The 144179-nt window shown below is 39.8% G+C and overlaps 2 protein-coding genes across 10 annotated transcripts; one reads left to right on the top strand and one right to left on the bottom strand.

Annotated features, from left to right (window-relative positions):
* The first annotated feature begins 38058 nt into the window (after positions 1 to 38058).
* Positions 38059 to 84682, top strand: PTPN1 (protein tyrosine phosphatase non-receptor type 1). The gene is made up of 9 exons (XM_075720927.1): positions 38059 to 38137; positions 67069 to 67159; positions 68899 to 68999; positions 70990 to 71088; positions 73915 to 74052; positions 75782 to 75991; positions 77234 to 77395; positions 78065 to 78300; positions 81070 to 84682. The coding sequence occupies exons 1-9, from the start codon at positions 38075 to 38077 to the stop codon at positions 81275 to 81277; spliced, it is 1308 nt and encodes a 435-aa protein (XP_075577042.1). The 5' UTR covers positions 38059 to 38074; the 3' UTR covers positions 81278 to 84682.
* A 1082-nt stretch (positions 84683 to 85764) lies between these two features.
* RIPOR3 (RIPOR family member 3) lies at positions 85765 to 140224 on the bottom strand. 9 transcript variants are annotated; one of them, XM_075720920.1, is made up of 23 exons: positions 140188 to 140224; positions 130801 to 130869; positions 117934 to 118062; positions 113821 to 113967; positions 110383 to 110461; positions 109579 to 109602; positions 109399 to 109452; positions 108557 to 108706; positions 107893 to 107956; positions 107445 to 107488; positions 106638 to 106763; positions 104285 to 104430; positions 97159 to 97288; positions 95587 to 96171; positions 94268 to 94407; positions 93313 to 93445; positions 92437 to 92545; positions 91037 to 91198; positions 90706 to 90864; positions 89374 to 89576; positions 89022 to 89105; positions 87963 to 88053; positions 85765 to 86821 (listed from the first exon to the last, which is right to left on the bottom strand). In XM_075720920.1, the coding sequence occupies exons 3-23, from the start codon at positions 118032 to 118034 to the stop codon at positions 86721 to 86723; spliced, it is 2832 nt and encodes a 943-aa protein (XP_075577035.1). In that variant the 5' UTR covers positions 118035 to 118062; positions 130801 to 130869; positions 140188 to 140224; the 3' UTR covers positions 85765 to 86720. The 9 variants fall into 9 exon arrangements, with proteins under 9 accessions (XP_075577035.1, XP_075577036.1, XP_075577032.1 ...); XM_075720921.1 differs by lacking the exon at positions 140188 to 140224 and adding an exon at positions 137997 to 138808; XM_075720917.1 differs by lacking the exon at positions 140188 to 140224 and adding an exon at positions 130976 to 134260.
* Positions 140225 to 144179: the final 3955 nt, after the last annotated feature.

Below are 144179 nucleotides of genomic sequence, written 5' to 3'. Positions count from 1 at the left end.
CGCTAAATGCACTGAGTGCTAATAAAAACCATCTTGGATTAGAAATAGGACTCTTTATTCAGCATTCCAAATGGAAACATTCAGATGACTGAACAGTTCATTTAGCGCTTTGATTTTATTCAGAAACATTGTTTCCATTGCATGCATTTATGAACTGGCAAAAAACTCCATCCCAGGATTGTACAATAATGTTTTCATTGCTGTTTCATCCATGCCAGCAAAAATTATCTCATAAACGCAAATATCCACAATATATAGTACAAATGGAAGCTTCGTCATTTGGTATGTGCTCAGTTGCATCATGGCCTACTTTCCACCACATTAGGATGCCTAATGTATTTGCTGTGGCGAGCAGGGAGAGCTAAGTCAATTCTCTTGAATTTAGTCTAAAACTAAACTTGAATTTTGCATAAATGCAGTTTTTCAACACTATTTTTTTTCTTCTTTTTTATATTTATTGTAGCATCACTTCTGCTTGCAGACGTTGAACACCTCTGTAGACAATCTTAACATTTGACGGTAATTTTCCAAGCGATTGATGAGGCCCATTTCTCCTCTCATTTGTATTGGTGTCAATTAGGGTGGCTTCAAAGTAGCATTTGAAGCTATACATGTAGAAATCCAGTATAAGTGAATGCAAAATAAGTCCTCACATTTTTTAATTGCTTGTAAACTAAGGAATTTTTAATATATATAGTTTAGAGTGGAAATCTTTGTCCCAAGTGACAGAAACACAGATATACTTCCACCATGACAGAAAGCAATATAGAAACGGTGCTTTTTCCCCAAGGAATTTTATCAGTCAGAATGACTTTGCTATTCATGCAAATTAAAACTGTACTCTGGTGAGTTTGGAATCAAAACCATCCCAGTTCATGGCCTAATGGCACAGGGAAAGACAGCAAAGTGTACAATAAGAGAGACACTGCTCTGTACTCTAGGCATCCGATAGTCAGAAGTTAGTCTGCTTATATAGTAAAGTAAAAGAGGTTTTGAAGAGGACAAGTATAGGCCTCTTTTCCAAATGTCTGTAAAGTTGACTAGGCTTCTAACTGTGTGTGTCCAGAATAGTTGCCTTCTGCAGTACAGAATACACATCCAATAAGGAGTTCAAATGTGAAGCAAAGTATGACTGAAGAAAATTGAGAAAGCAGTTGCCTAAAGATCATGTTTTGCTTTGTATTGAATTTAGATGATTAATGCAGGCAGGGCACAAATAGCCTGGGGGAAATCAGGACTAGTTGAGTCTATGCACATAAAGGGAGTAAAGGGGCATTCCTCCACCATCTTTCCAGAGAAGACAGGAACAAGGGAAATTCATGGCTTGACAATCCCTGCATGCAGCCTACAGAACCAGTTGTACAGAATGAGTCACGTCACGAGGGCAGAGAACTGCATTCCCAGCAGGATGTGAGAAAAGGTGACAGAATTCGGCATTTTTCCAAAAGGCATCACACTGCTTACCTCCCTTCTAGAGCCAAACTTTTCCTCTTCTCTGAAATATGTTGCTCTTAGTCTGACAACAGTAAGCGACACTGTAACTGATCCTTCTTAATCTGATTTACATTTTCCTAATAATTCTTGGTGTTCAACTACATCACTCCCTAGATGCAGTGATGCAATGACACAATGCAGATGCAATGCTATGGCCATGAATACAGGCCCAGAATAATAATTATAATTTTCACTGTGTTAATCTGACCTACTCGTTCCTCTTCGTTAGATTTTCTAGACCAGTTTAGTACAGAATACTACAACTGATAATGTCTCCCAGGTCACAGCTATAACAAATACTTCCATCAATTCTATATTGTTAGGAAAAGAACATATTTTTGTCCTCTAAAGTTTTTTTCATAAGGTAATGCATCTCCCTTTTCCTCTTCCAAATTGTCTGAAAAAATGCCCTCATTTCCTACTTCAGCCATTTTGAAGGAAAACATCTCCCAAATCACAACAGATTAATGTTCTTAGCTAAGCACGTATCAAAGATTCTCTGTGAGTTTTGTGTATGGGTGGCAGATCCAGCACCTTCATACATATATAGAAAAACTTCATCACAACTTTTCCATCATTATATGAACACTTCGAGATCATACGATTGTCAAGTATTGTGAGGTAGAAAAGCCAGAGATGGCTTTCTGCTCCTCAGATTAGGGGGAAGGTGGTAGCCATGTGTACATGTCAAAGAACCCTTGCAGTGGAAGCATGTATTTTAGTGCACTGAAATACCATAGAATCATAGAATCATAGAATGCTTTGGGTTCGAAGGGACCTGTTACTTGTGTATTTCAACATGCCACACAGCAAGCAGTCACAGCAAATTCAATTACACAGAAAAGGCCAAAGAAACATTACCATCAGAGACCAAACCTGAAAAGGAGGCATTGCTGAAAACTGCTCCACCAGCTTTTTAGCAGATGTGCTGTCAAGGCAGTAGTAACCTACATTGTGACTCAGTCGCTACGCTGCCATCAAAGCGCGTTACACTACTTAGGAGATTGTTGTTTGCAACCTCAGAAATATTGTGGCCAGAAAGACTGGGAAATGGAGGCTCAGCCTCACAACAAGATTCATGAGGAACACACATGAGAGTTGGCTTTAGGTTTTGTAAGCCACTAATTCTCAGTACTTCTTCCAAGCTCCAGTACAGGCCTGTGTGGTTCATCAATGAGCACAAACTGTTATCAAATGAATCACATTTGCACAGGCACTGGTAGCTAACTATCATGGGCATTCAGGCTGCGGAAGGACATTGTGACTGTATTTCTGAGGAGTGAGGCTTTGAAATTGGTATTCCTTTTAAAATAAATCTCAACTTGGTCCAAAAGAAGTGGTAAGTTTGGCTACCAGGAAAAAGATAATTTATTATCCCTGAGATATCTTTAAAGAAATTTGGAGCATCTAGTAAAAAAAAGTGCAGGCCAGATAAGACTTAGCCCTTAACGTGAAATCAGCTGAAAGAAAATGCTAGAGGAAAACACAAAGAGAACTGCTGAACGCGGCCAGTGCAGTCCCAAAATGAGAGCAGGAATATTAATAAACTCCCCTCACCTTCACTAGCTGGGTCACAGAAGTGCAGCTGTCCCTGATACCTTGAAAATGAGCATACAACCGGTACCGAACACTTGGTATAGGCAACACTGGATGCAGGCCCCAGGAAACTTACCCTTTTTTCACAAATTGACACAACAAACTGAAATAAACAAACTTATCACTTACCTGAGTTATCTGAGAATGCAACACATACAGTTATTCATTACTTCTTTGTGTAATTATTTTTAATTAAATATATAGAGTATAACAGTAACACAAACATCAGAAAGACAGAGTTAACATCTCAATACCTCTACAACCTTACAAAAATAATCTGTTAAGAAAAATGCTGTTATCCAAACTGTTACATAAATTAACACTAAAAAGCAAAATAGTGGGGATTGTTCACTTCAACACAGTGTTGTTCTCAGAGGAAAGTAGTGAATCATGTCTTTACAAAGCAACTTCATTTGCTTTTAGAGTTAGAAAAAAATGTTCAAGATATTAGAACACACTAGTTCCTCCTCTGTTTTCTTTGATGGAGAAATGTATCTTTAGCATGTTCTGTGGTCAAAGTACATTACTATGATCAATATTCCTGAAACTACATTGTGGCTTTGCAACTGTCCATCGGTACAAGATCAAGTAGACAGCTAAAGTACTCTAATATATTGAGTAAAGCAAGTTTAGCTAAAATGCCTTAGGGAATGAGCCACACGCTGCTCCTTCTCTAGGTGGTTGAAAGAAGCAAACTACATTCCCCATAACCTCTGTCACTAGATGTTGGCAGGCTGCCCACCCAATCCAGCTGGCCCCACTCTTTTGGGATTGTGCAGCGAAACCCATGTGCCTGCCGTTTGCCACAACAGCAAAATGTAAAAATACTTCTTCTTCCAGGCATGTTCCTGCCCTTCTCATAGGTATGAGGCAAGCCCTAGAGTTGCAGCAAGATTTCAAAATGCCGTAAGTGGTCTAGTTCAGACTCCTTTTCTTATTGAAATCTTGGCACTCCAAAGCAACTAAAAGTATTTCACAGCTTAGGCAGGAATATTCTGAATAGTTAAAGATATGATGGCTCACTTTATCATGCATATCTGTAACTACTACTATACACCAATCACTGTCAAATAGCTCAGCATTTTCAGCAGTACACTGACTTCCTAAAGCTTTGAGTTACACAGTGCAGTGAAATAACTTGTCCTGTTTCAAGCAAGAGTTTGAACAAGTTTATCAATAAAGGTCTCTTCCAACCAGTATCTCTATTAGTCTTTTAAATAGACACAAGATTGACATCTTGAAGTTGAGACAAAACCAAATGTTCATGTGTCAATAAAAACAGAGAGTCATGTGTCAATATAGCAAAACAAAATTGGGTGGGAAATAGGCATGCAGCCTTATTTCGGTAAAACCTGAACACAGTCTAAAAACATGTGGTCTAAAATATTGCCAGCTCCCATCTGTTCTGAGATGGATCTGCATTTTTAACTATTTCAAGGCTAGCTAGGGTGCAAGTCCTATAAATATTACACAGATTACCATAATTATATATGTTGGTATTTGAAAACTGTCAGTGGATAAGCTTACACTTTGCACCGAACTTCTAAGTACCCAGCTGCTCTTCACTGCATTGAAAACCTTTATTATGCTTTTTAAAATCACCCTGTACTTGGGGCTCAACCAAATCTTCCCAACATAGGACCATGTTCATTGTCATCCTACTTCTCTAAACATTCCCTCCCTCTCAACCCCCACCCTTTTTTTATCTTCCCACAAGGTACACACCTGTATAACTCTTAAGATAGAAAAGCAAAGTAAACAACCTCATAGCATCGTGACTGAACTCTCAGGGTACAGTATGTACAGCACTTGCCAGATCTGACAGTTGACAGTACTTATTTTGGACACATTTGCTGATAAGGACGAATGAGTTTGTACATTTCCTCAAAAACTCCACGTTCCATTAATAAGCACCTGAGAGGAATGACTGGTCTAGCAATAATCCTGACACCCCATTCCACTCCTCAACTTCTTGAAGTACATATTCTAGAGAAGGTCTAGTTATCCCAAGATCATATGAATGCTTTACTTGGATATCTTGGCGCATTTTCTGGCTTAGCACAGAGTTAAGCTTTTCATCTTAAAGCAGCATCTGTCATCAGAAGGGGTTGAGAGGTTGTAACACATTTCAGGCATATGGTTTAAGCCTATAAAGGTCTCATGTATATATAAAATTATTTCACATTTTTAACCACTTCAGGGGCAGATATTTTGTGTTTCCATGGCATAACTGATATTAAAAGGTAGTAGTTTGAATTGCAATCCCTTCTTTTACATCCTCTATTTCTTTTTAGGCCTTCACAGTGCTACATCAAAGGAACTTTGACCTCAGAGGAAACAGAAACTTCCAAAAGTGAGATGTAAGCAGAGTTTGAAAATGGTATTCAACAATACCAGTATCAAAAATCTACATGGAAAAAAAACATTTTTTCATTTTCCATTTTTTTCCATTACAATTACTATCTATGGACAATGTTACTACATTGATATGAAATTTGTATCACTGGAGATAAGTTTGTATTAAAAAAATAAAATAATGAAACAACTCCTAAGAAATGGAGAGAAGGCGGTGGGTAATAATGAAGTACACCATTGGGTTGCAGAGTCAAAAAGACATGAGGTCTAGAAAATGTCATTTTTCTCTTTGATCTTCCTGTGTATCCAATACAGACTCTGTAGAAATAACAAACACAAACGGTGAAAAGATATGCCAAAGACTGTTAAGGGAAACATAAAGCAGCCATAGTTTATCCAATCCAGTGGTAGTCAGGAATAATCTTGAAATTTTTCACATCACAAATTGCTGACAAATACAACATCCACTCAAGATAAAAATCTAAATATTAATATAAATTCTGAAATTTCTGTCTTTGGAGATTTTTAAATTCATGATGATACTGTTATTATTTGAATCCTGTGTATAATAGCTAAGTAATGAATAGTATATAGTAATATAAACCTAAGCTTTCATCAAAGGGCCAGATTACCATGTAAATTTGTGTGTTCCATTTACATCCTCTGATATTCAAAGTATGATCCTAAGATGGGAGGGATCTGCTGTACTAAGATAAAGACTTTAAGAATTTAAAGGACCTGTCTGCATCCAGGAGTCTGTAAGTTTCTGCCATCTTTTCCATTAAATGTAATGGATCAAATTCTGTTCCATTTTGACAACAGGATTTTTATATGAGTAAGGACTCTATAAAGACTGAGCAAGAAAGCCACGCTCTGATACATTAAATGTACACTGTTACCCAAGTAACATTCCCACTGTAGGTACAACCTGCATGAGAACTGTGCAAAGTCCTCAGAATTTTAAGAAAATCTGTCACTAGAAGAGGTTATTTCTTGTACAAATGGATTGGGCAAGACTCAGGCTTTCTGCACACTCTGGCAACCAACTGGGCTCTTCAGAATGTGCTTGGCATCTCTTACTGCTGTCCTCAAAATGACACACTACATGCCATGTACCATGCCCAATTACTGGAGATGGCAGACCTTCATAATACAGCTGAAATATAACTGAATAGGTAGCAATGCCGCTATGTATTCAAGGGGAAACAGTTCACCTGAGCTTCCAAGTCTCATCCTTTTGCAGGCAATACCTACGCAAAACTTACTCAACAAGGTAAGCAAATCATCCACATTAAGACCACTTTTGTTCCTTTATTAACAGACAGAAAAATATTACTACTGCCAATGCCTCTGTTTCCCGGGAGAGGGTAGCAATAAAGACTTTGTAACATATTATTACACACCTTTTTGTGGGATCACCAGTCAGATATTACACATACAGAGAGAAGTGGTAAAACAAGTAGAAAAAACCTGGAAAGAAGCCAAGCAAGACACTATCCTCCAAACATTGTGTTACACTACATGGACAAGGGCAAACCCAAAAAATCATTAACAGTGTTTTCAAAAAAAAGCCTAATATACATCACCTTTTGCTCTGCTCATGAAAAGGTTAGTTCCACAGTTAAAATACCAAGATATGACATAAAATAATACATCATCAGAGAAAACAGGGCAAGGAGAGAAGAGAAAAAAAATCATTTTCTCTGACTCGACAATGCACTTTCCTGGGGCCATGGGAAGTCTTGTGCGAGTTCCCTTCTTAGCTGAAGCTCAGGGCTTCCTCCACGGAAGCCCTCAAAGTGTCTACCTACTTACAGAAGTCACTTTTTAGTGAAGCACATTTGCAACTCTCAAATCATTATACAAATGACTATACCAGCAATACATTTCCAGTATCAGGTACTTGGAAGCTTTTGCTAAACAAAAAATCATTATTAAAAGTCAGCAAGAGTATAACGCAGCATAATCTGCAATCTAATGCCTGCTCTGGTACAGAAGCATGTATTGTTTCAATACCAGCAACAGCCTCATGTATCTGCTGATGTTATAAACGTTATTATAATAGTGGCTTATTTTACAGATGAGAAAATTAAGGTTGTAGTCAAAAGTGTGCCTGATTTTGGGTATGTTAATATTCTATTCATTACGGGAACACAATGAAACACAGAAAATTCAACTTAAACATAAGAAAAAGCTTTTTTACTGTGAGGGTGGTCTAGCACGGGAACAGGTTGCTCTGTGAGGAGCTTGTGGAGTCTCTATCATTAAAACTATTCAAACTAGACACAATCCTGAGTAAACTGCTCTATCTTGGTCCTGCTTTGAGCTGGGGAGTCAGACTAGAGGACCTCCAGAGGTCTCTTCCAGCCACAAATATTCTATGATTCTATGATTCCTTCACAAAAAATCCCAAACTTCTAACTAAGCAAATTACGCTGATTTTACAGCAATTATTTTAAGTAATATTTACTAAAAATGTGCAGAAGATTGGGAAATCACAAACATTAAACAAATACATATGTTTTTTCACTATAGGTATATGCATGATGTCCTGAAAGTAAGAGATTTCTGTTTGTGTAGCTTGTGGGTTTTCAGGTACATATCCCTTCAACCAAACCTGGCTTTTCCAGAGACACGTTTTTGTTTTGGACACATTTTTGTAATAAGGTAACTTTTTGCATTGTCCTTGTCCACTTAAGTTCTGTTGATCCTCAGGGTCCCTCCAAATGTACTCAATCTTTACCCAAGAAGGACATTTTTCTGATATGATTTTTTAAACGAATACATGTTTTATTCCATCCAAAAAGTTACATACAAACACATACCTGTTTACAACACAAAACTTACAGGGGCTAACCTATGAACTGACCTGACTTTCTGAACATTTCTTGTAACTTATATATATACACAGAGCTGCAAAGTCAGAAGAGTGGTTTTACTATCCTTATTTAAAAGATTCAGTGCAGTCCTTGATGAAGCCAATTCATCTAATAAACAAGCATTTCTTTTTCAATGTTCAGTTTTCCCAGGACAAATCTCAATATGCAGAGTTTACCTTCGACTTCTGCAGCAGCAGGAGGAGGTGTAAGACATATAGGCCTCAAAGATAGGAACTGTTCCTTATCTTATTTATCATCTCATTATCCATGAAATTTACATTTTTCAGTAGAGATTGTTAAAGCAGGACACAGACAATTAAATGCTTCAGCTTTTCATAGGACCTGCCCAGTTAAATTTTGTACAGTTTGTTTGAGCATGTAAGTACGTGAGGTTCATCTGGTGATAAGAAATGAATGTTACGCTGAATGATCAAGGAAGGAAAGCATTCTAGTTTGGACGAGAGAAGGTGAAACAAGGACGCAGTGACAGAATCCAGGGCAGAGAAACTAAATTGCTTCTGATGTTGCTCTCCGTGGACTCTAACTGGGTCCTAGCAGAACATGGAATCACTGGTATCTAGCTCATTTGACTGTATTGTTGTAGAATTCCAGTGTCCCAGGGAGACTCTATGAAACAATATCTAATCCTGACATGAAGGTGTCTAAAGATAAGATTGTGACAAAAGGCACATATAGAATAATATATCAAACAGAACAGGAGTTCTGTCTCCTTTATGTTAATGCCCCCTTACATAATTTCATTTCTGTAGAACCTTGCCGTGGAATAGTATAAATGAATTGCTTCTCTTCATGCTGCGTTGACACATGAAAGCAAATCTTCCTGGACAATGTTGTTGTAGGTAATTCACCCCTCTTCAAAATTAGTGATAAGTGAAGTTTTATATCTCTCCCTCCAGGAGTTTTCTCTAATGCTGATTAGCTTACCCGTTGCTCTACTTAAGATTCAGCTTGCTTATAAGTTACAACACAGAATATTCACCAAGCAGCCATCAATGAAGACTAACCTAAGACACTCAATCTTTTGAAAATGCCAGCCTTAGTTTCCATGGGGATTTTGCTACTTTTATAAGAGATACATTCGAAAACCAGAAATAATGACACATACTCACACTTGTAAGGACTTTGGCAAACTGAAAATAAGCAGCACAAGGATAAATAATATCATTATTATCTTTTACAAATATAAATTATGAGACAATGTAGAGTTAACAAAGAAATCTCAGTCAGCTATCTCTCTTAACACATGTTGCAAACACTTGCATTTCTTCTTTTCCCAGCTCTGCATTCTCTGAAGGACATTATAATTTATTGTCTCAAGCCATATTTGGTATTTAGTGCCTGCAGAAGCTTGTGAAAAAAAGATCGGTTTGTTACATGAAAATGAAAACATGTTGTGGTTTCACCTCAATTTCTTTCCATCTCCCCCACTTCTAAAGAGAAGAGGCAATTTTAAGAAGCAGGAAAAGTAAACAAATAAGATATACAAAAATATACAAACACAAATACAAACAAAACCAACTCCTAAGTTAGGGAAAAAAAGGAACTTCTGCCTGGGGTAAAGTATGTAAAAAGTTGTGATTTGTTCAAGGGCAGAATTTTGGCATTTTTCTTTAGCTTCAAGTAAATAAGACAAAGAAAAGTCTTTTCATTTGATTGTTTTGCAGTGCCTGGGGCTATGTACATTGGACACTGTTTGCAACTGTTTTCATTTAGGGATGAGTGAAGTGGTTCAATTAAAACATGAGCAGTTCTGAACCTTTGCTGTGAATAAAACAGAATATTTCTGGGGAGGTTCAAGGAAGTCCAGTTAATTGTCATTATTTACCTCTTTGTACTTATGTCTTGTGACACTGTCTAGATTCAAAAGTGCCACCATATAAGCCAGTCCTATTATATTGTGCTTAATTCTGCTGATCAAAACAGTTTGAACTGGCTGGGCTAGCAGCATGGAAATTTTGGGGAACTAACCCAAATGAAATGTGAAGTTTTGAGGTCCACCCATTACAAAGTTCCCACACCCACTACTGTCCCTTTACTTCTGTGGGAAAAAAGGAACCGTTGCAATTTCCAAGGAAAAGAGCACTGAAGCTTTAAAGCCTAAGGCTAAGTCTTCACTACAGACCTCTAGAGGCATATATCCTGTAGGTGAGAGGTGTGAAGAGATGCATGAGATGTGCTAGGAGAAACCCATAATGTTGAAACAAATCAGTAAAACAGCACTTCACTGGTAGGAGTTGTTTTTCTCTGGAAGGATAGTTACATTACATTACATTTCACTGCACTGCTTTAGTACAAAGTACCAGCACTGTCACAATTATGCTAGAAGCACCTTCGGCTCTACGGCTAATTAGTATTTCTTCCCCGGTAAAGGCCTCTTGTTGGAGGCATCACTAAGTGTCATCTTACTGCTTTGAAGCCAGGTATCTCAGCGAGCTACAAGCAGTGGAACATTCTCCTCTGTTCTGTAATCAGTCTGTGATAGCTGTTTCCCACATCATGATACAAGTTCATTGCATCCCTGTCCACTCACAGTCAGCTGCAAAAAAAAAAAAAAAAAAAAAAGCCTCAAAGCTACAATGTCAAAACTCTTAGAAAATTAAAGACATGCTAACAGACAGAATTGACTGCAAGCCCTCCTATGGATCCCAACTTCACCAGCTCAACAGGTTCTTCTGGTTCCACTGAATTTGTCCTGAGAGACTGGCTGCTGACTGGCTGACACCCGAAGTGCTGTTAAGGGCACAATGTATCCACAGATATCCCAGCCAGATTTGTCACAGATCATATAAACTGGATTTTTTTCACTGATAATATCCTCAGAGAGGATATACTGAACAAATTTGCTTTGTTTGCTGCTGATTTCTTCAGAAAAGAATGGAAGCCACTGCTACTGCTCACCTTTCACCTATTTCATATGCTGATATACACATTGTCCTGGACTGTTTGCTACTCCAGTCTTTTCTCTGTACCCAATTCTACACTAAACTTTGCTTATTTGAAAGGTTAAAAGACTGTTTCTCTTCAAACTGTGTTGAAGAGAATTGTCTCAGAGATTATATCATACTGCATGTGAAGAGATCATTCACCTCTGAAAGAGCTCTCAGCCTCAGATATTTTTGGTACACCATTTATAGTACATACAGTTACATCCAATAAAGCTGGAGGTTAATTGGTGATGGCAAAGTTATATGCAAGACTCACAATCAAATAATCATACTGGGTCAAGAAAGAAAAACAATTCATGCCAGTCCTACTTAAAAATTTTCAAAACAAGATGCAGAAGAAAACGGTATCACCATCTCCTTGAGGGACTGGGTGTCATTATTTTTCTCTTCATTATTATGTTTTTATTTTCCAAATTAGAAAAAAAGAGGATCACAAAATATCTTCTTCCTCCATTGTCCAAACTAGAGTAATCAGACGGATACTGTAGAGTATCACCATGGTTTTGAGAGGCATTTAAAGCCAGACTTTTTCAGCTCAATGCTGCAAATGCTTATGTATATACTTAATTCTAATACTGTGAATAGTGCCACTGATTTCAAAAGCATAGTCAAAGTAATAAAGGTAAGCACGTATGTAACACTTGCAGCATTAGGCCTAAATTATTGAGTTTAGTCACTTAGCAGAACAATGATTTTTATGTATCTTCGGATTCACGTGGCATGAAAAATGTATTTGTCACTTTACACAATACTCAGGGAGTCGTGTTTTCACAAAGACACGAGTCCTTTCAAAGAAACAAGTAAACACATCCAAGAATCCAGGTATTTTTCTGTAACAGGCTATTGTGCATCTTTTGGATGCCAAAATAGTTATAACTGTTTTAACTGTTTCTTACCAAGCAGAAGACTTAAAAGTGTGCCTTTATAGTCATGCAAGAGTAGCAGCAATTAGCAAAATTAACTTTAAAATGTGATTGGTTTTTCATCTGGATTATAGTCTCTTTTAACTATGAAACAGTAAAACATTTATTATCATAGTACTCCATGAGTGTGCAGACTTGTTAATTTAAAGATTGGGATGCTTAGTCCTGTTCTTTACTGTATCTGATAAAAGAGCCCTGAGTACTATTAGTCCTTAATTCAACAGCTACTGGCTTTATACAGAACGCCTGTCGCAGACGCCAGCTGGTATACCATACCACTGTCCCCTCTTTGGCAGCTCTTGGACCACTGGTCCTTCACATAATTCACCAGTGTATCTTCCATATGTGTATTGGTTCATTCCTTATAAATTCAAGAGCATGCACTGTTCTCCTGCCAAATCTGTGCATCAGCTAACATTTGTGGTTGCAAACATTCAATTTACTCTTTCCATATGCCTGGCTGTTGAAGAATTCTGTGTAATTGAACTGAAGGTGAGCATGTGCAGTATTGTCATAGAAAGGTTATTCCTACCATGTTAATTTGGCCGTTAGAAAGGACATGGAAACTGACTGCAATAACTAGAACTTCATACAATAGCTACTAGGCCCTGAAAGAAGCTGGTTGAAGCTATCTGTTGCATTTCAATATAGGTACAACATGACTGAAAGCCTCGATTCTATGATTCTATGATAAATAAAACTGTTTCATGTATTCTAGGACTCTGAGTAAGCCTTCCCTAACAAAGTTTCCATAGTCAAACTGACCTCATAGATGTTTTCTTCATATCCAATTCCATAACCTTATTATAAATTTCAAAATGTCTATTTTGTTGCTATTTTTTTATCTTGGTATTCACCATAAGAAATACATTACCCCACTTCAGTAGCGCTTCTTTATGCCATATGCGGATACTTTAAGTATCCAAATAGTTTGAAGTTAAAGTAAGTTTTTTTTCTCTTAGACCAGATTTTGTTTTTTCATAATTTTAACCATGATATTGGTTTGCTTCCTTTTTTCTGAACTAAGAAGAGGGAAAATTTAGTGCGTCTGTCTCTACAATGCTGCATAAACTCTCCTAAGTGGAGAATGCCCTGTTAGTGCCACCAACACCGTCGGCTATCTACAGTACCTATGAAGAGGGAACTGCCCCCGGCTCAGCCGGCACGAGAGGCAGCTTGGGGGGCCTTCAGGTAGCTAAGAGGAGACAACGGAGAATCTAGAGGAAGGCTCTTTACTGAGGTGCGTGGTGGGAGGAGGCAGGGGTCAAAACTGAGACTGGGCCTTCTCACTCGATATACTCAAAACCTTTTTCACTGAGCGGGTAATTAAGCACTGGAACAGGCTGTTCAGAGAGGTTAGCAAACTGACATAAATTCGGTGCCGATTCTGCTTCGAGCAGGAACTGGACTAGAGACTCCCCCAGGTCCCTTCCAACCTGAATGATTCTATGACTCAATGACTGTCCGTGCGATAGGGGGTGGGGCTAAGACCTCAGAGACGAAATAAAAATCCTTCAGCTGTCTCTCTATTATAGCTCATACTGCTTAAGAACTACATTAAACCAGGATTTGCACACGCTGCCATCAAGTAACAAGGGAACTACTGTGACATGGATTTAGCTAGACTTCATTCTCTGGAACTAACTCATCTACCACTGAGTAAATTATAAATGAGAAAAGAAATGCTATGAAGTTACCTTATTCTCCTCCTCCTGCAAGGACTCAAACATCAGGAAACCATGAAAATGAACTGGCAGTAAATTGAACATTAGCTTTCAGTTGAGAGAGACATTTTATGAGAGGATTTTCATAAAAATCAGAGCAAAAACTCAGGGCCAAAATTTTATCAGCATTAGGGTATTACTGAATTTACAGCAGTGAATTCTGATTTGAATTATAATTTTGATCCCTCAGTTTTGCAAATGTACAGACAAAAGAAGTGTGTTGTCATGCAGAGTTAAGGATATATTATTTTGAGAGAAATGCATGCTACATGAGCTCACAGAAATTTTTATAATCTGGAATTTGTCCTCCCTTTCAGTTTCTGAACACTGCATAGTAACTATTCCAGGCACAGGGTTCTTTCTCTTACTATATTTAGAATTTAGCAGCCACTATGCATTGAATCACATCTTTCTTCCTTCACGGTTCTAGTGGTTATAACCAGTTCTGAACTTGAAGTTTATTACAATATTTTTCCTGAGTTGCTGTACATATTGTGAACCCACTCCGAAGTTCCTTCTAGTTCTATTAAGAAACAGTGATAAATTTACATCAGTCAGTTGACTGAATATTACATGAAGATTCCTGGCTCCAGAAGAGGCAACTACAATGTGAATTGAAAAATCCATTCATTCATTCACTCCTTCCCAGCAGCATTCCTTGGCCTGGAGCCAGATACCATTTGACGTCATGGCTCTAACCAGGAACATAATGTGCTGGCACTGGGACAAAAGTTTTACTATGGAAAAAACCAGCAACAAGTAGCAACTTATCACAGGAGCTGGGGAGAGTTAGTTAAGAGAGCAAGATTGAGGGCAAATCAGCAGAAAATTAAATGAACTATGTCAGGCCTAGTGTTTTGCTTTTGTTTTTCTGCACAGCACCATTCTTAAGTTAATACTCAAAAGTACTTATCTTCCTAACACAAATAGCACACATAGAGAAAAGGTGTCCTTAAATACTTATTACTTGCCATTCTACTTTCTGTAGCACTGGTTGAAGTATTAGAAAAGGTCCATTCTTTCACGCTTTTTTCTTTAAATGATTTGAAACAAAATAATCCAAAGATTTTTTGGCCTGCAATAGCTAGTTTTGTATAAAAAAAATCTCAGTTCTGTTTATTTGAGTTAAATATTAAACAGGTCTTTAAGTAGAGACTGAAAAAGTTTGCAGTGTTAATACGCAAAATCCAGAAAGCATTTTAAGGACAGAAAAACAATCTTTCCAAGTCTCCTCTTAGCCACAATTAAGGTGCTGGGTAAAAAATGAAGGCCAGCAAGTTTCCAAAATACTGCTAAGCACAGGAAAAAAATAAAAAAGATAATAAAATATAGAAAGACTAGGACATATTTGGATAGCAACAACTGAAACTGGTGTTGCTGATAGGAATTTAGAATGCCAGCCTGACAACCCCCAAACCACACCTGGTGGGGAACAGTAAGTTTCCCAGTGTGGCACTCCTGGATCTTGAGGGGCTGCTGAGAGAGTTCAGACCCAAGTTCACGCTGGAGACTGAAAGAAGGTGCTCCACTTCGAAGTTCCTTTTTAGGAGCTGTGATCCCTGTGGGTGGTGCACTGGAGTGAGATGCCTGTCACTTACTCTCTGTTTCTGAATTGTCACTGAAAAGCAGACTGATTTTTGGGCAGTACCTTTACCTCTCTATAATTCAGATTTTAACTAAAAATGAGATTAATGTTACTGATTTCCCTTACAAAACACTTTAAGAGCTACTGCTAAAAATTCTATGCAAGAACTAAAGTTACTCTTAGTGCTTGTTTTAGTGCTATATTGTTTTCATACCATGAAGCTAAAGAAAAGCTAGACTGCAGCTTAACAAGCCTTACACATCTCACCCATCACACTGAGTAACGGTCACGTTGAAATTTCTGTCACTACTAGATTTAAACCTGTGACCTACAGATAAGACTCTGATTCAGATCCTGTCATGTGACATTGTCTTTTTTGAAAAGTCCAACAAAGACACCAGCAATCTGTGGTAAAACTGAGGATCCGTGCAGCTGAGAATGTCCCTCATGGAAAGCACCTCTCACGGGATTCTCCTTATTGATGCTAGGTAGAGAACTTTCAGGGGCATTACTCACTGAAGCGCAGGGAGCAAATCAGGGAGCTGATGTACTATAAAAATATTTAGTGGATATTAAAACCCTGTGAAACTAAATTGTACCAATAATCAAACCAGCCAACGAAACCTAGCAGAATTTCTTCTAGAGAGAATTATCAGACCATATTCCCCAGAGCTGTATGTTTTACACTCATTGCTGTGTTTTGTTTCTCTCACAACATTTAATTCCATACAAGGACACTTCCCCATCACTCCACACCATTAATTTTATTTAACAAAATTTAGTTTTGTTCATTTCTAACCACATAGTTTATACGTGCAGATCTATTTTCTAAGTGTTTCTAAAATTATTAAACAACTGATTTAAAATGTGTCTTTAGAGGGTTTTTTGTGTAGAACATGCGTGCAGTTCAAAAGCAGGTGTCTGATTCATCGAATTCACTGCTGTACAGGAGAATGTTTAGAAATAGGACCTAAATGTGTTAAGTATGTCTGCTGTAGACTGCTACTCATTTACAATTTGTTTTGATAAATGTGCACAGTGAATATTTTAAAAATCCACTGAAATATTCTTACAAGCTCCACCGTTCTTCAGAATACTGTCATTTCAAATTATATTGCTTTCAGTCCAAAACTTTGATACTTGGAGTCAGCATCCAAGTACTCAATTACTGTACATGGCATCCAGTGCCTAGTTTTTGGAATCCAAGCCTACAATTTATGTCCAGTGCACTAAATCAGATTTTGGCTCAACCCAGTGCCCTGTACCTGGAGAACTTTGAGGACATCAAGAATACAATACAGGCTTGGACAATTTGTTAGAAACTTGAGTGCTGATTCTGAAAATAATTCTGAAATTCTAAAAAGTGCCTTAGAAAAAAAATTGGTGCTGATTTTAAATGAGTGTTCCAGAATCTTCCACAGAATTACCCAGAATGGGTAATTAGCTGCGCAGTCCCAAAGACTGCTGAGCTGATAATGTGGAACTAGGGTCTTCATGAGAATTTTAATAGCACCGAACTCTTAACTCCTTGACTCTTCTGAGAGTTCCAGTCACTGATATCCAAAGTTGTACCATTCCAGCCACTGACTTCTAGAAGTTTATGGAGAAATTTCCTGAAATATCTATAAATCTTATGGTAGTCTACATGGAATTAATTTTGGAAAACAGAATTTTTATTTGGCAGCTATTTAAAATTTAATCCCCAAGAAAATCTTCTTCTGAAGATGTCCATCACCTTCCTGTTTGTTGGAGTTCTTGGGCTCTTCACAGAAAATCCTGAGTTTCAATTACATTGGAATTTGAGGCTACTCAGCAAACACCACCAGACAGCGCTCTGTATTTCAGTGCCTCTTCAAGGACTATATTCCTGTTCAATTCAAAAGAGGAAGGACATCTTGGGAATGAGCTACGTACATCCTTCAGCAGTTTGAAGCTAAACTAGAATCACACACAGTACATTGCATGTACATTCCAGAAGGCAATTTCACCATTTTCTTTTGGCCTAGGTCATGAGCATCAGACTCACAGCATTAGTAAGTGGAGTGTTCAAATCCCTGTTCAGCTGAATATACCCAGTCATTTAGAGACATACGAAGAGGAAAAAGTTCACAAACATTGTGTTTGTTGAAATCTGGAACCACTTAGGCTGAAATTAGACAAACATGGACAATAGCATAGCCACTCTGCATGGAAAAAACGCCCTGCCCAAAGTAGAGATATCTATTCCATGGAGAGTTTCAACGGGGGTGCCAGTGTCTAATAAATCTCTCATACATCTTAGTTTTCTCATTATCTCCATAACCTGCTAATTAGCAGTAGCAATATAGGCATATTTAACCATGCCTATAAAATTATCGGTGATAAAATTCAGTATTGTTAAAATGCCATCCTGTCTGGTCATGGGACAGTCTCTATGATGTAAGCTATAAGCTACACCTAGCCACATCTATAAATGTATTAATTAAAGTGAATTTTTGTCAAGTCATATTATCACTGAGAAATTTATTCTGGCTTCAGAAATGTTAGTGAGTTAAAAACCCACAAACCCACCTGGGCACTCTTTTTGTACCTAAGTTTCAGCATGTGTTAGACTACCCTAGAGGCACTCTGGTGTTCTAGATTTGCACCTTCTCTGACCAGGCAAAGAGATGCCCACACTGTGGATCACCCAGCAGGTTAACTCTTCCAGTTGCTCAACTGTCAAGCATCAGAATGCTTAGCACCTTTGGTGTTCTCCCCCTAGTTACCAAAGAGCTGATCACATTGCCTGATGAGGAAGAAAGTATTTCCTATCAATTTTACATTATTTCATAAAGACAAAATTAAAGGTAGTTGTGAAACACAAGTTTCCTAATCTCTTAACATTTAAATCATAATGGTAACATTATTTTCCCCTTTGTAAGTTCTTCTTATTGATTGCTGTTAGTTTGAGCATTAAAGACTATATTTTCAAAATAGCCACAGATGAATCTCTTAATTTGTAATAGATATTCTAGTAGCTTCACATCTCATTAGGCCACTTCTATTTGACCAAAGTTTCATTATTGAGCATTTACCATTGTTTGGGCAATAGTACTGTACTTCTCCCATACCTGGCTTTACACTGATATAAACTGCTTTACAAGAGTGAAAAAATAAAATTAATAATTCACAAAACTTATTCAATTCAACATTTTCCAAATCCTCTAGACCTTTAAACTCTAATGCAAAATTCTGACTTCACCTCAGCTGGATTTTGCCTGAGAACAGTCTGGATGTTCTCTAATCCCTAAAAAAATGCTCTACTGCAAAAACAATTGGTTGGATGCTGCTTGTGAAATCATTAATTTCACAAGTTCTATGATATTTTGAATAATTTATTTAATGGATTTTCTCTTCTTCATTATTTACTTGGGATCAATGGCTTATGTGCGGAATGTGCAAACCTAAACACAAACAAGCCCCAATCATCTTATTGTCCAAAAACACATTTTCTGGTTTTGGGTGTACACAGCCCCATCTATTGTAACCAATTGATATAGTGCCAGAATTTCAAGCCATTAGGTGGGTCACGCATCCCATGGCATTGTTCATCTGGGTAACAGATGTAAGACAAACATGATATGTACATATGCTAAAGAAGGAAGAGCAAAACCAAGATGCATGGTAAGAAGCCATTGTATTTAAACTACTATTGAAACTACTTATGGTTTGACAGGAAAAAATATCTGAGAAAAATCCTGAAGTATCAACAATTAGCTGCGTTCTGGACTGGAACAAACTGAAGACCTTCCAAATTTTTTCCAACAGGAGAACATGAGCACATAACCCTCTTACAGGCAGCCAAATTTCAAACAGCTGTTTCTTCAAGGCACTTCTCTGAGACATAGGAGACAAAAGTTAAAGCGCCTGTTGTGGGTGACAGCGCTAGCCACTGGACTTCTTGGTTTTCCAAAATGGAAGACTCTCTCACATTCTCTTACTTTGACTAGATATACCATTCTGGATCTCAGAAGTTTTTTGTAAAAAGTACAACATGTCCACAAGAGTCTTCTCTTCCAATAAAACAGCCTTTTTAGACAGAGAACAGTATTTTCAGACAAAGTGTGTTTTGCTAAAAAATTCTCAATCAGTACTCAGTCATTCCTCTTACAACCTTAGCTATATATTTCTCTTTCAGATAAGGAAAATAAAAACTTGAACCACAGATTTTTGTGATTCACTGAAGTATTGCATGGCGGAATGTATTTAATAGATCTGCATGCTTCTTTGCTCAAAAATAGTCCAATTTTCTGTGAAGGCACTGCCTTTTCCAGCACTTAAAACTATGCTCTGGCAGCAGAGATTTTTCACCTCATAAAACAAGATGTTCTAATATTTGAAAATGCTTTGTTGTAGCACAAACGAAGTCCCTTGTTCCATCTTAAAAGTTCCTTGTAAAAAAAAAAAAACTAAACCAAACAAAACCCCCATGCTAATACAGCCCTGAAACCAACTGTAAAATAGTTACTTGAAAATTTTATTTAAAAATGAATATTTGATCTGATTTTGCTGACTCTGAAAGCCATGCACAGTCATACAAAGACCCTTCAAAAGGAATTTTGTTTGTTTGCTTCCCTTCTGGAGTTCTTGGCAGTTTTATTAGAACAAATGAATTACTGCTTTAAGGAAATAATTGTCAAAGTCTCCTAACCTCTCATAAGAACTCAGTTTCATTTTCATCAAAATCAGCAGCAAATTGCCACAAATGGGAGCACATTGTGGGGGCAAATAATCAGTAATTTTGAATTTATTATCAAGAAGAGAGGTGGCAATTCATACGACTGATGTGCACAATGAACTGGAGAGCTAAATGGGAAGTTAGCTGTCCTTACTTAATCCACTGTCAACATAAAGTGGCATTATCCTTGGAACACAACAGAATGCATCTAGCTCTAAATCGCCATCTTTTTCTATTTACTGTACAGGTAATTAAAAGCTGAGTATGTATTTGGAATGTAAGATGTGCCTACAATTAGGGAACATGAATGCTATTCAATTCCACCACATAAAAGCACAGACTGATCCAAAAAAAAAACCAAACCACCAAACCAAAAACTACTTGCCTTTATTATTAACTAAGTACTAAAAAACCTCTGTAATCAAAAAAGCAGGAATATTTGTAAACAATAATGTGAACAAAGTCCTTCATAGAGAGTTTATACTGAATATCTGTATCTTAGAAACAATTTCTCATTATACTGAGAAATTATCACAGCTTCTGTTTCACAAAGTTGTTCTTGATATCTGTCAATTTTCATTTATGCTGGAAGAAATAAACTTGCAAGATTTTACACATGTGTGCACCCACACACACACATATATAACAGAACTGACAGCCAAATCTTCACCAAATTTAAACCTGTATCAATGAAGTTCTATAAATTGATCAAAACCTAGTTTACAGATAATAAAATTTCTGTACTACATCTGATTTTCAACTTGTCAATAAACTAATTCTTTGCATAACAACTGGACATAGGTGCTACGTCAATCAAACGCTCAAAATCTATAGGTGACAAAGGAGGTTTTCATTTTTTATTTTGGTCAACAAGTGGCCAGCTGACACCCAACAGTGTCATTTGGTTCTTCCTGTGGGCAGCTTGTTTGCTTAATGCAATCCACATGAGCCTAAATTTCTGTAGCAAAGTACACATTCAGTGGACCTATTAAGCATTGTTTCCTTCTTCACCCTTTAATTCTCTTCCTTTGGGAAAACAGAATTTTTCTTTTCTTGCTGTTAGTCTTTAATAGCCCAATTCTTATTACAAACTTAAATCAGGAGTAACACTATTGGAGTTTATTCAGTTACATAAGCGTAGAAACCCAGTGAGAAAAAGGAACGATGATCCCCCTTTTTTTCTACCCTGTCAGATGTGAACCAATATTCTTGTAAATCACAACATTACAGCTGTTAGTATGGGATGTGTAACGAGAAAAACAAGCAAATACTGCACAGTAGCTTAAGATATCGAAGTCTTTAAATAAGATCTAACATGAACAACCACCACCGCCATGTGATTTATTGATTATAACTCAGCACAGGACAGGCCTCAGTGGCAACTGCTTTCTATATTAAGCATTAGAAGGCAGCCCATGTGATACCTATTACAGAGGTGAGAGTTTGCATCTCTGTTCCCATTACCAAGAGGATCAACATCACTTTTCCCAGTAATATCCCTATGCATAGATCTCTGGAGAAAGAATTGGAACTGATCCAGCAAACATCTTGCAAAACATACTATACTATATACAAACCCCACCAAATGTAAACCAGACTCCTGTAGCTCTGCAACAATACTAGACATTTCCAGATGGCAGGTAGCAAAAATGATGCCTGTATACACATACCAGAAACTTCAAGAGTTTGAAACTATCACAGTTTTAGTTAATCCTGGATTGTCTATTGTGCATTTCAAATTTCAAAGGGATAATAACCTGTGCTCCTGTGGAGTTCCTCTCTCAGTTGCTAGAGTCCTGCAAATAATGCAAATAAAATAAACCTTGCAGCTGCATGCAAACGACTACTGCCTCCCTTCATTTAAGTAACCATAAGTAATTCAGAAGTGCATGTGGGTTGCCACTGTGCACTGTCTTTTATAAGCTCCTTAAAGGGTCCTGCCATTTCATTTCCTATTAAAGGTCTACTCCAATCTACAAGAATGCAATCAAGATAACTAAAAAGGACTAGACCCTAGACCTCCAAAATTTAATACTAGGCCCTACCTTTAACCTTCACAATGATGTAATCTAACACATTTTACTACAGAATCGGCACAGGCTAAAAATGACTTCATGGTCAGTGACTACAGCTCAGCACACAGACAACAATGTTGTGATGTTGCTGCATCTTAACTGTGATATTGTACTTTGTGCCTTTACAGCACCTGAACTAAAAAGAGATGCTACAGAGAGCTGTGACAAGGATTCATTATCAAACACCTGAGAATTTGAGGTTTGTTGGATAAGAAATATTTACAAGAACTGTTTACAACGATTCAGATTTAGATTTGTGCCAGATTTTTTCGTATGTACTGGGTTTTACTGAGCTAGTATTCATCATCAGGAAAAGATCAGACTCAGAGGAATCTGATTATAGTTTTAACTGCTTGATCCTTTGGGTGGAGAAGAACAGATTAATCTTTCCATCTTGTTTCTTATTTATTGAATACTATATTTAGCTGTGATGTTTAACAGTACAGTACGGTATCTTAATGTGTAATAGAAGAACATGGCAGATGAGGAAAAAATTAGGGTATGTATTCCGTATTACATTTTAAATAGACAAATTAATTTTCAGAATTTTGACTAGTTTTGCAAACCTGTTAGGCACATTCTTAAGCCTGAGTATATATCATACAGTCAAATATTTTGCTGAATCTGGTCTTGCATATGAAATTGAAATTAGTAGCAAATGAAAAGCTTTCAGAAGGAAACAAAACCAGAAAACTCAAGTCTTTGCAATGTACTTCATATTTGACCTCTTCATATTTAAGTTTTCGATTAACATGCCAAAGAGGAGGAGCTAAATCTAAATCCCAAGTATTCATATTTCTTCTGATTTTGCTATTGAATTTCAGATTTTAAAATTAAAGCTATCTTCAGTACATCAACCTTTTCCTGGCTCCTGATTAAACTACAAGGGTGTTAAACACAATACTACACAGGGTACATGGAATCTGATCAATATTACTGGACTATGCACCTAGGTAACTTTCCAAGAAAGAATACTTTCCAAGACATCAAGACCAGCCAATATTTTAAGGTCTTTTTAATTGTTTTACCATTTGGTTCCCAGACAGATTCAGACTTCCAGTACACCACGCAAGATCTGCAAAGACATTCTACACAGTTATCCTGTGATTTTCGAAAGCATTTATAACACTTAGGAGCCTGAATCTTTAATTTTTCCAAACAAATTTCTGGTATGTTCACATCACACAAAGGGTACATACGCTTCTAAGACTATGCACTTGTGACAGAGCACTAGCACCCCAACCAGAAAGGGTATTGCTGAATCATGGCAGAGATGCGATGCAATCAGAAATGGCGCAGGAAGGCAGGGCTTACTGGAGTTTTGCTACACCTAAGTTATATTATTTAGAGCTGCCAAATAATGTATCTGCAGACGTGTGTTGCACCATGTTCCTGTGTCAGTCTGGCATCTCTAGCATTCATACCACCAGTTGGTACAGAAATGTCTTTTAAACTTCTTAGTTCATAGCTTTTGAAAATGTTATGCCAAGCTAGAGATGTGCACAGCTTACTGCATACAGTGGTGGTAATTACACATGCAATTTGAGAACTTTTCCCACATTTGTGCCTGTTAAAAATGTTTAAAGGTATCATAGTAAGATAGTCATTTGACAAAGAAGGAAAGTGAAAGAACAAGCAATGCAGGATATACTTCTAGATTAAATATGCCTGTCTATATTGATGAAAGTTTTACTTCTGCTACAATGCAAAGTCAAAAGAAGATGGTTTCTTGAATGATCTTAATACAAGATCATTCAGACCTATCTGAAATAAATTATCTTGTTGGGAGTGGATAAAGGTGGTTTGTGTTTTTTTTAAGAACCTTAGATACGTATCAATTTTGGTTGTCATACAGACCTACTCTCTGAGAGGTTACTGTGACCCATTCATATTGATCTACATGCAGATAGGAGTGAAATGTTGACATTTTGTAAGTGCTTTTATGTCTTCACAGACAGTATTTTTCATAGGAACCAGAATAAATTGGTTTGGTTAAATTTTCTCCTATTTTATCAGTTACAAAAGAGAGATTCATCCCTGCTGGAAGGGCTTTCTTTATAAATAAGGAGAGCTTGTGATTTAATCCTTTAGCAAGAGCACTCAGAAGTGATTCATATGTGGTATGCTTGCTGCCTGATGCCACAGACAAAGAACATAACTGATTTTTAAAGAAGCTAAACACACAAATCTAAGTTCAAAATGCATATCCTTCATTATCTTGACTACACATGCAGCTGGCACAACTGTGCTTACATTCCACATCTACTGCAGGTACTTACTAATGTCCATACGTGCACATGACAGATAATACAGTAACATTCAGCTTCCTAATGTGTTTGCAAACCAGTCTCATGGACATTTTACACATGCATTTGGATGCCCAAAGTACCCACTCCAAAATGTTTAAAATTAAAAAACAGTATATGATACTGATTTTGAAATATCACTTATCATTACTGGTATATAAAAACATGTAATTGTTCAAGATACACAGGCTAATCCTTCCACTCATTTCAGAATTGGAAAAAACCTCATTTGAAGATGTCATCTTCAAGAATAGAGCTATAAACAGAATTAGAAATAAAGATGTAGGTTTGTCACTATGAGAAAATATCTAATAATAAAGCTACTGAATCACTGGAATAGAATGTCTGAGAATATTAGAGAATCTTCATCCATTTACATCTATTTATGTTCATCTGAATGCTTTCACTCCCTGCTCCAATGCATTTTGTGCCCTTAGTATCCTTCTCCCCAACTCATTTGTCAGTGGTGCTCACATTAATGGGGAGAAAGGGATACCCCCACATATATTATCATGGAAGATCAATGCTGTAAGGTGCTGAGCTGAGAATGGAAGCTGTGTCTGGGAGAAGGTAATGAGAGTCAAAAGAGTGGAAATTCATCGATTAGCCCTACCTTTATCTCAAACTCCTTGATACATCCTGCACTCTGTCCCCAGCAACTCTGGCAATGTATCATCCTGCCTTCCACTTCCAATATATTCTGTAGAGCTCAGCTTGAGAACCTCATAGGGAAACACTTAACAGAAACATCCCTGTAGCTGATCCCTAATTTTACCTCTCAAGCTCTGTTCCAACCAAGCTCTAATAATATTCTTTTTTCATGAAATATAAAGCCAAACTGTGGCTAGTCAGTTTGTATAGAATATATTGAAAAATTCACAAGCTGCAAGTTTTGCCCCAACCCTGGTTTTCATAGGATACATGAAGAAGCAGAATGTGGGCAAGACACTGTCATAATTCTGCAATAAAAATGACATATGGATTATGTACACTCCTAAAGAAGAACAGAAGCAGATCTGTCTGCTGCTAGACAGACCACAGGCAGAATATATAGCAATTTTGTAACAGTGCTTCAATTTCTCTCTTTTATATACCTGAAATAAAATTCAAATACCAGATTAGAATTCCTTCTTGAATCCCTGCTCAATCCATTGAAAACTTGTTCAAGAAAATGCATTTCTCTGTGCTATCCTATGTAATTCACACAACAGGGAAGATGTAGTAAAGCAGGGACTTGCACCTTGCCCTTTTTTCTTAATGACACAGCAGATTACACATAACAAAAGGGACAGGGCTGCATCATAACAGATGATGCCAAACAATTTATACTCTGCACCGATATTACAGAGTTGGGAGGAATTACATCTCAAGGCACAATCATTCTTGGAGCTTCCTTTGGAACAGAGCAACTCTGAAAAATGGTGGTGACTGGTCGCTAAACAGCAAGCTATTCCAAGAGCATTAGCCCTTGTACCTTTTATAAGCCATTACATTCAATAAATAAGGTGTTAATGGACTGAAAGAGAATTTTACAGATTAAATACTACCATTTCCATTTAAATACAGGGTTACGTTAGCTTGATGTTTGGGCTGAGAATATCTGATTCAGGTGAGGAGGGTGGAAGCACAGAGCGGATAACTAATCTCTGAAGCATCAGACAGACCTGGATGAAAGCAACAACAAGGTACCTCTTCTCAAATGGCAAGACAGAGGGGAAGTTCACAAAATGTTCCTGAAATACTAAGGATTTGGTTGTGTCTGGACCAGCATAACAGTGCACAGTGTGAGGGTTCACAGGATTTCAGGCACTTTGGAGTACTTCACCGTCAGCAAAGCTTTTCTTTTTTCCTTTTTTTTTCTTTTTTTAATATTTTAAAATATTAACAGACAAAGACCTGAAAATTCAGTTTCTGTTTTATACATGCCAGAAGGCATTTTTCAGGCTTTGTAGAATCAGATAACTAGCATACAGTAACGACAAAGTTGTTCTCTAATTTATACTATTGTTTCATCTACCTGCTGAGGTCAGATGGAATATTGGCCCCTGGATACATGCCAGCATCTCTCCACCACCACAATTACGTATTGTGCAATTTCATTGTCATTTGAGTAAACAGTGTATACTTCCAAGAGGATTTCAGAAGAGTCAATGTAGGTTAAAACATTCCCTCCCCAATCCCGCCACCCTGTCCATTCTCCACCCCAACGCCTCCTCCTGCACACGCACAACTTCTCCCTTCTGTTTATTTTTGGTTTTAAACACTCTAAGCAAAAATTGACTTTGGCTGCTCTTCCTGAACTCTGAAGTGTTTGAGCAGATAAGATTCAGATAATACATTAGAAGAAAGTCTCATAGGTCCTTTTTCTCCTGGCAGGTAGTTGCCAAGGCCAACCATGCACTGAGGTTTCTTTCCCCTGCAGCAGTATTTTTCTGGCTTGTCTGCTTATCAAAGTAGGCCAGATTTGAAATTTTTACTATATCTGTCCTGGAAAAAATATTTCAGCTGAAAGATACTTGTTTATGTACAGTGCTGGGGAAATACAATGTGTAAATCTACCTACTGTCATCCCAAACATGGTGTTAGTTTCTCAAACAGTTTTATGGAGCCCTTCTTGGACTAAGTGAAAAGGAGTTGATCTGAGCTCCTCTTCCTTTATGGGAAATAAATTAAGAGCGATAAAACTCACACACTACAAAAGAAATAAGATACACCTCCAGAAATAACTGGTCTTTAGAGGACAATATGAAAATAGTCACACTTGTTTCAATTAAATACTGGTTAAAATGGACATACTCTTTTCCTATCACCATTTTTTCCACTTAGAGGTTTACCTGAAACTAGAAGGCTCTCATTCCACTCCTAGGAAAAAACAATTTCAGGGCACTCTTTCCACATAAGGCATTTTCTGCTACTACAGTGATCTTACTATGGTTTGGATTGTTTTTTTTTTTTTTGTCATAAATGTTAAGCTCAACATTGAGCTGTGCTCAGAACTCTTTCTGTGTGCTTGTCAGGGCCCATACTAAGTCTGTGTGCCACCAGAAGATAGCATATGGAAGTAGCTCCAAACAGAATCATTCCAAATATGACCTTATCTTAATTTAAAACACAATTTACTGTGAATCACTGAAATTGTAGATTTAGTTGTGGTATCTCAAGATGAAGTCTTTAGTGGCAATACTGGCTTATGGTATTGACATTTGTCTTCTGTAATCTTCCTGCCCCAGCATCAATGTATTCTTGTTGTTCTAGAAAAATTGTTTGTGTAGCCATGTGGTTCACTATACTGGAGACCTGATCTTGCTTAAAACTAACCCAGAAGAAAACATAGCATTTTTTTTTTTTAAGTAGGTATGTTCCCAGCTCCATTTCCAAGTGCAGCTGCATAAATAGTTGGGCTGGCACACTTGAAGGGGTGGTATACCACAGAAACCAGCAGCAGGTGGCAAAGGAGGTGAGGCTAGGTCAATATTGCTGCCAAACACTTTGCCTTTGGATACACAGCCTCAAGTCAGCAGTTCATGTATATAATTCACTTAGCTTCAAACTAAGTGTACTGGCAGCAAGGAACTCAGAACAGACTGCAAAACCCTACAGGAAACTCAGGTAAATTTGCAACTGGCTTGCTTGCACTGAATGCCATGCTATGGTCACAGTGCTACCAATGACATAACTGTCTCAATATTAAACTAACGGTGCATCAATAACTCACATTTAAGCTAATGCTTCCTTTCATATGTAAAAAGAGCAGCCATAACTTTGAATGAACTGCAGACATTCCCTTGAACACTTGTGTTTTCAGCCTGAGGTGAGAAGTATTTATGCTTGCAAGACTACAGGTCTGCAGACTTAAGCACTCACCCATTCTGTAGCCCTAGGATACACAGGCGAAGGTGACTCCAAACTCAGATATGCCATATCTGCTGTAAGGAAAAAGGATTATTTAAAGAAAGGGTTGCTGAAAACATTCTCTCATTAATATAAAACATTGCATAAAGCATAAAACAGTGAGTGAAAGCCTTGGGGTAAAATACCCTATAATCACAAAACATACCCATAACATCTTTTATGACAGTAGAGAGCACACAGTACCTGAGTCCTATATGACAGAATCAACTGCATTTTGAAATCTTTATTTAGAAAACTAAGCAACCTGGCAAGATTTCAGCACAGACTTCCTAAAATCTAATGCTGTGAAACCAAAGCCAGCTCTGCGAGTGTAATTTTATTTTATTAACATCACGTTAGCCATAAAAAAGTCTTTCCGGTAACTATTTCTCTATTAGTTGCTGCTTGACCTAAAATTCTTGAGAAGTAAAATTACTCAGGGCTGTGATTACTACGAGCAGTAAGGACTATAGTGCCATCCAACGGTAAGATGGTCTTTAGCAGCTATGACTTACAAATTTCTGCCTCTAGCTGCTTCTGCCACAGCATGACATTAACCTTAAACACATTCTGCAAAACCCATGAAGGCCGAAAAATATCAGAAGCAGCAACAGGCGCACATGCATGCACATATGTTGTACACTTCCGCCACAGGCACGTTTTGTCACACCGTCACCGATGGCTGAAACTTCAATGTACAGATAACAGGTAGATACCCCTTCTTTCCTCTTCACACAGAATTCTGACAGATTATTTCTTAAGGCTAGTTTAGTGTAAACTGCAAAAAAAAATGTTCTTCTTCCTCTCTTAACAGAGGCAAGAAGCAGAGCTTTTGGTATGCTGGTCCTGCTAACAGCATTCTGGTTATCCAATCCCAGAGGAGAGCTTCTGTTTCCTAATAGCTAAAGAGTAAGCCTGACAGCTAACATAGCAACTATGTCATGGAGAGTCACGTATCTTGCCACTCCATACAACAGCTTTTGCGTATTTGCAACTTTCTTCATCAAGTTGCTTTGAACTATGGAGAATGAAGAGAGGACGTGAAATGTATGTTTGAGTTTGGACAAGGACCTTCCTTTTTTTATGAAGTGGAGTAAGTAATGAGATCCAACCCTTTATTTTGGATTCTCATTTTCTTTTCAAGTGCCAGGTTCTAATGGACAATTTACTAACTAAAAACTCTGAATCAGAGTATTTTGGGATGAAAAATCAACGTGCCTCAGGTTAGACAGGTTGGAATTATTTTGGGGAGGGACTGCCTTCCTCTCTAAAGTGCAAGAACAGTTGTGTCCTGAGATCACAGAACATTTTCAGTTACCTAATCCTCCATTATTATAAGGTTCTAATTCACTAGTAATGCTTTTAATCTCTTCTGGTTTTTTCCTGCAATGCTTTGCAGATTTTGCAACTTTTAGTATTTTGTAAGGTAGATCGTAAATTTCATATAGGCTGTTAGGAAATGTTTTGCTGCTCTGCATCTGTGTGGAGAGTGCAATGTGAGCACTAAATATCTATTAAATGGTTGCACACATTTGTAGGGCACAGGTCTCTGATCCGAGTGTCCCTTTTCAGCCCATATTCTTGACTGGACCTTTGATTCCACTGGGACAGGCATCCAAAAGCATGGAGCCTGTTGAGTCCAATTCAGCATTACAGTAAACACGTATTGCCCCCTTAGGCTTCAACTGAAATTATAAATCCAGAGATTAATCTACCCTCTTTACATTGCAAGGCAGGACTGGAAATGTCATGAAAACAGACCTTCTTATAAAAATTCCAATCCAGACATTCCTATTACCTATTATTCTATTCTATCCTATCCCAGTCATCACTAAATTGTTATAAGATTTTTTTTTTTTAATTTGTACTGCTTCCTACCAAGAAGGAAATAGTTCAGAAGTCACTGAAAAAAAATCTTTCAAAATAAGCCAAGCCATGCAAGGGTCAATTTTCCCTGCAGAAGCATTTCAGACTGAAATAGTCTGCCAGTGGAAAAGTGCATCTTCACAATGAAGAATGGAACAGTGTAAAAAGTCAAATGACTCAACTCTTAATAACCTTCCATCAACACTTACAGCAAAGTTTTCAAAAACACACTAATGGTTTTAAGACCCTATACTGAAGGAAAATAAAATAGAACTTTAATTATTACTTAATTAAATGGGCCAAGGATGGTCTTTTGATCCTGCTTTCATGCAGAGCCTAGTTTAGAAAGGGACAGTCTATGCATGAGACCATGTATGCATGAGACCCTATAGCATTGCCGCAACAATAATTTTGTGCTAAATTGTGTATTTTTCATAAAATGAAAATTATGGTCATAGTTTCCATACAGAAGACAGCAATTGCTCTAGTACTTGTTTTGGAACTGAGAAATGAGTAGTTATGACAGGCAGCAGTGCTGCAGCTTTCTGCAAGTACATCTGCCCACCGTTTAGATGCCACATCTACTCAGATTCTAAATTTCAGCCTCGTCCTTGGAGAATCAGAGGCACTGCAATGAGTAAGGCAGGATATTGATGTAATTATCATCACAGAAAACAGTTCATTTCTAAGAGGAAGACATTTGTTTCTTTACATGAGCAGCTCTGCTCCTACCCAATTGTCTATAGTAATGCTTCTAAAAGGAGACACCAACGGAGTAAGCAATTTAAATATTTCCTTAACTTCATACAGTATTAACTACGGAAAAGAGCGACACCAAGCGGTTACTTTTAATGACGCATATATTTCTTGCTGCTCCAGGTAATTTTCGCTCACAATAGCCTCTTTACTGGAGATTATTTTGGGGCCCAGTTAAATTACTAAGGTTTGAGAAGAGGTCAGAGTCATGCAATGAGTTAGGTTGAAGTGAGCTGCTACCGACCTCCATGTCAACGTGCAACTCACGTTACAATATGTTGAAGTTATCCCTCTGAAACTCAAGATGAGGCTGGCCCACGGTTGCAATGCACAAACGCCCCTGATGCCAAATTTAGCACAAACACGTGGCACGGGAGGCACGCATACCGCGCCCTTCCTCAGCTCTGGAAACTGACGTGCGAGACGTCGCGGGTGACGCACTTCAGCCGGTAGATGGCGCCATCCAAAACGCTAACACGAGCCTGACGTCACTTCCCTGACCGCACCGTGAGAACGTGACTCCCGCTCCTCAGAAAATCGGCGTTGCTTTTAAATCCAGTTTTGATCTTTAATGTGCCATCAGAAATATATTTTTCTATTTGCATCTCCTTCTCATCACTAGTATCTATCCTCATTTTCCACTCTGCAGCTCCTTTTGTTCCTGATCCAGCGGAATTCCTGTCAGCCTGGTCCCAGCCATCACGTACAACCGTCCCGTTCCTGTAAAGCTCCCCATGAGGCCGCAGCTGCACACCAACCAACGTGACACCAGCCCCTGATGGCTGCTGCTGCTCGCTAGCTGATTAGGCAATGATGGGTCTAGCAAACCAGGCCACTGCCATGTTGGCCCCCGTGCCCAGCCATCCCTGAAGATGCCCATCCTGTAGATCGGGTATCCGAAGCGTGTGAACCCACGCGCCATTCTTCTCCATAGCTGCGCTCTTCTCCTTCCACCGAGGACTTTGTCTTGCATCGCACTGCATCTGTCACCTAAGATGCGTCATCGCAGCGGAACTTCAGTGACTCTGTAGCATTTAGGGTTTAGGGCCATCTCTCACAATCTCAATCCTGAAGTGCTTTGGAGCAAGGATTTTTGATATCTGTCTACCAGATGAAATTTTCCGTCACCCACTGACAAACTGCAGTTTGGTTTCTCACACTCTTGTTGTACTCCCACTCTCCTCAGTTTATCTCCTCTTCAGCACAAAGTCCAGCCTCTAGAGTATCATCTGTTCTCATTAGGAGACGAGGTGAAGTGGACCACTTAATTCACATAGATTAGAACTCAAAAGAGGGATTACTCGGCAACAAAGTGGTGCCACCTCTCCTAATGTGTTTCGGAAAGAAGCAATCCTCATTAAAAAGATGTTAAGCATTCTCCCCAGCATTCAATATTGAGCTGTAACAAAGAAGTCCTTCTTCCCTATAGTTTAACACACTTGCGTGTGAATATTTCAATGTCTCTGTCTCCAACTATGAACACAGAAAGAACAAGCCAAGATAGAGAACCATTTTTCTGGAGCACTGCAGATCCAAGGTGGCTATATACAACTAGATCTCTCACTAGACCTATAGACATACTGAAGGAGCTGTTAGAAAATAACTTGAAGCATCTTTGCAGAAACAGATACTCATCCTGCTTTCTGATCTTTCAGAAAGAGCAAAATTCTTATTAGTTCCCATATGACTCCCACATCACAGAGAGCTTCGCTGTCCATTGAGCCAGATAATTTTAGGATCTTCCATTCTTTTCTTGTTGGGGACTTATTGCAGGATAGGGACACCAATAGGAATTCCAGAAGAAAAACTACCACTCTCCCCACCATCCTACCCTGTACAGTTTTCTAGGAATTTAGCACCAAACAACTATGCAAACACTTTTGAGCTTTTTTTTTTTTTTTAATTGAGATTCATTGATTAATTCAACTTCTCTACTGGCCCTCTCTGTAGGGACATATTGGGCAAGAGGTTATTTCAGTATCCTCTTCCCAGCAAATGCTTGTTCTTTTATCTTGGTATAAAGAGACAGGCATCAGGAAAGCCGGATACTACAAAATGATTCCTTTGATTTGAGAAGGATGGAGAAGATACAGTGTTACAAGCCAGACTGAAGCTTGACACTCTGATTCTACCACTGTTTACATCACAGTAGCCAAGTCATTTCATTGCATCTTCTCTGGTCAGTTGTGAATGGTTTCTGACACCAGCATCCTATTACAGTGTCCCTGTGCAGTGCCTAGTACAATATGAATCCTTCGCTAGGTTACAAGGTCTCTTAGGTCACCAACCTAAAACTTTTGAGTCTAAAATTCTCTACCTGAACTCTCAGCATGCACAAAATTCCCTCTGTTTTGACAAAATTGCCTAAATGAGCCTTTCTCTTTAGCCTAAGCCCCCAGCTCACAAACAGGTTCTCCACACTTACACTCCTTGAGAAACCTGGTCCTGAAGACATACTCAAAGCACCAGCAGACCACATTCTGAAAGCAAAGAAAGGAGCTGTGGATGGGAATCACCTTTCAACTAACACCTCAGTGGTTAGATCTCTTACTTCACCGTGATGTGGCAGACCCGTGTTCAACTCTTGCCTCTGCCTGAGGGAAACACATCTTTCACATCTCAGCAGTGCCCTAACCATGAGGTCATGGAGTCTGGTGTGGAGATCTTTCAGCCTCCCTTACGCATGTGAAACTGTTTTGCACGGACATTGACCACCAGCAGGACTAAAATCTGCCTGTCCTTACTGATGAGTTCCCTAAGACTTGGGCTATAGTAATTTTGTCCTTAAGCCATCTTCATTACAACATTTTCTCTCTTTCTATTAAAAAAGTGATCTGGCTTGTGCATCTCACCCCCAAAGGTGGCTCAGATCTCTGAATTCGGAGAGACATACTTTCCTGAACCCTTGACTTAAGACACCTAAGCCTCTCAGAAGTATATGAACTAAAATATTTAATAGTTTCCTATTTCTGCTACTTCCTATTGTAGTCCCTCATCCAGAATCTCCACTAAGCATGCTATCTTTTCTATGTTCCACTCTTAACCGCTTACCTCGTCAAGGAGCTTTAAAGTTAGGTGACCCTGAATATTAATTTGTGTATGTAACCTTAGTATTAAAAAATTACAAGCTAATGCACATTTTTACCAAAGAAATCATACCAAGTTAGAATATACCAGGCTTGATCCTGATCTTGCACACAGTAATACAAATCAAGAATAATTTTATCACATTAATACTGATGCCAACATCAGAACAATACCAGAAGCAAAAGTCTATTTACACCATATGACAATGTCCAATTGCACTGGATTTTGCTCATGAACTTACAGGTACTTCAAAGTAACCAAGGTATAACATTTGAATCATTAGAGCCTTGTGTGATGTTGTAATAGTAGTGAGAAGAAAATCAAGACAGAACTGAACTTTCCACAGTAAGAATCCTGAATGCTTAACTACAACAAAAAAGAAAATCAGAACAAAGAATGGCTAAGATGTAACACCAAAAGGATGTACTAGAGGATCCAAGTCTGAGCTCTCGTTTCACACGAGACTGTATTTCTGCTAAATAGAGATACAAATATGTACAGTGCAATAGCATAAGTGTGTTGAATGTGAATGACAAGCTTCCCAGTTGTACACTGGAGATGCAGCGGGCTAGAACTGGCTTAATGTAACTATAAAGTTGCATTCAAAAATCAAACAGTGAAGGAACATGCATCATCTTTGATCTGACATTGGCTGTTTTAAAAGGCTGTTTTAAACTAGGTCATCTCAAAATGCTGAATGTCGTTAGCAGAAAGGCAAATTAAATACTTTAACATGATTAGACTAAGTCATTTCATGGGTTTCAAATGAAGTAAAAATAATAGAGTTAGTTTCATTGTTCTGCTAATGTTCAGAATGCACTTGATGGCTCCATCAAGTGGCCTGTGTGCCCTTTACATTGCTGTAGCACCACAAGGTGCCAAAAAGATGAAGCTCATTATTTGACATAAACTCTTATCTAACTGCCTATCGTAAGGGTCTCGGTTTTTTAGCTATGGAGGTCATTGCATATACTATTGCTGAAATTGTATGTAAAAACAAAGCCAAAAGAATCCAACAGCTTACGCACCAATTAGCTGTGCTTTCCTGAAATAGGAGTCACAATGTGTATCACTGCTACAAATTGTGTCTCACTTCTTTTACATAGGCATACATAGGTAAAAGCAAATATTTATAACATAGTCTAGCCCTTCCAAAATTTCCATTTATTTAATAAAATCATTCATTGAACCAGTCCGACACATTTTAGAATGTTACTGGCCGCACATATTGCAACTGTGATAGACAGAGATTTATGAAGAAATGTAAGATACACTGGCAATATTTATAATCTCTTTTCTGGGTTACTCCATGAAATCTTCAGCTGAATATCAATTTGTTTGTGGCAATGTGTATGAGTTTTTGTCATTCAAGGCAATTATTTCTGTGACAACAGTACACTCTTAGCAGAATATATTGCTGATGAATCACGGACTGAAGAACTTGTACTGATTTTATTATGTCCATTCAGGCGATATAAGCATAAAAGAGTGTATACTATCTTCCTTTATAAAATGCTTATGCACTGCAGTAATTCAGTTGCATTTAGCTGTAGCATCACAAGCTTTGACCTCTTCGAGGTAGGATCAGGTTTATGCCCGCATGACAAACGGCCATCCACAGGAACTGCTCTTCGGTGACATTATAAAGACTCATCTCTCAGTATGGGATCACTGAAACAGAGCAAGACTCCCCACATACGTTCATAATTCATGACCCTGAAATAACAGGGAAAGGGGAAAGCAGCAAAGCTGTTAAATTTGTCTTTATGTCCCCAGGTCCAGTAGGTTAAAAATTCACCACCCAGGCTCAAGATAAGGATACCGCCTCAGAGCAGCCAGATTGGGAGAGAAGGTGCAGTCCCCCACCCATTGCGTCTAGAAATACGGAAGCAGGTCTCAACAGGTAGAAACCCTCTTATTCATGAGACTAATACTGCATCTGCGTAGTTCCAAAAATCAGGTCAAGAGAAAGCCCATGCAGTAAGAAAGGCACAAAATCTTTTTAATACCATCTGCTAATGCCTCTATGCTACATGCAGCAGCTGACTAGAGAATAATGTTTCATTGTTTACATAGGTTAAGTCATTTATCCTATTAAGACGCTTTCCACAGCTTGCCTTTACTGTGGGCATTACTATTAACCCTCCCCTGAAATTCTGGGCCCCTCAGCTCACATCTCTGACTAGTCCTCTCTTCTCAGAGAGCACCCATTTGCGCTTAAGTAGCCCAATAAGCGAGTCTCAAACAGAGTGGCATTCTGGGGCTGAACACTGAAAGGGAGCCTCTTCCAAAGACTGCACGGCAGAATGATTAGGAAAAGCAATGGAAAAGCTTCCTCTGGCAGGAACAGCTAAGCGGTGCAAGGACTGCAGCTAAGCTATGAAATACTTCTGTCTTCCGTCACATTGATACATCTTGCCTGTTGAGAACTCTACCACTCTCGCTGCCTTCGATCCATGCTGTGCTTAGGGTACTTATAATCAAATGCTCTCACGAAAAATGTTGAACCCACAAACCTGCTCTCACAACCTTATTTTGGGCCAGCGTTCATGCTGCAGAGATATCAGGTACGCCAAGCCTGCACCAGCCCTCAGCAGTAGTATGCTCTACAAGCCCAAGAAACAGTAATCCAACAAACAGAAGCTGGCTGACATGAGGAGTAAAATTCCTCGCTTTGGAAACAAAGTGTGCTCTAGCATTATACGTGGGATAACTATGTCCATATGTTTGGAACATCTGCTCTTGAAGCTCAGGAAGACATTGGCTCTCTAATATGAGATACGTATGCTAAAACGTCATTCGGCACTGCTTATGGGAAGGGTGGGACAGAACGACAAATGTTTACCTCCTGGGGTAGGACCTAGCAGTAATGGCCATTTCAGATTAATAATCCAAGAGCCGAGGGCAGATGATCAAACTCCACTCAGAGTTTTGTCACATCACACTATCCTTTAAATCAACAGGTATGGGACAACCGACAGAAATACATTTCATACTGCAGACTGTGCAAGAGTGACAAATAAACTCTCCATCTTCTGACTACAGTGAGAGAGAATACAGCTGTCCTACCCGTCTCTGAAGTGAGCCCATGCACATGCACCCAACTCCCCTGCACTGCCAGTTGTGGCACCTGCTGCCAGACGGCCGTTTGCCTCACAGCCCTTCCCCTGCAGTCAGATGGCCGCATCGCAATTTTTAAAAGTTTCTGACTCTCTTGCCGCAGGTGAAGAGCTTGAAAACACGACTCGAGCACGCCCTCGCGGCTCAGCAACCAGAAGAGGCCAGCCTGGGGCCCCCAGAGCTACAACCAATGGCTCCGCCTGCCGCTCCCCCAGCCAGCTCCGGTTGCCGAGCACAAGCCGGGACTCCCCGCTGCCACCTCCAGCCTGCGGCCCCTCAGCCCCGCCGGGGCCGCCCTACCTGTCAGCGCGGCCCCGGGCGGGACGGCGGCGCGGGTGCCGAGGGGGAGGCGGCACCCGAGCCCGCCCCGCTTGCCGCCGCCAGCGGCTCGCTGCCGGGCCGTCGCCTCGGGGGGGCCCGGGGGAGGAAGGGGCGGCCCCCGCCGCCTGACGGGGGCGGGCAGCGGCCCCGCAGCCCCTCCGCTGGGCGCTCGCGCCCGCCGCGACCGTTACGGACCGTTGGCGCCGCGCGCTGCCCGCGCGCCCCCTCTCCCGCCGCCCCGCAGAGCCCCGCGGCCGCGGGCCGCCCCGGACGTCGCGTCGCCGGGGCGGGCTGCGTAGTTCCGGCGGGGAGAAGGGAGGGGTGACATGCAGAGCAGGCAGCCGCGGCCTCGGGAGCAGCTGGAGCCGGAGCTGCCGGAGCGGCGGGCGGGAGCGGCGCTGGGGGGCCAGGCCTGGCGCGGCGTCCCCGCCATGGAGATCGAGAAGGAGTTCCACCGGCTCGACCAGCCCGCCAGCTGGGCCGCCATCTACCAGGTGAGGGGCAGCCGCCCGGCCCGGCTCTGCCCCCAGCCCCGGCGCCCAGGCGGGGGAGCGCCCCTTCCCTCGCCCTCTCGCTGCTGCCGCCCGGTTCTGCCCACCCCCCACCGCCGCGGCGTGTGTGCGCCCCGGCTGCCCAGGGCCCTGCGGGGGGGCAGCGCTGCTCGCCGCCTCCCCTCTCCCTCCTGGGTCGGAGCTCTCCCTTCCCCGCTTCCCTCCCGCAACAAGCTGCGGGCTGCCCGCCGCCCCGCTGTGCCCTCCTTCGCCCGGCGCTCAGGGGGCAGAGGGAGGCCCCGCTCTGCCCCCCCCCCGCGGAGCGGAGCCGAGCCCCTCGCCGCCTCCTCCGCAGGGCTCGCGTGGGCGGGGGTGCCGGGGGGACCCCGCTGCGCCGCGGGCGTGGGCGCGCTGCTGCGCTGCCCGGCCTCCGCGGGCGCCCTGCTGCGCTGCCCGGCCTCCGCGGGCCCGCCCGGGGCGGGGGCGGGTGCGGGCGCGGGCGCGGGGCAGCCCCCGCGCGGCGCCGCCGGCCTGCAGGGAGCCTCCTGTGCGAGCTCCCGCAGCCACGCTCTTCTCGCTCCGCGTTCCACTTGGGGCTGCGCATGGACGTAAATGCTCAGTAACCCTTTAAAACTGCCCCCTTCCTAACCTTGAGGGAGTAATTCTAAGTATCGTTATTTGTCTTTTTTGGGGTTTTTTTTTTTTTTACAGAACAACAGCGATGGGCAGCATTGCATGCACCTAGCTTTTCGGTCACTTTAATAATAGAATAGAGCCTGAAAGCAGCTTGTTAGTAATACTTGTGCAATTATCTGGTACAATTTTTTTATTATTTCCTTCACCGCATTTAGATTTTTTTGTGACATTTAAAAAAACCTGTGTGGCAAACATGAATGCCATAAGAAATGTTCTTACAAGAATATTTGCCGACTTGATCCAGCTTCACACATACAAGCAACAGAAATTAGGGCTTTTCTCTTTAAAAAGTTCTTCGTGCATTTATCCAAAATGAAGTTTAAGAGAAGATGAAGTACATGAATGGTTGAGTGGATACGTTCAGTCAGATCAGGCAGCATTACTGTAAAATCCATTTGAATGTTTAAGCTGGTATATTGCATAAACTAATGAGTTTTAAGTTCATGCTTGCAACATAGAAGCTGGGTTTTGCTTCCCTTTCACTATGAATTTCTCTGGCAATAGGCATTTAAAAGAAGGAGTGGAGTTTTATAAAAGTGAAATAAATGAACTCCAGTTTCAGAAACACAGCAGGCAAGTTTTAAAAGTTTTAAAAGTAGTAGCTTGCAGGATGAACATCTCCAGTTGTTTGGCAGTTAGAAAATAAGTGTGAAATTTTCAGCAGGTCCATTTTTTGTTAGAGTATTTAATGTCCTGCAGAGTTGCAGTGCTTGCTAACTGTATCAGTTGAAAGTCATGTGCATATGTGATGTTATGTTTTTGCTAAACTGTTCTTGATGATTTGGTGTGTTGCAGGCTTAGTGTTCAGGAAATTATTTTGAGTAATATAGCTCTGTAATGGAGGTGGTATATTTCTACAGGTACAATTTAATTACAGAAGTACAATGTGTAAGGACAATGAGGGACTGTGGCATATTTTCAATGTGGGATCAGCATTCAGTGATATTTTTGTCCTGCTTTATTTGAATGGTGTGACTCAGTAGCCTGCTCAGACTGTGGCACAGCACAAGGTTTGATTGAGGACTAAAATTCAACTTGGGGGAAAGAAAAAAAAAAAAAAAGACTGAAGTGATTCTTTGATTTGCATCCAACTGTTGACAAGCACGAGAGGTGGATTTTTTGCTTGGGTTTTTTTTTTTTTTTCCTTAAGATTGATTAGTAAGCATGTACATCTGTGTCATGTAACTCAGTTTCTCAACTACATCCTGCTTTTAAATATCAGCTCTTGAAAATGACATCTTGGCAGATCACGTACATCTGGAAGAACAATGTACTTCACTGTAATCCGTGCTTTTGATGTCTGGGCTGTGACATTAACAATGCAGTTTTCCTACAAATACCAATCTTTGCCTGAAGAATGGAGTAAGTAGAATAATATATGTTATTGGTGCAGAAAAAAGTCTTCCCCCAAGTTAATTGTACCACAGGCTTCTAGTATCTGGGTGTTACGATTGTAACTGCTGAAATCCAAAAATGTTCACCAGTATTCCAAGTGAAGCATAATGCAATTTATTAACAGTCACGTCCTCTTGTTTCTTGGCTAAATCTATTATCTGGAGATACAGAACTGCACAGCATCTAGGGGAGGAATTACAAATACTACAAGGAGGTGAAGCTAATTGGAAGGATGGCTACAAGGAGACTTGTCTCGGTGCCTTTGAAGGGTTAAAATTGTCCAAGCTTCTTTTTTTTGGACAAGGGGAAGCTATGTTCAGCTATGATAATAGTACAGTTGTGAAAGAATAACATTTAGATTATTTTTTTTTAAGCATAAATAATCACAGGATGGAGACAAAAACATTTCAAAATGAAGACCTTGTGTAGGGGATTTTGTGACAATCATGTCTGGGGCACTGCATGTATAGTGGAACTATTCTTTGCTGTAGCTGGTCAAAACAGGGTGAACACCGATGAAGTTCTCTGTGTTGTTTTTTGTTTGGTTTGGTTTTTTTTATATACCCAGTTCTGTCCCTTACTTTCATCTAGATTTACTTGCTACAAGAACTATGAGCCATGAGATCCTGTAAAGGTTGTTCAGAGACCCAATAGATGAAAAGGACTGGTCTGGTTCTGGCTGTGGCTTGTATTGTAGAGAAGGGTACTTAGAAGATAACTAATAAAATGAGACCTGGTCTAAGTAGAAGAAGTGCCCATTCAAATTAAAGTACTCTTCCATAAAACAATAAGTTAAAGGAAAATGGACAGCAGATTAAATGTGAGCTTTACAGTGTGATACTGTGGTAAAGGTATGCAACAGAAAACAAATGCTTAAGGGTTAGTGAATGATACGCACCCTGCATAAATATCGTTAGAAGTATCAATAGGAATGAAAAGCGTTCGCTCTGGAGACGTCACAACAAAAAAGCAATAGCCCAAAGCTAAGAAAAGCACAGTTTAGGCTTGCTGTTAGAGCAGGGGAGAAAAAGATAACAGCTATTTGTCCAGAATATCAAAGGAACATTGAATTTTCATTTGCTCACAGTGAATGCAGTATCAGTTTTTCATAGTAATTTTATATGCAGAAGTCTTTCAGAATTTTAGGAGATATTTTAGTTTCTAACTTCTTACACACGATGATAGAATGACATACTATCTTAAAAACACAACCCTCAAATACAGGTAGAGTTGCTTCTTGTGTTTATATAAACTAGGTGTGTTGACTTTAGTATGTTGACTACTGATACTAACTTTGATGTGCTTATCGGTAACAGTAAAGATACCTCTGAATCATTTACTGATCTACCATTCAACTACGGATCGCATACAATATGGATGGAGGCAGAGCTGACACTTGGTTTTACAGAAACATCTGTGGGGACAGCTCATACTGAGTTTTCCATGTCAAGGTAGCAAAAGCAAACTAAAATGTGCACTGTTTTCTAATTTTTGTAGTCAGTAGTAAGAAAGAACTGGGTATAGTCTAGATTTTCAAGTAGGTTTGGAAGTGAGCATACTGAAAACAGAACTAACTGTACTGCTGGGTGTGCTTTGGAAAGCTGAAGTGTAGTTACAGTTTGGTTTGAGGCCTGCAAGAGATACATACCTCTTCTCAGTTTCTTTGTTTTTTGAGGGTATTTTAAACTAATATTAAAGGGAATGTTACTTTTTTCGCAAAACCTCTCTAAGCTAAACTAAAATACTACAAATTGTGAAAGTTAGCAAGCTTTACCCAGATTATGGGAGGAAGATAGAAAGCTATCGTGGACATTTGGGTATCTCTCTGTCAAGAGAGAAAAGGCATGGGAAGTTTTTTCTGTATTCGCTGTCTCTGGAAAAATATTTGTGGACTATGTAGATAGATTTTAATGTTGAAAGTAAACTGTGAAATTGTTGACCCTGTAGACTTACAATAGTGTGGTTGTGTTGTGTATTTAAAGTAAATGAACAGGAAGTTCTACTGGTGTTTTCAGTTTATAAGCTGCAGTGAGAGTTCAGACTGTGCTGCTGCACTCTGTAAGCATTTGGGTTACTCTTTGGCTCTGGTGCTAAAAAACTTTAAACTTCTTTGCAGCAGATAAATTGTGGCAAGAGCATGACTTATTATAAATGCATCTTTGTGCTTTATTCTGCCAGTTCTTGCTACTTCAGAATGCAGGTCTCTGCATGCATGCCTTGCCACTTCTTAATTCATGCTATGTTGATTCATTCGAGGCTTAGCTTAATTGGCTCTGCTTGTGGAAAGCTGGTTTAGAACTGATAGTTGCAGGGAGTCTCTTTTTTTCCTTCAATACAGCTAAAGATAGTCCATGTTTTCCAGTGCTGTACAGCCACTGAATCTTGATACAAGTGTGGGAGACGCTAACAATGATGAGGTAGCTGTCTCTGTGGCTTGCGAAGTCAATATCCTCTCTGTGAAAATCAGAGTTTACTTTCAGTTGCAAGCGATAGTATGTTTTGTGCTATTGAGAATGTTTCAGGGCACTCTGCTGCGTTGGATAGTTATACTACTTTTTCAGGTCAAGACCAGTTGTCTCTACTGATGGCAAATGTGAGATTGTGCAAGTCCCATTATATGGAGCTTCTGAGCCACTTAGTTTTGCTTGGTTTTCAGAGTTCAGAATCTAAGTACTTGAATCCAAATCTCCTGTCATAGCATTGCTGTAAGTAGAACATTGAAAAATGGAGCCTGTTGTGGCTTACTGTTAAGGGGATATCATTTGCTAAAAAATCATACATCATAGAAATCATACAACGTGCAGACAGCACTGCACCTGCATCTGAGCACCTTCAGAAGGTTTTTATGATTTTAGTGTGTTCTTCCACGTGTTACTGCTCTTTCTCCGTCTGCTGTAAGGGTGCATATATAGAAGGAAACTGACAGTTAAGGAGAATGCAGTGTTGGCCGTATGCCAAATGATGTTAAATTCAAATAGAAATAGCCCTTGTAAGTAGAGAATAAAATGTGGTAGTGGTAGACCAAGTATTTTTGAAACTAAAATAACTTTCTAAATATTCTGGGTAGGTTTAAATTGACAGTTCATCCTATAGTTAACTAAACATTAAAATGAAATCTTGTCTTGTAATACTTACTTTGCAACTGGACTTTCTCCAAGGGTTCTCTTAGCTGAGGCTTTCTAAGCTGTGGTTTACACTGAAATATCACAGCTACTTTCTTGTAAACATATGAATTCTTAGGTTTTAGATCAGTGTCACTAGCATGACATAATAATCTATTTGGCTTGTGAATTTAGCCTCATTAAATATGTGAGGATACTAACTGATTCCTTAAGATTCAGAATTCATGTATGATTCAAAGTGGACATCTTTTAATTAAAAGAAAATGAAGGAGGAAAGAGTTTACAAAGAAAAAAAAAAATCTATAAAAAGGGGTAAAAGCTTGAAGTCATGCTATCACTTGTACTCCAGTGAATGTGAGAAATGGGTGGGTTGTTGCAGTCACCAGATAATGCCACTGAATTTGTTTTCCCATAGTCAAACAAACTAGTTTTTTCTTTAGTCTCCCCATATGCAAAATGAGATTTATATTCAGTAAAGTGTTAGCTTTTTTTTTTTTTAAAAACACAAAATTACTTTCATGCCTTTTGTAACACAGAAGGGAAGGAACCAAAAACATGTGTATAGTATCAGTATTCTGTTACTCATAATATGTTAAGTAATTTTCTAGTAGGGTTTTGGGGTTTGTGTGTTGGGGGGGGGGGGTGGTGTCTTTTTTTTTTTAAGTACCTGCAAATCAGATTAGCACTGTGTGACAAAAAGCTCAGCTCCAGTAATGCTTCAGGCAATTCAACATCATAGGAGGGTTTTCTCCTGTGACCATAGTCTTTCTTGTAATTTTGTTCTCTTTTAAAACAGAGACCTGTTGTCCAGCAGTGGAAGGGATAAGTTCTCTGCATAGAGTGAAAGTTTTTTCAGAATGTGAGTTGAGTAGCAGGCTTATTAACAACAAATTGATGAATACTTGAAAATTGAATATTGTGCCATAAACCTAACAATTAACAAAACAAACAAAAAAATCCCCAACCCTTTAGCTGGAGTGGTTATTTAGAATGTTCCTGAATGTAGGATTTCATATTAAAGTTTACTTAATTCTGCTTATTTCTGTAATACTGATTTGGAAAAAGGTTAGTATAAACTGAGATACAAGACAAACATAGAGGATTGACTAAGGTTTTGTATCATCTTCAGTGCTGATGTGAAGTGCTGTCAGTGTTCAGACATTTTACAGAATTAGATAAAGTTAAAACTTCATTACTTTTAAAATGTTAGACTAGACTAGAACTATTAGACTAGAACGTTTGTATCTGCACCTCTGTAAAAGTGTGTACAGCATCACTGTCAGAGGAAAGCAGCCCTGGTGAACAATGTGTGCATTTTTTCCTAAAAGAAGCAAGTTTATGAAAATGTAAAAACAGATTCTCTGCAATGTTCAGAATTAATAATATAAACTTGATCTGATCTGTAAGCTTTGATGTTTACATCACTTACCATTGAGTTTTTTGGGTTTTTTTTTTTTTGTCATTGGTCAACTTGTTTCATGTTGATTTGCACAAGAAACATTTTTTGTTTATCTTTCTGGTGCCAGTAGACATGCCCTTGCTGGTTTGGCTGGGAGAGGCACTATGATACAGCATCAGAATGCCTTTGTGTGTTCACTTTGTAGATCATGTAGTACAAATGCCAATTCATTTTCTACCAAACCCTGTGAATTTAGATGTGCTTTTTCTCTCACCCACGCGAAACACAGCTAAGATTCAACAGCTTGCCTGTCATATTATACTAAGAAAAAGTGATAAAAGTGATTCTTGGAAATTCATGTGATTCTGCTAATAGTGATAGCTGATCTACTTTCAAGTTGGGTTTGTGCTTTATGCATTTAAGAAAAAAGGTTCATAGGACAGCAATGAAAGATCTGATGTCCTTGTTGGAAAGGAAAATGAACTAGCATCATATGAAACTTTTGCAAAGGTTTTTAGTTAATTTTTTTCTTATTTCTAATTCTGTAGGTTCTGTTTCCATATACTTTCACCTTGCACAATATTTTGTCCTAGAATATGGACTGATAAACACATTATTTCCATAAGTTACTGGTTTTGCATTCATTAGGGGAGTAACAAGTTGGTAAAGGGCAACTACTTGTGGAAGCAAAATAAATACAGCCAGCTTACTTGGGAGATCTGTGTTTTTAACCATTGTAGCTAGAGTCTCTATATTTTTCAACTCAAAATATTTATCATCAACACTAAGTCAGATGTGATTCCTCCCAAATTGTGTGTCTGTGTTGTTTTTTTTTTCCTGGTGGCTTTTGTTTTTAATGTATACTCTCTTGCTGTCTCCTGCCTGTCCTTGTTGGCATGATAATTACACTGTACTTTTAAGGAGAATTTTTTTGGTATCACTGATACTTAACATGTACCTTATTTAGTTGCTGATTTGTTAACCTCTGGAATGAAAAAGTATTTGGACAGTCCTGCTTCCTAGTTGGGCATATCTTTCGTGAAAGAAAGTAGAGAGAGGAAAAAAAACCTTTCTGCTGAATCCAGCATTAATCTCGTATTGGATTTATTTAAGTAGCATACTGATACATTAAAGGTGTGTTTCAGAGGCCTGTTTCCATTGTTAGGGACTGAAGCTGCATTTCTGCTTTGTATATAGGACGTCTTGTTTCCTTCTGTGTTAGGATCCAGGCCTTTAAGATGTTCCGTAGTTGTCTCTTGGTTGTTGTGGATGCTTTGGGAACACGTGGTTCAAGGAGTAAAAAGTCATCTTCAGCAATGAGGGTGAAGAGATCAGTGACAAGGGAGATTTACTTGCCTCACCAACTGTTAAGAGATTGTTGAATCAGATTTGAATCGTGTGGTGCAGTCTTTTTCCTGTAGTTAGAAGAAGGTGAAAACAGTTTCTACATAAGTGGAAATAGGAAATAAAGCAACAACAAAGCTTACGTTCTGCCAGTATATGTAATTGCAGAAAAACTTGCATGCTGTACTAGTGGTGAGTGTGGAGCTATGCAGATCTCGCTGCAGGCGGAGAGGAAACTGTCCCCTCTGGGAAGAAAGCTCGCTATACTTTTTGGGCTAAAATAATTGCTTGTTAAAAAATGCTACTAAATAGCAGTATTTTGAACTTAAAGTAGCTGTTCTATTTGTGATCTTTCAGGTACTTTTTCTTGTATCTCAAGTTCCCAGAATTTTATGCTTCTCCTGTGAAGTGCTTGATTCATCAAGTACTTGATGCTGTGAGCCATTCTACAAAAGACACTCTGTTTCTCAGATTCTTTATATTTATTTGGAACAAGAACAAGTGGTCTACACATAAAGAGGAATGTTCTCATAACCTTCTTCCCTTGTGCACATATGAATGAGAATTGCTTGTTTATATCATTTCTAATCCCACAGTAACAGGTTACAGTAGCATAAATACTGTGACCTTTTAATGTGATCACAGGAAGTAAAATGTGAAATCTATTTTAAAAATGCATCTTCAACTAAGGAAGAGTATACTTCCTTTTTCTGACAGGAAAAATAACCCATACGAGTTCAGAAGATCTCAATTCCATTATACTGTGTAGGGCCTATTTTTTCCACTGTCTTCTGTATAGTCGTTGCAGTTGCTTGAAGTAGGACTAAAACTCTGCCATCCTTGTGTAGAGTTGTGCGTCCTTGCTCTGCATTGCACTGGAGTAAATGACTAAAGATGGGGGCTGCTGGAAAAACAGAACTCTGACACGAGCAAGAGGTTTTAGTAAGAGGAACTTCTTTTGGAAAGGAGAGGGTGGGTCATTGGAGCAAGAACTGGAAAAATACTACATAGCTTATTAAACAGCCAAAATAAGTATACACACATTTGGGAAATTTTCTGAATATTTCCAGAAATTAAAGAAAAAAGGTGAGAGTTCTAACCAACAAAGGATGGGGGAGTGGACGGCTGCCCAACTCTAGAAAATGTTTTTGTTTATTCCCTTTACAGTTTAATTAAATTGGAAAGCAACATTGTCACTTGTTTCTTAAACTTCTAACAACAGAGAATTTTCACATTAAATAGCAGTTGCTACCTAGAACTGTGCAGCGTGCAGCAGTGTCTGAAGGATGACACGAACAAGAATCTTGTTTCAACTTGTACAGTGTTTTCATTCCCAGTATTGATATCTTCTCAGAATTGGCCTGAAGTGTTTCATGACCAGAGCAGATCTGTCCTTGTACTGTTTCAAAACTAATATAGTGAATATGTGAAGGACAGCATGTGTTGTGAACCAACAAACCCATCCTTTTTATCCTTGCATATTACAACTTTAGCTGTGGTTGAATTGGTAGTGTACTGAAAAATGCTGTATTGAGTTGGGGGAGTTGATTGTTTGATTTGCCAGTGAGCAGTATTACAGAACGGCTCATTATTCATTTCCCTTTAGATAGCAATTGCTTTCAGTTCTTCTACAATAATCACTCTGGTAGCTGACACCTATTAACAGACAGCTAAACTATGAAAGAGCGTGTGGCAGTCTGGCTCTGGTTGGTAGAGGCAAGCGGCAGCAGAGGTGGGTGGTGAGCACGGGTAGTTGTGGCTTGGGGAAAGGCAGGGTCCAAAACCCCGGGGCAGTCAGCTGTCCCCTCTGGAGGCGGGCTCAGGGGGTACCTCCAGGTTCTGGAGCTTGTTTGTTCTGCGTCCATCAGGCTCGTCTTGTTTTGAGTAGAGGTGAAAGACTGGAACAGGAGGTTGAAAATATGTAAAATCTTTACAGCTGCTAAGTTACTGGATTTATTAGCCGACATGAGAGCATTAGTGGAGAGGTCTAATCTTACAAGCTAGGCTTTACTTGATTGCCTTATACACTCCAGCATACAGGCTACTTTTCTGTGACTGACTGACAGCAGGAAATTCCTTATTTCTACCACATGAAGTGGGGATTTGGTAGTAAAACTGTTATGTGCTTCTTATCTTCTTAAGAGTAGCTAAATAAGTTAATATTGCTACCTAGTTAGGAGCAAGCACTCAAACATTTATTGTTTTCATGCAATAATGTCTACATCTTTGGGGTTTTCTTGTATTAAAGTCTGCTAACAATGTGTTCTCCATATAAAGCTATCTCTCTACACACAAAATTCTATCTTGGAATGCTTAGAGAAAAATAATCCAATCTTCTAGTAAAAATGCTTTGCCTTCAGCACCGTTTATGTGAGAGGAGGCGCTTGTGTGTGATTCTAATAGCCGATAATCTTTATTTGTGGATCAGTGCTCAGAAGCCTTCAGTGTAACCGTCTTTTGGGGGGCAGGGGAATGGAGAGGGATGTGATGGGGTGAAGGGGTTTTTTAAAGATGTTTGGAAGTTACTGCCTTTTATGCTTTTTTTTTTTTTTTTTCCTGTACGTGTTCCAGATATGTGCTAGGACTGCAAATGAGGGTTTGAGACAGCCACCAAATCATAAAGCATGTTTAGTCAAGACTGCTAGTTGGCTCCGGCTGACAGGAAGTGGAATGTGATGAGCAAGAGCCGAGCGGAGCTGTGGAGTGCGGTGCCTTAGGTGCAGCTCTGTGTCCGGGCTGTAAAAGAGGAACATAGGAAGTAATAGGAGTCGTGCATTTCCAGAGAGGATGCTGTCATTATAGAGGTAGAAGTTATGATAGTTGCTTGGCTTTGCTAAATCAATTGGTGTTCTCAGAGCGAGTTATTTTAAGCCAGCAGTATTAGTAGATGCATGAAGTGGCAAGATGGTTTTTATCTCATCTGATCCATACAACTCACTTTCACTCACAAATCTGTTTCATTAGCATGGGGAGTATTAAACGGTCCTTTGAAGGCCTAGCTTGTCGAGTTTTGCAGTCTTTTTCATATACTGGAGTGCAGAGTGCTAGTCTGTCCTGCGTTAGGATGTCTGTGAAAGCTTATCTTGATTATGTGATGTGCCTGTTTAACACTGACATTTGTTTTTTAAACTCTGAGTTGCTTTCACATGGGGAGAAGACAACCTGCACAGCTGGAGGTGAAAGCTCTCTCTCACTGCAATGACAGTTAAAACAGTATCTAGTAACTGGTTCAGCCAGTGTCTTAAAGTATTGCTTGCAACTTGGAGAAATAATAAAATACAGAATAAATTTTAGCATTTAAGGTATGGCTGCTCTTGGGTTAAGGGAGGGGTTGTATCTTTCCACAGGAAGTTCTCAGGCTTGTTGACCATGGGTAGATTTTCTTAGACATTGTCTTTTCTGAAGACATATTTTTATTTGCCTTTCCTGTGTGAGAACTAAATGCTAACACACACTAGAAACTATGCTTATGATAAATAAAATGCAGTGTCGATATCCACTGTGACTAAAGACTTTATATGCATTATTATTTGTGTGTGAAGGGCAGCTAGTAAAGCAAAGTGCTCAGAAACCTACTTCAGATCTAAGTAGCTTAACTTCTCTGAATGTCAGTTCAGCAGTTCATTACATCTCTGCTGTCAGCATTTAAGGGTTAAGTTTCTCTTTCCAAAAAAGTATTGATTTTTCTCTTTTTTTCTCAGAACAGTTTACTACCCTGGAAGTAGTTGCGTAAACATTCAGCTTTAAGTGCAACTTCTTCGGTTAAACCTTGGTGTAGAACAGGGGTGCCCAGCCATTCTGTCCTGGAGCCATGTGAAGGCTGGACAGTCTGTTCTGTCCCTGTCATCAACCGACATGCTTGTGCGCTTGTCGCGTGGCCCGTTCAGCCCTTACGTGACCTGACAGTCATGTAGTCAGGTAAACAAATGCGTAGGCTTGTGTTTGTGTGGGTGGGGGAAATGGCATCAGTGTTTGACTTATCCCCAAACTGCAGGTCCATAGATTGCGAGCTGATCATCTCGGGTTTAGAAAGCTGTAAGCTTTAATATTAAACTAGCTTAGCTTAGATTGGTTTCCTAAACACGTATTAGGCAGTCATGTGAGAAAACAGGAGTATCCTAATTCTGCTTTATCTAACATCTGTTTTCAGCAGTACTGTTTGTTCTCAGCAGGTTTTTGTGTGCATTGCAGTAGCTTGGCAACCTGTAGGTTGCACCATTCAATGAATTCAGTATGCTTTTAATCATCACTAAAATTTTCCTTTCCAAATTTGAATAGTATAAGTACAGTGAAGTGGGCATCTGTGATTATAACAGCAACAGCCATATTAAACAGATCCCAACTGAAACAAGCTGTTCATGCGAATTTGTAATCCAGTGTATTTCTTCAAGTTGCAGTCCAAAAGTCTTTCTTGAGATTAGTTTAAGAAAGGATACTTGTAGCTTCTTTCTGGGAACAGCAGTTAAGCAGTTAGAACTACTTAAGGTTCCCAAATACAGATTTGGGCAGTATGCTAAAAAACATAACTACTAAAAGCATGACTATTTGCTGGTTCTGTTGTAGGAGCAAAGCTCGAGTTTGGCCTTTCTCTGCATGCAGAGGCATGAACATGGTTTGTGCAATCCTGTTAATTACACGTTCTCTTTAAACTTGAATCTCTTTAAACTTGAATCTCAATATGTTAGAAATGGTAAAAAGCTTTTGGTAATAGTGTAATGAGTATGCTTTGGCAGAAGGAATCTTTAGTTCCATTGCGTGTGTTCTCGCTAATGGCCAACAGAGTGAAGCATTCTTATGAATTCTTATAGATTAGAATGTGCTCGGATTTTGTATTATACCCTAATTTGTAGGGAAGAAACAGAATGCAGGAGGGAAACCCACTTCATTATGGAGCTGGTACCTGTTGTAACATATGGTTCATCATTTTGAATGAACAAGGTTTCTTGATACTAAATAAATCTAGTAATCCTCCTCACACTTTAGTTAAAAATGGCATCTCAAGAAAGCCAGTAAAACAACGTATGGTACGAACATCTTTAAGGAAATGAAGTTTACCACTAAATAAGATGTAGATACCTTTTTTTTTTTCTTTTAAATAGGTAATGCAGCGTTCACAACTTCCTATTTAACAATTCCTGCCACTTCCGTTCTTGTGTATTTAGTACTTCCTCTACATATGAGCTCATAACTTTGAGAATTTTGGTGGAATTAGTAGAAAGTTGGAAATATGGCTGTTGCCTGTCCCATAGTATTCTAAATACAAAAATAATACTGACATGGTCTGAATATGTGCCACATCATAGTCATGATGTGGCTTTATTCCCTGGACATTTGTAAATATATTAGAAAGTTTTATTTAGCTTTTAGATTATTGGAGTACCCAACATGAATGAAATAATTTATGCAGAGAGACACCCCTTAGCCCTGAGAGGAAAAAAAAATTGCTTTAAACTCTGACTGCAGTTGCTCAGTGTTTGAAAGTAATGAACAGAGTTTACTTGCATTAGAACTGAGTCCTTTCTTATTCATATTAAACGTTTACTGGTATTGCTTTGCTTGTTCTTTTGAAGTTTTAAAACAGATTTTTATGTTACGGGAGTTTTTCATAGTTGTCTCTAGAAAAATAAATTTAAAGATACGCTTTCACGAATAGAAATGTATTTTAAGAAATTATTCTTTTACCTTTCCTGTTTATAAAAATGCTAATAAAATAACTGACATAACACATGTAAACAAAAAATGTGATGGCTTAAATTTGACTTATTTTGTGAATGGCAATTTTAAACGCACTGTGATAATGCATGCTGCTCCTCATCTTTCATTCTTCATCACCGATACACCTGTTTCTGCAGAGTAAGAATCTGATACATCTAGAGCCACCTATGTTTTAATTTTAAAATCTGACCATTAGTTCATATTCAAGCATGTTCAACATTGGCTTGCCCCTACTTCTGCTGTGTAAATTCAATGATATTTTGACTGTTGGTGGGACAGTCAGCATTTTGAAAGTCTCACCTATGTAATGTAATGTATTCAGAAGATTATATAGCAGAAACGTGGGCCGTGTGGCCAAGATACGTATTAAATGTACAGTTTGGCTAAAAAAAACTCCTTTTGATTTCTAATGCATTTCTTCCATCATCTGAACAAAAATGGCTCCAAAATACCAACCTCCAGGTTCACTATTTCTAAAACACAGAGGGCTCACAAAAAACCTTCATGGCAGTTCTGGTGTGTTGTGTTTGAGAAGTGTGTTCAAGCCTATCTGTTTCATGCTTTTGCTGCTGAATAGATACAGGAGCTATGTGAACACTTTTGTGCATTGATTACTGAAAGTAGAGTTCAGAGCTCTTTAAACAAGGACTACATGTTCATAAGCAAGCAGCTATGAACTGGACCTTTTCTTTTCCTTTCAAGACAGGCTCTTCTGAATGCTCCAGATAGAGAGGAGATTGCCTTTACCTTATCAAATAAGAATGTATGCCTTTATAAATGAAACATTAAAGAAAAAATAGTGGTAAGTCTCTAAAGTCTGAATAATCTGTTGCTGTTCATTTGATATGGTAACAGTATTGTGCTGTGAAGGCTAATTTAGTAGGTTTCTGAGAGGGAAATAACCTTTGGAACTCTTATAATGTGCAAACTAATTAAAGGTTACAGTGAACACAGCTGTTTCTGCCAAGCTGGCTAAGCTAGGAATTCAAATTACTATTTTTAGCCAGCTTATAATGTCTCTAGTTCTCAATGGTACCCATGTCATTACTTTTAAAAATTATATTAATGTGTATTTATCACACTGACAAACTAGGTACGATAAACATTTTTAGTGCAACCAGTCCATTACTTTTTAAATCGAACAGTATGAATATGTAGGTACAACAGAACACTTCAGGTGGCATCTGGGCTGTGTTACACTAAAATCATGGCTATGACTTGTATGAATTCAAACTGAAGGCTTCCTCAGAGGAAGAGGCATGAGCCCTGGAATGAAGTAATTGTTGTTTTCTGTAAGTTGTTTACATGTAGTCTGTCTAGCATACATATTCCCACTTCTCTCGCCCTCCAAGAAAGTTGCCTTTCTCCATTATACAAGAATTTCTTGCGTACTGTTGTTTGCATTCAAAATGCTTTTCTGTTGATCCTTGACATATGGTCATTGTACAGATCCTGTAAAAATTACTATAAATACTATCTTGAAATGTAAAAGTCATTGCAGTTAACTGTACGTCTGCAGACTATGAAATAACTGCACTAATAAAAATTTGGAAAACAATGCTGGTGGAGGTTACTTTGTGTAAAGTGTTTACAGTTCTATGAGATGTCAAGATTAATTTCAAAATTACATTCCGAACTAGCTTCTTTTTTCTAATAAGCTTTATTTGGTACTTTCTGCAAAGATTACTGGATGAGCAAAAGCATTCCTCAAAATCTGTGTGTACTGAGTAGACATACTTCATGCATAAATTTGTTGCTTTTTTAAAAAAAAAACAACAGTCTAATTTTAACATAACATATGGCAAGCTGGTGTCTGAAACGGCTTTAACCGACTGTACTTTCTAAAGGCATATATAACCAGTTTAACTTGAGATAAGAATTAAGTCTTAGAAAAACTATTTTAATTCCTCTTTGCTTCTGTTAACCCCAATAGCTTGCTTACTCTATCCTCTAAATGACAGTAGGTAAGATCTGAGTTTAGTCAGTGTTGGGTGTAGAAAATAAGGCTTGCAAATTAATCCTGTTTTCATAAAATCCTGTTTTCACTTCTGTTTTTCATGATAGTAAGAGACTTTCAGACCAACTCAAGTCAAGAAAATAAAAACTAGGCAAACTCCAGAAGTTCTGATTCCTAACTAATGATCCTTTTGTTTCTGGTTTTGTGTTATCATGGAAAATAGGCCATTGACAATTAATCTAGAAGTGCTTTTCTGTTTAGAAAGACTTTCTCACCAAAAACGTAAAGGAAATGCATGATTTCCAGGTCTGGCTCCCATGGTTCTGCATGATGTCTGCTTCCAATGGCAGTTCTTTTCTTTTATAGCAGTAATGATGGGGAAGGGGAGCTAATCTAAAACTTTCTTCCCTTGCCTCTGGGGACCAGGGAAGACAAAAGCATTCCTACAAGAGCCTAAAAAAATTACTCAGAGAAATAGCCTCCCTTCTGAAAGGAGAAATATATAGTTGTTCCAACACAGCTGTCAACCCAAGAGCATTACAGCGAAGTGGTTGGATTCCTAAAATGGTAGTGAGAAACATTGACTCCTAAGTTAGAAACCTAATGAGTTCGAGCATTGCGGATGAAAACTAATCTGCTTGGAGAACACAAGCAGCATTCATAATAGCAACCAAGAGGTGTCTTCTGACTGTCTTCAGTGGGTGACTTCCTTAACTCGTGCATTTGCACTACTCTTGAGGGAGGACACAACTGGCTATTCGGAAGAGATCAAAATCACTAGTCTAGCATAAGGGCCCGTCTCTTTCTCATTGAAGCCCCTTAATGTTCTAGCTGGCTGAATTGACGTGAATGTTTATTTTGGAATGTAATGCCAGCAACAGCAAACCTGACATTAGGGCATCCAAAGGACAATAGCAGTGATGTGAAAAAATGTGATATTTTCCTTTGTAAAACCTAGAAGGATATTTTTGTAGCTTTAAGTCTCTAATGAACTTGCAAAGGACTGTGCGTGTGCATATTCTTACAGCCTATCTTTTCCCTTTGCATGCAAATTCTAATGCTGTGTTAAGAGCATAACAAAAAAGAATTGGTGATAAATGTCGGAGTCTATGAAGTCTCCTGCTTTCCCTATTACTCATTGCATTGAGTGTGGTTTCTAGGAGGTATTGTAAGATGCCAAGTTGTTGAATTTGTAGAGCCTGATAAGTAAATATGAGAAGAACTCTGGAGCTCTTTAAAAACTCAGATTTTCTGTTTTCAGGCACATCTAGTGCTCTAAGACCTCTCTGACATTGGTGATTTTTTTGCTTTTGATCAAATTGTCTCTCTGTAGCCATCTCTCATTCCACCTAGTTTTTAATATTCATTTTGAGCACCCACCAAAACTTCTGAGGTCATCTGTTTCCTGTTTTCAAGTAGTGTTTGTAAATGGTCTTTGGTCTTCATTGCTAGTGATTGGATGACCACCAGTTTAATGTAGATACTGCACCATGAGAGAGAGATGTATGGTTTTCTTTTCTATTTGGACCTCATCATCCATCTATAACAGAAAGTAGTGCTGCAGAACAAACTGAAAACTGTAAAAAGCACGTTCTTATTTGCTGAATCCAGGGTTAAAAATCCTTGTGATCTTATTCAGGGAATCGGATGCCTTCCAGGGAGTTGTTCTGGTGCTAAATGTATGGGTGTAAAATCAAACTCTCTGAAAAACAGAAGCTATATTTTTCTTCTCTTTACTGCTAGGAGACTGTTTAAGAAAACAACTTTTCTTTATCTCTAACTTGGTTAGGATTGCCTTGAGGTTTAGAACTATAAAATACCCCAAAGCTTGGCAAATAATTGGTTTTTATCCCTACTGGATAGGCAAGGTGATGGATTTAGGCGAGATGATGACTTTGTAGTAGGTGGCAATTTTACCCACATCACAAGTGTTGTTAAGGTCTTTTGTATTTTGTATATACTTTACCTGTCCCTTGGGGCCACTTCGCGGCCTTCCGTATTGCTAACTAGAATCCCTCATACTTTGTGGATGCTACCCAATTAGTTTCAATTATGGATAAAAGGGGAAGGCTAATTAGTTGGTGAGGTTGTGTTCCCCCCTTACTTGTGGTTGGTGTTTTGGGACTGCTGTCATTTTCCTGAAGATCCTTTCCCAGGACAGGCCTCCGGTTTAGTAGCGGGCTCATACCCTGTGCTGCCAGCTGCTGCGCTCTGGCTTCACGGCAAAATTGCCTTTCCCTGGGGGAGGGAATGTGAGGTGTGATCACAGCAATTGAAATGTCTGGGGAATCACCCTTTCTTTGGAAGCACTGATTTGTGTATGCTTTCGTGGATAATTTCATAAACACATCAGCAAAGTGACTCTGTGAGCTTTTTGTATGGGCCACGCTATGGAAATGTACTATGTGGTGGAACCACATCTTCCGAACTTAGAGCAGAGGCTTGCTAAAATGTTGTTCTAATGCTGACTTTGTTTTTCTCTGGTAATTTCTAGTGGTGGTGTGTGCTAGACAACTAGATTTCTATCTCGCATACGATATCTTAATTTGAAAATGACCTTGACAAAATTAAGATAACTTGGGAAAAGCCTGCCCTTTTCTCTTTGAAAGTTCTGTTATTTTAAGAAGTTCTGCATGTTATTGATGAGCATATATCACTGCAGATAGGGAATACTGGACTTGACTAGTCTTCTGTTAATGTGACCAATATTCTTAAGATACCCGTTAGTAATCTAGATCTGTTTAACTCAGCTACGAAATAATTAAAAATAATGCTATAGTAGTTCTGCAGTGTTGTATGTTTAAACTGCCAATAAGACAAATGCACAACTGTTGGCATTTCTTTTAAAAAAAAAAAAAAAATCTAACATTTGAATTGTTATTTTGTTTCTTTAAAGTATTTGTTCTGAGCAAAATGACTGTGGTGTTTGTCTATTAAGCAGCTAAAGTGCTGTGCTGTTTGTTTGGCTTTTAGTCAACATACTTTCCAGGAAAAGGTGAAAGGACACAAATACCACAGACAAGTTTCGTTTGTAGTTCAGTGAGTGTGAAGTATATGTTTTAATCTAAAATGAAGCCTCTTTTTAAAAAACTTAATCGAGGCTTAGTAGAAAGACTCAAACTTCAGCTTCTCAAATATGCAGGGCTGCTTGCTTTCAGACTTGGAAATCGTGGTATTACTCATCAAGACCACAGAACTGGTTCTGTGTTTGGATGCTCTGGGTGCTTTGGTAATTGTACTAGTTCTGTTACAGTTCATTAGAGGAGCATGTTAATAGTCTCCCCAACTGATTTAGAGGGCCTTAAACAGTGACAGTAGGTCCAGTGCTAAACAACAGCCTCTCTTTAGGCAGAAGATTATATTGTTCTTCTGTGTTGGTACAATACCTAGTACATTAGGAGACTTTCAAATTCCTTGTTAATAGTAGTAATAAAAATGCCAGATATTCTGCAAATTTACACTCTTTTTAGTGGGCAGCATGCCCATGGGGTCAAAAATAGGAGATAAGGAAAAAGAATCTGTAAAGATCTGTTCAGCTTTTAACTGATAAGACCTTGAATCTTGCTGATGAGGGCACTCAGCTGGTGGTAGTTGTGGAAGTGGGTCTGATTGCAGGATGTCAGTTGGATCCAAAATATTTCATTGTTGTCATTCAGATGTCAGGCCAAGTTTAAATTCTGAAACAGTAATTCAGTTAAAGGATGTCTTATATGTCTTTGTCTTTTTTTTTTTTTTTTTTTTAGCCACGTAAGTCTTAAATACATGATGAGAAGCTAGCAACTGTAGTTTTATTAGGAAAGACATGACTTAAAAACACACAACCCACCCAAACAAACAAACCTACAACCCATAAACCCACAGGTGACTTTTTGTTGTATTTATCAAAATTAAGGAGACAGTTTCTGAGAGTGGACACTTAGAGGAGGGGAGAAAACACAACTTCAGACAGGATCTGGTAATGATTTTAATTGCTTACTACTGTTGTCATACCGCTGACAGGAATTAGGAGTATAATTATTAGCAAGTTTTTGTCTCTGCACCAGAGCACATGCTGTACCTGTATAGATCAAAACACGTGCCTTCTGTGTGAAGGGAGAGGCTGGTAAGTTATGAAATGGAAGTGTGTGCCTGTGTTCGTTTACAGGAACATTCCTCTGCTTCAAGATTTTAAATGTGGTTGTTTCGATGTACTGAAATCAATTTACAGGAAGTCAGGCTTGACTGATTCACTTTCTGCATGTTGATTTCTGCCCAGCGTGAAACTTCTGATATTAACAAAGCATGAGTGATTTTTCTTTTTTTTCTTTTTTTTTTTTTGACATCACTTGAAATGACTGAAAATAATAAAGCCTTTTTTCTTATTCTTGAAGGTTGTGGGTTTTTTTCAAGGCGAGACTTAAGTCTGAACAAGAATGATTCTGGGTAATTCCTGTAATGGTGATGAAGTTTACAACTGGTTTGTGCTTATATAGAACAAGAATTCTCACTGTTTTCCTGCCTTTATTTCAGTACCTTTTCTTGATCTTCTGAAGATAAATTAGCCACTGCCTGGTAGAATAACCTGTTTTCAGGGCTCCAAGAATGGGGTATATATATGGAGAATGAAATACTCCTTCACTTGATTACCGTAAAACTTGTACTGACAAAATACTAAGACAATCAGAATTGCTTGACTCCTCCAGTTTTAACCAAATCAAAACATTTTCTGGGCGCCTTTATTATTGAACAGTTTTAACTCAGCTGGTGGCGTTTGGCATACACCTATTACTATACTTACCATGGTTTGTATAAAGCTCTCCTTCAATCCTTTCTGTCACTATTCTTCTGTAACTACTTTCAGGCTGCTTTTATCACTCTTCCAAACAGCCCAAGTTCTAAAGAAATTATCATGGATTGATGATCTTTTTGTAGGTATTTCTAGTTGCCCAGTCATCTTAAAAACTTAATCAGAAGTAGGTTTATCCTTTTCATGTGTAGAGTATGTGTCTGCCCTGTAAGGGTTTTCATCCATCAAATTACCTGGTTAAATTCAGAGCAAAACCTAGATTTTATTTTGCTGATTGGAACTAAAGATGAAGTTGGTTTTCACAGCCTGATCAAATGCCTGTTACATAAAAATACTTCATCCTTCTGCCAAAGGGGTTTTGGATAAAGCTGTTACAGATTAAACCATGTCAACATGGCATTGCCTTCTACTATCTTTTAGTAAATAGGACTCTGGTTACTGAGAGATACAGTGTCAATTGGCTGCTGTTAGACAGCTATTGGGAAGGTTTTAATCTCAGTTGTACTGTGGATTTTTACAAAACATATTATTTCTATAAGCCATATATTAAGTTTTCTAAAAAGTTGGAAATTCATACATGAGTGCCAGCTGTTACTAGTGGTATTAACTGTGCAAACCAGGCTAATTAGCTTTCATCTGAAGTCTTCTGCTCTTGTTCTAGCACAATGCTTGGAATTGTTTAAACAAAAGATTATCTCAAGCCTTTTAAAAAGACTGGATTTTTTTTTTTTCTGTGTAGAACACTGAGCTTTCTGGATTTATACGTAGAACGTCTAATACTGAACTTGAGTGTTCAATGTACGTTAATTGGTGTTAATAGACCAATGTTCACATTGGTCTATTAACCTGAGCTGCTTTTTGAGACCCATGTAAATTAATTTAAATACTTGAAAGTCTAGCAAGTGTTTGAAAATATTTGCATAATTTTGAGGGAATTGGGGGGGGGGAATATGTAGCTGCTTGATGATTTACAAAAAAAACCCAAACCCAAAAACCCAAACCAAACCCAACTTCTTCAAAAAGCAGTAAAACTTTAAAATATTAGTGACTATTGACCATGAAAGTGAACAGTGTACCTCTACAAATGATGAAACAGTGAGCAAGGAGTGATGTTGATGTAGATAACTTGAAACTCACTGTATCACATTGTAAACCTTGCTGAAAAAGGGGCACTCAAAAGCAAGAGAGTCTTCCATTTTATTATCTAATTTATTTATTTATTTAATCAGATGAGCTCATTTATCTTAAGATTAAATGGTGATAATGGATTATGCAGGAATTTGGGACAATAGTACAGTCTTGCTTTCTTAACATTAACTGAGGTTATTACACTGTATGTAGTATCTCTGAAAGATACTAGAGGATTCTGAGCGAGTGTAAATAAAAAGTCATTCCATGGTTCCTATTTCCTGAAGTCAGAGATCCCCCTGAGAAACTAAATTATCTGCAGTGGTTCCAAGGGCATCTCTTGTCCTCTTGTTTCCAATTTGCAGCTTGTCTAAACTCTAGAAAATATCTTGGTTATGCGGCACAGTGATCTGGGTTTGTTGTGAAAAGGTGTGAGAAGCAGCTTTTCTCACCCTCCCTAACCTTCTAGTACTTACAGTTTTTGTCTTTTTTCCCTCCTCTTCCCACCCTCCCTGAAGCCTGTGAAGTCTACACACATGGTCTTTACCTCATTGTTGGGAGGGGCGGTGTTTTGGTTTTTTGGGGCTTTTTGTTGGGTTTTGGGGGTGTTTTTTCAGTTTTGGGGTTTTTTTTTCAGTCTGGGGGGTTTGGGGATTTTTTTTGTTTTGGTTTTTCTTGGGTTTTGGGGGGTTTTTTGTGTAGTGATAGCTCTGTAGAAGCTATAATGCTGTTAAGTGGCTTGTGAGATGTCAGAATGAAAATACTAGGTAACTAGGAAAGGAGGACTCTGTTTATAACCACAGTTGTCAGTTTATGAAGCCTGGAATAACCTACAGGCCAGGAATTACATGTTTTTAAACTCATACAAAACCCATACTGCAAACAAATTAAGGTCTGGATTTGCTACACAGACTAAATTCCTTTAGGAGTTTTGTAGATATCTGGGCTGTCAGGTGCACCAGTCTATTTGAGATGAGGTTAAACCAAAACACTCTATCTGGAGACCTCTAATGTTTGGGCAAATCAAGATCTGGATCTCATCTCCATGATTATTTTTCTTACAGGAGAGAAGTAACTGAGTTAGAAGCTCTTGACACTTTAATGAGACTGTGGTTTATTTCCTGGCACTGGCTTTGTTTGATGATACAGATAGCAGAGCTTTTCTTTTGCACAACAGCTGTCAAGAAAAAGCCATTTCATCTTCTTGAAAGTCTCTATGCTTCCAATAATGTCTAAGATGTACTTCTGGAGCAGATTGAATATCTGGGAGGAAATACAGAGATGGATGTGAAGAAGAAGGGAACTTTAGTTGTTTTCTTATACTGACCCTCCATTCAGTTGTTTCCTGTTTTGGCAGCGAGTACATGGCTACAAAACAGCAGAAGTAGAGTGTTCCTGCCAGCTACTCTGAACTTCTTCTGTTATGGGTCATAAATTTCAAGGACAAGCTGTATTTTGAACTTACTGAAATTTGAGAAGTCTCATGTAATTCTTTAACCTAATACTAGAGTTAAGATCTTTGATTGCTCTGGCTCTGCTGCAACCCTCAAAAATTTCAGAATTGAAAAATCAGTTTTTACTCATTGCACATAATGACATTGAAGCAATATGAGAATCTAAACAGCTGAGTTCTGCAGAATTGCAATGACTTATTCTACAGCAATGTCTTCCTTTTGACAACATGCAAAATAAATATAATACTTAAAATTTGGAAATGACACAAGTCTATGACTCTCTCCCTTCTGGAAGTATATACCCAAGTTGTAGGCATGTTGAAACTAGTCAATGGTGAGAAACAGTCTATAATATGTGCTAGCTGCAATAAATGTGGGCCCAGAAAAAATTAGTACACTTTTGCAAGTGCTGATATGATTTAATAACATGATCATGCCCAGTTTACATTCTCCTGGGGGGTTATTTCCGTGCCTGCAAGCAGCTGACTAGTGTCAGAAACGCTGCTTATGCTGCGTTGCTACAACCTGTTCCAGATTGCCCACATAGTGCTGAATTAGCAGGGGGCTTTCTAGGAAAATCACGTTGCAAGTGTGTGATGATTTTTTTTAAAAAAAAAAAAACAACAACAACAAAAAAAAAAAACCCCAAAAAACCCCTCGTGTAATAGTGTTGAACTTTAAACAAGCCTGTCCCTTTTTCTCTCTCTCCGTGCTACTTGACCTCAGGAAGCAGTCTACTGGCTTTTTTTGAGGGAGACTAATAAGCAAATCAGTACTACCATATTTTACTTGAAAGCAAAACTGAGAGACTAGATAAAATGTTGTAAAAGGGAATTAAAATCTACATTTATTTCATTTATTTGGCTAAAATTCTGTAGCTTGTTGTTAAGATTAATGTTATGTGATGCAATTTTCTGTTCTTTAGATGACCTTCTTGTTACCTACAAGTTACATCCTCATTTCTTGTCCCTGTCCAAATATCCTGATGTAGTAAAGTTTAATACAGGATAAGAAATCCAGTCTTCCATGTCAAAGTGGGTTGAATGAACAGTTGATCTGTGTATGCGTTATATCTTAGCAAGGTTCTTTTGTTGAAGAGTCAGTTCACTGCTTCTCAGTGACTCAGTTTGCTCGCTTACACACTGAATCTGAAGACCTTTCCCCATTTCTGTAAAGTAGCTGTTTATTATGGATCCCTCAGTACTACCTGCTTTTCTTGTGGTCTTCTGTACAGGTCTTTGCCACCTGATATATCTGTAGGGGTATTTCCATTCTGAAATCAGCCTGTAATGACATCTCAGAAAACAGCAGCTTTCACTTGACTTTACTGTAACTTTTTTTTTTTTTTTTTACTCTTCCACCTTTTACAGCAGTGTCATCATTTTTTTTCAGTACTAGCTTTAAGAGGAAACATTCTTTTTTTTTTAAGCTTTTAAGCCAAAATTACTTTTTTATTTAAATCTTTATATACTACTTGTGAATTGCTTTCCTTAGTGTGACTGCCTCAGGAGATAGATTACTGTGCACTTCTGTAGCCCATGATAAGATCTTGGCAATTGCTGCTTCCCGTAGGAACAGGACTGTTAAAATGACAGTATATCATTATTTCTTAGTCTAAGCTACTCCAGAGTTTATGGTGTAATAAAATAGTGTGATCAAATTGAGGCCTGCTGCAGAGTTCCCCGGGAGCCTTTCTGTTGAATCTGAAAGCCTTTAGACTGGACATTTAGTTTCTCTTCTGGAAATACTGACATGCAAATCTGTGCAACATTGCGGTGTGCTTGAGTGACTGACGTCATGAACACCTCTTCATGTGATCTTACCTAAGACGTACTTGAAGATTTTGGGGGTATATCTTGTCTTTCTTAATCTCCAGTTGGTGCCTCAACAAGATGGGAAAAGTATAGTCAAATGTGCTGTTGTGCTAAGAGTTTATGTATGGCAACTATAGTCTAGTGCAGAGTACCAGTGGCTAGGACAAGTAGAGTTTGCAGAAAATACTGAGCAAAGGGGGAATTGACAGACTTAGGACTCCAGAGTAGTTACAGGTTAGGACACCGAATTGAGGGCAATTTTTTGAAGGCTGGGAACGATGGAAAGGAAGGGCTGTGAGCTGCAGCATGAATCACTGATGTTCGGTTTCTGGCAGGGGGGAGGGAGGAAGGGTCAGGCATTCTGGTACAGAAGGCTTTGGGACAAGGGGCTGAGCGCCACCATGAGCACCTCTTCCTGATGAGCATCTGTAGGACTCTGGAAAGTAAGGCTGTGTTCATGGGACTGATCCCTTTTGTCTGAACAATACAGCCATCTGCCCTTGCATTGTGTCCTTTCCTTGTGGCAGGAAATGCAATGCTGTCAGGCCAGGTGGAACCCATTCACACAACTGAGAGCAACTTTTGCCTGTAAAGCACTTAAAGAACTTCTTACTCCAGTCACTACTGCAAATTAACAGCGAGAACTTTCCATTTGAAGAACAGCGCTTCAGCAGACTTCCTCTTTCCACCCCTGAAGTTTTTGGGGGTATTTGCACAGAGTACAGGACTTAAAACCAGGAGATGAGTGGCATGGAATGACTCATGCTCAAAACCAGAAGCATTTGACTTTGGAAAACTGACTTCAGTTCTAGCCCTTCCTCTTTAAAGTTTTATGTTGCACGACCTTTTAAATGAAATGTCGAGCTTCCTTTTTAAATGACAGGATCTCTGCAGTGTGACTATGAGTGTGATTCCAGAAGGTGTTACGTAACTATCAATCCCTATGTCCATCCACTAACTTCAGTTCTCGTGACATCACTGGCTTCAAGTTCCTCATAGCATAATAATTACAAGCTTTGAATGAGTCTGCTTTCTCCAACACTGAGATCCTGTAGTACTATTATTGGCGTATTCTGAAACTGCCCTAACACCAGTGAGCATCAGTAGTTATGTGACTCCTGCAATAAACAATAACAGACGTTTTTTGAAGAATGTACAAGAAAACGTGTAACATGGCCATTTGATGTAACTTGTCACTAGATTGTTTCCCAATAATTTTCTCTGTTGAAGGCCATCTGATTTCTGCTAGTCAGCTTCGTATCCTGGAAGTGATCTTAGATGTTTGGGGTTTTGTTTGGGGTTGGTTTTTTTGGGGTTTGGTTTTTTTTTTTTTTTGGTGATTTTAGATGTTCTAGCAACTGCTATAGCAAAAAAAAAAAAAAACCAAAAAACCAAAAACTCACCCAAACCAAAAACCCCAACCAAAACCCCAAGTCACTTTTATCCCATATTGCTGAGAAGAGTATGCCCTATCTTTTCAGGCATGGATTTGACCACTGAGGTCCAGGCATGGGCGCCCTCCAGGATTTTCTCTCTTCTTGGTGTTCATTACGTTCAGAAATGAAGTGCTATATTCTAGTTGGATTTTCATATGAGGCAGCACCTTGCCTGTTGCCGTATCTAGGTCCCTCATTTTGTTACCACCCCACCCCATTTTTTTTCCTTTTTGCTGAAACATGCTTCAGAAATGTAGTACGCTTTTTAAATTGTCTGTGTTTCTGGAACGTACATGGGTAACTTCTTTCTTTTCATTTTCTCTGTGCCTATGGGAGTTATGCATCTCCTAGAGCTCCCTTATTCTTTCAGTACCTTTAGGCGTCATAGTATCTTTAAAAAGATCTAATATTTGGCAGTGAGGTAATAGCTAGCTCTCTATTCCCTGAACAATAAATTACCAGTTTCAGATCCTTAAATATGTGATGTTGGTATTTGAATCTGTGGAACTCTCCAGGTCCGGGAGTAGTGTGCATGTGCACATACACATGTATGCTTAAGTATAATATTTTTATATTAGAATGCCTTTGTATCATTCAGTTTCTGTAATGAAGCATTTCATCCGTTTCCTTTTTAAAAAGAGGGGACAGTTCTTTCAAATTTGTTAATACACTGAAAGGAAACGGTATAGATTAATGCTGCTGCTGATTTAACCAGATATTTACAGCAAAAATGCCTACGGGTCTTTTGGGTTGCATTTTGCTGTTTTGTTTTGTTTTTTAATATGAATCCTAAGTGATGCGGTGGTTGTGTTGTTTTTTGGGGTTTTTTAAGCAAAAAAAAAAACTAAACCCAACCCATATGTAGGTTCTGTGGGAAGTGTGGTTAGAGATCTAGAAAACCATTTTCCCTAGTTCCCTGGTTTTGTCTCTTGTTAATCCTGTACAGTCAGTACAGAAGAAAAAAAAAAAGCCCTGTAAAATACAAAGTCACCAACCTAATGTCAGAGATTAATTTATGAAAACATCCATTTTAGCTGCCTCATGTTTGAGATATTAGACTGTGGCAGTCAAGATCATATTCTCCAGACTGCATTCTTCATAAGCAGAAATACTGGCAGCCATGTGTTAAGTTATAAAAAGATAGCAGCTGATGTCAGGGCTTATTTCAGTGAGGAGCCATTTCAGAATACTGTACTAATTTTGAGCAGGTATATGTAAAATAGAACCCTTCCCTTGACATATAGCACTCAGTGTAAATTGATACATATCTGAATGATGGGGTAGAAAAAGATGAACATGTAATAAGCTGCAGTAGATAGCTCACTTAAAATCTTCAGCATTGTACATGATTCTTCATGTAAAACTGAGAGGAACAGAAAACCAGTTCAGTTTGGCTTGCATTTTAGGGCTTAGATTTTTGAGCTGGTATAAAATCCTCCTGCTCTGATGTTGGTAAGCTACCACAATTTGAACCAGAGCCTGAGCTAATTTGAAACTATTAATAGAGGAGTGCCCAGCCTTTCTCTGCAAGTGCTCTATATATCGCAAGCAGCCTTCCAAATGCACTAACTCAGTGTGTGCAGAAACCTGTTCTCTGGTCGCACTGGATGTGGATCAACACCATGCTCAAATATATCTGTGTCTGGACAGATAATTAATATTAAACTTGGCTTCATTTGGTTGACTATATTTAACAAAATTACTTTCATCTAATGAAAGGGGATGAATTTTGCTCAATAATTCATTTTTAATTATGATTTTTTTAGTGGCCTCTAGGCTAGCTTTGTTCATTTCATGTATGTGCACATGTCTGTCTTAGGATTTCTTGAACTTAATTATGCTATTGAAATATCAGTTCTACAGTAAATCCATTCCTTCAGTTTTCATTAATTTCAGTTGAATCTAACAGCTTCAACCTGAAGTTCCTAGTACTATAACTTTTAAGAATTGCGTATTTACGCAGTATTTATTTACAGTGTGAAGTTCTCTTTTTACAGATTGGGACTAATGTTTAAGGACAGCAAAATTCTTTCTATTATAACTTTCGAAATTGTCTCAGATAGCTGAGCTATTATATGCTTCTGAAAAAACATGAAAGAAACCCTAATTCTATGCTTGAAATTATATATAGGTTTTAGTTGAGCATGTGAATTGGATACAAATAACTTTCGCTCTTTGCAGCTTTGTGACACCCTGTTGATAATTCAAGATAAAGATGTAAGTGATCTTAGACAAGTCACCACTCCATGTGCGTGTTTGATGCCAAGGGGGGTAGACAAGTTTTTTTTCTATCACAAAGAACCGTTTCTAATTGCTGCTGAGTTACAATTGATACTGCTACAATTGATAGTTTCACTGATAGTGGAAACAATCGCTTAAAGCGGTTTTTATGAAAGTGCTTCGGGGCAGAGACCCTGCTCCATCAAGAGTGTAAAAGCATAATGTCTCATAAATGTTCTGCTACTTTATTATGCAAGCTAACAATATTTTAACACACAAATAATGTTAGTGTTGTATTCTGAATAAATTTAAACTCAGTTCTTAAGTTGAAGCCTGAAGTGCTTTCTGTCCGCTACGCCCACAATGTGAAGATGTAAAGTCAAATGTGTGTTTGTCTTAAAATAGCTAATGGTATGATGATATTAGATGGATTCATACCTAAGATTTTTGTTTGTTTGTTTGTTTCAGGACATCAAGCGTGAAGCCAGTGATTTTCCATGTAAAGTGGCCAAACATCCCAGAAACAAAAATAGAAATAGGTACAGAGATGTCAGCCCCTGTAAGTACACTTTCTTTTCCATTGTTTGTAACAGACTGTTGACCTCTAATGACTTCTTCTAACAGCTAAATGTTCTTTGTAAGAACAAGATTTCTGTTAGATGGGTATGCATCCAAGATAATATTCTTGTTAATATATTTATTTATGAGATAGATGTCACAGGATGCCATTATATCCATAGGATTGTACTAAAGCAGCATACAGTAGATTCTGTATTTGTTGTCAGAAATCTGAAGAAAGGAACTTGCTTTACCTTTGAATTCTTAGGCTAGAGGAGAATGGTGGCTGAAGTAGCATTAATAAAATTGCAAGTATCATTTCTATTGCAGTATACTTACTAGGTTAATATAGCATAACTGCCCCTATTGGGAGATCGGGAAGTGTCTTGCATAAAATGTATGACTACTAGAAATAAATCTAAGGTAATTGGAACAGAGAAAAGGGGCGTTTGCAAAGGTGGTAATATTAGTGAGACCTGTGTTTCTGAAATGACTATCATTACATATTCTGGTGAATTCTGGTGGGAAGTGCCTCTTTGAGCACATGTCCTGTGTACAAGGCACAGCTCAGTTTGGTGTTGCAGCCTGTCTTTCCTTCCGCAATCCCATGTACAAAGGCAGTAACATTCAGACTTGCCTATGCCTGGCATGCTGTACTTCTGGAGTTGCAGAGAAGTACAGGACTGTAGTCAAATGGTTGGCAAATACTACTTGATGTATCAGACACTGAAGAAAGTCCACAGGTGGTTCGCTAGACTGCCTTCTCTGCACTAAATGACAATGCCTGTTCTGAGACCCCTTTCCCTTTTCAAGGGTGCAGTACTGCCGTCTGTTTTAAATGCAAAGTTTCTATAGGCTCTGTCACTGGGAGAATATCTATCTGCTGTTCAAAGACAAGAGTATTAATTGTATATTGGAAAACTTTTATACTGAGTGGTTAAAAGTTACTGAAGTCTTTGGGGCAATTGACTTAGGAACAATAATGTTGCACATAGTTTGCTTTACTAAGCAGTTCTAGTATTTGGGGTTGTGAGTAACAAATGGTTCCTTTTTGCCTTTAGATAATACTGCTTCCAGTCTTGTTTCGTTTTTTTCAAAATGTGGGAACTCTTGTATGTGGTTTTTTGTTGGTGATTTGCTTTTTTTAATCCTAAGTGGAGCAAGCTGAGACTAACAAAAGAGCAGTGCAATTACATTTGCTGTAATTCTTGAATTTTGATCATTCTTTCTGTATATTAAGGTGTGGTTGGTTTGGGAACAGTAGCTAAATGTCTATAAAAAGAATAAGAAGTCTCTGTTCTGTTTGTCCAATACATGTTTAGGCAAACCTTTTAACAACCTTGAACAAGCTGGGTTTGAATGTTTAAGCTGCAAAAGATAAGCAGTTGTGTAATTAGATTTATTTAAAAACAGTAACTCGATAACTGTACAAATAGGTCAGTGTGATCTCGTTTGCAAATTACTGTTGGATTACTTCAGATGCAAATACTTCCATTCTTGCAATATATTCTTGGAAGACAGAGTGCAGCTTATGTTCATGGCTCTGCCGTAGTGCTGTTCTTTTAGTACCTATATTGTATTTCCAGAGTTACAAGCACCAGCAAACATTTCTGCGCTGTGATTAAGCTCTTTTCGTTCTTCAGGACGACTCAGTTTTTTGATCCTAACATCTGATGAGGTTGTGTGTGGTTTGTGCTGTGTTGCATATACATTAACCAGTGTTTTCTAATTATGCTGCAGTTGATCACAGTCGAATTAAGCTAAACCAAGGTGACAATGACTATATCAATGCTAGTTTGATAAAAATGGAAGAGGCCCAAAGGAGCTACATCCTTACCCAGGTAATTGCTGGCAGTGGATAATAAAAATCATGTGGTGATTGGAGTTGTTTTTCATGGGTTTTCTTTAGCCTTATTACTTTTGTTTTCTTCATCATAAAGCCACTTAAGTGTATATAAACATCTGTGTGTATATATAAACATATACATAGAACAATTTTACAGAAATGCTACATATTTCTTCCTGCTTCCTGTCAGCACTGACTGACTTTTTGTAGAGTATTTTGGCCACTTTGTATATTTGACTTTAGACCCATCTAGGCTAGAAGCTTAACATACTTCTAGAAATCTGCTTGTTGGCTTAAAACAAGCAACATTTAGATGTGTTTGAAATGAAATGCATTTCTACGTGGAAGCACAAAGGCTTCAGACCACTAGTCTTAAGTTGCCTGATAAATTCTCTGAACAGAGGTGAACCTCACTTAATGGGAGGGCCTCACATTTACAGAACTATATTTATGAACTTCAAGATGTTCAAAACCTATTTGAAATAACATATTTTAAATATAACGGAAATTTATGTGTTACGTGGAGTGGGGTGGACGTTAACTAAAACATATTAGCCAATTTCTTACGCCCGACCTTCTGTTTCAAATAAGCATTATGCTCCACCATGTTTTTCTTGTTAAATGTCCTTCTGAAAGTGATGCTATTGTAGTATTTACAACGAATGTACCTCCTAATAACACAGCTTGTGCAAGGTCTAAGTTGGGCAGTGCTGATGCTTCTACCTTTAATGTGAGAGAGGAAAGCTATGAATACAGACTTTAGTGATGGGAGTATGAGGGGTAGGAGGGAAGTGGCTTTTTTTCACAGAATCTGTGAATTCCACACCTCTGTATAACAAATTTAAAAATACCCGGATACCCTGTTGTCTTATTCTGAGACCTAGCAACTGTGCCAGAATTCTTGTTTGTTCTAAATGTTTGGTTCCCTGGAGACTGTCCTGGTCTCTAATCTTGACCTTTTTTTTGCCCCTTCCTCCCACACTTTAGATAAAGGTAGACTGGGATTAATATTTTCAAGCAGCAGCTCTTCCTTCCTGTTTCTAGAGAATAAAGATAAATCTTCTGAGGAAGAAGTGGACAGTACAGTATTTAATACAAAAATGATTCTGTGCACACAGCTCTGATTCCACTTATTCACAACAGGGGAGGTTGATCATAGGGTTGAACTGATAGACCTGTATGTGGAATAGTCAAATGTGCAGCTAACTGATACTAGTTATCTATTCTGATCCAGAATTTAATGGATTCGAATGGCTTTATTTAAATCCAGTCATTCTTTGGAGGACCTCAGCCTGCTGTTTTGTTTGAGCAAAGTGATGGATAGCAAATATGAGAGACACAGTGATGCTGGTTTGTGTTGCCCAAAATTCAGAGCAATGGTTTTGGAGTAGAAAATGGCAAAAGAACATAGCACAAACAAAAAGTTATAAGGAAATCTACTTTGTGAGTAGATAGTAGTCTTTAAAAGGGGTTATCTTTTGTTCAGTCCCAGAGCAGATCCATGAAGATTCTGAAAACTGTATAATTTGTTAGTGATTTGTCATTGTTTCAGTCTTTTGAATGTTTGTCCATTCAGTCTAGTAATTTTCAAGTATTATGAATACCAATGATGAATTGCAGAATAGTTCAACATAGACGTTAATTCTGCTTTTAGTTGTCAATGAGGTTTTATTTCCCCATTTTATGTATACCTTTCCTAAGAAAGTTCTCAGCATTTTTCACTCCCAGTTCTCTTCTTACAAATGAGACTGCTTCTCTCTTCCTGTTATGCCTGTGGGGAAAAGATTAACCGTGCTTTAATGGGTGAATTCATAGTGGGGAAAATGGAACTTAAAGCTGTATCACTGCATTTTTTTGCAGTTTGAAATGAGAAGTTGCTTGTTACTTGTCTAAATTTCTTGCCTAGTGCAGTAACTTTTACTGGGGAACATTGCACTGACATTAACAGAAAATAATGCTTATTTCTGGGGATTCTGTCTCTGCAGGGACCTTTGCCAAATACTTGTGGTCACTTTTGGGAGATGGTTTGGGAACAGAAAAGCCGTGGTGTTGTCATGTTGAACAGAGTGATGGAAAAGGGATCTGTAAGTACTTACCCGGTTCTAACTGTGTGTTCATTGCATGTTTATGTTTTTTCTTTAAAAAAACAAAACCCCCCAACCCTTCCCACCCCCCCACACCCCAAAAAGAAACAACCCAAAGAAAGTGTGTGTGTGTGGGGGGGGGGGGGGGGTGGAGAGACGATGGTCGTCATCAATTTTGTCTAGAAATTATGCCTAGAATTGAATACCTGGTGATCCGATCTTAGTGCAGTCAGAAAATTATTCAGTTTGTAATTGTAGGTATTAATTTCTTTTGAATTTGGCTGAAATAAGGCATGAACATAATATTAGTCTCCACACAAATGAGTATTTGGTCACTACTGCTAACCTAGGTATCTGAATGTAGTTCTTTTCAGTGTACAGATTGCACCTCTCAAAGGTCATTTATACCAAGTGTTCATTCACAAGAATTATGAAATAGTTTTGAAGTAGTTATAGAGGCACTTGGACTCCAAGTTTCCTTCATGCAATAAGAGCTGATTATTAAATGTATCATCTAAGCATATTGTTTCTCCACCAGTGTCATTGTTTACAAAAGACATTAGAAGTGTGAGGAGAATGAGGGTACAATTGAAAAGTACTTCTCCTGGTATGTATCTTAAGCAATGATCTTCTAGGTGATGTGGAACCAGCTGTTAAGCCAGTGCTTTACTTGCTAGGGCAAGCGTGGTGGGCTAAATTCTGTCCAGACCTTTTAGGAAGCCTACATTAGACAAGACAGGCAGAAGATGAAGAGAAATGCCAGATGAACAAACAATTGGGGTTATTTTAAGTAATTTACCTTCAGACAGATAAAAAGTTTTGGTTCTTCTGGCACATGAAGTAGCTGCTGTCTTGAGAAGGTAATGCCTCAGCCTTTCTGATGGTGGAGAAGACAGGAACCATCAGGCATGGTTTTCGTCCATGGGTCAGAGTTCTGCCTCTATGCTAACTCCACAGCTACCATCCTTAAAGTGGACTTGGCAGCTGTGCAAATTTGAGACAAAAGCAATTTTAAAGATGGATAGAAATGCACAACTGAAAGTTGAATGTTACAGTGTAGTATAAAGGCACTTTGGAGGAGGGGTAGCGGGTATGTTGGGTATCCACCAGTGATAACTGGGTGGTACATGCTTTTGCATAATGAGGAAAGAATTCCCAATAATAAGGAAAATTCTTGTGCAATGAGTTGTGTTTTAATAAAATGCAGTCTTGATTTTTGAGTGTTTCGCTTTTTTTGTAGTGCAAGTGAAATTTAATCTTCAAAAGAGATGCAGTAACCATATTTTTCAATAGTTTCTTCCTTTCCAACCGTTCCCGCTCATTCTCTGCACTGCCAATAGTTTTGAACAAAATGAATTATTGTGATCCCTTAGGGCAGGCTGCTTACACTTCTGAGCAAACAGCAGTGGGGGACCTACAGTGAAGCACAACGAAATACTGTTTACAGACACATTTGGTGGAGAAATTAGACACAAAGCCAGTTGCTGTTTCTTCAACATTAATTAAAAAAACTAAAAGTGTCGAGAATTATAACTGCATTCTACACCCCAATGAACTAGAGGATGTGTTTTGAATAAAAACTAGAATCAGCCCAAGCAAAACTAGTGTTAGTCTACCTATGAATAAAATACTGAAGGGTTTTCATATTTATTAAAATGTTTTCAGAGTCTTGAGAATGCTGGGCTTTTTCATTGTTCTTCCACTTCAACTGTAAAGCCATATTATTTGCCTTCAATAAAAGAGGCGTTAGCTGCGTCCAACAATCCATTCTTATTGTATGTTTAAGTATGGCCAAATGGTGGTCATAATCCCATTTCAGAGGAGCAGTGCTTAGTGGCAGAAGTACCAGGCCACTTCTCCCAGTCACAATATCCTTAGATTTAACTACCTGAAGCTTGGTTGCAGACTTTGGGATTTGTGTTGCCAATGAGTTTCTTTAGTTTCAGTTTTTTCCTGCACCCTGCAAAATGTGCTACTTTTCTATTTAGTTGACTTATTTAAGGTCCTAGCATGTAGCAGTCTTTGCAAAACTAAGCTCTCCGGGAAACTTTACTGAGAAAAAAATTGAAGTTCAGTTAGAAGTAGGTAATGGGAATGTTTGCTGAATGGAGGGGTTTTTGTTTGGCACTTTACTTTCAAACTGCACCATGTAAAATCAAAATTATCTCACTGCTATTTTTATTTTTGTGGTGAGTGAATGGAGTAACACAAAAATCTCATCTGATGTTACACTTGCAAATTAGCAATGTTGTAATTCTCTATATGTTGCTTATTTGTGGAATTCATAATACTTTTTCACAGTATGTTCTGCTCTTGTTAACATCTATCTCTTTTGAAATTTAAATATTTGACATGAGGATAATAAATAAAATGCAGAGTAAGCTAAAATTCGGATTTTGGCAGAGGGTTGTGAGAGCTTCTATACTTAGACAGTTATTAGATTTTTTTTCTGTTTGTTTGTTTGCTCTGACACAAGCTAAAATAAATAACGGCTTTGGTGATTTTGATTAGATTCCATAGCTTCACACTCTTTCAGCTTACACGTAGAAGAAAGAGAGATCTACCTGAACAAATCTATCCTCAGTCCTTAAGTATTTTCATGAGTTCTGTCAGGGTCAAAATATTTGACTCATACAAAAGATTCAGTGAAGATGTGGTTCTGCAACATAAAGGAAGACTGATATTCTTCACACTAGAATTGGTTCTCCTTATAATAAAAGCAGATGAAGAAATTGTCTCATGGGAAAATGCCCTATTTAAGTATGTTTATTCCTTGCCTTTTACACAAACATAAATGACATATAAATGTCTCCTATTTGTTTTTAGATAAAGTGTGCACAGTACTGGCCACGGAAGGAGGAGAAAGAAATGTTTTTTGAAGACACAAACTTGAAACTAACATTGATATCTGAAGATATAAAATCATATTACACAGTACGACAGCTAGAATTGGAAAACCTTACAGTAAGTACAGAAATGAGTACCAATCAGATTCTTCAGTCTGTCTGAAGTGAGATTCCTCCTCACCAGCAAGGTCTTGAAAAAGATGGTCACAAATTATAGCAGTTATTGTTCTGGAATTAGTGATTCTGCATTAGATTGTTCTTCAGCCTCTAGGTTGTGTGTTGTGGAAATGAAACACTTAAATATTTATGAAACATATCTGGGGAAACTATGGTCATTTTCATGTCTTGGCCATGCACTGAGTGAGAAGGTTAGTTTGTCACTACGTTACCTTTCAGAGAACCCTTTGTAGCAGATGTTCTAGTGCTTTTGTGTTATAGCTGAAATAATTGCTCTTCCTGTCACTTAAGCTACCTGTTTGCCTGTGTCTTGTTCTAAGGTTTATTTTTCGGTTTTGGCACAAATCTTCAGGTTTTGCATTGACGGCCTTCACCTGAAAGCAGGAATTGTTTTAGTCCTGGTCCTGCAATGAGCTGTATGGAGCTCAATACGAGGATCAGGCCACTAGCTTTGAGAGAAATAACTCTTTTTTTTTTTCTTTTTAATTTTTTTTTCTTCCCCTTTCTGCGCAATACCAAAATAAGAGTATACGTGCCATATCCCACCCTTCCTCTCCTCTTCAGCACTGCCCTGTATTAGAGCAGTGAGAGCTAATCTAAAGCTCCTTGGCGAGACTGGCTAAGGAAGAATACCATTAACTTTCACTGAATGCAGGTCACCAAAGATAACATCTGAGGTCCTCGATGGTGCTGAGCTAGGTGTGTACATTGTGACATGTTAGTCTGAGTTCTGTTCTGTCCTGTCCTGGTACTGCTCACTACTGGAAGACACAGTTATTCCTTTGCTCATCTGTTAGCATCTTGCACGCTTCATCCTGCCGGGAAACGTGAGACAGCAAATATGAATTTGACTAAATTATGCTTGACTAAGAATTTAGCTGATGTAGTTTGTGGTGTGTATTAACTATGACATCTGCCATAGACATGTTTGATGGCTGTAGCTCAGTGTTCTAGGAGGATGTGAGCACCAGTGGTGTAGTAATCTTGGAAGAAAGTTTTCAGGTTGGGAACAAACCTGTAAAGGAACAGCTGTGATAGCGTAAGGGCTTTGTCTGCAGAAAGTGTAAAGGGCTTCTATAACTTGAGGTACTTCATTTTGAGAAATCTTCAGATGATATTCTGTCATTAGAAATTGGAAGGCAGTAGTGCCAGCTGTCTTGTGGCAATACAAGCATTTGAACTATACTGAAAAAACTACACCACGTTATAAATAAGTAAATTCACTTATCCAATTTCCTTTGCTCAAAATGGAGACCTTCACAACAAGAGATAACTATTTGTGGTTAGTTTCTTAGCTGTGCAGCTACAAAAGCTCCTTCAGACTGGTGGAACTTTGTCATTTGAATTTAAGTCAGCTGTTCTAAAGATGTAGTGGCAGCAGTGTAGTCTGAGTAGGATACAAAGCTGAGCAGGCACATGCCTCCATTCCTTGTAAGTCAGAATTATTTTCAAAGGAAGTAGCTAAAATTTTTCCAAAGGCACAAATTTGAAATTGACCTAAAGGTAAAAATGTCTAATGCTGTATGTCTAAATATGCAAGTGACTATTTGCTAGGAAAATGAGTGAGGAATTGTATTTGCTGATTAGAACGTTGTTGTAGGCAACTGTTCTTTGGATACTTCTGACTCGTGTATTCAAGCTAAAAGACTTCCTAAATACCGTTTTTACAGACACAGGAAACTAGAGAGATTCTGCACTTTCATTATACTACGTGGCCTGATTTTGGCGTCCCAGACTCACCTGCTTCATTCCTCAATTTCCTGTTCAAAGTGAGAGAGTCTGGCTCACTTAACCCTGAGCATGGATCTATTGTGGTGCACTGCAGCGCAGGAATTGGGAGATCGGGAACTTTTTGTTTGGTTGATACGTGTCTTCTACTGGTAAGAGCTACTTATTCCCGGAGATATGCTGTTTCTGTAGAGTTATTTTGAGGAATGGTTTGTTGTAGGCTTGCAAAGAGCTGTCGTATGTTCCGTAAAGTATCGATGCATGCTATTTCCCATTATTTTACTAGTATTCTGGTTTGGGAGTGTATTCCAGGGCAGATCTTGTTCTTAACTGCCCATTTTGAGTTTAGGGAAGAAAAGTCTGTATCTTTTAGTGATTTGCAAAGATGGGCTTTGCCCTCATGGTTAAGAAAAAAACCACTAGGTGTCTGTTAAGTAATAGCGTGAACTATCCTGAAACAACACAAAATAAATCTAATGTGTTTCCTCTTACAGAGTCAACTTCACCTGTAGGCAGGGGGAAATTGTCCTGACTTTAAGATAAAACTGGAGTTCCTTTGACCTTGTTCTGTCACTGTGTGAGAGCAGCTAATACACAAAAGCCAGGCCTAGGTTAAAATGTCCTTTTTTTTTTCTTTTTTTTCCTAGAATCATAGAATCATTTAGGTTGGAAAAGACCTTTAAGATCATCCAGTCCAACCATTAACCTAACATTACCAAGTCCACACTAAACCAATTAAGGGTAGACTAGACTAAACAATGTCCCCAAGTGCCATGTCTACCTGTTTTTTGAACACTTCCAGCGATGGTGACTCCACCACCTCTCTGGGCAGCCTGTTCCAATGCTTGACTACCCTTTTCGTGAAGAAATTTTTCCTAATATCCAATCTAAACCTCCCCTGGCACAGCTTGAGCCCATTTCCTCTCGTCCTATCACTAACTACTTGGGAGAAGAGCCCAACACCCACCTCACGACACCCTCCTTTCAGGTAGTTGTAGAGAGCGATAAGGTCTCCCCTCAGCCTCCTCTTCTCCAGACTAAACAACCCCAGTTCCCTCAGCCGCTCCTCATAAGGCCTGTGCTCCAGACCCTTCACCAGCTTCGTTGCCCTTGTCTGAACACACTCCAGCACCTCAATGTCTTTCTTGTATCCTAATTATATTTTCAAAACAAGAAGGACAAAAAAGGGAAAAAACATGCAACATGTTGGAGGCCCGCTGTGTTTTCCTCTCTCTGTCTTTTTAGAGGCCAAATAAATAGCTGTTGATACCAGGTTTTTATTAGTTTATTAATTCTGTAATATGGAGGTTATTCTGAAGGCCATACTACAAAATGAATCATTGTATTGAATCTCATCTCAGAGCATAAAGCATGTTTCAAATTTTTATCTTCAGATGGACAAACGGAAAGATCCTTCTTCTGTGGACGTTAAACAGGTTCTCCTAGAAATGAGGAAATACAGAATGGGGCTTATACAGACAGCAGATCAGCTCCGTTTCTCCTACTTAGCTGTTATTGAAGGGGCAAAATTCATTATGGGAGACGCTTCAGTGCAAGTGAGTATTACTGACTGCACAGCCTAATGTAGTGAGCTGCAACTCTGTATTAACTGTAGCAAATATGTGGAATGAACAGAATAGAAAGAAACTTTAGATTTCAATTCTTGCTTTAGCTTCAATAACTTTTTATATTATGGGTTTCTTAAATACAGTGCTTTATGATCTGTCACTACCTGTAGTATTGTATTCAAGAACCTTCCAAAAAGTACCTGTGATGTAACAGGTGGCCATGGGTGCTTTTCAGCACTGTGATTTGGGTATAGACTGGCTGCATCGGCCTTGTCTTTTATTTCAGGTAATAAAAAATTTTCTAATATGCCAGATGTTTAAGTATTATAATTAAATCCTATAATGTTGTTTTATGGTAAGCAGAACTCTAGCAACACAGGTTCTATTTTGTGCTAATTAAATTTTCCAGTAGATTAACATTTCCTGCATTTATAGCAGATGTCTTCTGTGTACTGGATGCAGCTTAAGTTTGGAGTTCTTGTGTCTCTCTTCCCCCCCACCCCCCCTTTTCCTGTTTTTTCCAATGCAAATGAACAGCCACTTTAAGAATAAATGAAAAGGTAGAGTATAAAGACCCTGCCATGTTAAAGTTAAAAGTTATAGCGGCTTACATAAAAGAAATAGAGAAAAGCTTAATAGGGCTTTTCCTTCCTGAAGGAACAGTGGAAAGAGCTCTCCAATGAAGACCTGGACCCTCCACCTGAACATACCCCACCACCTCCCAGACCACCAAAGCGAACCTCAGAAATGCACAATGGAAGGATGCATGAACACACAGAATTCTTTCCTAAACATCAAGTAGTGGAGGAAGAGATTAGATGTTCAGTCAGCACCGTGGAAGAGATGGTTCCAGATGGCAGAACTCATTCATCTGTACCACTGACCACAGACAGGTAATTCATTTAGTTTCCTACTTTTCTGTCACAAGAAGCCTGTCCGGTTGGCTTACAGCGTTGAGAGGTTGTGAGTCATTTGCTCATAAATGACATTTCATACAGAAGGTCCTGAACAGACCTCGATCAGGTTAGTGTAATAGTTAGTTCCAACCCCAAATCTTTTCAGTAAAGGTCTTGTGCTCATGTTCTTTTAACTTTTCACACATAAAAGTTAGGGTCCCTTACAGGATCCTGCTAGAGTAACAGAAAAAGCGGCAGCATAACGAGGTGGCTTAGTCTTGTAGTCTATGTTAAGTTACAGAGGAGCTCTTCACTACTTAAAGGCTGTATTAGTCATGTAGCTGAAAACTAGGCTGACTAGCTTTAGACACACTTAAAAATGTGAAATTAATTGCAAGCAAAGCAAAGGAGTAGAGGAGGCTTGTGAACAGAGAACTTTTCTACCTGTCGTTGTAACCTAAATGGTAGAGGCTAATAAATGTGCAGAAATGCTGTGTACACGAGCAGTAGAACAGCGAAGAAGCCAAGGTTCCTGCCTGCTTAACCACTAGATGTCACTCCTGATTTATCAGAGTGGCATGGAACTGGTTAGAAATCTACATGCCTTGGTGTTGCTGGCGTCCTGCATGTTAACTAATTTTATTCAGAACAATCAAATGAATGCCACACAGAACAAAAAAAAAATCAAAATTGTTTTTATTTTTTTAAGACTACTAGAAACACATCTCACTAATCTCCAGTTCCCAGAGCCACACACTCTCCCACTGGTTCAGCTAAATTAGATACATCAAGCCTGCCAGCTGCATCTGTTGAGAAGGCTCTAGAGTTCTGTGGACAATACTAAAACTTGGTATTTTATTCCAGTATTCCTATGGGAAGCTGGAGATGTCCTGTTAGGAGACCGTCTAGTGGGGGAACATTAAATTTTCCCATGATTATCCCTGGTGGCTCTGGGAACTGGAGATTAGTGAGATGTGTTTCTAGTAGTCTTTCTTCAGAGTAAACCTCCTCTTAATTTCACGCAGCAGAGAGGCTGAGACCATGAGCTGAACTTGTTTTCTCCCTCCAAATTCTGCTGGAGGCAAGGAGATAAAACTGACATGTTTCCCTGCTCAATGTGAAACAGTGTTTTGATCTGGATGTTTTAATTCATCAGGAAGATCGTGGAAATGAAATACTCAAATTCCAAACACCTTTACTAAAAAGAAAGGAAATCTTGGAAATACGAATGGACACAAATGGAATCTTAGCTACAAAAGAAGGAAATGTTGCAATGGTAGCACCTCCCTCTTTCTTCCCTCTGTGACAATATGGCTCTGTAACCAGAGTATTTGCCTGGGATGTGAGATGCCAGCTAATGCTTTCCATGCCTAATGAAGAGTATGGATTTAAAGCTGGTGTCTTGTGTCTTCTCATTAGCTATATAAATCTGAATTTTTCAGTGAATAAGTGATTTCCTGGAAATCACACGGTGTAGTTTAAATGAACGTAAGACATCTCCAGCTCTAAAGAGCTCAGAGACTCAATTAATTTCATTTATTATAGTCCCTTGTCTGAGGTTGGAGTTGAGTCATCCTCTGGAACTGCCTGTCTTCATTGATTGTAGAGGCTGACTAGACATCTAACTTTTACCTTGCTAAAGGTAAATCCTACCTTATGCGATGTTTCAAGTGTAGTAGGAAAGGTCAGGATTTGAATCCTGAGCTCCCTCATTCCGTACCAGTACTGTTGCTGCAGGATCAGGCCTCCTTTGTGATCGTCGCTCTCGTTCTCATGTCTGGGGCAGAGAGTCTGGAAGGGGGGAAGTGAAACTGGCTAGGCGGGAGGGGGAAAGAATGGAGAGTAGAGCAGTCTGATGTGAAAGGATGTGGGACAGTGCGAGGCTGGAGGAAACGGAGGAGTGGGAAAAAGACATTGTGCTGGCAGAGGTGAGGGAAGGAGCAGCAGAAGCCTTAAGCACGTTTATTTTCCTGCCCAGATATTCTAGTGTCTGGAATGGAAGATTCCTGAGTTCTTCTGTACTTAAGGTGTCAGCAGATATCTAGGAAATCCCCCTGCAAAGCATATCCCTGCTGGTTACCACCCCACTGGTTCTCACAGCATGATGATGCTTGGCTTTCTAAATTCAGTTGGAAGAAGTTGTACAGTTGATATAAAAGTTCCTGCTCAGCTAAGAAGCCTCTTTGGGTGTCAGTATACTTCCAACAGGATGGAGGTCTAGTATCTGGAAGCCAAACCATGTTTAGAGTTTTAAAGATGAAGAGATCTTCAGTTCCATCGTTAAAAGCTATCGCAATGCGTTTAGCCACCCTTTCTGAGTTGCGGCTGCATGAGCAACCACCGTTCCATCATTTTCTGACTTTTTGGGTGGGTGCTTCATTTTAGAACCTTAATGTTCTCCTGATCTGGATGTAAGTTTGGTTTGTGCTAGTTCACCACTCATCGCAGTGCAGCTTGCAGATTTGTGCTAAGCAATGGGAGTAGGTGGTGCTTAAACTAAGTCAACTTGTTCTTTAGAGGGTGCAAAATACTCCCAAGCATGACTTTTGATGACAAGTACTGTTCTAAACCTGTCATTTAATAGCCAGAGCTGTAATAATTCATGATACAGGGTTTGGTTTGTTGTCTGCTGCAGCTTCTGACAGCAAGAGATTTCCAGCTTTGTCCATGGTGTTCAGTGGGTGAGGCCACACTCTAGTAGAGTCTGCATGGCTGCTCTCCTAAATGCAGAATCCAGTACTGAATATTTATTTCTTTGTCCTTAAGCACTAGTCAAGACACTGAAATTCGGAGGAGAACTGTTAGTGAAAATCTGCATCTCTCACCCCACAAAGAAGAGTCGATGAAGTCAGAAAACTCAGAAGAGGATGATGAGAACGTGATGACAACTTGGAAGCCATTTCTAGTGAATATATGCATATTCACTCTCCTCACGGCAGGAGCTTATGTCTGTTACAGGGTGTTTTTTCATTGATGGACATGCCAGCAAGATCGACCCTGCAGAAAACACCAATGATTTGATCGGTTTGTAATAAGCTTCTCTGAAAGAAAGCTAACTAATTGAGGCATGTGCGCCTTGTCTCAGTGGAGGTAGATCTTAGGTTGAAAGGCCGGAACTTTGGTTAGGGCTTAAAGAGAGAGTTGATGCACTAGGGTTTTATCTAGCCCTGTGGTCCCAAGAACATAATATTCTAATCTCAGGGCCTTAAAATATTCAGGAGTAAGCAGAGAAAATGCCAAATAGTCTGTTTTCCTTTTTTTCTTTTTTTTTTAAACTAAATAATAGAATTACAACACATTGTTGTTTTTAGCCTTTTTTAAAAAGCCAGTTCTTTTTCTTTTGTGTTTCAGAAAAACTAGGCACAAGTGAAACTTGCTTGTACTCTCCAAGTGTTGTAACCAAATAAATGACTTATACTGATGAGTTCCCAAAAAAGAAAAAGAAACCCACATACCTGAAGAATGTAAACTTTTTGGAAGGGAGGGCGTTGGGGGAGGGGTGTTTGTGGTTGTTATTTTGTTTTGTTTTGTTTTTTTTAACTTGCTTCATCATTAAAGACTGAGTTGTGGGCAGTGCCTGTGGTATTGATATATTTAATCTTGGCATAACTGTTCTTAAAGAGCTTATTGTTTTACATGTGTTAATAGAAACAGGCTTCTGCGTTTGCTCAGGGTATCCCGACATGTCAAGCTCTTTTTTTTTTCTTTTTTTTTTTTTCTTCTTTTTGTTTTTAATAAGTGTATCTCCTCATTGACTTTTGTTGCACTCTACTTGCACATATGCCTATTTACATTGCACCATCCTTTGTAAAACTGTTTTTACTTTTATATTCTGGGTTAGGAGAGGTTGAGGGGAGAGAGAGAAACAGGAAGGGATATTCAACCAAACCACGTCCACCAGCATTTTGCAGCTGTGCAGTTGGCATTCAGAAGGACCAGTTCTTAAACCTCATCATTTGGAATGTAAAATGCAGTTTCACTCTACATCTGCTCCATAAGGAATAGCACGCTTCCTGCAAGGGCCGGAGAGGTAGTGCGCTCGGAGGCATTGCAGGCAGCGAACAGGAAAGCATTTCAATAAATCCAGAGCAATTAATGCTGTGGCAGCTTCCTTAAGACATAAAAAGTTCAACAGAAGACATGTTGCTCTGTGAACGTATCAGCTGGCTTATGATGCAAGCGTTTGTGTGTTCTGCTTTTTTCAAAGCAAAGATTTAAAGTACTGGCTTTAGTTTGGCTTGAAGATACGCTCTTCAGTAATTATCGGACATAGTGGTGTGAGAGGGCGAGTCTTGCACCTCTGCAGATGGGGTTGTTGCTATCCTCACGTAAGCGTGGCAAGATGGGTGGCGGTGTCCCGTGCCACGCCGTGTCTACGTTCTTCTGCTCGGTCGGGGGGCCTGTTCCGTGGGCTCAGGACTTGAATAATGTAAAGTGCTTGTAAATACGGATTTGGGTGCATTGGTAGAACTGTGACTGGAAGTCGGCATTGCACTAAACAGTCTTAGGCAATGCCATTCCTCTTGTAAGTACCAAATTACTAATAAACAGCAGCAGCAAAGATTTCTTTGCTGGTGTCATGGGGCAGAGGATAGGAGTAAACTCACTACTGGAAGTGGTAGTGATTGAAACTAAACCATGACAGCTGATTTGCAACGGTGTTACTAATCGGTTCTTTTTATTTTTAAAGGCTTCCTAGATTTATAGCACTTAATCACCATTCTCAGTGCAAACATCACTATGGAGTATCTTATGTAAGTCTCTCTCCACTCCATATTTATTTTTGCAAAGCTGTCTGTAGGTGCAGCTCTTTTCCTTCAGTGAATAAGTTGGTGAACGGGGAGGGCTGGGGTGGGAGTTACTTCTGGCTTGTGTTTTGTTAAGCTTGCATCAAGGGCTTTTCAAAAGTACAATAATAAATCCTCAGGTAGTACTGGGAATCAATATTTTACCTGTGAGACTGTTGGTCAGACCAGTACTTGAAAGGAGGAGTGTTGTAATCAGTCAATATTTAGTTATATTATTGGAAACATGAAAACCGAGTATAGAAAAATGGTAATATATAATGGCTCATCTGTGTATTTAAGATACAGTATGTGATTGCTTTGTCCCCACTATTCTCTCCATCATCCGGGAGAATATTGTTCTAAGGCAGCATTTGTACCCCATTTGTATTAAAATGCATGTAAAATCTTCTAGCGTCCTGATTAAATACCATGTGCTTGAAAGGTGAAAGAACTTATATTTCTGCTTACTGATGTGCCCAAATTATATTTGCATGAACTGATCATTAAGTGGCTGTGGTTCAAAGGGTGTTGCTGGAAGTATCTTCGTTCAGCGATAGACTGATTTGGTGTTTATTGGATAACATGTACTCGCCTAATACTTGGCATGACTTCCTATTGAATTTCTGCGTACTCAGTGTAACCCGGTTGTTTAGCATGGTTCATTTCGGCTGAGTAAGTATAGTACAGACATTCCAGAGAGTTTAGTAAGCCATATTCACACCTCACCTCTGGTCGCTTGAGGCCAGCAATAGCTCAGTGCTTTCAGGGTATCTCACTCGCGGTGCTGCCTTCAAAGCGGCGCTGGAGGAGGGAGAGGAAAGCCTCTTCTGCAAGATCGCAGTGCCGTGCTTTGATCTGCAGAAATACAGGCTCCTGACGTGGTGGCCCGTTTGAAAACAAAGAAACAAGAAGCACCTCTGTACTGTTCCCAAGAGGGAACGTTTTAAATTTTAGGCTTGACAGGAAAGCAAACATCCTTCCTCTGAATCCAGAATAATTCACTTGTAAAAATTATTAGAGAAAGTTTCTGCAGATGATGTTTTGAACATCCCCCTTTCTGCCTGTGTATTCTGCCATTTCTTTCATCTGTTCCAAATCCAGAACTTACACTGTCCCGGGTTAGACGGTGGAATATCCCCCAAGCCCAGTGAGGTGTGTATAAGGCTTGTAATACTGAACTGTAAACATTTTTGTTTTGATGTCCTGTATATGTATGTAGTAGTTCGGGTGTGTATATACAGTAGCATTTCAAAGTGGGTGTATTGGCTAACCTATTATTGGAAAATGGACAAATATCCATGTTAAACTTGTTAGAAAGTTAGTGAGCTGCTCTGCTATATGCCTTAAGCAAATATTTACTCATCAGGTCTTTCTTTTTTACAGATTGCCATAGAATAAACTTTTTTAAAAAAATTAAAAAACCAAAAAAGCTAAATGTTTTGGTATAATACATTTTCAGGTATCTTGTCTTTTGTGTAAGCCGCTGCAAAGACCTCACAGGTTATAGTAAAATTGTACAGTTTTTCAATTTCCCATACAAGTTTTCAGTTCTCATTTTAGTTCAAACAATAAAATTCTTTTTTTAAAGAACGGACATGAGAGTCTTATTGCTTCCTGTCTTCTCAGGGCTAGAGCCACTGGCTCCCATTTTGAATCACTTGCAGATGGGGGCTGGCATGATAGTTGGTGGGGTTTGTGTAGAAGAAAGTGATTTAAATGTTACTGTAAGAACTTACTTGTAGGTCAGAGCTCCAGTAAAAGAGAGTAAGTGAAATGGGTGTCCTGTGTCTCTCCCTGACACATACCTCTCCTTCCTCTAGTCTTTCCCTTTAAAGAGTTACAATTTAACTGTCTTGGCCCAGGAAGCCCTGTGATATAAAACATGCAGTAACTCTGAAGCATAACTTGTTTTTTGCAAGCGGTTCAGTTGTGCCTTAAGGTGAAGCTGCAGTTGGTGAGATAGAGTAGAGTACCTGTTTGTGTTGCAGCAGCTGCAGCCATCAAACTTCCATGTTGTTTGCATTATTTGCCTTTTTGTTTATATTTTTAAGGAAAGCAATAACTGGAAGAGAGGTGCTCGAAAAGAGAGTTTTCAGTACTTTCATGAAGCCGTATTAAAAGCTCTGGTGGGTTTTCACGCATTGCCCCTCAGAACCTGTCAGCACCTCACTGCTGGGTTCAAAGCTGAGCTCAGGCAGAGCTGCCTGGGCAGCCCCATCTCTTGCAAGCCCCCAGGTTTCCCTTTCCCCTCCCACTGAAAGGGAAGCAGAGAATTTACCAAAGTAGAACAACTTTCTTCCCCACTTTTAAACAAGGCTGTAAGTTAAAAGCAGAGTTACAGTACAGAAAAGCAGCCCATTACATTTTACTTTGCTATAGACCAGCATGACCTGAACACCACGATCCTGCTCCTCAGGGCTCAGCAGTAAAGGCTTCAACTGTGTAGCAAGCTGCACATCTCCAAACTAAACACCAGCCGCAGAATGGTCGCTCAGCCCTGTTCCATGGTACAAGCCTGAACTTTTCACGGCTGGAATATAGACGTGGGTGCGTGATGTACTGCGTATCAAGCCAAGATGTGTGTCACTTAAGGCAACAAACCCCCCCAAAGGGAATTAGGATACTTATACCTGTCCATGCTGCTACAAGCACATCAGCATGAAGTTCCTGCAAGTACTTGTCTCAAGTGTTTTATTAGAATTTTAGAAAACAGTATGAAATCCAAAAAATAAATACTGAAAAGTAATATATATAAAAAAAAAAGATATATATATACACACACACACACAAGCCCAACCCTTTCAAGTATTTTACCTGAAGCCAGGCTTCTCTTTATGGCTACCCTCCACTACGTTAAATAAGTGTTAAGTAAAGAGCCTGACAATGGGTGTATGACTATGAAAAGTCTTGATCTATAACTAAATTTAAAAAAAAAAAAAAAACAAACCCAGAAATGCAAAACAACTTACACAGAGCTGTCCATATGTCAGTCAGACCTGCACATGGCAAACACGATACCAGCCTTCCTGTTGTAAACTGCTGAGGCTGTACACGCAGCACGTGGCCTTGCCTGAGCCTGTCCTACGTCGCAACGATTATGAAGCAGCTGGCTTTTGAAGTAACGAGCTTTCCTTCTGCAACTGAATTGTACAAGAAAAGGAAACCAAGTAATGCTGCTAGATTTTTCTAATGTATATGGCAGTTGATGTAAATGATCTGTCATCTGCTAGTTTCTAGATGGACTGGTGGAGGGTGGTCATTTCTCTCCTCTTTGAGAAATGCCAAATTAATAAAATACTTTATGGGAAAATAGATCATATTTGACTTACAGCTTGAACAGGGAGTGAGATGGGGATTTTAACTCAAGTGACAACCTGGTTCCCTTGTTTTTATTCATCCAGCACTTGATACTTCATCATGTGCTGAGAGACAGTGAGAAAACATATGCCAGTCTATTTAGCACAGACTGCAAACTCCCCCCCTTTGGAAATAAACCTGTACTCCATCAGCACGCAGCATGTGCATAGCAGGGCATAAGTAAACCAGACACTGATCAGCAACAAAACAAAATCCTTGGGTATCCATATGTGGCTGTGAGGACAATATGATTCAGCTCCTCACATTCCACTACTAAAATACTGTGATTTCGATTTCAGCCTCTTGTTGTACAGTTTCTCTCAATTCACAGCAAATCCTGTCCATTTTCTCGAAGGCTTGCCGTCCCTTTTCACCTATGGCAAAGAGAAAATATATCCCATGCTGAGGAAGAGAAAGCGGTTAGAAACACCCTGAGAAATGTGATACTCTAGAAATACTAACGTTGTGACCTTCCTCGGAACCAACAAGAACTCTCAACAGTGGCAAACACATCTCTAAAGGAATAGTTTTCCAAAAACTGCTAGAAGCCAGCATGGAAAAATCAGGCCTTCTGTAAATAGTTCCATGAGTAACATTTTGGAGCATCACAGTTGGAAAACTTGTTTTGTAATACATGTGAAGCTGAGCATTTCTGTGAAGCAAGTCTGGAGATCCCCAGAACTAAGCATGAATCAAAGTGCTTTTAGGAAGAACAGAACAGGGAAATTACTGTCTCCTAGATAAACTGGACATCCTCCCTAGCAGCTGTGCGTTAAGATGTTTAGCCTGGGCAATTCTCCTTTGCCCTCAGTAGAAGTACAAATACTGGACAGCAGCAAATTGGAACGCTGACATTTCATTAGCAGCTCAGCTCCACTGTAGACCTACTGAATTCAGGTGAAGTAACAGGTAATGAACCAGTATAAAACCATTTTGTTTGTACTCTTTACCCCTCCGGTATTCAACGGAACCATTAGAAGAAGAATAGGAACATCAAAATTAGAAGTAATAAGTCAGTTTGTAGGTGGCTAGAAAAGATTACCAGACTTGAAGAGTCTGTTGTTGTTCTGCTATATATATACAAGGTCTTTAAATCAGTTTAGCTAATCTCAGAGCTAGAAGAGGCTTTATTGTGATCTGCCAGGTTCAAATATCCTTTTTACAAAATCTAGGATGAGAAAATTGCTGATGCCAGTACTACTGCGAAGAAGTACTCCAGCAGCACTGTCAGCACTTTCAGTACTTATCCGCCACCTTTTTAAAAGGTTTAGTGGTTCTAAAGCACTTTATCCTGCAGTAATCTCCTTGGTCTGGTTCTGGTTCTACAAACTTTAATGGGAGCCTCTGGTTATTATACATGGTACAAAGTTTATCTTGATGGCATGAAATAGCTGTTCATGAAATATTTCCATTGTCCTAGATGCATTCAGGCTGAACTTAAGGCCTGGCCCAGCTCTGCACTGTTTCACACTGCTTTTTCAGAATCTGTATTTTAAAGTTGTACGAAAGACTTACCAAAGGATAGCGTCGTTTCCCTGGCTGCATTCCTAACTTCCTCTGTTTCAGATTGGCACAGGTGGGCAACCTGCTCAATACTCTCAACACCCTATTTTGGGAAAAGAAAAATTTGCAACAGTAGCTTTTCAGCACGCATTTTGATGAACATTTTTTGCAAGGTAAACACATACATACTAACTCCCATCTCTTCTTGCATCCAAATTCTACTGTGACCTTTCTTCTCTCCCCCAACATAGCAGCTTGCAGGTAATTTTTCTGAGCATGATCTCACCTCTGCTACTTTCTCTCCTGTTTTAGGGCATGAAAAAGTGTAAAAGTTCTAGGTCACAGGTCACTGCTGCAATGCCATTAAATTAGCATAAACCAATCAGGAGCTTCATGGAAAGAGTTAATGCAGGTTGTGCAAGGGCAGCAGTTGCTTTGCAAATCTGACTTTGAGAATAAGGCTCAGATTTGTTGGGCCTATCTTGTGACTACGTGTTTGTAGAAACTACTCACAATAATCCCTGGTGTGCAAACTAACATTACAGACTTGTGGCTGTTGGAAAGCTTTAAATCTGTTCTGACAGTTTCTTATAATAGCAATGCAAATAGTACTTTTATTTTCTGACTGTAATCAACTATTGTTAAAAAAAAAAGATGAACTGATTTAACTTTAAATGTTTATAGTTAAAGCTTTAGAACTGAGTCCATGTATATCTGACTGTTGCTCATTTTTCCACATGCTGGATGTCCCCCAGTCAGACAGTGCCTGTTGTCCTTCACCACTGACAATATTGTAGAAGTTAGAAAACATCCTTTCTGCCGTTGTACTGTGCCCGTCAGATCGCATTGAGACACCCCAGGACGCCTGCAGCTCCCTCTGCCTGCTGCCTTTTGAATAGTAGCATTAATAGTTTGGCAGCCAAAGAATTCATTAATTCCAAATAGAAGCAAGCTGAAAAAGTAACCTTACCAGCTTAAAAAAAAAAAAAAAAAAAAAGCAGCTAGATATGCTTTCGCATCTAGCAATTTTGGCCAGACATGCACAGCAAAAGTAGAGCTGTAAATACTTACTCTGAGGTTTTTAAGAGCCAAACATGCAGCTTGCTGAAGTCTTGCATCACAGTCAGCTAAAACATCAGTGTAAAAAAAGAGAGCCTGAATGAAAAAAGAGAAATAAAAAAGAAGAAAGGCTTTATAAACTTAAGTGTAATCAAGCACTCAAATTCAGACTGACATAAGCACTGTTTTACCTATCTGAAATTGAATAAAGAATATAGACAAATCACTTGAGCACGATGTAGTTTAGGTTCCAGTTAATAGATTAATGAAGTGCGGAGAGGACGGTAGTGCGATTCTAGGACAAAACAAGTTCCATGTGTTTCAGCATCTACTCAGAAAAGCCGGTAAGAACTGCAGTCTTTACCTTTTCCCTAAAGTTCTTGTTTGCTGCCGCACGGGAGAGGCAGGATGTGGCTGCTTTGCTGACGCGGTGGTTGTCGTCTAGCTGTAAAATCCCCAGTAGCCGTAAAGTCTGCGGTAGAGGTTGGAGCTTGTTCAGTCGCTTTCCTTTCAATTTTTTAAGGGTCTTCAGCCGTCCAGGGCATTGTAGCTCCTCAATTATCATTACTGCAAGTGAAAGGACTCAGCTTCACTAACTAACAAACGAAGACGTTATCAAGAGAAGACAAACTCCTCTCTAATTCAGTCTCCTGTAGCCACAAGTAGTTATTCACATGGCTAATAAGCAAGCCAAGCATGGCAGGAAGCAAATCAGGATGACTGGCCCTTTGACCATCCTGTCGTCTTTCCCTGTCATTGTTTCATTTCCTCCTATGCCAAGACTGTCTGACGAACAGAGCAGAGATTATTATTTCACAATATTAGTTCACAGGGTGCAGTGAAGCCCTGGTCCTTTTAGGACCCGGGTGCACCAAGTACAACATACAGTGGAAAAGAACTCCTACACCTTTGGACATTAGGACAAGCGGTCTAGTCCTACAATAAGGAACACACGATCAAGCAAAATACTTTTAAACATCCCTGAAAGATCTTGCTGTTCTGGTCAAAGAGAAAACCCTGTATCTTTTAAAAAAAATAAGAAATCAGGCACTGGATCGACAGTTTCAGTTTGACGAATATTCCAGGTCTTTTCACTGACTAGCAATGCCCAAGTTCTTAGTCCCCCACCGGCTGAGTCATCTGCATCAGAACAAGACTAAAGATGCAGCCAATATCAGGAGTATTTTTAAAATAATTCTTTTCTGATATAGACTAAGTTTTAAAGTACTTTCATATGTTGGAGTAGGCTTCAGCAAGACACTGGCTACCTCATGCTAGAAAGTGCATGTTAGTAACCTCTGAAATTTTATTGTTATTATCTGTGTCTGGTTACAGCTGCTATAGTCACACAAAGCTACAGACATTTACTAAGTCCCTGAATCCAGCTGTAGATTGCTGCCAACTTTGTTTCTGCTTTAGCCTCAGAATATGACAGAACCCACTTTTTAGGGCACTCACTAAAGACAAACCCATCCACACCTCTGTTTAGTTTCTACCCGATTTGAAATGGGAGTCAAGCACGTCTTTCCTGGTCAAATTAAAATTACATGGTCATCAGGGGAATTGAAATGGAAAGAAATTGTCAATGCAATGGTTGGGGTGTTTTCTGAAAGTATATCTTGAGTAGTAACCTGGAGAGCAACTGCCAGCTGCTGGGCTTGTGAGTTCAAGTGAAGGAGCCAAGTCCTGCCATTACCTTCTTTAGCAAGTTTTCCCAAGTGTTTCTCCAGGCTGGTAACGTGGTGTTTCTCCAGGTAGCTATAAAATTGGAATAAAGTAACCGGTTCTGTTTGGAGGTACAGAGAGGGGAGCAACCCGTCACAGGTGATGATCTGCTCTAGCAACCTCTGCAATACTGAAAGCAACACAGAAAGGAACAATGAGAAAATGAAAGGTTGGTTAGATGGAAGCTGCTTAAAACAAGTAAGTAAGAGTTTTAGTTTATTTTTAAAATGCACAAGGACAATTTTTAGCCGCGTGATAAAATGAAACCAGAGCTGCCTTGTGTTCAAAAAACGGACTGGTACCTGCTTCTAATTGACCGGGGTATTTTTCCTTCACTTTGAACGTCAACGTGTATTTTAGTGCATAACGGAATCTTTCTGCTGAAGCAAACAAGATGCTGCCAGGCTCTGCCAGATCACTCCAGATTTTCAGATAGTGCTTCTTCTTCTTAGTCTTTTGAATAACTGGAGCGGGGGTGGGGGAGAGAAGAAAAAAAAGAAGGGGAAAAAAAAAAAATCACATTTTAGGAAGTTAGTGAGCTCTAGTGGATTTGGGATTTTACATGAGGCATTAGGCACCAGATGGCCTATCTAGAGACGTGTCAGCATAACTTGTATTTGCATTATATAGATGGCTTTGTTCAAAGCTGCAGATTTGCTGCCGGTATTTTAACATCTGCAAGCATTGATTTCACAAAGCTTGGGTTGAGCTCCTAAACTGTCATTATGAGACCTGAGTGAGATGCCTAGCAGCTCTGCTGCCTCTCTATTCATTTTATCCTAGCATCTGAGTCAAGTTTCAGAAGAGCTTTCTGTGAGTTTAACTGTTTCCACTTCTACCAGCAAGAGATGTGCCGTTTCCAAACATTTTAGAGGTCCTGTCATATGTACCTTCGCAAGTTCCAAACTCTGAAGGCGCATAGGCAGAGGCAGGCTTTCTTTCATCAAACACTTCAGAAGAGAACTTGAAGCAATACCCTGTGGTTTCTCGCTATCATTTAGGCCCTATCATTTCTCACTCTTACCTATAGAGTTGTTAAACTTGTGTTCTGCATGTGAGACTCCTACACTTTCCTCATCACATTGTGCCAAACACCCTTTGGAGCCTTCCTCTAGGGAACAGTTTATTCTCACATCCTTCAGGATAAAATCTGTCAGCACATGCTTCCAACTAAAACTTGCATTCTTGCCACTGTATTTACCAAGATGAGAACAAAAGCCTTCAAAGTCTCCCATTGTGCCTTTATCATTTTGTCATATCCAACAGTCAATGGAAGAATTTAGTAGGGGGAAGGCCTGGAATGGGAAAAATTGCACACCAAACTTTACTTGCGAATGTGTACAGAAGTGGGGCTCTTTGCTTACTAAATAAAAGCATAGATATAAAATGGGATTTTATTAAGGCTATTCTGCTGTTCTTTGACTGTAAACTCCATTATCTAGAACATCCCTTTTTCCAAGACACGCCAGTTCAGCTACTGTTTCTTTGAGCCAAACTTCTTCAAATCTTTTCCTTCCTTGCAGGGGAAAAGACCAAATGAGGAGCCCTGTTTTTTCTAAGAATCTAGATATAAGAGCTGTTTTAATTATGTGAATGTTTGTTAAGGAATTTGGAACAAAACCCTGATGTGTCTGGGGAAGCTCAGGCAGAGTCACCTGTACCTCACACCTGTGGCATGCCTTGGAATAATGCAGTTACTCACTTTCTTCAACAGACATATGCAAGACATCCCCCAGGACTCGCGTCTGCTCCGATACTTCTTCCAAAATGCTCTCCTGGACAACCTGGGCTACATTTGGTGACCTCAGTTTCTGAAATGCAACATGCTTATATTAGTAGCTGAAACAGAGGCAGTATCAAGCTCAAGATGAACGAGGATTTGTTTCTTAGAATCAACCTGCTAAAAATCTGTGAGAAAACACCAGCTGCTTTCAAAAGGCCTCTTTTTCCATCACAGCATGGACAGGTCACTTCTGAGTGCGAAGCTGCTCAGCAGAACAGGATGAGTAAGTCACATTATGCTGGAACAGGCTGTCCGGCATTTGACATTCTTCTCTGCCCCTGTCCATTGACAACTGTGTAGGAGATCAATACTAACAGTTACGCTGTCCTCTGCTGCCCACCCTCATCAGAGGTAATACTTCGAGGATGATAATGTGCTTGAGCACTGTAACTGAAATTAATTGAGGAATGAGGTCTCAAGGGGAGATAAGAGTTCTTTCTTGCCCTACATGCTAGCAGTTTCTTTCCAGTAGTAGCAGTTTTTCATTCATTAAAAAATTGATCACCTGTTATCGATGCACAACTCAACCCAAACCTGTCCTACTGCATTAGCAGCCTGCTTTGGGCACAAAGGTATTGCTTAGAGCTTCAGCAAAACCCAGAGACTGAAAAAAAGCAGCAGAGTTTTGTATGACACGTTCTGTGCATACACACGTATACACTGCATTTTTTGGACTCAATTTCTATTCTGAGTCTTTCTGCTTTTGTAAAAGAACCAGCTACATATTCACTTTTGTCCGTAATCAGAATCAACAATTACAAACAGTGCCCTCGAAACCCATAGGCTATTCCTTACCTGCAAAAGACCTTTGCACAGCTTCAGATGAGTTATCAAAAGCGTGTCTAAGCTGTCATCACCGGTAGTTACGTCTCTTGTTTCTGTTCTCAGGTCACAGCTGAGGGACTGAAGCGTGTTGTCATTGTATGTGCTGTTGAGATGGGGGGGAGGGGAAGAGTTAACACTCTCATCACCAAATAAATATGAAGAAGTGCAGTCTTCAGGCAAGTTGCAGAAGAGCAAACCAGGTGGCATTTAACAGATAACAGCATTTTTTATTGCATTTATATCACTTCTTCAAAACATGAGGACTTTATCTCTAAAACTCATTCCAGGACAGTAATACCAGATCAGTTGATCCCACAAAATCCCATTTTGGAGAATCAATATTAGTAAAGATGCTTCTAGATAATGTGAATTGAGTTGCTGGCTCACTTGCAGCAGGTGAACTGCAAAAGCAGCACATGTAACAGACAAACCCCTTCATGCTCTCCCAGCTCAATGATACTGGGAGTGTAGTAAGTCTCCCAGGATCAGGCTCGTAGCTCTGGAACGTAAGTTTCCATGCTATGCAACTTGCAAAATGCAAAACTGAATTCAAAAGGAAGAAGAGGTAGAAGAGCTCTGTAAGTTACTCGTAGCTCTCTCCCTCGCTAGTGCAGAACTGTTCAGCATCATCCTGAGAAGCCCGTTTCCTGCAGTCTGTTTCCAGCAGTCCTGCATGTTAGGCCTTCCATCGTATCCTGCAGGTATGTTTTCTGTAAGCTCAGTTTAAGTTTTCTGCCGTTTCTATCTGGTAGGTATTCTGAATTATGAATCTCAGAGTATTTAAAAAAAGTGGTTTCTATCCTGGATGTTCATACCAATAGCAGCTCTGCACCATCGTTACTTAGCCAAGTATAGTGTATCGGTAAGCGCTCCTGGGATCAGCCCTTTCCCTCGTCCCCTATAACGAAGTGCTGCAGATACATACCTGATACTGGCTGTTCTTATGCTTCCGAATAATGAAAGCTCATCAGCACTACAGTCAGCGTTTAAAAAGTCAAAACTTTCCAGTACTGTCTCCACCATTAAACTTTCCATCGATGAATGCTTGTGATGAAGTGCCTTTAGCTGTTGATGGAATGGAAGGAAAAATATTGTTATTTGTAGTTATCAAGCCACTTTGCATGAGTTCTTTGCTGTTTTTTCAAATCACTCTTAATAACAAATCAATTTGCTTTTCTGATTTCATTTTTAACACATCAGGAAAGTTAGCTGTCGGTACAGCACTCTGACCCCAAAATAATGTTGCTAATTAAATTCAAAATATGCTTCAATATTTTAATCTGTCTGTATTCCTCTTTGGATTTCCATGCCTGTTAAGGTTCATATGAGAGCTGATTTTCTCTGCATCTTCTGCCATTAGTGCAATTTTCACTTATTCCCTGTTTCAGATATAGAAGTTGCAATCTTAGGGGTCTGTTGCATTCCAGCATAGTACCTAAGAACTTCAATATCAATAGCGGATTTCATGGGGCCACTAACTTTCTCCCCCTTGGAAAGGCTGCTTTGAGCGTACTCGGTTGGAGGTTTTTTTTAATTTCTATTTTTAAAGTGGTTGCACTGGAATAGGAAGTCAGTGCAGTTTTGTTACCATCATTTATTATTCCAGACCTTAGATGAAGTCTTACAGTATCTTATCTCCCAAGTCTGCACACTGGCCCCATGCACTACAATGCTACCAAATTTGCAATATAACTCGCTGCTTGCGGAAAGCTCTTGTCCAGGACCTTTCCTCTAAAGAGAGAAATGTTTTCAGCATCATATGACTTGTTGGACAGATTGAAATGCCTGCAAAAGCTAGGTGGTCCTGAAGAAACACTAGGTTTGATGAACTGATACAGGTATCTCAAGGTATACCAAATCTGAAAAACATCAAAAAAAAAAAAAAACCTAGAAGCAAACCAAAATGCAGAGGCTCTGACATACAGTTCAGCTTCAGCTTAGCCCAGACCAGTTTCCACTTTGACTGCATGCAGTTTCTTAATTTCTTTTTCCAGATTATTGATCTGCGTGCAGCATTTGAATGTTGCCTCTGAGAGATGCTGTGCAACACAGTGCTCCTGTGTAGAACGCTCAGTGCTGCCTTTTCTGAGTAGCGCCTGACCTCTGGTGGCCAAATGTACTTTTTGGGAACATGCCATCGATACATCATTACATCAAATCCACCACAGGGTCATGGAACGTCTACAGTTTTATAAGTAACAGCAGAAGCTACACCATCTACCAAGAGTAAAACACCACCATTACCTTTAATTTATCCCTCAGAGATGAAACCTGGTATTCCAATTTCTCCAGCTGGGCTTGTCCCACAGCATGTAATTTCAGCAAATTTAACACTTCTTGGAGAGTCTTATCAATTGACTTTGTACGTCCATCTAGTTTTAGATCATTTGCAGCATTCAAGCTTTTCTGGCTAATGTCTTCTTGCTCTGTCAGATGGCGATTTCTGGTCTGGTTGAAAGAATCTCTACTACCTTTGTGACGATTCAGAAAACTAGATGAGGTATTTGGAAATCCATCCACACACGGAGTCTTCTTCAGGATATCTAGAGTTGTGTGACTTGGAAGAGGATGCTGTCGCTCTTCTGCACAAGCCTCTTGAATAATCACCAATGGCAATGTCCTATGGTCTAGAGCTGGAGTTGTATTTCTGGATTCTGTCCCTTTCTGATCCTCAGAGCTGAATGAGTCTGCCTCACTTGTCTCTGCAGGATTGTGAGGCTTGCTTCTCCCATGTACATCAAAATCACAGGCAGCCAAGTAGCTCAATATGCTGGGAGGCTGAGCTTCATCTCTTACATCCCCTTGGTTCTGCCTTTGTTGCAAAACAGACTGCAGCAAATAGATTCGTAAGTGAGCACATATACAATTGAAAAGCATGAGATACCACCTAAGATAGAGAACTGGTCTTGGAAACATGCACCCAAACTGATCAAAACCACAGGGCTCTTCTGCACAAGGAAACCAGGCCAGCATAGACTGGACAAAAGAAACTATTGAAACAAATTACTAAGAGCCTACTGGATGAACTAAGTGGAGCAGCAGTAACCGTGCTTTAGATCTTTCAGATGAAAGTTATCAAGACAGCTAAAAAATTGTTTCTGGAAAAAGAACACTGTAAGCAGCTTTCGCGTCAAATCAGCTCAGGACAGGATGTGAATGTAGTGGTTAGAGGAAATGTTCACTTTGAAGAGTCCAACATACCCTGTACAAATAATAAACCTTTCTAAAGACTGCATATTCTGCTGCCTTGGTGAGGCAACGCCAAACCTGACTGAGACTTGAAGTTAGGGGAACATATATATGATGCTATTAGTATTTGAGATGTATGGCAGAATTAACAGGATTCATATAAAACAACCATTAAAACCAAACCCCTCTTGAATGGATAAGAAAGAGGACAGGGTTTTCTATTCCCCTGGGCTACACTTGGCAAAAAGTGGGGTTGAGGAAGAGGAAGGCTTGTTTCACACAGAGCCTCTAAGACACCGTTCTGCTCCACAGCTACTGAGACAGACTGGTCCCTAGTCTGATTCCTACCATAGACTATTAGAGCAGAAGCCCACACCCCTACCATTCTGGCTGCCAAGAGGAATATTTGGCAGGTTGGGTAGGTTTGTTTGTTTTTTACAAAATCTAAAATGAAACTCAAAAAAACAAGGGTTAAAAGAAAAATATAATTAAGTCCCAAAATAAACTGCAAAGGCCCTGGAGTGCTACGTTTTCACATTTCTGAGTGCGTTCTTCAATAGCCTAATCTAATCCAAAAATCAGTTCCTAGGTCTGTGCTTTGCATTTTGCTTTCCTCGGCATACTCACCAGGTAGTATTTCTCTCTGAAGCTGGGAGTACTTGGTGGGGTCCAGTTGTACAACGAGCCCTTCCTGCTGCCCACAGAAAACTTGGCAGTGGTTCCAGGTGACAAAAACAGGTTCTCTGTGTCAAAGGGGCTGTAGCAGAAGACACAAAGGCCTAAGCATCAGTAAAACCAGAAAGCACAGAAACATTTAGCAGCAGGAACAGCTGTTAGGATTCAAACTGTGACATTTAGTAAACAACACAGGGAATAAAAGGAAAGTGAGACTGCCTCTCTGACCAATATCTTTGATTGCACCAGCAGAGAAAGAGGTAGGTGAAAAGGTTGCATATTTTACACAGAATTATCAACACCCTTTAGATGGAGACCTGTGCCACAGTCTTTGGAAGAAGAGTCCAACAGGCCAGAAGTCTGAAGCGCTCTCCGTCCTTCTGCAGCGTCCTACACAGACGCCAGCGCTGGCGAGTACGGTATAGGCTGCTTGCTGACAGCCACTGGACAGACAGCGAGACGTACACCATACCACATAGGAAGGAAATGTAACACATGTAATAAAGGAAAACTGTCATTCATTTCCCTCCCACAGAGCACACACCACCTGGAAAAGCCGCTAAAAAAAAAATTCATTATCCTTTAAATACTAATAAACAACTCCTTTGGCTAGCAAAAGAAGCTTGTGCAGTGGTATATGGCAAGTTGTGTCGTTCATACAGTCATGGATGAGTCCCATTATAGCCCCAGAGGATACTGGCCAGGGCCTACAAGAGTTTGACAAGTCCTGCTCTGAAGACTTCCCAGTTACCTACTACATCACAGCCATTAATTTCCCAACTCCTTTGCAAAGCAGTCTAAGGAAACTTGGATGAACTGTACCCCAAAATGCAACTCAGCTAACCAGGAGAAAGAAAACATATTTAAAGTTAAGTAAAGCAAGTTTGTTTTTTCTACACTTTACTTCTCTTCCCTACTCATATGCCTTGTGGCACCACAAGAAAGTTTGTTTTTCCACTTAAGTACTGGCATTTTGAAAAGAAGTGAATTGTTTATAACAAATCTGTAATCTCATAGATATGAATATAATGGCCAAATGGTAGGATAAGGTCAGCTGCATTTAGCTGTACAATATAGAACGACTAGAAGTCTGAAAAGATCCAAACAATAATGAGGACTAATCAGTTACAGGGAAATGAACTTCTGCTCTCTAGCAAAAGTTGAAAAGCAGAGCTCCAATTCTCTCTAGCTTCTCACGTTGCACAGGGACGATTCTCAACACCATCCTGCAGTGCAACACACCGCTGTCTTCCTCACCGTGGAGGTAATGCTCTGTGAGCTCGCCTAATACAGGTTAATTGGCTAAATTAACCAGTGTCACCCAGCTGGGGTTCATCAAACAGGCCAGTCCCATGGAGTCACATTAATAACCATCTGCACTGTCTCACTATGCAGAAAATAAATCGGGATTCTGACAGCAACAGCCTTTTAGCCAAAGCCTGCTATATTTACTGATGGAAGCAAATTACTCCCATCCATGGCATTTCTTAAGAAAAGTCACAGGGATCCATTCCCCAGATTTTTCATTTTTAGCTTTTCATATAGCAATGCAGTAATGCAAAATGACACTTCGGAGAAAAGGGACAGGAATAACAAGCTAAATCTGGTTTGCCCCTTTGACAATTACTAAAACCCTCTTGCAAAACACAGCTATTCGGCTGCCTTCCCAAGAAGCACACGCTCCCTGTTACTGCAAGATAACAAGTTGAGAGAGCAAAGCCAAGGGTGAAGGAAAGAATGAAGCCTGTTCTGAAGCATCTATTATCTCTTGGTTGTAAGCTCTTTGGGTATGATCCATCATCTTGTTCCACATTTGTGCAGCAAACAAAACATCATACTGGGGCAGATCTATGAATCCATCGCTCCCAGTCTTGACATTGACAGAGGCCAGTGGGGGATATTTGGGGGAAAAGCGTAGGAAGTAAGTAAAATATAGCAGGCTTTCCCCAGACACATACTCAGATTTGAGGCAATCCATAGCTTAGCTCTGTCATGCACCAGCCTTTGCAAGCAGACTATTGCCTTTAATTGTCACACGCTTTTCTTTAGTTTGTCTTCCTGAAATCATTGACACAAAATCTCTGTATAGGTCAAAAGTATGCAGAAATATCATTATTTAACTTTAAATTGTGGAACATGTACTTTGACTTGGGGGGGGGGGGGGGTGTCTCTGTGGCTATACTGAGAGAAATAGCAGCTAATGTTTCCTTTCCACATCCCCCACAGCGAACATCTACATGCCTGTACAGTATTATCTATCAACACCTTTTCAAGACTGAAAAATTCTATTAAAAAAGATGAAAGTGGCCCCACATGTCTGATCATCTCTCTTGTTCCCATCCTATTTCTATATCGCCAAACATGTTGGGTTTTGGTTATGACTAATTACAACATTGGCATTAAATGCACAACACCACAATGCCATCATTGTTAAGGCCAATGTAAATGCAGCACATAATTCTCCTTTAGCTTGCCTTAACGCTGTTGCAGGACTTCAGCGTTCAGGTGCAAAACTCACATGCCCAGCCTGACCTTGAAGGGGTTTAAAATTCATCACAGCTCACGTTTCCTAGATTGAACCTCCCACGACACCAGAAGCTTTGCATCCACACACATTCAGAGGTGCCTCAGCCTTGCCAGGACCGAGCATGGATTCCCCCATTATTTTGGCAGAACCACCAAACCTGTGGAGGGATGAAATACCTGAGATTTCTACCACTTCCCTCACCCTGCTGCATTTTTCTGTTGGGTGTGTAAAGGTGGACACTTCCTGGCTTATGTTCTCAGAGGAACATAAGTAATCAGGCAGAGCATATAAGAGCTGAACTCAGTTCAGTCTTCAGCCCCAGAGGATCCACATTCCTTTCTCCCACCGCCAAGACTGTGCCCTAATTACTCCCCTTCTATCCCACTGCTCTGTGTATTAAATACCACCAGGCCAGAAGGGCTCCTGGTGGACAGACCTGTCTGAATCCCACTACCAGGCCTGTGAATCCAGACTTGCATTAATAAAAAAAAAAAAAAGAAAAAACCCAAAACCAAAAAACCACCAAAACAATTCCGGTCAACTGGATTGGATTTGCTGTTAATCATGAGATTTCTTTTTTTCCCTATTGAACACAGGTGAAAATGCCCATGCAATTTTAACAGTATGGTGGTTGTTAAGGTTTCTCCTACCCACTAAAGCATAGTAAGTGCCAGTTTCAACGTTAGTACAGCTTATCACTTCCATCAAAAGCACACAGACGCATTGATGGACTATTGCCTAGAGATACCTGCATGAGTAACTACCTATTCACATAAGTTTTCACCTGTAAGAGCCAAAACTGTCAGTAGGTACGTATCCAAAAAACCAGACTTCCCTTTTTTATTCTCCCTTAAGGTTTTTTTTCCCCCTACTCCACAAACCCTTGTGAGCCAGGCCAACACATGCTCAAAGTGGGCAGAAATCACAGGAGTGGTTCTGGCTGGCTGGTACCCTTAGATGCCAGTGTGGAGTGCTAACTGAAGTTCTGAAAAGAGAATACAGGCTTTCTCTTTGTCCTTCATGTGAGAGACAGAACTTAGACTGCTGTTTAGGTTGGCAAAAAAACCCAAAGTCTTCTGCCAAACTGGCCAACAAAGCTGTTCTGCAACAGACCCAAGCTCCTCATGGCATAATCTATAAAGGAGTTGAAGGAACTTTTGTTAGAGCCCAGAAGACCAGTGGCCTTTTTAAGGAAAATATACATTTAGAAGTGGAAGAGTGATCTACATTTGGATTTCTCACAAAGCAGGTCTAGATCTAAAGTTTGCCTCTCAGGGAAGTTTGGGCAAATCAGCTGGATTTGTTTAGCTATTCTTAAATCAAAGGAAAAAAAGCAGTTGTCATTTTGAGTGCTCTGTCTTTGAAAATAGAAACACCCTGAGTTACCACTACACAACTTCTCTTTTCTGCAAGCAATTTCAGCAAACAGGCTGTTGAAGAGGAGGAGCCTGCCAGTTCTGTGCAGAAGTGCTCTGGAGAATCCACTTGGTAGGATACCAACGCGTTTCACAAAACTTAAACACAGCAGAGACATGCAGCCGGAGTTTTCTCATACACTGAAAAATTCCAAGTGGGGATTAACTCCCAAAGGAAATGCGACACCACTAACCCTGCTCCCAGCTCAGCTTTTGCCAACTCGAAAAGCTGGGTGATGATTGTCCCAAATGCCACAGAAGTGCCATCAAAAGCTGCACAAGAGCTGCGAGCTACTGCAACGACCAAGTGTCAACATAATTTGAATTGTATTTTTCTAGAAAATTTAGTCACAAATACCATTTGCTTTAGGGATTTAGGCTATTATCTGAGAAACTGTGCAATATCCCAGAATAGGAAGGGGTTTTCCTCGTACAGTCCTTATGTGCATAATTATTTATGAAAGTTTTTGACAGCGAGGAAAGACAAGCAAGTAGATCCAGGAAGAGTAAATGAAGTGAATCTATCTGTTAGATGCCGTTTGTGTGTGTTAACAAGAGAGTAGAAGCAATTTCTTCCAGACTCCACTATGAACATGCCATCTCTCAGTACCGCACTTCCCAGATTAGGGCAAAAGCAGATTTTTGTATCCAGTTCAATAAAGAAAGTATGTCTCCTTCAATGCGTAAGTGAAGCTTCTTAAGATGTCAGGCTTGAAGTCAGGGAGAAAGGGACTTCCCTTATAAGAAAAGCATCTCTGCAGGCAGAGGGTTCTGTCTGCAGTCCTTTCTGCTCTGAAACTATGTCAGGGCTTTTGATCATTTTACATCCAGATTAAACCCAATGCAAGTTTTGGTGGCACGTGTTTGTTGCAGGGTGAGAGATGACAAATAAAGGCATCAGACTTTGCTGGGGATGTATCAGAGCCCATATACCCTCCTATGCCTCTCTTCTCTCCTTCCTTCCCCAATACTAAGACATGTGAATGTCAAAACAGAATATTTTAATTGGCCTTCATTTAAAATGGCTGGCATTTTAAGAGCTACTTTTACTTTAAAAAAAAAAAATAGAATGCAACTTGCACCATACCCACTCCACACAGTTTTCAATAACTCTACCATGAATGTCTCCGCTTTCAGATTCAAATGGGAATACATACGTAACTTGGCACGAGTAAAAGGATGTTTCATAGGGCATATAATGCAAGATCACAGAAAGCTTCTGGAATGAGGCTTTATTACCCAACTAATTAGTGGCTCAACTTCTCAAATAAGAAAGAGAGGTCTCAAAAGTCTCAGAGCAGCTGCAGGACCTCACCAAAAAAAAACCCATATACTGATGGCCATTGTTAGATCTCAGGAGGAAGAAGTGTCACAGACAACAGGTGCAGGCAAAACTCTGCTGTGTGAGTTTATTTCTCATTGACTTAGAGCAACGTGTGCATTTGAAAATAGTTTTCAGATGCTGTTGCCAAGATTCACTTTTCAGCCCAATTGCATGCACAAGTCAACAGTAAATTTCAAGAACCACAGCATACACAAAAGACATTCAGAAAATAGTATGTTGATTAACAAAGCTTTTCTTTCCCCAATGCCAGAAATGCAACCTGAACACTGTTTATCAACACTTGAACAGGAATTGCAACAGAAAACCTTTGCAGCATTTCTCCTTTTTGTGGCTTGAAAGACTGTGATAAGTTTTAAGTCAAATGATGCTTCCAAAGGTAATTAAAAGTAGAAACAGGGTATTAAGACCTGAAAAATCAAGTCTGATTGTAAAATACCTTTGGTTACTTTACCCTAAGGGCAGGGAAACTTTTCTCTTACTGAAAGATCTGTTCAGCTCTTGTGCATATTTGGCAGACCACACATTCAATACATACAAGCTTTTTTATTCGTGGGTAATTTTTAAGAAAACAAGAAACCAGCATGGCCAGAGGAGAACAGTTGTATAACGCTGAGTCGTAGGTGAGCCTGGCCTGCAAGGCATAGCTCCCTGCCCTTCCTAATCTAAACATTGTTCAGTTTCTGCTTTTTCTGGAGAGCGCCTAGATCTACAAGTCATCACAAAGTGGCCTTTCAAGAAGGTCCTCACCATGGAGGCGTGTTCAAATGCCTCTTTGCCATATGGGGTTGAGAAGAACTGAGGACTGCATTAAGCCATATACAAAAGTACGAGTGACGAGTGCCTGTTGTTTAATTGGGCTCTTCACTAAGATGGCTAGATTTAACCCCTGGACAATAGTAAATGGAAACAGGTTAAAAAGTTTTGATTTGTTGCATACAAGACTCTCAGTATAGACCGACAGTCCCATAAAGCAGAAATAACCGTACTACCTCAAAAATCTATGGTGGTATGTCTAGAGTGAGAAAGAAGTTTCAGTGCAGCATCCACAAAAGTGACAATTTGCTTTTAATAACATCAGTAATGCACTACAAAAAAAAAAAAAAAAAAGAAGATTTACAGATTTAAATTATAAAACCATTTAACAAATCACAGGCACCGTGAAAATACTCAGCTATTTTGAAAGTGCATCTGTAACCAAGCTTTCCTGTAGTGCACAAACAGGTCTTATATTGATAACTGCAATCACAGGGCAGATATAAAGGTGCTATGTCTTTGGGAAAGCTTAATTTTCAACAAATTGTGGCCAGGCAATAGTGATTGCCCTAAAATTTCAACCACATTTTTTTCCGTTGTGCCTAGAAGCTGCTATTTTCAGTTTCATTTCATCATCTCCAAGATTATTGTTCATGTTTTATAGATGTACATACATTGCTTGGAGCTAGACTTGAACGCTCATTCTGAAGAGTAGTAAGCTAAGTAAAAGCCTGCTAGTCAGTTCATGTGGCCAGCCATGGCTCCGGTAACATCAGCACAAAGAACTGAAAGGTCATAGAAATAACTTCTGTCCCTTTCCCCCTCCCCTTCCTGGGGACTGCTCCCACAGAGTCAGAGATCAGGCACAGTAGCTGGGGTTGCTGTGAGGAAGCATGTGGCTGCTATCTATCCTGCACCTGCTCTGCAAATAGAAAGAGGACTATGATGTTGAATGCTACTAAGTGACATACTTAGGAGCCTTTAATTTGTTTCAAATGTTTAAAGGCGCCAGCTTTTTTCATTTGACGCTGTACTTACTTCCAGAGGACCTCCAGCTGTAGCTTGATCGTGCCCAGTTCAGTTATATCCACAATGATTGCCTTAGGCTTGGTTGTAAAGAAGTTTATGCTGTCACATGTCACGACACCAACTAGAATAGTGGTCAGTCCTCGCAGCTCTGTCACCTGCAGGGACAAACATATCCATTTTCATCTTACCAGACAATCCTAAATCATGAAAACACCCCAGGCTCAGATCTGCTCTGAGGCCCACAACAAACTTAAAACCTTGCTACTCAATTCTGGGTTCCTAAACTGTTGTGAGCCAATATCCCCACAAGGAATATGTCATAGGTGGCAAGCAAAGAGGAAAGGAGCGCTATGACTTGTGGAGAGACAGAGCTGTACAGCACTTCTGACAACAGAATTTGGTAGACTATGATTTTAAGAAAAATTAGTCTGAAATTTGGAAATTTTAGCTCTGGTATACATACAAGTAGTTGTCATTTATAGTATAGAGTTTAGCTTGTCTACATACTAGAACAACACTGTCATAAAAATATATATTACAGAGAAGTATATTAGCCTACCTACACTAGACTATTTCAGCCTTCAATTGCCTAAAGGATCTGGAAGCACAACTGTCTGCATCCACTGTGACTGTTCTAACTGTCCTGAGCTCAGCTGTGGACCAAAATCAGAACTTGTAAGCACCAGTTCTTTCCACTAGCTCTGCAGGTGGCCCCAAGTTTGTTATCAATGCAGTTACAGGCCTGCATTTTTCTGAGGCTGGCACTTTGCTTCTTCAGCTTCTTAAAAAAAAAAAAATCTAATCAAACACTTGCTATAAAAACATACTTCCAATTGAAGATCAAATTGTTCTAGAAGTGTGTAAAGCATCAGACTCAGCACAGAATTTTAGCACAAGTGCTAAAGTCCACTTCGGGAATTAGTTACACGCCCACATCTCCTTTAAGAGCTAGCAAAAGTTATGTTGCCGGACTCCTCTTGGAACACTCTTTGGCACTTCTCAGGTTTTTTGTTGTTTTTTTTTTTTTTTTTTAAAAACAAAACCAAAACCAAACTGTTATGTATTTGTACTGGGCAAAGATTATTAAGTACAAAAGAGCAGGAGGGTGTGGAGAACATTTTGTCAGCTTATGAAAGTCTACTGAGTAAAGAGTAAAACTGTCAATGCCATACAAAGTAACACAATTTTTTACAACTATTATGGGGAAAAAAAGGAATCCGAATTAGCCTCTCGCCTGATCTTCATTGTGCAGTGGCGAAAAAAAAAAAAAAAAAAAAAAGAAGTGTGTTATAAGCACATTTCCAAAGGCTGTGCCGGCAAGATGCCAAAGTGTCTCTCCTCTGTAACCCAGTTCTTGCTGCCAGATAGAAGGGGAACATTGCAATAGCTGCTTTAACACAGCTGCCAAAACCTGAAACCCTGCGCTGGCACAGTTCCCTAGCAGAACAGGATCCAGCACAGCCTTCGATCTCAGCTCCTTTTAGGTTGACAGATGTCATGCTGCAGAGTCCAGTCCACAAAAAATGCCAGACTACAGTGCAAATGCTGTTTAAGGATTAACTCCACCTGCTGGGTAAGTGCCAGAACCAATGCCAGTGGCAGCTGCACAACAGTCTATGAAAACTACAAGCTTCCCCCAAGGGGTAGCCACAACGTGGCATCTACGTTTCACAGGCCACTAGCACTGGTCCCTTACTGTTAAAGAGATGACATTCTCCAAGGCAGTTTAAAAAAAAAAAAAAGTGTCAGAACTCTAAATAAAGATATAAAGTACAGACAGTTTGTACTAGCATACAAAAGCCATTGGTTCTTCACAGGTATGGAGCATCTCTGGAGTAAAACATGACAAAAGAATCTACAGTGCACCCAGGTAAAAGGGACTTTTGAACTATGCATTCAAAACGTACACATGTGCAATGATACGTTTTCCATATACATATTTCTCTTTTTCAATAGAGAACAGAACTCCACAGAACTTAATATTCCACATGGGCAATATAAATAATATCTACATACACATCTTTTTGTCTCCACATCTAGACTTCACTCTAGAAAATCCCAGATACTGATTTAGACCTTTTTTTTAAAAAAAAAAAAAAAAAACAACCAACCACCATATATACCAGACTCCAAAACATGGGAAAGCAGATGCACTAATACAGTTACGAGTGCCAGGAACAAAGGAAAAACAGAAGTAGATGTCTGTTCAATAGGTAGAACATTGATCAACTGCCATTTTTACAGGGCTATGTAAAGAAAACTACATAAGAATTTTGACAAATGCTTGGTAGCCTAACAGGTAAGTAGTACGGCAGAAGACCTGTTAACCCACTGATTCCAATCCAACCATTATACACCACACCTTGATTTCAAACTTCTCATGGAGATTGGGTATAAAAATCTTTTCTTCCTCATCCCACGTTTGGCTGTCATCGGTCTCAATCTTGCCTTTCAACCTCCATTTTTGGCGCCCCAGTCGCACAAACACCTAGAAACCACGAAGAAAAAAGGATGTTGGGTCAACATATCCCAGAATGATCCCTTCAGTCCATAGGCCTCACGCTGTTCCAGTGCTGCAGAGGCAAAGCCATTGCTTTGATCACTATACATTTAGGAACTTGGATAAAGTTAGAAGATTGGAGGCAGGAATTTGGGTTGCAGGTTTTAACACCTTAACTCAGTGCCAAATGACATGTCCGACCCATTCTAGAACTGCAAAACTACGTTGCATAGCAAGCGTAGCAGTACTGAAATACAAGGCACACTGGAAATCATTTGGAACTGTTAGAAGTAGGAGAGCAACCCAGTAAGATACTGAGACGCATTCAAAGCACGCCAAGGGCAATCTTCCAAGAAACAGCCAGTGGCTGTTACTCGATTCCAGGGCAACTTTCAAGACAAAGACCTGGCAGGTTGGTTTTGATAGACAATCACTGCCATCTTTTAAACCCCTCCCATAACACCCGAATCACATCTTTCCCTCTTCAGTCTCAGAGGGCAGAGTACCTAGTGAATATGCCCAAGCACTGTTCTCATCGGAACAGTGCACGGTTTTATCGTAGCCTGTTTCCTGCTCGCCTTCTACATGTTGCACCTTTACTCTCCTGTTTTTCTACTGCAAACTCACAGCAGTAAAATAAAGGACAAGATTAATTGCTGTATACTGCACCTCATACTGGTCCCCCGGGCAGAGACGTGCAAAGCCCACCAACCCTGAAAAGAGAAGGAAGACTCCTAATACTTGTAGAGTTTTTACAATGTTGTCCCAAAGCCTCAGCTTGCAATAAATAAAGTGACTATCCGGCTAACACCCCCTTGTGCTCAACGCGGTGCAGAAGCTATGCCACCAGCCCAAAACGCTCTTAGAACGACAAATTTTAATTAAGCCAAGGAAAGAAAGCACATCAGCTTTTATACTCAAATATGAAATACCATCGCAGATCTGTTTTATAGTACTGAAGCAAACAGAAGTTTGCCAAAATTCTGTTCAAGGTCTGATCCAGAAAGCCAGTGGAAGCAACTGGCATTGAATAAATGGACTCTCAGTGGATCAGATTGCTACGTAATAAACCCCAAATCAATTGATGAGTCTTGAAGGGAACAAGAAAGGAACATACCTTTCATCTTCAAGTGAAACTCTCCCAAATGGACCTCCAATGCCCCTTCTATAAAGCACATGTCCTAGAAGAAAGGCTGAACAATCACTATGACTGAAAAGCAGCAGAGTAGCTACCTTCCCATACATGTCATTTTCTTGAAAGGACTTGGCTCTTTTTTAAAAAAAAGAAAAAAGAGACACACTAACATTTTCATTAGGGGAGTGAATGCAGGGTCCATTCATACTACTTTTAAGACAGAAAATCATGATGGCACTCCACAGAAGAGTGGAACTGCTTGAGCAGTTCACTGTCAGTTACCTTCCACTGCTTGTTTTGTAGAAATAGCATAGGTTATTCATTATTCAATTCTCATCCCATTACTTCCAGTGGAAGTCATAACAGACCCCAGTATTAAAGCAGAACTTCAAAGGATTTTTCACTTGTCTTCATGAATACATGAAGCCAAGCTGAGTAGGGAAAAAAAAAAAAAAAAAGCATCGAATTCAAGAGCTTTGCCTGTAGGGTATTTATCTCACAAGCTTCCATTCACATTATGTACTTGTATTTCATTCACATGTTAAGTTTTCAACCCACATCATTAAAAAGAAAGCCAGCAGCAAGTCCTAGTACATTTTTTGCTAAGGAAGTCAGGTCTTTGTTACACAAGTGTAATATTTCCTACCTCTGTGCACTCTTGGTAGTTCTTGTAAAGCTCCACTAGGCTCTCTCTGGAGGCTTTGGTGGAAGGAGACAAGGAAAAGGCATGTTTCATGTTAGTGGCCCCATCTCGTAGTCTGCACTGGATACAGTAAGCTTCATAGAGTTCTTCTACCTTTAAGATTTGGGTGGGGGTGGGGGAATAATGAAGAAGAATTACCCCAGCATAGTTTCATAAGTTTGAGAGGAATGTCTGCAGTCTTTCCTGACAAAAAAACCCAACCAAATCCAACTATCATAGTACTGCAGAATGCTGCAACTGACTGATTAGAGCACAACTGTTCATAGACATTCCTGCAAAAAAGCATGGGATATTGAGAAACAATTCACTCTGCTATTATCAGATTAGAAGACAAGGAGTAGAGTAACACTTTGTCCAGGGAAAAAGCACTTGGGGAGCAGCAAACCGATTCCCTCAGTACAGATTAACACACCTACACCTTTAGCTATGTCAGAGGAGAGATTTCATTCATTTGGAAGCAGACATGCACTCTACAGAACTGCCTATTTGGCCCCTTGTGGGAAGGGGAGGAGAACACGTAAGTCTTCCCACAGCAGCTTTTTCTGTACAAACTGGCAGGGTATGCAAACTGGCTTCACAGGCAAACTCAGGTTGGGTTGTAACCAACATTCAGCCTGAATAGAACCATTCAAGAAAATAAATAAATAAAAATCCCCTCCTTCTGTAAAAAGAGTGGTTACAGCTTTCAGAAAGTACCCAGCATTATAATCAGAGAATTTTCTATTTAGATAGTTTGCTTATACAGCAGTGTAAGCCTTACATGTATAAGATACAAAAGCCCTTACCTTGCTTATGTGAAACTCCAGTTTTCTGATGTATCTCTCCACAGAGCGGATTTGCTTTTGAGGAGGAGAGAGAGGGGGACTTGAGAAATTATTTCCTAAATATGCCTTTAAACAACACAGTAGACACATCATCCATTTTTCTCCATTTGCAACATTTCGTCTCATCCTCAATAGTCTTACCTTATCCAGGTCATAGTAGAAAGCCTGAAAGAGAAATAGCACAGGCTGAACAGGAGAGCATGTATATTTGTACACATTAATGACACTTTCATATTTACTGCAAGACTCACTATGCATATCTTAAGCTACACTAAATTAAGATGCATTGCTTACTACAAGGAGACAGTCCAACATTTTTAGTACTTTCATTTTCTGTGCATGGTTGGTTGGTTTGTTTTCACAGATGCTTGAAATGAGACAGAGTCTCGCCACCAGCTGTAACAAGGACTTGGACATTGGTCACGGTACCTGGGAGTTTCCAGTTGGGTTTTTTTGTTTGTTTGTTTAATCTAGCTATTATTTACCAAATGAAAGGAAAAGTTGGATCTGCAAGTTGTCTTTTCATTAGCACTGTCTCTGAAGGTACTTCTAGGGAGTTGTGAATATGACAGAACCTAGGTTACAAGAACACATTCACCAACTATGGAAAACAAGGCCCAGTCTTCATCACCATTTCTGTCCATACTGTACCTGGCTCTGGTCAGGTACAAACAGTAATCACTAAACAGACACAAGGAGATACCACCCCAGTAAAGGAACACTATCTGAAGTGCACTACTGGATACTGAAAATGAGAAATCCCAAGTTTAATTCTCACATCTATAGCTAGCCTGCTTGCTAAATTTCTGATTGTGGTGTCTTGCTGGACCTCACCTCAGTGCTTTAACTGGAAAACCCCTGGGAGTCCCAGATATGAGAGAACATCTACTTTTGTGACTTTTATTTTTAAAGTCATTTAAATATTTAACATTAAAAGCATCTTACCAATCTGGAGTTCCTTTTTGTATCTTTGTGTCGACCAGAGAGATAATCCAATTCAGCTTGATGTGCTTCCAAGTATTCACTGGAGAGGAAGAAAACCCAGTGTTACATTCTTCTGGTACATTCATTATAACACCTCCCCAAAGAATTTTTCAGCAGAATGTTACAAAACAACTTCCTTCTCCAGACGATTTCTCTTGTTTTCCTCTCTAGAGATGTGAATGGCTATATAAAGGGACATGGGTCAACAAATGAGAAAGGGTGGTTTCCATAGACAAATATTTGTCCTAAATGCAAAGTCACTCCTAGAGGAGCATCTGTACACAATGAGTGCCAGAAGGTGCTGATTATTGTTAGCTAACATTTAAAGATGCTGTACATGAGGAATCCTCCTGAATCCTTTTTGCTCCTCCAAGATGTGGAATGCTACAGTGCAATTCAAGAAGGCCACCACTGCTGCATAAGGTATATACATGTATACATGCACAATACATGCACACATTGCACTCAGACATTCACTATTTCTTGTTTCCCTTCATCTAAAATAGATCATTCAAGTCAAAGATAGGCTTTATTCTGGGAATGCAAAGCAAAACAAAACAAGACAGTAGAGCTGGAAGTACTACAACAGGCAAGAGGAAAAGAGGGATGTAAGAGGAGAACGGCAAGTTCTAACACACATATAACCCAGCTCACAGATCTTCTTTTCAGATTTCTCTAACGACTCCTGTTTGGCCTTCTGGAACCTCTCTTTAAGGTAGAATCAGTTAATTTGTTGATCAAATCTCTTCTTACAGTTACTAAGGAGTAAGAATTCATTAACCAACTCCACCTTAAAAAGTCAAAGAAGTCCATCATGAAACACTTGCACTACAAAACCAAGCTCATAGAAGTACTCCACATGTAAGGCAGGGCACACGTCATTCAGTGTTTCAGCAAACAGAGCTGAATACCACCTTCTAGTGTTTTAGCCAGAGCCGAATACTACCTTTCGGTATGCTAGACAATTTCTTGATGTAACGGTTACTTTTTCCAGAATTAGAACTATTTTGCAAGGTGTGAAGCACTTGGTGCCAGTTGGCTTCTATAGAGTTGCTTGCGTGCAAGGGTTGTCCCTTAGGAGTTCCCACAGAGCCTTGAACTATTTCTGCTGAGACCATCTTCTTCCAACTTTGCTTTTAATACAGAGCAGACTTAAGTAACTTTTTCCTCTTATGCTTAAAAAGGAACAGGAGTCACCTGGTAAATGCTACATTATAAGACACATTTCTCTGAGCAGTCAAAATAACTTCATTTAAGACAGCTGTACTTCTTCACATTTGCTTTGATGCATTTCATTTTCTTACTGTTACAAAACCAGTTCCCCCAAGACACCCAGCGGCTCCAGCATTCAGCTGTCTGCTCTTTACACTTGCCTATTAACAGCTCAGTGCAGAAGTAGCCAAGGCTGGTGGCAGGAAAGGGTTCACCTTCCTTTTAGAAAAGCTTCATCACTTTTAGATTTAAGCACGTTAGAATTGCCAACTTTGTGGAATGGTACCCAGATGGTTAAGAGAATAAAGAATTATTGGAATGGTACCCAGACGGCTAACAGAATAAAGAATTATTTGCTATAGCTATAAGGAAACAGGCACGTAAAACATGTTCTGCACTAAAAATTCAAGTCACTCCAGCACCAAGTGGACTTGGTCTGCATCTACTTAAAATTTGGACTTTGCATTGCTATTTGATACAGTTGTTTTCTGTCGGTTACTTTAGTCAATTAGTTAGCTACTCAGTTTTGGCAGGAGTCTGATCATATGGCATTCCCTGTAGAACTGGGAACAAATTCTGATCCACTTTATGGTTTCTCCTCCCTAAGCTCCAATAAATTCTAAACTCTGCAAAAACATTTGGTTTCATTATTTGTTTTAAATCTAAATCCACTAATAAGACATTGACTTTTTTTTTAGGCCTAAGACTTTATAGTCTTTTATTGGAATAAAAATGTGACACATCTGAGTTTACAATGTATTATTACAGTGCATTTTATGTTCTTTGCTTAAGAAAACAAACTATGATCAGAACTAATACAGTAGTAAAATTTTGAGGATAGCGGCAACATATGTGCAGGAACTGTTAGTAGGATGCCAGCAGAAAGAGCTACAGGGTTTACAAATCCAAGGAAAGGTATTTTATCTTCCAATAGTAGCTTCAGGGTGTAAATAAAGCTCCGATGATATTAGACTAGACCCATGAACATCAACTGTAAGGATTTAAGATGTATTTGGTATATTAAGATTCCAGGATGCAGTTAAAGGTTGATCCGTTTCAATCACTGATGGAGGCAAAGAGCACTTGCCACCTCTTCCCTTCTGCTCTGCAATGCCAAGAGAGCAAGCTCATCCATGTTTTATTGTCATTTCAGCATTGCCTAATATCAGGGTTTCTATGAGGTAACTGACAGCTTCCTCAAAGCCAGAACACCCTAAATTCAGATTGCCAGCCCATCCTTTGATGTCTATTTTGTCTGCTGCATACACCCCACATCTGCCAGACAGGCAACAGGCAAAATTGGCCTTTAGCCTTTTCACTCAAGTCTGTACCCATGCAACATTGACTGTGCAGTCAACCATAACAAACACCTTGAAATAACACCACATTTAAAGCAAGATAACATTATTTACATTGCCATAAGAAGATGGAGTTATACTACAGCTCTGTTTCACCACCTCAAGTCAGCTGAAGTTTTCAGGTGGATCTGCTTAGACCTTTCCTTTCCAACAAGCCACCCAGAGATGAAAGGGGACTTTTGAACTCCAGAGTTTAATCCTATTAAAAGAAAAAAAACCCCAGAAGAACCCTGCACCACTAGAATATCTAACTCTTAAATGTTCTCTAATTAGCTTCAAGAGAATAGAAACAGTTTATGAACCAGCCTCCCCACTGTGTCCTTGCAGGGCACACCCTTACTTTCAGACTTGTTTTTAAGTCAGCTTTTTGAGTCAAAGCAAACTCCACACAGCTCCCTCTCCAGAAGCTTTCTGCCAATCACCCCCCAGGTCTGGCTGTCCCATCCCTATCCAAGTCTCTCCTCGATATGCAGACTTCCTGTCTGCCACCCTGCATGCTCCAAAAGCCTCCTTTCATCAAGGGAGCTTAGTTGCTCCCAAGAGATGGAGAATCTCCCCACAGAGTTCTACCTGCCACTGATTTTTTTGAGAAGTGTAACAAAGTGGGAACAAAAAAAAAAAAAAAAAACCAAAAAAAAAAAAAGCCCAGAACACTTTGTCTGCAAGCAGACTGAGAGTGAATGAAACTTGTTTTACAAGGTCCCAAACCAGTGCCTGGGGAAGTCACTACATATGTTTAAAGATGCCAGATGGAGACAGAGAACAGTGATGCACAGACTTAAGCAGCATGACTAGGTAAGGCAAATTACAATACTTAAAAAGTCCTTACTTAAGTCCTTTCTTCAAAGCTTCAAAAATTTTCTTCACCTGCAGTGGCTTTGGATCCCAGATGACTGCCCCCTTCTGCAGGGAATTATAAGCCTTGGGGGATTTCAGTGACATTCTTGATCTCACTGAACTTCTGCTGAGAGACTTTCTGTAGAAAGAGAAAAGAAACATGGGAAAGATGCAAACCCCATCACCTGGGAGAAGAGAGATGCCTAACCCACAAAGCTTCCAGGCTACAAGTTATATGCCCAATCCCATATACTTTCACTCAAAAGAACAAAGCTCTTGGACACACTGAGAATACTTTCACAGATAACATTAGAAAGTTAAGGCCCAGCCCTAAATACCTAGCACAGAAAAACTATGAGTTTTTTTGTGACTTCAACAACAGTAACTTCAATAAGAACATCCCCTTCTCCAAGCTTGATGCAGACTCTGAGAAGCCTAGTGTTTCCCTTTTATCCTTTTTAAATAAAGAAAAATTATACAGGTCCCCATTTCTTTGGGAATGTGGGGAGCACACTGAGCAAGAAAAAGAACAGCTCATTTTCATACTGCTAGCAATTAATTGTCGTAACAGACACACACGGCAGCTAGCTATGGCCCTGTTTCTGTGCGCATTCACACCAGTTGCTGGGTCAGCTACAGACACTGCAGGATGAGGAGATTGCCATTCCGACTCTCACCTGCGATTCAGGAAAACAAGGCAACAAACTTGGCATCTGCTTAAGGCCTAACGGATAAAACTAACATAAAAAGCCTTAGAAATAGCCATTTCTTCGCCTGTATTCACCATCCATTTAAATGATGGCTTACAGCCCTACCACATTTTAGAAAAGCAAGCTACTAAGCCCAGGTTGCATACAAGATATAATTATCAAGGTGTTTTTTCAGTGTCTTACACCTCACTTACTTTTACAAGCAACTGCAAAAACAAAACTAAATATAGTTTCTAACAGAAGTCCCACACACGGGATTTTTTGTGCTAACCTAAAGAGTTAGAACATGCCGAGCCATTAGTTATATGTATCTACAACATTTAAACCAGAAAATGAGCTCTCTGCAAATGGTTATTTCACATTGTCAGATTCCTGCCTGGCTTACTTCTATCTATGTATTCCTCCAAGTCTTAGTTATTTTACACAGTTTTGTTAATACTCCCTAAAAGCCCAGCCTCTAAAATAACATTACCTAAATAAGTTTCCCATTCCACCAAGCCCAGCCAACTGGTTGCTCTCAGAGAAGCTTTCCACTTTCTCTACAATCTCTATCCTAAATTCAGCTCACCTGGAGAAATGATGAACTTCCACAGGCTTGGTACTTAGCCACTGGGTGTTTTTAAGTTCTAGGCATGTGACTGAAGGCCTAAGGAGATTACTGAGCTTGGCGATTAAATCCTAGGCCCAGCACACCTGAGAGATGTCCCCAGTCCTATTATAGAAACCTTCAAGTAACTACTTTAATTATTCTGGTGCTAAATTTCCACTTAACTGCATTTTTTAACACATAATCTGTAAAAAATCTGATAAAATTAGGTGTTGCCAAACATTACTGGATATTTAATTTCTTCGCCCCAATGATTATCTTAGTTTTTTACGATGACTTAATGTAAAGTACTAATTAACCAAACCATTTGGAGCTCAGCTTACCTATAACGAGGAACATAACTGTTAAATTAGAAACTTAAATTAATATTGTTTTCTTTGAAAAAATGATATAATGAAATAATGAATCTTTGAGTATTCCATGCAAAGTGAGAGTGTTTCAACAGCAATAACACTGGAAGGGACAGTCTAGCCAATAACAGCAGTTGAAAGAGTCTCCTAGAAGGATCATCACTTAAAATTCTTTCATGCAAAGCAGGAGATAGCATCCAGTTCCATGCTTTAGATGAGTACCCTAATTAGCAAGATACCATATGGATGATATAAGATAATTCTATCTTTTGAAATTAAAAAGCCCAAATGGCTCCTGGGTTTTGTTTATTTTTGGAAAGGAAAGGACCTTCATATTTACTTTCAGAGTTTTGGACTGCAAATCCTAAATTCAGGAAATCATTTCCCTTCAGTTAAAGAGTAGCACCTAAGCACCGCATACGGATAGGTTGGGATTTAAAACTCACCGCTTTCCTCAGTATCTCCTACTGACTGATGTAGTCCATACGTACGTACTCAGGGCACTGATGTTAAGAATCCCATTTGCATACATTTCATAAAAAAGTTAAGTGGCTGACATGGGCCTTTAGGGACAGTAGCTAAGAGCTAGATGCTATGTTGCTGCTTTCCCTTGTGAACTTAATAATTTGAGTATCAGATTTCCCACTTTATAGATAACAGTAATAATATTTACTTCCTGTGGAGACTGTTGTGAGGAAAAATGAAATAGTGTGTCTGACTGAGAGCCTCAAAAGGAAGTTGCTGAAGAAATGCGAAAGTATATTTAGCATCTGCTTAAGAATCTCCATGTGGACCCGATTTGTGTGTCATCCTTTGGATAGACCTTGCATAGGGCCCCTGCAATCTCCTGCTGTGTTTTGCAACAGTGCCTGAGGGAGAGATAAGTTAGGAAAGGGTGATTAAAAAATTTCTTCACTATGCTGGGGAAAGCTCTTGGGTGTTCACTGGGCTGTGACGGAGTATCTAGGATGCAAATTTTCCTTATTGCGGTGATTCCTGAATGAAACTGTCTGTCTAAACACTTTAATGAAAAGCAACGCCATAAAAAATGCATAAAGAGAGGCATTTGGTTAGAAAACCTTTGCAGCTAAAAGTTACAGAATAACCCTAAGGGATATATCAGCTCTGCTGTTTGGAGCATTCTTACCCTGCTGGACTGTGCCTTTGTTGGAGAAACGGCTGTTCAACACTTTTCCTGGTAGATCCTTTCCCTGCTAGAACTCTCAATGCATACTTGAGCTCAAGTCTCTTTATATAATTTATTGACAGTGTTTTTCTCAAGATCTTAGTGATTGGTGTGATTTTAGATGTCCGATCTTTGCTAGGTGTAATATTATTTTTCAGCTTCCACAACAAATTAATTTATTCAAATGTGAAAGCTTCTTGATTACATCACAGTCATGCTGGAATTTAATTTTTGCTCATACTTTATAATGCTGTGTTGACCTAAAAGGTTAAGTCAGTCATTTGGTTCTTTGAAAATATATTTTATAACATGAGTCAGGTATTTTACTGATACACAATAGGATTTTTTTAGTACAATACTTTTAGAGGCATACTTTACAATACTTCTATATGATACTGCTAAATGATTCACGTTGTTATTACTCTAGCATGCACCGGCAGTCAGAGATTATATTAATTTTCCATTTATATATCATATCTTCTAAAAGCACTCAACAGGCTATACAGGGATCACTAAATTCAGAAAAAGAACAAGAGCACTTCTAGGAGAAAAGCTGCACAGTTATCTACATAGGGCAATGCTATGCAACAATTTATGATAAGCAAAAAGGGAAAAACAGTGCAGGGTGGTTTAGCAATTACGGGGCTCAGCTGAAGACTGGAAGACGACTGCAACCTTGGCTACACTACAGACCTGCTACTGATAGCAGCGAATTTGCGGTGGCCTTGGCCTGCTTGTATTCCTCCCTCCCTCTCGTTTGTGGCACTGCCAGAAAGCAGCCCTTCCTCTCATGTAACACCACTCTGCTTAAATAACTCCAGGAGAACTTGAGTTGGGTTGTTACACATTTTGCCAGGATTCACCATTAACATCCCCATCTTTTTAAAGGTCTACGAGATTTTTAATAACTGTAACTATTCAGAAGGTTTTAGTCAGAAAACGTCAGTTACTACTAGGCTGCTAGCAGGAAGGGTCGCAGCCCTTCATTTTTCTAGAAGAAAGGGAGACTATTAACAGTCTGATACATAACCTCTGAAATCCAGCCATCTCTGAAGTACAGTGTGTATAGTAGAAAGATAGTACGGTGTGAAGTATAGCTCTTTATCAGTGAACCATGACAACACTCAATAGTTTTAAGATAAAAAATAAGGAACAACTTCTACACATAGATGCCTTAGGTTAAAAAATACATTCACAGTACCTAATGTCTGTTGCCCAAACGATCAGGTGCTTTTCTTTTTGTGTTACTTACGCTAATTTTCTGCTTTGCACAGTGCTGAATCCAGTGAAGGAACAACTCCTGCTGATACCACCCCCATCACCAGGAGAGACAAATGTGAGTTTGACCGACATGATTGCCAGTGAGTAAGTCTATCGGCTTCTGAAATAAACAGAAAAACAGATGAGTCAAAATCTTCTTGGCAGTTCAGGCTTAGACTTGTGCTGCTGCAAGTGCTGAGCTGCATGGAAGTGAAAAGTCAGAACAACAGACAGTAGATTAAATAGAAAAAAAAGACTTGTCTGCTATAGACGTTTCCTCTGTTGCCATCCACAACACAATTAATAAGGGACTGAATAGTCTAAAATGAAATCTCTCATGCCCTCTTCAATTTCTGATTGATTTTACAAACTCACTATGTAAAAGCCAGAATAGCCTCAATTCAGGCTCTCTACATTTCTGATTTTTTAAAAACCCTGTAATTGTCCCACTGCTTAAGGAGTTCAGGCCAACCAGTCTATTTCCAAATCAGTATGGTTGCCAGAACAATACTTAAGCTCCAGACTTAGTCAGATCCAAAAAGCAGTTCCTTGCATCTGTGCAGAGCCACACTGAAGTCAATGGCAGAATTGGCTGAGTGTGGTACTTAAGCCCAAGGCAGAAGTCTGGTTTCAACAGTAAATTTCAGGTTCCTGCTCCTCCTCTGGCAGGATTTCTCTTGGATTGCTCTCTCCTGTTTTCCATCAGTCAAACTCTTTTGCTTTCTGGAGAATTGTGTTCTCTGCCATATGTCTATAGAATCCAAGCTACAATATAAGTAACAGACATATCCTTCAAAGCAGCTGTAGAAAATCACCCAGACAGTTAATATACAGAAAAATTCCCTTCCTTCCCCCCTCAAGCTGGTGTAATGTAAACACCACAACTGAGTAAAACTGTGTAAAACAAAAAGCTGGAGTATCTAGTTGTAGAGAGAGTAGAAACTCCAATAAAGAGCTCTGCATGGAGATGGTCTATGCAAAAGCTTGTCCTACATTATAGAATGTCCTCTGAAGAACAGTGAGCTCTTAATCTATCAGAGCAGATACTGGCAAGAAACATCCGCACTCAACCCCTATGCCTGACATTATCCCACCAGCATGCCTACAGTCAGTCAGACTAGACACCCAGAAATGTCAGGATAAGATTCTTTTCCTGGCTTTGCCACTAACTTGGAGAGCAACCTAACTCACTGCTCTTCCAGACTGCATATAAAGAACTGAATGGTTGAACTATGCTTCCCGAGAGGGGTGAGATTTGAGAGTGTTTTGCTAATTCTGGGCAATTACTGTAAATGACTACGCTTTAGGTCCCATTATCTACCAAAGCAGTAACAAAAGTTGTAATGGATTTCCAGCAGCAGAGATCCTGCAGTGAGACCTGACTATTTCATTAGAAGCCGCTCAGTCAGTTCACTGGGCTGAGGTCTAAGACTCCCATTTCTCTGCCTGTTCTACAGGCTGTGCCAAGCTCATGAATACATCTGTGAAAAAGAGGCAAAAGATTTTAGAACAAGATGTAAAAATGATAAAGTTGAGCCAAACAGCTACCTGCTTTGCAAGCTACCTAGTTTGTCAAAAGAAGTGTTGGGTATGGCTAGGTATTTTCTATCGCAGTGCATCAAAGTCCACATGACTCCATAGCACCAGTAGTATCAATAGAAATCTGTTACGTGGAAAAATTTAGGTGCATCTTAATCACCTTTTAATCAAACTGTACAACACTTACACTCTCTTGCTTTGAAAAGATGCCTCCTTAACACCCTTAATCAGAGATTGTACTTGCATCACAACACAGCTGAAGTTTTGAAATATTTTCCATTCTTTCCTTTGGTTTTCAGAAGCTTGTAAATCTGTGAACAGTCACCCCATCAAAAGGATCATTAGACTGAAAAAAACATGCAACTTACTGAAAATTGTGATTGCATAACAAGCTATTAAAGGAAGAAATAAAAGGGATAGCCTCGTGGTTATTGACCACATTCCTCATCAAGGCTAAGCCAGATTCCCAGGATCTATTCTTCAGCTCTCTAACCTGGGAAAGTTAGCTCATGAGTAAAAGGGAGGAAGAAAGTGCAGGAAAAGCTTGTCTGATTGTACAGGACTCCTAAAGCCTGCATAGCAGGAGACTGAAAGCCTTTGAAGCATATAGATATGAAACAAACAAAACCAGGCAGACCTTTAACAGGGAACAGAAAGTGGAAAATGATGAGAAAACTCCTGAAGTACCAATCTGTGGTATTGAACTCTAGATGTGAAGAATTACGTTGGAAATGTACAGACCCCCAAAACTCAGTTGGTGAAGGAAATAAATTGCTTAAATTACCTAGACTTGATTCTGTTGCCATATGTGTTTTTATAAATCAAATATAATTCTGGACTTCAAGAAGATACACTGTTGCAAATTAGTCAAAATGAGAGATGAATTGGACCTCACTCACACTTAGCCATAAGCATTTAAAAATTCTCATGGGTCTTTTGGTTTTTTGAACTGCACAAAGCTCAGTCCTCAAGGCCACTGACCACGTCATCTCCTGCTGTAACGTGTAGCTACATTCAAAAGCAATTCACAAGCACATTTTCACAGTTCCCTCTTATAAGAATGAAGAGAATCTAAATAATGTTAGGAAAGCAAAAGCACCATTAAAGGGGTTATCTTTCTTCCTTGGAAATAATGTCGACAAAGTCAAATACTTCTTGGTACACACCTGCATATATTTTTTTTTGTAGCGACCTAGAAATCTTACAGCTCATTTCACACTTCTGAGTAGAAGACCATAAGTAGGATGTCAAGACAATATTTTATTTGTAAAAAAGATTTATAAATGCAGTTGTTTAAACAGAGGGTTTTGCTAGCCAGAGTGTCTGTATAAAAGTGCTGAGCTATGTTACAACTGCCCCTGAGAAAAAGCATCTGGACATATCTCAAATTCAACTCTCCCTTTAGGCTAGAAATAAATCAGATAAGGACCCCTCCGACAAAGCTGAGGTCAAATCTGTCTTCCAACCTGTAACCTCTGCTGTGTAGACCAATGTCTCCAAATCTCATAAATACAGGGATTATACCCTGGGGAGCAAAGGTACTTCCTTACTTTTAGTCTCCCCAAAAAGCACAGTGTGAATACGATAGCTAGCTAAGGGCTGGCATATGTCAACTGCAAAAATATCAGGCCAAACTGAAGGAGTCTATTGCCAGGGGCAGTAGAAACACCAAACTACTGGAAAAAACAAGGGGTCTTGAAAAAGTCTTATAAAGCTTGTGAGTCTTAAACAGACTTCCAAACTGCCAGGTACTAATCTACCCAAACATTTTAATACGTGCAATTTTGTAAGATTGAGACTTCAGGTCTCAGAAATGTGTTTTTAATATAAAACAAAAGAGTAGTTTTTTCAAAGTAAAGGAGTATCTTTGTTTGTCCCTATTTCAATGATGTGCCAATGATTTGCCATAATAGACTATTAGCATTTAACCTTCAGTGTTACCAAGTATCCAGGCATGTAAGGCCAAACATTTGAGCTTCTATGGAACAGTGAGTACACTCAAACTGCATGTTCTGCTTCGTCTCTGTTAGTATTAGGATATTCCTCAAGCCAAATGACCTTCATCCTCTACAAACAAAAAGCTGGTGTCTGTTTGTGTTTATGGCTAAACTTTTCCAGCCCTAGTCACTTATTTAATTGTTTCTGGGCACAATGGTTTCAACAATTTTATGAGGAAAATATGACTCACTGACTTCTTGCAAAATATTTCTGCTTGTGTTTTGTACTTTAAATTAGTCGCCATGTTTTTTTTTTAATATCTCTGAGAGGTTCATTTGAACTTGGTGAACTATTGCTAGAGTAAGGTATTCATGTTTCCTTAAATTAATAGTGTTCCAATTGTGAATGACCAGTTGGTTAAGAGGCACATGCTTGCTTCTAGTAGTGTGCGTCTGCAAAAACTGTGCCAGACTTCTGTTTCCTTCAGCTAATTGTGGACACACACGTCGAGCTGATAGCCTAGGCAACAAGTGACTACGTATCTCACTAGTACGTCAGTACCCGCCGTTCACTGGCTTCAGCAAGCAGTGGCTGCCTAACAAAATAAAAGCCAGGTTGAAATCAAGTAAATTATTAGTCACTATAGAAAATAAATGCAATGACTGAACACAAACACAAATGTCAATCGTTTCAATGTCTCAGGATCGTGTTCGTGATTCTGGATACATTATGTGATCATGACGACTTGTCTTACACAGCTTGATGCTAACTTTCTCCTTACATTTTAAAATTATTGTTGTTATTTTTATACATAATTTTATTTTTAAATATTACATTAGCTTTACTTGGCAGGCCAGTAGAGCCATTCTATCTTCTAGTTGTGGAACCCAACCGGAGTCGATTTCATTTTGTACTATCAGAACATAATCTTTTTCTCTGTATCAGATGTGCTCAACATTTTATTGGAAGGACTGCAGCCTTGACCCTAAAATATGTGGCTTATATTTGTGCCTATATGGAGAATCCTCTTAGTAAGTGGATTTCTGCATAGCATAGTACATAGATTTTCTTGTAGGGTTGCCACCTAGAATCTATGTCTGTTTAGAGCATGGTTTTATAAAATTCACTTCAGCTCTGTGACAGCCAAACACATTTGCCATTAATGTGTGTTGGTTCTGTACCACCTCTACTGAAGCTCAGCTTTCACTGTATGGAACCAAAATCAGTAGTGATTAAATAGATGAACATTTGGGGACTTTAGAGACATTCTCTGGCCTTACTCTAGAAATGATCTGTGATTCCAACTAATCATCGGCTGTTTAAAAAAAACTTTCAGTCAACGGTGCTAAGTTACTCGTTCCACTTTATTTATTATGAACTTATTATGAACTGCACCACAATAACTGTTTTCCTGCTATACTTGCATCTGAATTAGGGCTTTAGCTGACAGAAATATATGTAGCAAACACTTAATAGGTGAAAAGACAACCCTAACATAATTACACCAGAAAATTTCTAGCTTAAGGCAAATTTAAGACTGATTTTGCAAACTGGGCTACATTTGTCTACCATCACATTGATGTAATCACAATTAGTTTTCTTCCTCTGATTTATTTCAAAACTCAGGAACAATGGAATTAACTAACACTTCTAGATGCTTATGATGGGTGGTATCCATTTCAAAACACTTGCGGCAGACAATGGCATTTGAGTCTTTCATGACACTGATAAAGAAAAAAAAAATCAGATTGCCGCAATGTATTACAGTACTGTCAAACTTTTTGAACAGAGCCTTAGGGCTGAGCCACTGAAGCTTTTTGTGATTTCAGTGTACCCTGGAACAGGCTGGAAATTTCTAGACCTTGGCACTTACTTCGTAGCATTGGACATCTAAAAAATCCAGACCATTAAAATTAATGAAACTCCTGAGATGTGATAACATCATGACTTGGCCCTAATTACAATAAAGGTAGATGTAATGAAAGCTGACTGAACAAAGAATGAAGTGACCATCTTGTTTACAGCACAGTGTCGAATCCACTGGGAAAATACACACTATATTTAATCTTTGCTCTCGAGCATTCTTTAGAAAAACCATTGACCTCAGTAGCAATGTCTACTTTGCTAGATAAGCATTCCAAATTTATGATTGAAACCCCTTAGCTTTTAAGCATTTTTGTTCAGTTGTTAGACAAACATTCTATTTATACTGTTATTGGCAGAACTAAGAAAAATTTCTCTGCTTATTTTTCTAGAGATGAAAAGTCATTTGAATTACGGAGACAGAAAGTGCCCTTGATGCTACATCTCGATATAGCTATTTTAACAAAGCAATACACTCAGGTAGGGATCCTTTCTTCAGAAAAATCCTTTCTCTGGACAGGATTCACAGCAGAATCTGAAAAGGTAATTCACTGTAACATAGGAATTCTGACTTGTGGATATCATCTATCTAGAACTGATGCCTCGCACCAACACATATAACCTGTAACTAGTCCACCACACAGACAGGGGAAAAGCCACTGCAATTACAGATATGGAAAATGTATGTTTGGTATTTTGTTTATCATACTTACATGGTAAAACAGATTTGCAAAAATTGAGGTGATTGAGACAAATAGCACCCTGTGATGAGCTTTTGAAAATTTTCCCTGTTTATCATCCACCTATGAAGGACCAAGAGGTAAATTTTGCTTCTCCCTTGCACTTTTCCTGCTCTCCTATCTCACCCCTACTCATCTCTTTCCCTCCCCCTGCTTCCTATAATGGGAATAAAACAAGGTAGACAGCTGAACTTGTTCAGCTTTCTTAGCAGAAAAATGCAATCCATGCAGGAAACCATCTTTTACTGAAGACGTATGTTTAGCTAAAGCGCTGCAAAGTCCACGGGATATAGCTGTACAGAGCCATGAACAATCATTCTTCCACTCATATTCATCAGACATTTCTGCTGTTTTAAGACTAAGCAATATGAGCAATTACATAGCAATTTTGCTGCAAGTAGAAGATTTTGCTTCTCCACAAACCTGCACACATGCTCCACAGAACTTCTTGGCCTGAACCTGTTTAACTGAGATTACTAGACGGGCCCTTTACTTTGCACCGAACTTAACACCTGTCGGGTTGATTTCAAAATCTCAAATTCTTTAGGAATATAATCCCATTCTCAAAAGCAATCCAGGCTCTTAAGAGTTAGTTCTATTGATTTTTAATAAGAATTACATTCATAGATCACATTATTTAGAAAGATGGGGCTTCAGTGTGTAACTCATTTGGGTACTTTTGAAAATTTTATCTAGGCAGATTCAACTCTTAAATATATATTTAAATACTACATATCTGACATACTTTCCTCCTAGTCATATTTAAGCCATAAAAAGAAAATCAGATAAACAGCTTTGATCCAAGTTATTGCTTTAGTCATTAGGCCCTACTACAGCTTTATGCCAGCTTCTGGAAATGAAGTTCTGGAGTCCAGGTTTCCTATGCAGCAATAAATTTAAATATCATAAGCAGTCCCCTCAGACAGCTTCTCCTGTGCTGGAGGTGGTGTCTCTGATGTAACCATTTCTAGTGTAGTTCTTTGAACAGAGGACTCAACTTTCAAGTCCAAGATGACCTGTTTTTCAAGGCTGCGATTCATAATGTTACTGTATTTCTAATTAGTTTTCATCTAAGCATACAGATCCAAGTTCTATTCTCAGTGACACTGGTGCACATCCAGAGGAAATTAATCAGTCATTTATTCCAGATTTCCAGTAGAATCCCGGCAGCAAATGTTGGCCCATACTTAGTTAATGACCTGGAAACTATTTTTCAAGACATAATTTTGTGGTCAATTTTGTACCTCCCTCTAGTGGCAGCAGATATCAAACAAATGCAGCACAAAGGAGACCTTGTCACGGATCACACACTGATGTATTGTGCCTATTTCTTTTATGGAAATATGTTACTTGGAATCAAGGTTGGCTGTAAATCCCACTGAAACTTTTGGGTAATGTTGTAATAAGAAAAGAATCAGTGACTGCATATAACCAAAATCCCTGTTTACTTCCTTTGCCAGTATGTGGCATATTCATAGAGCCACACGTAGTTTCTCCACGCTTGCCTAGATCATAGCTCTTCATAGTTGCTGCGAGTACCTTCGCACTGAGTTTTGCTTTCCTCTTCAGGGGAAGGCACAGAACAATTCACCCATTATCAGCTGATTTACGAGCACAGGGCTTGCTGCTAGCTCCTCTGTTTTCAATTTCAAACTTGATGACAAACTTGCAAGCCTGAATCAGAGATTCAGGAATGTGGCAGGCTCCACACGCTAGCCTGACTTGCAGCTTTTTCAGCTTTGGCAGAATTTGAGTCTGCAGTTAGCTACATTATAATGAATACTTAAAAACAAATTCCTAACAAGAGAAGAAGCAGATGGCGCTGAGGGAGAGCAATTTGCAAGTGATGAACAGGCTCTTCCACTTCTGACAAAGGAAAATTTGTCTAGCAGCAAGGCACTGAATCCTACCAATTCTGTCCTTGAGAGGTTCCTCCTTCTTAATTAGGAACCCCCAGGAACATTCTTCTGTAATACATATCTCCCTCTCCTTGTTTTCCCCAATCTATGCCTGAATGTAAGTTACAGATTGACTTATCAGGTGTGATCATGTCTCCATCCATCGGCTAATGCAGGCGCCTCCTGAAAGCCTATTTCCAGGTCAATTATGAAATAAGGAAGGTCCTTTATCTCAGCCTCAGGGTTGTGGAAAGTCCCAAGTCTGAGCTTCAGTGGAAACCACCATGGTGGATAGATGTAAGTTTTGATTATCACACTGAGAAGGCTATATTAACCAAAACAGATGACAAACTTCCAGTAATAGTGAAATTTGATGTTCAACAGTATGTGGGATGTATTTTGATATCTTCAAAAACTGAAGTCTGTGAATCACAGTATACCAGTATGTGTCCTGGGGCATCCTTCTGAAGTGGGAGAAACTACCTGTCATTTAGCTGTCTGATCAAGAAAATTGTCCCTTTATTAAGAATTAAACCATTAAGTCAACTTCCTATGGCAACCATGTTTTATTTCCATAAACATTACGAAGACAATCTTGTGCCACAGAAATAATGAAGTTGCTAAGTTAGGATCAGTATCCCAAAGAACACTGGAAAAAGAGGAAAAGTATACAGAATGTCATATAAGAGGGAAATAGGAGAGAGAAAAGGTTTATGTTTTAAAGCAAAGTATTTTCTCTAATGCTGATTAGTCATAGACTTAGTTTTTTTCAAAGTCAGTATTTCCACTACTGATTAGTAAATCTCGGTACTTATCTTAAGATAATGAAAAAGGGTATATTTTTTAAAAAGAGATATCAAAATTAAGACAATTTAGAATGTCTCTCATTGACCAGCTAACAGCCAAGCATCAAAAAATTATTTGCTGTGCTTGAACATTTTATCTAGGCTGAATTTACTCAGTATCTTCTAACACAGGCTTGATCTCATTATATTTTCTAACAAATTAGGGTAGCTGTCATAGCGATCCTAAGACTCTGTTCTGTTCCCTTTCTGCAGATACTCCACAAGCATGTAAACTTGACCTGTGGAAAAAAGCAAGAACCTTTGCCTATATGTGGATATATTTTCCCTTTCATTTCTTACCAATTCCTAATACATATACTCTGACATTCATGGCCCACATTTTTACGCTGTTATTCTCTGCTTTTATTTGGTTTGGGTTTGTTTTTAATGAGGTGAACTTTGCACAGCCCAACTCTAGCTCCTATAAAATCTGTGTCTTAAATGGCCAGATTTAGTGATTTTTGTATGGGAAAAAAAAAAAAAAAAAGGCCTACATACTAACCACACAGCTGTACTTGGAAACAGATGTTTTACCCCCTTTAAACTGAACTAATGAGGACAGGAATATGGAACAGATAGATCAGAAAAACTGTCTAGATTTTGAATTTGGAATTATGGAAAGAGTACAGAACAGACTCGTGCTTCCACGTAAGGGGAGGGCAGAAGGATGGTAATTCCACTGATGATGAAAATTTGCACTGCTACGCTAACTTCAAGGCACTTCCACTTTGCAGCCCTGTTCATCCCAATGTCAGTTCCATCCACTTAACTCACACAAGTATCCCACAGACAGCAGGCCAGATCCTCAGTTTATATGAACTGCCATGACTCTATTCAAATTAATCTATTTACAGAAGTCCAGGATTTGGCTCTGTGTCTCCTTTGCATTTAGCAGGTGCAAAAGGACTCTAAATCACTTCTTTCAAGATTTCTGTAAAACCAATTATTTGTAGACCAATTATTTAGGATCAGGTGCTGTGAAAACCATAACTTCTGATACAAATCTGACTAAACATGAACATTTTTTAAACTAACTTTGCCCACCAGTATGTTCTTAAAACACAAAGTGTCTTCTGCTGCTGGTTCAGAAATAGATACATTTTTTAGGACCATCGCTTCTCTGCCCAGTCTTGCTCCCATCAAAGCCGCTGGGAGCATTGCCATAACTTCAGAGAGAGGACGAACAAGACCTTTGTAGTCATGATTTGGCGGTCACACTGGAAAAATGCATTAGTGATGGCTTTCAATAGAAAAGATGCATCAGGTTTTCCCTCTGGTTCCTAGCTTAAGCTTCGTTAAAAGATTACTCTTGATGTGTCTTTATATGCTCTTCATCAGCACGCTCCCTTGCAGTGTGGAGGGGGTCCCTTGCCCTAAGCCACAGCAGCAAAAAAGAATCTGCTGCTGTATAAGGCTTTGTGAGACACAGTCATTACATGCAGAGGAAACTGGGTTTAGTGAGGCCCTAGTTCCCCTGGGGACTACCATAATATAAATTATTAATAATAAAAATAAACATTGGCTAGCTTGAACTTCTCTTCATTCCCTTAGAGCTTATTTTTGTGACGGAATTAGCTAAATAAAGCCCACTTGAAAGAATGTTAATCGCAAACTATCCAAACAAAACAAAATGGAACTAATTGGTTCTTAAATATTAAACATTCAAAAGGAGATGGCTTTGGAAACAGCTGAGAGACTAATGTATACGAGGATACATATGGTGAAGTGAGCAGTTAAGCAAAATACAGTCTAAACCAGACTACATTTACTTTTAAACCAGATATTCAACTTTTGTCAGTCTGGTTCTGCCTAGAAGACAGCTTTGGATTATTTCAAGCCTAAAGAGAATTACAGCAATACTCTTTTGAAAATCATAAAATCAGAAGAGTCAAACTTGTGTACTGACTTCTGGACGTAGTTTGCCCAGGAAAGACTACAAAATCTACAATGTTCATTACTCCATGGAGTGCTCCTTAAACCTATTTCAGCCTAGAAAAGATAGCTTAGCAAAGACTACTGTTTCAAATGTTTTTTTCTAAAGCGGTTATTTTCCTGGAAGCTGGGTAGGGAGAGCTCACATAAACAGTTCTGACAACGCATCTCTAAAGGAGAGTGGTGATGCCTTCCATCAGAATAAACTGATTGCAGTTGCCTTGGCCTTAAAAAACTTCCTTTCTCCAGCCCTGTGTTTTTGTTACTGCTATTTAATTCAAATATCTCACAGTCAGCAAATAGAAAGAATCTGTTTGGGCATGTGAAAACTCCCTTTTGGTATTCATTAAAGTTTAATACAGTCACCACACTTATTTCTTAGATCAGAAGTATTTCTAGCAAGAATAGAAAATGATATCACTAATGTGACTGAAATTTGTAAAGAAGAACAAAAAATCTACATTAGAAAGAAGAAAGAAGTTATAACCAAAATCATACAGTAAAAATAATTTTTAAAATTAATTAGTGGTAGAAGAGTTTTTCTTTGGAGGACCACTGTGTGCTGTGAGATGAAATCGGACTAGTGGTAAGCCACTGAAAGCACACTGCCTAATCAGTCACATGTTTACTTTCTCACTTATCAATAAGTGACATTAACAAGACTTCTGCCAGAGATAATACATTCCTGGAAATGTCAGGCTCTTCTACATCACCCAGCCCAAGCACAAGAGAGCTGCTCACTGGAGAAAAAACCAGGCAGACATAACTGGAACTGCTAAGCAGAAGTTGCTCGGTAGCAGGATCAGTTGAGATCAAACTATTTCAACATTTAGGGCAAAAGCTAATCTAATTTGAAGGTCCCTTGAAATGTTATGAATATCATCAACAAACACGGCAAGACTCACTCATGAAAATACATTTCAGTTTTGTGCACAAAAAAATCAATCAGCTCTCTGTCTCAAACTTCTTCAAAGACTGTGAACCCAATTGTTTGTTCCCTGAGGACTCAAAGCTTTTACTGCAACTAGCAGTCACATCTGCTTAGTATTTTGTATTTTTCAGCATCACAAGGAGTTTTTCTCAGACCTTGGCCTGGTTTACTCAGCATCTATGCGCAAGTACAACAACCAAACTCCAACAGAAGAGATAACTGAGGTCTTCTGCCAGTTTGTTTCTACCTCTGTCCCCAAAAGACACAGGCCATCCTGGCAAAAGGAGATTCGATATGAGTATTTTCCCAGCATAGCTAAATCTTTATGGGTTTCACTTTTTAACATTCCTCTTAGCGCTCACAGCTATGCCAGAAACTTTGTAACATAGATCTGCACAGTTACACAAGAAAGCTTTGTTGTTTTTAATACATCTAGTATAGTTTTGAAAGGTATTAGTAGACTGCAGATTACATAAAAAAATCCTTTGATGTGAACACCTTCTGTGTGTCTATACTACCGGCACCTCACTGCTATCAGAATATTGGTATTATACACTACAAAAGTTCTCCTAGAATGAATGGAGCAACTCGGCAAGCTTTCTATCAGCATAGTTAAAACTATCCCTCAGCCTTAAAACAATTAGTACTAACACATGCACAAGTTTACTGTGCGCTATAACTGCTTCTATACTTGCACCTTTTGCTAATTCAGCCATGTTGGTAAAAGAAACCATTTTTCACAGTCCTTACCCAATTTAGCTGAGGGCAGGAATCTGTAATATAGACAGGGATTTAACAGCTGTAGAGAGGGGCTTATTACTTGTGTGTCTTTAGATACTACAAGGACTTTGCTAGTACAGATGTACTGTTATAAAGCACCAGGGAAAAGAATAAATTGTATTAGCGTACAACACTGCCATAACAATATAGCTGCAGAAGCTTTTAATATCATAGGGCTATATCATTAAAAAAAAACCCCTCAACCGAGACAAAATTACAGCAGTACTATATTTAAGCACAGAACGAAGCTTAGGATGACTACAGGGCAAGTGTAGAACAAATTCTCAGTTTATAAAACAAACCTGTGGGCAAGCCCTTCATGCCTCATAAAACAAGACTTACTTTTGTGATGTAAATTCACTTAGTCTATGTTACCCAGACTCTGTTACTTACCTATGAGCCAATTATAATTGAGACCACTCTTGCAGAGGAGGATTGCGTCACTTCACAAAAGTGGGCACCCTGTAAGAAAGTTCTCTTAGTTCCCTTTCAACATGGAAGGAGCGAATCGTAATGCTAACACACACACTGACTCACTGAACTCCCTCTGAGTGTGAAAAGCTCTTACTCAAGACCAACGAGCGACAGCCTTGGGGTATCGATCCGTTCACGGTACATACTGATCCTTAGTTCATCAGCTCCTATTGTCCTAACAGAGTGAGGACAAGCAATAGGCACCTTCAGAATGGGGTATGCCGGGAAATGCTAGACAGGTTTGCATTAAGGTGTAGTTATTAAAACTTCAGAGAGATCTAACCCAAAAATGGATGTCCAAATGCATAGTCCATATTCACACAGCTGCTGCTTGACTGATAATTTAAGGAGTCCTGGTGATGGATGAGATCACTAGCAAAGAACTTTACATTTCAGGACAACATATAGGCAAAACAGTTAAATATCACAGTATTGTGATGACTCCAGTCATATCAAAGGCACTATGTGTGCACTGATCTGCTTTTTTGGCATCAGACACGCACAATTTGTGAAAGACATAATCATCACACATCTTGCCAGATGCGCCTGAGGTGATGGCAGCAGCATCCAGAATGCTGAAGGGTGCTATAAGCACAACAGTGATACGCCTTCCCATTAACGAGGCACCATGCCTGGCTGGAGAGGGAGTAGATAGAACAGTACGTCCCTGTGATGTTCTGTGTCCCCTGGCAGCTTTCCCACACCTGCAATATGACCCTCCAACCATCCGTGCATGGATCATTGATCTTATGAACTCACATTTGCGATCCTCTACAGAATTGTCACTGAGAACGTACAGCCCAGAGAATTTACTGGCAGAAAATCACTCTTGGGTGATCTTCAAAATTCAGAAATGGCCATTCAGATACAAAATATACATGTTGACAACTGATTCCAACAATATACTAATTCAGATCGGGAATTAAATCCAGATCCTGACACAGTTACAGCAGCAATGGCACACAGTGCATTCGATGTTATAATAGAAAAATGGTGTTTCGCTCCGTATGACTTGGCTTACTCAAGAGAGATATTTCACAATAAGCTACAGTTTTACGGTATTGTAAAGATAATATGACAATTACAGGTCAAAGTATACTTGCTTATTGCTTTAAATGAAACTAAAAGCAGTCAAATTCATACACATATGGGGGAAAGATTCATCATGTATTACTACGGCTCTGGAGAAAACAAGTTAGGCTGGGCAGACGCTGAAATTATGTCTGGACTGGAGATCTTACCAGAAGATGCAGTCCGTGTTCTCATCCAAAGACTTCTCCTGCAGAGCACATACTCCTTAGACCTGCGGTTTTGTTCTTGAAGAAGCCAAGCTCAAGCAATTTTGAGATACTTTGCACTGCTACTTGTTTTGCACTTCTGATTTTGTTTGCAGGCAGCTGGGATGCCTGCACGGATTTTCTAAGGTTATTTAAATTCTTTATTTGTTAACAAATTATATTGGTTGCACAACACATTGGCATGTGAACACTTCAGAGAAAGGGAGGGGCACAACGCAGCCCCAGTGGAATTAGGAACAAGATCCAATGACTTCAGCAGAGTTACACAAAGGATGGCTCTATTGTTTCACTGGGAGTTGTGGTTAATTAAAGTAGTATTTCCTGTCAGCTTTCTACATGCAGGACTCTCTTCAAAGGTGGCATTACCTTCAAGATCACTGTGTGGGCTTCCATTTCAGACAACGAATAAAAAAAGCGGAGTGACAGATGTTCATAAAGTCTGGGCATATACTATGGCACTAAAAGCATGAAATAAGGCACACAGTAATGTGCAGTTACATATGTCTCTACAACAAACATACAGTGATGCTGAACCTGTGATGTTACTGATGGAATTAAACCCATGCACTTTTAGGCATGATCCATCCATTTTAACTGCACTTTTGCTTTATCTGCCATTGTAAAAACCAGGTACCTAACTTGCTACAAATCGGTTATCTTCAAAACTTCAGAAAAGCCTGTGAACTTTCTGTATAGATGAAGTATTAGCCACATTTTCACACACACAGTTACCCAATGTGTACACTCTATTGTAATAATTGCTCAAAGAGCTGCACATGCATTTGGAATACCTCTCTCTGTCAAATCTTTTTGAAAACCCTGGGCCTAGTATTTTAACTTTACAGATCTCATCAAACAAAATCCTTCCTTATAATCCAGAGAAACCTTCTAAACTCTTTTTGTAAAATTTCACTTACATAATGTAAAAAATTCAGCACATAGACAAACTGAAGGTTATTTATATTGTATTTTGTCTGCACTAGTAGAAATACAAACCTATTCAGGCTAACACTAAGGCAGTAAACACTAAGATTTTAAAGCACACTAAGGTCTTCGAGTTGCCTCCCCGTTTGTTTATCGGTTGAGTCCCAGTATTGGAGAATGATTTTTCCCTCTTCAAGTCTAAGGCAATTTAAATAATAAAACAGAGGTTATGTAAGTGCAGAGAATTATGGAAAAAATGTAAGTGGAAAGTACATATTTTTAAAATGCACTTGAATAACTCAAATGCAGCTGAACTGACATTATTCAGACTTTCCAGTCTTATTCAATACTGGATTGAAACCAAGCACAAGAAATTTCAGGCCCAAAGGACATTTTTAAGAAAATTATAAGTACCTATATTTCTAGTTTACAATGTCTGTCTGGGAAAGCTCTACTGTCTAAAGAAAGACTAAACTACCTTCTCATGGGATCAGACAGAAGAGATGTGAACTAGTTAAGGGGACATTTCAATCAGCTTGCAAACAAATAAAAATTAAATAAGGACTGATTCAGACCTAAAGAGCACCCAAACCAGAAACCTGGACTGAAATATCTGTGGTCTTCTAGTGAAATATGGATGCAGATTCAGATCCAAATTTTACACCGAAAGTTCATTTCTAACCTGTGCAGACACAATCTCTAGGCCCAGCTCTGCATTCCTTCCACACCCAGAACTGGAGTTCTGCCTGAATAAGGAATGCAACAGAGAAATGAATTTCTTATCTTTATGGCAGATCTTGTTTGGTGATGTACATGCCTCTGAACCTGCCAAAACTCAAATGTGTGACATGGTATGAATCTAATTCCAAAGCTGATAGATGTCAAAAGATTACTCTTGTAGGACACTTAAAATAAGGTCGAACTATTTCATTAGCATAAGTAACTGTTTCTAACTCTAGTAGACCTGGATATATTCTGATTCTTCTGTTACAAACAATTTTCCTCAATGGAAAAGTGAAGATCCCAGATTTGTATAAAAAATTAGTAACAAAGGGAATAAATTACATATTTCCAAACTGGCGGACATTTAAAAGTATGGCTAGATGAAAAAACATTAAAAAAAATAAATTTCACAGAGGGAAAATAATAAACAAAACAAACAATAATAGAATAAGGCTTCTTGGCATAACATTGTATGTCCATTTTTCTCCAAAATCACAGGGCAGCATTATGCACAGATGCATATGGTAAAATTTTTCCATCACTCCAAAGAGACATGAACTTCACCCTGGCTTTTGATAAGATAAATACAATTATGTTTCCTTCAGCTACCCAGCCAACGGTATTTCAAAACTTGCAAGGAGAAAGAACTTCCAAATGCACGGATGACAAAGAACTGAAGAAACAAGTCTCTTTATGTGTGGATCTTGGCCTTTTTAAAATTTTCCCAGATTTTTCAGTCAAGTTGATACAAGAAATGCCCACCAATGTTAGTCAGAGATGCTGTATTTTATGACACGTCTACGATAAAATTGAAATGCTAGTGCAGACACAATTTCATCAACATTTTTGTTAGTTTAAATTAATTTGGCCAAAAATCAGCACAGATTCTACAAAAAAACCCTCTTCTTGCAAATACCAGACGTATCCACATCTGGAGAGTTTCTGACACAATTATTACAGGCGCTAACCTGTTCTGCTGTAGCTGTGGCCTTCCTGGATGTTTTTCCCGTTATTCTAACCCAAATGGTATGCAAAACTGTAGGATAAAGATGTCCTTATGTGGTCAAAAAAGTGAAAAGGTAATTCATGTTGCACTTTGTTCAGACAAATATTTTCATAATAGCTGAGGAAAGAATATGTTGAATAGAGTATCCTGTGGCAACTACTCTGAGAAAAAGAAATACTTGAGGGTTTTCACTGCTTTAAGGCTTCCTAGGCAAGATTAAATAAAAATATTTCCTATATACATTCCCTCTTTTCATCAGCATGTCAATTGTAGTAAGAAAGAATGTGCTACTAATTCTCAGCATTAAAATCAGGGATAATTTTACATAGTCAAATGTTTCTTTACTTTCACAGAAACAACTATTACTGGAAATATTTTCCAAAGCATGTTGCAAGTGGAGCTAAGTACATTAGCTAGAACACTGCACACTTTTCAAGGAAAAAGTTTCTAAAAATGAGTCAGGATTTAATAAAAAATGTCTCTGAGGTACGCAACTCATGCCCATAATAGAATATTTTTCAGTTTTCAACCCTGTATAGAGAATTTTAAAACGCTAACAGATGTATTAAACAAAAAAAGCAAAATTCTCCCTTATTCTCTCCTGTGAGCACATAGAACACACATAGAAACCAATGAGAGGCTCTAAAACATGAATACTGCTTTTACATTTTCCACTAGGAAGACAATTTGCTTGCAATTCCTTCTCCCTTTAAATTGTTTCTGTGGCAACACATCTGGTGCTATAATTCTGGGCCAGAACATTAACTATCCTGAAAGAAGACAGTTATGTCGTTGTTCTGCTCTGCAAGAATGCGAAGCAGAGAGAGATCTGCAAATACATGTAATCAGATAACCCTTTTCGCCTTCATAGGCGCGCAAAATATTACCTACCGATAATTGTGCATAGCTTAAAATTACAAGTTTAAAAATGTTTCTACAATGGTTAGAGAAAACTCTTGTGGTCAGCACACATTCTATGAGGCAGCTTTTTTTAAACAAAATGATGAGTGCTTTGTTACCACTCTTCCTACCGTATGAAATAAGTGAGGAAAGTATTCAGCTACGAAGAACAAGGTTAATTCCGTAATCATAAATATAACTCCCCCTATGTAATGGGGAAAGACTGACATAAGAAATCATCATCTCCATGGTTCTATGTAAACATTACTGTATTATCACCATTTTACAGAGGAGATATGTCAGGAGTACATAAGGTGAAAATGTCTGAAGTGTCTGTCAAATTCAGATGCCCCTACTAGTAGTTACCCATGCTGAAACATGCAGCCCACGGCGCTCTGAGCCATTAAGGACCGATAGATTTTACTGGCCTTACTTGAAATTATAGGCACCTATTGACGCTTGATGTAAGTCTTGGACACCCCCGCTTGAGCATGCCAGCATTCTCAGAATTTGTAGTCTGAACAATTTAGTTGTAGAGAAAGGAAAGAAAAACAAGAATAAAAACTTACAGCCCGGATTCAGTTTGCTAAGTCAACAAGTGAACAGTTTTTTAATCACTAATAATCCTGACAAGTCAGGCTGAAATCTTTAAGTCATACTATATGACTATAATCCAAAGCAAGTTATTACAGGTATTTTACAGTGCAACTGAGATTGACACCTCAAAATATAAACTCTACCGTGGATCTTAATTCATGATACAAGGGCCAGAGCAATTTGCAAGGGCTACTGCATTCACATAACTCAGCCTGGAGTAGCAAGAGTTAAAAAAATAATGAAAGTGGATTTTTGCTATTCCATCAAGCAGATCAGGGATGAATTCATGGAAAGAACATATCTGATAAATAACAAAATATCACTGACACAGTTACTTTTCCAATAATAATTGCATTTTAAGTTCCCCATGAAACAAATTTTCTTATTTAATTTGAAACAGCTAAATTCAAATCTAGCTCAGTTACATATAAATTGGTTTGCTAACTACACTTACAGTATTTTCTGTAGTAGTGACAAAGAAAATAAGATCATCTTGGTGTTATGATCCTTCAAATTACTAATGATTGAATGCATTGATTGGCTGAAACCCAAGTTTTTTACCTAGAATGTTGAATAAAAAATATGGTTTTCAGGCATTCTGTCTTTGAAGACATACTGGTTTAAAGCAATCTGTGCTCAGAGAGAATAAACTGGCAAGAAAAAGGGGAAAGTTTAAAAAAGTGGATAAAACCTGGTACTTCATAAATATGTAAGTCCCTCTTGTACCATTGGAGGTGCCATCTTATGATCAGCATTAAACCCAGGACCCTGGGCACCTCTAGCCATTAAAGGCCAGCTGATGTCCTTTGCCAGACTTGCTGCCTGGATAATTTGGGATTGTCACCAGCCAATCACCTTCCAAAATCCAGTTCTGGCCAATAACACTCTGGATAATTCAAGTCTGTCCGTTCCCTTTTTCTCAGCCTTTTGGCTAAGATCGAATGTGCATATTTAAGTAATATTAAACCTACTATTTTACATAAAATATCTCCTTCACTTCCAGTCTAGCCTTTCTATTTATTCCATCCAAATGGCATAATTAACAAACCTTCTGGGACAGTTCTCACTCCCTTGCTTTCTCTTGCATAACTTTCTATACATGGAACCTCCATTTTGTCCTGGTGCACAGTAACTCCACATTATCACTCCTCAAACCCCTGAGAAAAAGACACATTAAAATCATAACCTTCCCCTCCTCGTAGAGCAAGTCTCGTTTCCCTTTCTAGCCGTAATGGCTCTATTCCACTTCTCAGGTTCTTTATGAGGATATTGCTAAGGAATATTTGTGAAGGATTTAGCTGTGGAAGGGAATAAAGTGATATTGGTGGATCTGCTATTGCAAGGTCCCAGCTCCCTGCCTGGATTGATCCTAAGGAACCCCGGGCTGGAACGAACGTTGCAGAGCAACTGTACGGCTGCTCTTTGCCTTGACAGAAGGAAATCATCTCATCTTTACACTACCCTGTAGGGAATACCATTACATAACTCACTGTTTGGCCTATATTTCCCTGCTCTTGGCTCCATGCTGTTAGGAGAAATACCACAGCTTCACTGCAGTTACTGACTCGAGAATCGAGCGCTAGCAAGGGACGCAGGACCTGTCATCTCAGAGAAGCCCTTTAATTCCTCTAAACCGTATCCAGACTCTAATCGGAGGAAAATGTTACCAAGCGAGCCGTTCACTACCGTATCGCATGTGCTGTATCTCACGCTAGTTTCTCTCTAGACCTGGGGCATACAGTGGGCTTGGCCTGCCGTGCAATAACAGCTCCGTCCCATTTTGGCAGGTTTTGCGCAGCTTTTCCTGCACTACTACATGTGGTGCTTATGTCATCCGCTCTGCAGAATTCCGAGCAGCAGCGTGTAAGCCATCAACTGCACAAGGAATGAATACAACGAAGTTGTTTCTAATACGCATGTTCCTCTAGACACCGCATCTTTCTCAGATGTATCTCTCCATTCAACGTGAAATGTTCCCTCAGACACATTTTGCATTATTTACTACCCGTACAAATCTCCCCCTGCTTTTTTTTTTAATTAAGGTCTTTCTGAAAAGAATATGTAATGTCCCTCATTAATAGGTGTACCTCCCATTTTACAGCTGTGAAAACACAAGTAAAGACGGATTAAGTCTTGATCCTAACAAAGGAAATGACTGAATCAGGGGTTTTGAGTACTGGTGCTGTACTCTGACTCTGGTTCAATACTCAAGAAATGGCTCAAGAAATATGTAACCTTATTTTTCAAATGCCTTCAACTTTCTTTGGTTGATGAACAACTCAATTTCCATATGGCCCAACTTATTTAAAACACTTTTTAAAAGGGGAAATTAAACTGTCTGAAGCGAAATGTAACTGGGCTGTGACCCAAAACCTCAATTCCGATTTATGAGCAAATAAAATGTAATTTTTGCGCAGACAAAAAGAGTTAACTACAATATAACCAAGCCTATACAATGACACCTCCAAAACGCAAACCCTACAGGGTGGCATAAACATTGTCCTGCTCCTCTTGCTTCGCCACCTGCTCCAGCCAGGCCTCCGCCTCCCAGGGCGTTCCTGGGTCTTTCCCGGGGTGAGCGTGTTTCCCCCGGATAAAAACCTCCCGCGCCCCTTTGCGCCGGTGCAGCCTCTGTAGGAATATCAGCAGCCTGCCGAGCTTGCCTGCTCCTGAGGAGCCTGCGCCCCCATAGGGGACACCCCCCATAGGGGACACCCCCACCGAATAGGTGACACCCCCTCCATAGGTGACACCCCCACCCAATAGGTGACACCCCCCTCCATAGGTGACACCCCCACCCAATAGGTGACACCTCCCATAGGTGACACCCCTCATAGGTGACACCCCCCTCCATAGGTGACACCCCCACCCAATAGGTGACACCTCCCATAGGTGACACCTCCCATAGGTGACACCCCTCATAGGTGACACCCCCTCCATAGGTGACACCCCCCTCCATAGGTGACACCCCTCATAGGTGACACCCCCTTCATAGGTGACACTCCCCTCCATAGGTGACACCCCTCATAGGTGACACCCCCTCCATAGGTGACACCCCCCTCCATAGGTGACACCCCTCATAGGTGACACCCCCACCCAATAGGTGACACCTCCCATAGGTGACACCCCTCATAGGTGACACCCCCTCCATAGGTGACACCCCCCTCCATAGGTGACACCCCTCATAGGTGACACCCCCTCCATAGGTGACACCCCTCATAGGTGACACCCCCACCCAATAGGTGACACCCCTCACAGGTGACACCCCCCCCATAGGTGACACCCCCCCCCATAGGTGACACCCCCCTCCATAGGTGACACCCCTCATAGGTGACACCCCCACCCAATAGGTGACACCCCCTCCATAGGTGACACCCCCCCATACGTGTGACACCCCCCCATACGTGTGACACCCTCCCGTAGGTGACATGCCCCCCTCGGCTCCCCGCAGCTCTCACCCACCGATGCGGCGCCGGTGCCTCCCGCCGCCCCGCGCGTCCCGCACCCCGGTCTCCGCCGGGAGCCCGAAGCGGCGCCACCGACGCGCCCCTGCCCCGTGCCCCGCCGCCGGGCAGCGCCGGGCCGCCCCCGCCTCCCCTCCCCGCCCGGAGCCGGCACCCCGCGCCGCCCCCGCGCTGCCCCGCGCCGCCCCCGCGCCGCTCCCGCGCCGCTCCCGCGCCGCCCCCGCGCCGGCCCCGCGCTGCCCCGCGCCGGTCCCGCGCCGCTCCCGCGCCGCTCCCGCGCCGCTCCCGCGCCGCCCCCGCGCCGGCCCCGCGCCGCTCCCGCGCTGCCCCGCGCCGCCCCCGCGCCGCTCCCGCGCTGCCCGCGCGGGCTGGGCCGGCGCCGGGCGCTCCCTACCTGCCCCCTCGGCGGCGGGGCGCGGGGCAGCGGCTCCGCACCGCTCCCGCGGCAGCGCGGAGAGGCCGGGCCCGCCGGGAGGGCCCCGATAGCCGCCGCTTATCGCCGCCGCCTGCCAGCCGGCGCACACGGCTCCGTTTCCAGGAAGCCGCGGCTGCGGAGCGCGTGTTCGCTGCCGGACGCCGATCGCCCCGTCCCGCTCGCTGCCTCCCCCCCTCCCGCCGCCCCCCCCATCCTGGCAGGGGGGCTGGGAAAGCGCAGCGCGGCTCCAGCGCACGCCGAGCCGGCGGCCACGGCCCGGACCCTCTGCTATCAACCAGGGAGCGTCCCGGCGCCCCCTCCTCGCCCCGGCTCTTTGCTGCAGGCCCCCAGCGCCGCAGGGCGATGCCAAACCGGCTACCGCGGGACAGCCGCCCCTCACCCCGCTCGCCCCCCCCTTACCCCGCCGCTTCTTCTCAGGCATTTTGTCCCGTGCCCAGGTCCCCTCCCTTCCCGTCTTCCCCATCCATTGCTCACTCCCCTCCCCTCACCCCCCACTCTCCCTTTATCCCTTTTAAGACTCCCTCCTCTCACAACCCTCAGTCTATCCCTAATCATCATCTTTCTCTCTCTCACTGCCTCCTCCGCTTTTCCATCCTACCCTCCCATAGGTTTTCCATTCTCGAAGACGCGTAATTCGCTCCGGCTTCGATCCTTTGTCAACCAAAGCCGGCTCCAAGCCCCTTCTGCTGCACCCATGCTGACCTCCTCCGCGTTGCTCCTTCAGGCAGGCACTATTCCTGGAGAATGAGCTCCTCCTGCTAGCTTTCTAGACACCTTCCAGATAGTCCTGGCAACAAGAAGTGAAATTGTGATGTAGAAAGCAGGCTGAAATCCTCCCCGGTTCCTCGCCTCGCCGTACGAGCCCACGCAATCACACCTCTTCTCTTTTGAACAATGCCTCGCCGGGCCTTTTGTACACACCGACACACAAACGTGTTCCTGCCCTGGGCAGGGCGCCTTGGGTTACGGTACGTCTCATCCCTCTTCCACTTTTCCCCACATCTTTTAGCGCTGCTTCCCCACAAGGTTAGCATGCCGACTGACTGACAGCACGGGACGCTAGACACTCCCCATGAGGAAAATGAGCTGACTGTATGGAATTTGGACACGATCTTACGATAACTTTGTTGCTCATTGTGTTTTCTCCCCTCTTGACCATATTGTGCAACATCTAGGACACATACCAGACTCTTCCACCCTGTTTCAGGATGATAAAACACAAACTAAAGTTCTCAAAGCACCGGATGACCAGAGATCCCATGCAAGAACCTGTTAGGGCAGAGTTACTGTTTTCTTTTGCTGTACTTCATGAAGCGGATTAGGATTTGTATTTTTCTGTGTGCATGCCTAAAGGAAAGTCTTGAAAGAGGCAAGGGAAGATCTCTTGCACAGCTGAATATGTTTTTAAGAAGATGCATGAGGGAATTGACACACATGAAAGTGAGAGCAGTAAGAGACAAAAACAGATGGGCTGATGGAGTTGGCTGAGCAAACAACTCAAGCACTTTGGGTTTTATATATAGTAGAAGGAACGGTGCTGAGATGCAAGTAAAAGCGGGTTTCATACCGGCTCTTAAAACCGATTGGGGCTTGGAGCACTGAAAAAGGCGATGGCGATACACCATGGAAAACAACAGCGTCAGAGCTGGTGTACCTCGCAAGGCAAAGCAAGGAGATGCAAATACCTGTCCTTGTACAGGTAAGTACATGACGTAGTCTAATAATTGTGACTCTACTAACTGTTCTCTTGATGTTCCTAGTATTTCAGGGGTTTGTGATCAATCACACTGCCTGCTTGAAGAGCTCCACGCCCTGCCCCGGCAAATCTAAGAGCAGCAGTTCAAGATGCAGCCTTCTACACGTCCTGCCTCTCTGCTCGGGTTTTCCAGTCTCACAGGAGAGTCAGCAAAGCTGGATGTGTGCTCCAGCTTCAGACCCACCAGTGTGAACGGTACCAGACCAACTCACTCAGCACAGGACTTTCCTAAAACGTGGACGGTGAACTGCAGCAGCGTAAGTGTGGACTCAGGTCTTGGCGTGCCAGCCCCACAGCAGGGTGGAGCGCAGAGGGGCTATTTTAAATCAACTTAACTGGATTTGCAGGAGGACATTTGTCAGAACACCAGATCTCTGCAGGAGCCCTGCGCAACCAGTTGACCAAAACCCCTTCGCTGTTACTGTCATTTCCTCCTAAACATGAGCCTTATAATAAATTTCACAGAGCAGACCCTCAGCGGATGCAAATGACCAAGGCTCCACCACTCCCAGTGCAGATGTGCCTATTTACTTCAGCTGAGGATTGGCCTTACGTGGGTTTATTCCAGTTTATTTTTTATGATCTTCATTTGCTGTGTCTTCATCTGGTGTGTTTATGTGGCTGGTGCTTGGTTTTCATTATTTTTAACTGCATTTCAGATTATTTGCTTGAAGCTTTTGTTCGCATTCTCCTTTTCCATGGAAGTCTAATAAAACACTTGGCTACAGATTTTCCAAATTGAATACTGATGTTTAGTGCAGCTAATTATGTAGCAGGGTTCAAAGCGAGTTCTATAATGTAACAATTTACATATTCTTGAAAACAATGGACGCAAACCTACAAATTATTGTTAGAGGCTAGTTTCACATTCTTCTGGAATTTCCTTTAAAAATACATATGTTCAGTGTTCTCACGCATATGAAAAGCAGTAAATACTCCATTGCTGGCACCATTAGAATATTTACAATGAAAAAATAAAACACACTCTGATGTCTGTTAGACCTAAAGGGACATTAAAAAAAATGCTAGTACATTTCCTCCAAGGATCTCAAAGCACTTCACAAAAGCACCTCACAAATTCAGCCACTCAACATCTATCAAGTAGTATGCCAATGATATTCAAAGATCATTTTACAATGAAATATTCAGCATGGTTGCAACAACACTATACATTCAGTATTTCAGCCTCACCAATGTTCTGGCATAATCAGATTTACTATAATTTCATTGTTTAAGTACTGAATTAAGTTATTTTTGTTTGTTTTCTAAACCAGCTGAACTACAGACAGCAAACTCGGTGAGCAGACCAGGCTTCTCAGGAAGAGCCAGACTAAACTGACTTTTAGAAAGGTGGCTATAAACCATAACTCTGTTTGTAATAGAAATAGGTCTATTAATATGATCCTTTACACCAGGCTGACTTGGAGAAAGCAATGATTTTTCTTGCTGCTCTTAATGCAAGCAATATGTATGCAAACATTTGCTTGTGTCTCCACCCCACCCTTTTTTATTTTGTATTCTTTTAATTTTAGAATGCTACTTAAATGTTAATAAATACGAAGTCATCTGCACAGAAGTAGATTATCTGTCAATCTATCAATACATCAACTAGGCACTTCCAATACTGTACACACACACTTCAGACCACGTTATAACAAACCATCCCTACGTAAAGAGCATTTACTCAGAGTTTCTGAGGATGTGCTATAGTAAGATTAAACTGTAATTACACACATCCAGAATTCTAAGCACATGACTGTTTTTACTTCTTTGTGCATCTATCTGCATTGGAGTTTATAGTTCATGGTATTACAACTCAGGAGGGAAACTAAGATATGAGCCAAGAGAAGCGAAGAGTATCTTCTAAAAGCTGGGACAGTGGCTGAACTCACACGGATTCAGTATTTCCAAATGTGACATACATGGAAAAATTGAATTGCTTTTCTACTCCCCTTGGCTTGTACTTTTCTATTTTTACTTATTACCACTGCATCGGTACTATTTGGTTAATAAATAGTGACAGTTCTATTATGTTAGTGTAGAAACATCTGCCTGTTTAAACTCTGTAGTTTCACAGTGGGTTTGACTTATTTGCGTGCACATGCATAAAAATACTGAGGAGAAAAAGCCTGTGTTAATCCGAATTGTTTAAATACAATAATTGTTTTATATTTCCCTAGAATGTCGCTAACTT

This window comes from Pelecanus crispus, chromosome 14 (genome assembly GCF_030463565.1).
Source record: "Pelecanus crispus isolate bPelCri1 chromosome 14, bPelCri1.pri, whole genome shotgun sequence".
In the NCBI taxonomy this organism is placed as follows: Eukaryota; Metazoa; Chordata; class Aves; order Pelecaniformes; family Pelecanidae; genus Pelecanus; species Pelecanus crispus.
This window is presented reverse-complemented; position numbering and strand designations above follow the sequence as displayed.

Coding starts and splice junctions, on each gene's coding strand:
- PTPN1 (XM_075720927.1), top strand. CDS start 38,075: ATGGAGATCGAGAAGGAGTTCCACCGGCTCGACCAGCCCGCCAGCTGG. Junction 75,992..77,233: donor TTGATACGTGTCTTCTACTG/GTAAGAGCTACT, acceptor TTTTATCTTCAG/ATGGACAAACGGAAAGATCC. Junction 78,301..81,069: donor GTACCACTGACCACAGACAG/GTAATTCATTTA, acceptor TTTGTCCTTAAG/CACTAGTCAAGACACTGAAA.
- RIPOR3 (XM_075720920.1), bottom strand. CDS start 118,034: ATGTCGGTCAAACTCACATTTGTCTCTCCTGGTGATGGGGGTGGTATC. Junction 109,603..110,382: donor CAAAAAGGAACTCCAGATTG/GTAAGATGCTTT, acceptor TTTCTCTTTCAG/GCTTTCTACTATGACCTGGA. Junction 97,289..104,284: donor CAGCTGGAGGTCCTCTGGAA/GTAAGTACAGCG, acceptor CTTCTGCTACAG/CCCCTTTGACACAGAGAACC.